Source organism: Triplophysa dalaica, chromosome 17 (genome assembly GCF_015846415.1).
Source record: "Triplophysa dalaica isolate WHDGS20190420 chromosome 17, ASM1584641v1, whole genome shotgun sequence".
Lineage (NCBI taxonomy): Eukaryota > Metazoa > Chordata > Actinopteri > Cypriniformes > Nemacheilidae > Triplophysa > Triplophysa dalaica.
Window position 1 is genome coordinate 21428989 of NC_079558.1, and position 143255 is coordinate 21572243.

The window sequence follows — 143255 nt, forward strand, 5'->3', positions numbered from 1 at the left end:
CTCCATCTGGGACAGAACACCAGACCTCAGTATGGTTCCCTCAAGCCATATTTCCTCCCTTAGTCAAGGAGCCAGGTCAGCTCTTGAATTCTGCACGAGAGGAATAAAGGACAGAATCTCAAATTAATATTATCATTTCATGGGTAACAATCTTTGAAAGATTTAGATTTTATCAAAAGCGCTCTAAGGTCTAGTCATCACACACCTTATAGGCTACAGACAGAAAAAAAAAATTATATTCATTGATAAATTCTTGTTCCCTTTCTCATCTAATGTCTGGACTCGTATGGACTAAATGCAATGGATAAAAGCATCTGCCAAAGGCATCAATGTTATCTTGCAAATGTAAATGCAAACATCAAATTGACTGTACCTAATAACATTTTTATAACAAGAAATTACATTTTTTATAGTTTATAATCAGATCTTTTTGTCTGCAATGTTTCACTTCGACATGTCTTACCGAGTTTAATTTAAAACATTGACTACTCTATTTCATTTTTGGAACGTTATTTAAACAATACAGTTCTTCCTAGTTCTCGGATTCATGAAGAGCCATTCAATGCAAACTTGCAAGGCAAGTTTATTTATATAGCACATTTCATACACAAGTGCAATTCAAAGAGCTTTACATAAAATGATTGACAGAAAGAAATAAAATGTATCTTTAAAATGCAAATGATTTAAGATCACAAAAACTTTAGATTTTAAAGAAACAATAAAACAGCAATTAAAAATGTTAGTGTATATATGAAAAGAATAAGATCAAAATAAAAATAAATTAGAAATAAAAGTGCAGTTGATGTAAACCAGCACAGTGCTCAGGTTGTGAATGCACAGCTAAACAAGTGTTTTTTAATCTGGATTTAAAAGTATCTTCTGTTGGTGAACGTCTGATATCTTCTGGAAGCACATTCCAGCTACGGGTGGTGTAATGACTAAACGCTGACTCGCCTTGTTTTGAGTGAGCCCTTGTTATCTCTAACTGACTTGATCCTGATGATCTGAGAAGTCTGTTTGGTTTATAGTCAATGAGCATATCTGAAATGTATTTAGGTCCTAGACCATTAAGTGATTTATAGACAATTAATAATACTTTGAAGTTGATTCTAAAAGTAACTGGTAACCAGTGTAAGGACCTGAGGATTGGAGTGATATGCTCAGATAAGGTGTTGCGTGTTGTTGCTGGTGTTGCTTTGCATATTCCACCAGTACCATCATGGAAACTGCTTCATCGTTTGCAATCAATCTGCCACTATAACCTCATATTTATCAAACTAAAGGATAACACACATTTGTCTCGTAGAGCAATTCACACCTGTTCCAGTAGGCGGTGGTCTACACGTGAACAAGTTGCGACCCGCCTAGAGACCTGCAGTAAAATTGCTGCTGTAAACGAGCGCTTATAAACGTATCAAGGACCAAAGACCAAACAGTCACCTTGTTAAAATATTTTATTTAAAAAGTTATCATCCCTCACACGGAGGATTCAATTAAATTTCAGTTTATTCAGTTATTCTCGATTAAAATATGTAAAAAGCACAGTATAGCCTAATGTTGTGTTCAGACCGAACGCGAATTGCGCGAATAAATCGCGCTATTCGCGTGTACTTGGACGCTTGAACATTTTAGTTTACTCGCTTCATTCGCGCGTCAAATTCGCTTCATTCGCGCGTCAAACTCACTTCAATGCAGACGCGAATTCGCGTCATGGGAGGGGCTTCTGCCAGCCGGCTCCATTCCCTTATAGATAAATTGCTTAAATTGTGTAAAGATCGTTTTTGACAACTTGCCAGATTGTCCGACCTCCTCACTCACTTTCTTCCAAGCAAAATCCTTTTTATTTCAGTTTCGATAAAAGTAAGATGTATCGTACAGCTCCAGGTATCCACATAAAGCAACGGTGATTTTGTCCTCCATTGTTGTTGAGATTTCTGCGTCCCCTCGCAACATCATAATCACCTGACTGCTAGAGCAAGCTACTGATTGGTTAACGCGGCGCGAATTTTCGCCAAAGTTCAGATTTTTCAACTCGAGCGAATCGCGCGAAACGCGCGTATCGCGCGAATCACGCGAACGCTCAATTCGCGCGATTCGCGTCATCCGCGCAATTCGCGTCATTCGCGCAATTCGCTTCATTCGCGCCGCCTCATTCGCGCAATTCGCGTCATTCGCGCCGCCTCATTCGCGCGATTCGCGCCGCAAGTAGGTCTATCGCGTCTTTGCATTGACTTAACATGTAAATCACTCGCGCTTGACGCGCCATTCGCGTTTGATCTGAACACACCATAACGATTATAAAACTAAACACAGCACTACATCGCAATCAGATATTTAATTTAAACTAGTGTAGCTTGACATAAATAATTAAAGACTTCAACACAATATAGAGGATTTAATGCAGATATTTATTGACGGAGATGAATAAACATTGTTTCGGCTAAAGTTTATATTCTTGTTTTACGACATGAGTTTATCAGGTTGTCCGTTTTTAGAAACAACTATCAAAAGCTTTAGTCACATTCACAAACATCAGGGTCGGTTCATTTAAACAAGCCAAATCGTTCGAAAATCACTCAAATGTGTGTTTACTCGCACAGCTGTAAGGTATAAAGTAATGAAAGAATATAAAAAAACGCTAAAGTAAAATCAGCCAGTGAGGTAAAAGGAAATGACCGTTAACGAGAGAACAAAGAAGTCGCGTGCTTGCTGGAGACGCGCACGCACATATCAGACGGGCGCGCACAAAATAAATGTTTGTAATTGTGGAATCGAATTAATCTCCAGTTTAAAGGTTCTGTGTGTAAGTTTCAGAGGCAACTATTGGCGATGTAGGAAATTGCAACCTACTGCTCTGCCACCCCCCTCTCCCTCCCATTAGAGAAGCTACGGTTGCCGTCACAGGAAAAAACGGTTCCGTAAATGATAGCGGCCATTATATGTGGCGTTGATAATTGCAATCTACATCTCACAGGCGAACAATAGACTGAAGTTACGGACACAGGACAGAGATGTCGTCGTCTGAGACAGCAGAGAGGAACCTTTGCAAGTCAAGTGACGAGGTTTATTTACAAAGAAAAATAAATAAATACAATTTCCTTAAATCATAATTTACTCTAATCGTTGTAGTGAATATTATTGTTACTTGTTTAACTTTGTGTCAGTGATGTATTCGCTTATTTTGCATAGCATTTTTTGGCACGGTAACTTGGTTCAATTTGATGTGCAATTTGAAGGGTGTGCCCGCGGTGTATGTAGATAAAATGGCTCATTGTAAGGTAAGATAAACATTTCGGTTCATTTGTAAGGTACTTCTTCACCACTCACAACATAGTTTTGTATTATATACAACATTTGGGTAAATAAATCCTTCAAAATGCTACACACTGTACCTTTAATAGCTGTCAGAAGTCAGATTAATAGCATTTGTCTTCACATTATAACAGATTTAACTCTGATCATACATTTTCCATACAATGAAATGATAAACAGAAATGACCAGATGCATTAATCGAATGACCAGTGTGCAGGTCATCCGAAGACGGTATATATCATGTCGCTAGAACACTATACCTGGGATTCATTCACGACGTTATTTGAGGACGTGGCTACGACGTTCCTGGAACGTAAGCAAAAATGCCAAGAAATGTAACGTTGCCAAGACGTCCCCAGAACGTGGTCAGAAGGTTAAGCGACGGTGACCGAATGAAGACGAACTGGCGACGTTGTCAGAACGTACTGTGTTATGGGTAAATGGGTTACGTTGCTCGCTAAAAATGTGTGAATGGTGTCATTTGTAATGTTAATACAGATCATCCTGACAGTTTAAAGTCAAAATCACACTCCAATACGTGTCATCATTGCAAAATAATACCGCAATACATAATTTTATAATTACGGAAGGCAAAAGCTTCTCCTACTGCCGGTATAAGCGCTATTTTAGAAAACGCTCCATGGGGTCGTATTTTTGGAGCACATGAATGCGACTGGATTCACACGAAGATGCGATAATGGCGTTCGGTTTCTTGCACATATCAATTGATTCGATTACTTAAAGGTTGAATGTATTAGCGTTTTTTACTCTCATTTAAATGACAATATCAATTCAGCTGAATATCTTCATAAAAATATTTTATGAAGCAATTTCATTGCTTCATTGTTGGTAAACTACCACATTAAGGAATATAAAATACAACTAAAAAGACAAAATCCCTTTCAATTAAATATCATGGGAAAAGCAAAAATACTTGATGCAATATTTGTGTGCATGTTTTAATATATGTTATAGGAAGTAACGGAAACTAAAAAATAGCATAAAAGTATCAAAATGCTGCACATACACGAAATAAAAAATAATAGAAGAAATGATGATATGGTACAAAAAAACTGAACGGCAAACCATTTTATATCTCTAGATTATATCTTCTCAATTTTTGCTTTGAAAAATGCAAGAAATTAGTTTAGTAGATGTTATCCACCAATCATTGGTTTTATTCAAATCATTTGTCAATCATTTTGTACAGTATAAAACTAAGACTGTTTTTCTGAAATGAAGAAATGCAGCAATGGGATTTAATGGTGCGGAGACTTAAATCACAATTCAGTGATCCCAAAAAATACATTATATGACAAATAGTTTGTGTCTTCGGAATGAACACCTTTGTCTACTTTAAACATTTCTGTGAGTACAATAAATGCAAGAACGGAATGTCTCCAACTTACGGCAACAGTTTGGGCAGGGCCCTCTATACATTTCACACGCCCCGCACACGTAACAACAATCATAGAAAAATGACTGAAACAGTTTAGTGTGGAAGAACTTGACTGTCTTGCAAAAAGCATAAAGGTTGTGCAACGAATTGCAGAATACAAACCCGACTCTGATCACTCAACACCGATCAGTGCCTTGTATACAGCGCTACAGTGACTTTCCAAAACTATTGAAACAAAAAATGCATACAAAATTTCTCATAGTGTCAATGCATAGTATAATAATAGTTGTTTTCAGATGATATGCATGTAAAGTTATCCAGAATGTAAAGAATATCCAGAATGCTGCGGCAAGAGTTATCTTTAATGAACCGAAGAGAGCACACGTCACTCCTCTATTCATTAAGCTACATTGGCTCCCTATAGTTGCTCGCATCAAATTCAAGACTCTGCTCCTGGCCTACAAGACCACCACTGGTTCAGCACCACCTTCAATTTCGAACGATCAGATCTTCACTCGCTACTCCAGACGTATGTGCCCGCCAGATGCCTACGCTCTGCAAACGAACGGCGTCTTGTGGTGCCATCCCAAAAAGGTAAAAATCTCTCTCGCGCACCTTCTCCGGATCTGTTCGCTTATATGGAATGATCTGCCTGCTGCTACAAGATCTGCAGATTCTGTAGCCATCTTTAAGAAACGTCTGAAAACGCATCTCTTCCGTCAACATCTGACTGATCTGTTCTGACTCTTTTTTCTTCTATACTATTTAAAAGAAAGAAAAAAAATGAATGAATGAATGAATGAATGGTTCTGTATACTGTGTTAGGTTATATGACACCAGTCTTCTTTTTTTTAATTGCACTTATGCTTTTGTTTTACTTATGCTGTCCCAATTGCTTCCATTGCCTTACCCACATGTAAGTCGCCTTGGATAAAAGCGTCTGCTAAATGACTAAATGTAAATGTAAATGTAAAGTCTCTTTATATGTAAATCTACTGAAGGAAGGTCAGAACACCCATCATAGAAACAAACAAAACCATCAGAGAACTACACATAGACGAAGCCACAGACGCCATCACTCACTCTGAGAGCCACAGATCTGTGAAGAGAAAATATGATACAATACAGTAAAATGTAATTGATCCACAGTCAAAATAAATCAGAAGATCTGTTTAAATATTCACCTGCGTCTCTATCAGACACAACCAGAGGACCCATGGAGATGGAGGAGCTGTCGTGAAGGTCCAGAGATCTGCCCACTCTCTGCTGATATCCAGAGTAACAGTGCTGAGAGAAATTGAAAATCTTCATCACTGAATAATGAAATGTAAAAGATGTGCTTTACCCGAATGTCACCAGATGATGGCACCAAAAGTTTCAGGGTATATGTGCTGATTGTAATTTTCATAACTATATCAAAAACATTATGAGTTATGAGAGATTTTTTATACTCACCTCTGAACAGTAATTGTTGGTCAGAAGACACAGATGAACAGAACAGTGCAGGTAAACTTTGGTGGTGTTTGAGCTGAAGATAAACATCCTGAAGGAGAAACGGCTGGATGTTGAGACACCATTCTGAAGAAGCTCCACTGTGTTGTCTTGTGGATTTGGACACCTGAAGATAAAGATGATGATTTATTGAACTCAAACACGTCTTTAAACATGTTAAGAAGCTCAAAGTGATGTTTGTGTCTTACTCTCCAGTGATGAGATCCCAGCGCAGACTGTAATCTGGATCATTCACAGGTGTAGCCCAACATGTGTCAATCACTGTGACAAACTGACGACTGTCAACCCCGTCAACACCAACCTCAACAAACATCTGCTGGTTGAGTTCTGCATCCACACGACCAGAGAAGGGCTGAGAGAACTCAGAATCCTGATATGGAACCATTCTCACCTGATACCTCCCTTCACCAGTGGGAAGAATCTCGTTCACACGGCTGATAAAATAACCAAAACATCTGTGTTAAAAAATACTTTTCATTATAATAAGGATTAAAACACAGTAAACACTTTAAAAGAGCATCATGTATTGTAGAATGTGACATATTGATTTTCCGCTCAAATGTGTAACAAAGATAAAATGTCTCACGTCTCCAGTGGGTTGATGTCTATCATAGAAAGTTTTTGTTTTTGGGGGTAAATACAGCTGGAATTTAGCTTCAGTATTTTCTCTCTGCTGATGAGACCTGTGGCTGACTCTGGTGTCCCCAAAATAAAGTTTTCATAGATGATATGAGTGCCGTTGGCCTGTGAACAACAAACGTTCAGTTCAGACATTAGCACACAACTAAAACATTTTTTCATATCAAACAAATGATTTAAAAATATGTATAATTATCTTTCCAGTATTGGGCTGGAAGAACTGTATTTTGAAAGAATGTTTTAACAGTTCTTGATGACTGTCGTTTTTTCACCTTTTAACAGCACTTGAAAATGTAACAACACAAGTTAATTTTAGTTTGCTGCAAATGTTCTGGGCCCAGTTTTTTGGGGGGGATTTTGGATCACGGATTGGATCAAATCTTGGAAATGGGTTTTTAAAAGCAAAAGAGGGATTCCAAATTAAGATCAGATCATGTAATCCAATCTCACATTTGATCTGGATCAAACCTGCCCTTTGGGTTTTTCAAAACTTTTGACTCGGTTTGGGATCTATTTGATTAAAAAAACACAGGATTATCCTGATCCCATCAGAAGGTTGGATTCAGTTGTGATTTTTCAAACAAATAAAATCAGAGAGATGAATGATCACAAAACCAATGTTGATATATACATCATATAACGTTCCTCAGATACAAAACAGGCTGGTGACGGCTATGAGTTGCTTCTAGAAAAAAAGTGCAGATGGAAATATATCTCCTAAAGGCAGAGATGGAAAGAGCTGCTATCTGTCCTGTAAATTATTTTTGACTATTGGATAGTATTATTTTTGTTTTGTTATTTAACATTTTAACAAAATAAGGAATGTAAAATGTTTCTGTTTATTACAGTGTTTCTGTTTCTCACAATAAAAAAAACAATGGCTATTTGTGGCCACCAGTTTTTTGCCTACATGTTGTTCTTTGCTAAACCAGTAAACTACAATGTTGGTTTAATTTACGGCTCTGGTAAACAGGATTTGGTAATCCTGAAAACTGTGTATCTGGATCAGAGTGATCCAGTCCAATGTTGCTTTGAAAAACCGGCATAAAAGTAAGATGGATTACCTGATCCTGGATAGGAAAAAAGGGGATTTCCAAATGCGGATAATTTTGATCCAGATTAAATGTTTTGAACAACTGGCCCTAGATCACAGTGATCCAATCCAATGTTCCTTTAAAAAACTGGCATGAAAGTAAGATGGACCAGATGCTCCTGGATAGCAAAACATAGGATTTCCAAATCCGGATCAATTTGATCCAGATTACATTTTTTGAAAAACTGGGCCCTGATGTATGCGGTCACAAAATCACCTGTGTCACATTCACAGTCATCCTTTACCCTCTTAGGGTCACAGTCACCAGCTGCAGTTCCCTCTCAAATCCCCTAGAGGGCACTTCTCTCATCACATGTACTGCCATCTCACACTACATTTCCCATAATCCATAGCCGGACTCATTATCTATGACTACATTCTCCTGTGTCTAGTTAACCTGACTACTTCTGTCTACACAAGCCTGGCTTGTTGTTTCCATCATTGCAAAGTCTTGTTTGTGTCAACTGCCTTTCTGAGCATTCTCTGATTTTATAGGAGTACCCTGTGTTTGGACCTTGGACTGTACTGCTGTCTTGTATGAACCTTTGCTGTCTGCCTTGACCATTGCCTCTGACCCCGTTGCTTGGTGATTTTGAAATGAAGCTTTCCAAATCATTGAGGCTATTCCCTCAAGTGTACAATAAAGTGGTTCATTACTCAAAGCTTTTCGAAACGGTGCACAACAGCGCTATCATGTGGTCAAATGTAGAAGCGCGGTCTTTGTGTCCATTTATGTTTTTTATGTTTCATATAATACGTCACTTCACATTAAAAACAATAGCGTTGTTTATGTGAAAGTGTTAATGTAGCACTGAGGCCTAGCTCTACATACAGTATGTTAAATAAGTAATTGACTACATTTGAAAAGAATCAATAAATGGGAAAAAAAAACATTTATGAATGTGCTTTGTTCAGCAAACCCAGATGAGTTCATAAGTTAGGCTCATGTAGACGTTCAACTGTATTACTGTTTCGTGTGATCTGGGGACTTGACATTTTATTCTGTGGGTAATAGACAAATATAAAGATTTCTAATAAGGAATAGGAACAGTGTTCAACAGTGCGAGGTTATTTCAGATGTATTTCCTACTTTTGCTGCCTTTGGGATATTCTTTCACACTTAACAGTTGTAATCCCGATTCACTACTGAAGTGAAAAAAACGAATCAAGATCCGGTACAGGGGCTTCACTGTGAGATGCTACATTTTTTGATACAAGCTTTAAAGCCTCGGTGTCAAACGTCACATCACTACCGTTGCTGATTGTTTGGTTCCTGCCCTGAACTTATTGCCAGTTTGTATCTGTTCTCATTTTAATAAACCTGCATTTAAATCCTCAACCTGTCAAGCCTCAGAGCAGTTTGTGACACTTGGAAAAAGTCATTTGAAAATAACTATAATTTCCACTCATTGATGGCTTTTATCTAAAAATGGCATCAATTTAAGCGTTAATGCATCATAATCTTTATAATCGCCCAGCTCTTCTCTACAGTATCGAGTCTTACCACAAGACTGGTGCCACAGATGTGATCATTGTTATCAAAGTGAAAGTGCACTCTTCCATTCTGGATGGTTCCTCTACAGCTGCGGTCATTGAGATGAAGAACATGAGCTGAAAAACCAGCTTCAAACAGCTGACAGCGAGATAGAGATATAGATCCTGAACTGCTCTCACAGGTTTCAGAGAAATCTGTGGAAAAATAAAACAGATTTTCAGCATAAGGACATCAAATGTAATCTACTCTGATAGTTACATATGAAACATTGTTGTCAAGTGATTCCAACCAAAAGGTTCTGGTCTGCTTTGGTTTTCATTGCAGAAACAGCCGTAAACGCCATTTCTCTCTCCACACCATTCATCGTCAGTACAGTTGAGTGAAGGACATGGATTAGGCACAGCCATAAGAACACAGATACAATTATAAAACATGCATTAAAAATGTCAAATTCTAATTATTTAATATGAAAGTCCTATACCGTTAATTCATCTAATTATATAACAGATTTACAAAACATTGTTCAAATTATCCATAGTGGTGATGGGCGGGATAATAAATTCTCTCACTCTAATAAAAAGAGTCTCTGTTCTCTGTGTTGAAGCCAAGCCTATGATTTCTGATATCAGGATCACACAGGAGTTAAATTTGACATTGAAATAAAAATAAGAAAAGTAAAAGATAAAGTGAATGTAAGTAAATGATCTACCTGCACAGTAAGCTGAACAGCGGATAGGTCTGACAAACTCATACACATAATAGTTTCCTGGACAGGCTTTGACTCGTATGGGATGAAATGCTATACCGCAGCAGTCATTCCATGCGAACATACAGACGTGTAGTGTGACCACTCCATCTTCCAGCTGTGGATGAGGATCTTTGAGCCAGAGTGAGCAATAAGTACCACATTTCCATTGAGTAACACATGATTCTGACATCTGAGCGCTCCGACCATTCATGAAGAGTCTGTACCAGCCATGCCAATTCACATTATAGTCACACATGGTGTAGTTGCTGAAGTTAAAGTTATAGTTATCAGTGGATCTCCATGATTCATCCAGACTGGTGTAACTGTCACAGGGGTCCACACTTGGAGTGTTGAAAGAAACTTTTATAGTACAACAAAAGGATAATAAATAACTAATAATAAAGCACTAATAAATGGATCTGGAAAGGTAGTTGTTGTTAATACAATAAACATTATAAAGTCTGTGAACAAAAGTGAAGTACCTGCACAATATACAGGGCCTGCAATCGCCAGATCTGGTCTGGTCAGTTTGTAGACATAATAATCTCCAGGACAAGCTTTGACTTGAATTGGGTTTGATGTGTAATGACTGCACTGGTCATAATAAGAGCCGTAGACTTCACGAGTAACAATTCCATCTTCTACACCAGGATGAGATCCACCAAGATACAGAGAACTGAAACCTCCACATGACATGTAATAAACACACCACTCAGGCATCTGAGCACTGGATCCATCGATGAAGAGTCGATACCAGCCGTCCCATTTCACACGTGTGTCATCTTGTCCGGTTGTAAATCCATACGAATACCAGTAATGGAGTGTGCTCCTCCAGTTGTTGTCCAGGATGTTGTAATTTGAGCATGGGTCACCTGAGATTACAATTGTGTGTAGTTTATATATATCAAACAATGTACCCAAGCTGGGATGGTTCTGTTTCAAAAGGTCTTAATGTGTACTTCTAATATATACAATTTAGGTGTAAGAGTGTTCTTTTTCAAAGGCTCAATAATACTATCTTGGAAACATTTTTTTAAATGGTTCAACCATCAGACATAGGGCCAAATTTACTAATCAGGGCAAAATAGCATGCAAGCTTTTTAAAACAACATATGGGAATGGACATTTCTGCAGTTGATCAACTAACAAGGGACAATATCTAATTTCCATAACGACCAACACAATCTACCAAGAGCAGCGTAAACTAGCACAGGGTTCTGACATTTTTTATCAGTACAATGATGAGCACAAACCTGCACTAGGTGGTTCATACACTAGATGGCTGAGTGCATTGATTAAGTGCATAGTGTATAGTGAATAGTATGTAATTTGTGACACAACTAATGGGTTTTAATCCATGTGGAGAACAACAATGTTCAATTATAATCTCTTGAGTTATTAGTGGAAATTATTTAATGATAATTGTTTCAATTGTTTTGAATCACAGTTGCAATGCATTGATTTGGCTTATTTTTCATGGTTAATAGTTGTGGATATGCAAATGATATAAAGTACATCATAAAGCATTGATTTCATTCAAGAAATATAAACATTATGATGCTTTGATCCATAAAACCTGGCTAAACCTAAGTGAAGCTGGATCCAAGAATCAGAGCTGTAGTTGTTGTGGAAGCTGTCTTCGAAATACTGCTGACATCTGAAAGAGAAAAGCCGTTAAGGACATGACATAAGTGATTTCAAAACATTTGAAAGAGTTTGTTTCTCGGGCAAAGCTCTACCTGTGCAGTATCCTGCACACCAGTATTGAAAAGCGTTGAGTGGATTCAAGAGTTCATAGACATAATAATTTCCTGGGCAAGCCTTTAATTTGACGGGTTCTGACTTTAAATCACAGCAGTTACCACCCCAAGAAGTTGCCCCACAGACCTCCCGCATCACCACCCCATCTTCTATATGAGGGTGAGAACCGTTGAGCCACAGACCAAATTCTGCATTACAGCTGTAAGGATTAATACAACTTTCTGGCATTTGGATGTTCATCCCATAATGGAAAAGCCGGTACCAGCCACTCCAGGAGAAATCATTATCACAAATCCACAATCCACTTTCAGTCGTTGATCTCCATGGACGATCCAAAGCCTCATAGTTGTAACAGGGATCATCACTCATGCTGCTGAAAGAAACTGGCAAGGAGAAAAGAGATGTAAGTAAAATGAAACAACAGAGAACTTCAAACAACGGCTGAAAAGACTGGAGAGCCATGTGTCATGGTTCTGCCACTAGACCAAGAAAGACATGAAATAAAGAGGCAGAACCATGGCAGATTCTCATGTTTAATGTGGAGAGAGGCAATTATGGCACTTATGGCCTCTCATACTCTCCGGTCACGTTAGGGGGTTGGTTGTATATAACATGTGCAATGCGTTACATCAGGGGTCTTCAACTACTTTTCTTTGAGGGCCACATGCCAAAAGTATAAATTTGTGGGCCAGTTTTTTTCCATATCCTCATTTCTTCTGTTATTTTGTATTTCTGTTATTGGTTGCGATTTGTTCCTTTTTTACTGTTTTTGTTGCGGTTACTTATAGGTCATATATTAAAACATGCACACAAATATTGCATCAAGTATTTGTGCCTTTTCATGATATTCAATAAAAGGGATGTTGTCTTTTAAATTGTATTTAATATTCCTTAATGCGTGACTTTACCCAAAAATTGCTGCAAATTTAGCCCTCTGGTACATCCAATATGTGGGTAGCATTGTTTTTTTAGGAAGATATTTATGATGATATTTGGTTGTAGTAATTATAGTTAAATCAATTAAAGTAAAAAACGTCAATACAATCAACACAAAAGTAACCCCCGCCCCTGTGACGTTAAATTCGCAAAGCGCTTCGATTGATCTGTGCAATAAACTGAGCGCTATTATCACATCTTCGGATGAATTCCATCGCATTCATGTGCCCCACGTACTTATAGAGCAGAGCCTTTGTATAGTGCAAGGAGATGAACAGTTGTTTTTAGTAAATATAGCCGTTATACATAACGAATGCAGTGATAAAAACAACACTGTTTTCCTCGTTATTGGAGACAACCGTTCACGTGGCGTAACCTTCCTACAGTTAGCCTTTTTTCAAGTGCACAAAACGCGTTTTAGAACGCGAACTATCGCGTGAAACCGAATGCCTGTGGCTGTGCAATGCATTGCTGATTACAACATTGTAAATAACATTAAGATTCATGGACAGACCGATCAAATCGCGTTAAAAGACATCTATGATCACTATGAGCCGCGGGAAATTACTTTGAATGTAGCAGCGTTTTGGACTTTTAAAGATGTGGCGTCTCAGGAGGAAGTGCGTTTAAAGCACACCGTTATTAAAATCTCTCCACTTGAAATATTTAAAATGTTAAGGCGGGCGTGCATTCGCGTTTATAATAATTGGGGCGGCTGTTCTGGACTTTGACAGAATGTCCTAATGGTCAGTCCGCCCCTGATCCTGAGGCACGTTTAAATCTATATCTATTATCCATTGAGGAGGTAAAATGCACGGGTCAAGAGGCTGGTAGTACCTGGGTTATAATGAGTTGAATAAAATACCCCAGGTCATAAATGACCTATCAGAATCAAGTATTCCAGAGTGTTATGTACAATGTAAATGTTAATTATTTGAAACATGGATGACAGATGCCTACCTGATGATTGTCCATGTATTATTTTACATGCTAAATACAAAATATAAGCACAATTATTTGTTAAAGTATATTTGGAATGATTTTCTAAGGCACGAGACAGATTCTTCAGATTTGTATTTCAAGTTGTGTAAACATTCACCATTAAGCAGCAACAGTAGACACACGTGCAATGAGAATATGAACCTCATTGTGTCGAACTACCCTGCCTGCACACAGATACAGAACAACTCATGATAATATTCATAATAATTATATATATATATATATACTGTTTGTAATTATCTTTTGTAAGAAGACAAATAAAACATGAGGATGTGCGTTACCTGAGATGAAATGTGACAGCAGAGATAATTTTGGGATATTCTCTTTTGTTAGTTTAAGTGCTTTACTGGAACCCTAAGTATCGCTCAACCAGTTTTTATTTTCGTCACATGACAACAATAGTTATTTTAACAATTCTCTTCCTCATTCTGCTGCTTTTAGAAAAATGTCTTTGCAAGATATCCTGAATATTGTTTATGGGTTATCTTTCTTCATTTGTTTATACTTAATGTTATGGGTGTTGATTCGCACATTGTTCTGTAAAACTGATTTAAAGCTATAATATATTGCCCATGCATCCACTCAATATGAACATTTTATTCACATATATACAGTATATACACTCACCTAAAGGATTAGGAACACCATAGTAATACTGTGTTTGACCCCCTTTCGCCTTCAGAACTGCCTTAATTCTACGTGCCATTGATTCAACAAGGTGTTGAAAGCATAGAAATGTTGGCCCATATTGATAGGATAGCATCTTGCAGTTGATGGAGATTTCTGGGATGCACGCTCCTGTTCCACCACATCCCAAAGATGCTCTATTGGGTTGAGATCTGGTGACTGTGGGGTAGAGGTCTGCGCGGGACAGTTTGTTTCGTCCCGCTCGTGCAATGTTATATTCATCACCCGCCCGCTCCCGCTATGTATTAACTCTTTGTTTAACCGCTGTCCGCATAGAATACATTTCTTCCCGACCGTTCCCGCTAAATTTAAATATCTTTTCCACAATATCACATTTAAATTTCCACTACTGAAAGAGAGAGATAACAAATAAAACTGTAGGTTGTACAAGAAATATTTATTTGTATTCGGCTTGTCAAGATGCTTTTAACATTTAGCCGTCAACACAAAAGGAACAAGTGTTGCAGAAAAAAATGTCTGTTAATAATTTGTTCTTTTTATTAAAAATATAAATGTAAAATGTTTGTCAACACAGCAGGAGAAGTGTAGCTGAGAAAAAATGGACATCTGTCATTTCAAATTAGAAACAAAAGAACAAACCCGTTTGCTAACCATTGCCAAATTAAATCACCTTTTAACCTAACAATTTATCAAAAATAAATCCCGCCGTCGACTTCAACGTCTCTCCAACAAAAGAAAATAAGCCTATATAAATACAGCAACAATAACTGATAATAAATTAAATGACATCTAAAAATAGCAAGCCTGTAACGAAATGAACGAAAACCGTTTACTTACATCCAAAATCATATTTTTCTAAATTATTTAAAATATCCATGCAGGAAAAGAATGTCACTGACTGACGACGGTTTCAGCAACGAACGTCTCTCCTCCAAAATCCGACCACAAATGCTGCGTGCACGGACCTTGCAAAAAATGCATTACGCAGAAAGCAACGGTCCATATTTGGATCGCATGCACAATAGTCCTAAGTGCAGAGTGTAGACCCTACTTGTGGTTGATAAGAATGAGTGCAGACATGGTTGAGTCCTGAAAGGACGACGGGAACGGGATGTTTTTAGACCGCCCGTTCCCGTTCAAATTACACCTAAATTCCCGACCGCTACCGCATTTATTTTTGAAACGTATCCGCGTCGCAAGAACTGCGGTCGGGAATGCAGACCTCTACTGTGGGCAGTGTTGGGTGTAACTAGTTACTAAGTAATTAGTTACTGTAATTTAATTACTTTTCCCTTGAAAATGTAAAGTAAGTGATTACTCATATGTTTTCTGTAATTTAAATACAGTTAGCCTACTTTGATGTAATTAAACTAAATACTTTGTGAAATATAAGCGTGTGCAATAGTGTAATTGACATCAAAATTCAGAGTCTTACTTTAAAATCTGTGCTTTAATTTATAATTCTCACATTTGTAATACTTTGGTCAGTTAATAATATTATTTATTTTAATGAATGAAATAAGCCGTTTCATGTATATTCCTGAAACACTTAACTAATCAAGGTCGATGTAGGATATAGAAAGTAATAAGTAATGAGTAACTAATAGTAATCTAATTACACTAATCTAATTACACTATTGAATATGTATTGAGTAACTAGTAATTAATTACTTTTTCAGAGTAACTTACCCAACACTGACTGTGGGGTCCATTTTAGTACAGTGAACTCATTGTCATGTTCAAGTAACCAATTTGAAATGATTGGAGCTTTGTCACATGGTGCATTTTCCTGGAAGTAGCCATCAGAAGATGGGTACATGGTGGTCATAAAGGGATGGACATGGTCAGAAACAATGCTAAGGTAGGCTGTGGAATTTAAACGATGCCCAATTGGCACTAAGGGGCCTAAAGTGTGCCGAGAAAACATCCCCCACACCATTACATCACCACCATAATTGCATTAATGAGAAATAGAACAGGTGTTCATCATAATCCTTTAGGTGAGTGTATATTGACTATCTATTGAATCATTTTTATTGTTGTACTGAATAGATTGAACCTGAAAATGTGTTTAGTGTTAATGTGAAAAGTATTTCAATAAGGAACAAATATGTAGCTACTGTATTTCGAGAAACCACAAAAGTGACAGAAAATGAGGTTTATCTGGTTATTCTGCATTTCTTTAGAAGTTATATGACTGGTGAAGAATATTTGGAAGTAAAGTTAAAAACACCGACACCATTTATTTTTTATTCCTTGATATATCATTTCACATACATTTCACTGTTTGACAAAATTACTGAATATGATATTATATTAAACACTTTACAGAACTAAAGCTCAGATCTTCATCTCTGAAGGGGGGTACAGATATAAAGACTCATAGATTAATACAGAAACTGAAGCACTTAAACCCACTACATGTTTATTTATTATATAAAAATTTAATCATTACTACAGTGTAATTATTAATGATTCCTATTGGAAAACACACAAGTTGTGAAATAAGGAAACAATAAGAAAGCTATAATCTGTGTTACATTCAATTAAATGAGTTTAAATGATATGCATGTAAAGTGTTGAGGTTTTTTAATTTAGATCTACTGAAGGAAGGTCAGAACACCCATCAGAGAAACAAACAAAACCATCAGAGAACTACACATAGATGAAGCCACAGACGCCTTCACTCGCTCTGAGAGCCACAGATCTGTGAAGAGAAAATACAACACAACACAGTGAAATAAAATTGATCCACAGTCAAAATAAATCTGTAAATCTATTTAAATATTCACCTGCGTCTCTATCAGACACAACCAGAGGACCCATGGAGATGGAGGAGCTGTCGTGGAAGTCCAGAGATCTGCGGTTTCTCCGCTGATATCCAGAGTAACAGTGCTGAGAGAGAGAGATATGGAGAAACTTATTATAATCATATCATATATACAGTATATGCTATACAATTATATACTGTACAATATACACTAGATATTCTAGATATATTATAGTAAGGGGTAAATTATGATGAACATAAAAGTTGCGGAAATATGTACAAATACTATAAAAAAATGTCAGCTAATATCACAGAAAAAACTCAAATGTGTTCTTAAACTCACAGTTGAACAGTAATTGTTGGACAGAAGACACAGATGAACAGAACAGTGCAGGTAAACTTTAGTGGAGTTTGAGCTGAAGATAAACATCCTGAAGGAGAAACGGCTGGATGTTGAGACACCATTCTGAAGAAGCTCCACTGTGTTGTCTTGTGGATTTGGACACCTGAAGATAAAGATGATGATTTATTGAACTCAAACACGTCTTTAAACATGTTAAGAAGCTCAAAGTGATGTTTGTGTCTTACTCTCCAGTGATGAGATCCCAGCGCAGACTGTAATCTGGATCATTCACAGGTGTAGCCCAACATGTGTCAATCACTGTGACAAACTGACGACTGTCAACCCCGTCAACACCAACCTCAACAAACATCTGCTGGTTGAGTTCTGCATCCACACGACCAGTGAAGGGCTGAGAGAACTCAGAATCCTGATATGGAACCATTCTCACCTGATACCTCCCTTCACCGGGAAGATTCTCTTGTATAATGCTGGTAAAATAATGTACATATTGGTGTTAAATTTACTTTTTTATGGGTCTGTCATTCTTGCTTAAAGAGTATTTCTACTTGACTATGAATAAACTGTTGTCCTACCTTCCCAAGGAGTTGAATTCCAGATCCTCCACCATAGAAAGTGTTTGTGTTTGGGGGTAAATACAGCTGAAAGATAGCTTCAGTATTTTCTCTCTGCTGATGAGACCTGCGGCTGACTCCAGACCCCCCAGAACAAAGTTCTCATAGATGATATGAGTGCCATTGGCCTGTGAACAACAAACGTTAGAGTTCAGATATTAGTTAGCATCAATCCTACAGCACATGTGCGTCTGTAACATGTATGCTAAAGATATGGAAAACATCTGCTGTGTAAAAACATCTGGTTAGAATAATAATTCTAAATCATCATAGAGAGATCTTGTAAAGGTCTATGTGTAGTTTTAGTAGAAGATTACGCTAGCAACACAAAGGTAGTGGGTTCGATCCCAGTGAACACAGATACTAATATAAGACCTGTATAGACTATACTGGATTAAACCATCTGCTAAATGCATAAATGTTATCTTGCAGATGTAAATGCAGACATCCAATAGACATCTCAGAAATGTATGTCTTGTATCCGGGACTACTGCTACTAATAACATTTTTATAACAAATCATTTAGAAAAATGTGTTTAATAGTTTATATTCAGATGGTGTCTCCAATGTTTTACTTTGACATGTCTAACTGGGTTTAATTTAAAACATTGATTCCTCTAGTTAAACATTTTATGTAATACAACAGTTATTCCTGGTTCCCAGATCTGATTGGCCAAAGCCATGGAATATTCCACCAGTACCATCATGGAAACCGCATGTAATAACTCTTACAATATAAACTCCGATTTATGAAACTAAAGGATAACACACACATTTGTCTATTAAAGCAATTCACATCTGTTCCAATAGGTGGCGGTGTCCACCTGAACAAGTCGATTGCGCAATGCAATATAAACAGAGAGAGTGAGAACTTTACCACTGTAAACGAGCGCATGTTTGTTGACATAAAAAACAATGGGAAGAGCCACAGTGCAATGGAAATAACCTATTCTCTGTGAGTATCCTTTTACAGTCTCTCTCTACATTCACACACACAGAGACACACACACACGCGCACACCCTGTATCGATATTTCTCACTAATAACTTGAAAATTGGTTTGAAACTAGTAACGGAGGTCTGTTAACTGGGGCTGTACGCAAAATTTCGAGATGGCGATACATGACGATGCGCGCATCGATACATTTACCTCCGTATAGATTCTGCAACACTTTTAAAATGAGCCAATTATGACGCAAAAATATTGTGTTCCAATTATTAGTGGTGTAAGGATCTGATCGGAGTTTATCCGTGATCCGTACAGTAGTGATGGTGAAATGAAGCTTTCCGAAGCATTGAGGCTTTTCCCTCAAGTGGTTCATTACTCGAAGCTTTTCGAAACGGTGCACAACAGCGCCGTCATGTGGTCAAAGGTAGAAACGCGGTCTTTGTGTCCATTTCTGTTTTTTATGTTTCGTATAATACGTCACTAAACCTAACCCAACCCTAAACCCTAACCCTAACGTCATGTATAAGTGTTATTGTAGCACTGACGCCTAGCTGTACATACAGTATGAATAAATAAGTCTATACTTAAAGACTTATAAGACTACATTTAAAAAGAATCAATTAATGTGGGAAACATTTTTTTATGAATGTGCTTCGATCGGCAAATCCAATTGTTCACAGAAACCTTTGTCTTAGTGCTGTAAGTTCATAAGAGAGGCTGGGGACTTGACATTTCTTTTCTGTGGGTAATAGAAACATCAAACGATTTCTAACAAGGAATAGGAACAGTGTTCAACAATGCGAGGTTATTTCAGATGTATTTCCTACTTTTGCTGCCTTTGGGATATTATTTCACACGTGGCAGTTGTAGTCCCGATTCAATACTGAAGTGAAAAAGACAATCGAGACCTGCGTGAGTCAAGGGTTCATGAGATTATTGAATCAGAATACGCAGTTACGTGAGTATGTGTAAAAACGAAGCTTAGGACGTCACTTATCTCGTGGTTATGGCAAAACGAATCAAGATCCGTTACAGGGGCTCCACTGTGAGATGGTTAATTTTTTTGATACAATCTTCGAAGCCTCGGTGTCAAAAGTCACATCACTACTGTACAGATCGCCCCTCATGATTTTATTTTCATGTGATCATGAAGAGCGCGCTCTCTCGCCTTCTCTCTGCATACTTTAGCGCAGTAAACATGAATGCGCATTCTAGTATCATTCACTTAAATATTTGCGTTTAATGCAAAGTGTAAAGTGATTGTCGCGTAGGCGCTAATTCAACATACACATGACGCAGCACTGCTTCTGTCTTACCGCCGGAAATGCCTGTTTTAGAAGCAAGGGTCTCTGTATAAGGACTTGATCTTTTACAACTTTAAACTCATTCTCATAGCTACTATATGCACTGATTTGTTTGAATAATTTATAAGTATTTATGAATGGCAGTTTTCTGCAAGTATATTTTGCTGTAAATCTATTTAATTGACACGTATCGGGATACATATCGCATCGATACCGCGATCCACCGCCCTACTATTAACTGGGCTGGAATTTGTGGCTGAAGAAAGTTGTTCCCCATTTCCTTAAAAAAACACCGGAGGGATTTTAAAGACACTCTTTTTCTGGATTATCTGGCACTTGACTCATGACTCCAGCCTGGATCACAGACATGATGATATACACAGCGATATTGCATTTTTGATTTAATGATTTGTAGAATCGCACAGCTCTTATATACAGTATTGAGTCTTACCACAAGACTGGTGCCACAGATCTGATAATTGTTATCAAAGTGAAAGTGCACTCTTCCATTCTGGATGGTTCCTCTGCAACTGGGCTCATTGAGATGTAGAAGGTGAGCTGAAAAACCAGCTTCAAACAGCTGACAGCGAGATAGAGATATAGATCCTGAACTGCTCTCACAAGTTTGAGACATATCTGAGGAATAAACATTGTCAGCATTAAAAAAAGAGAGAGAGAAAGGTTCACATTTGTGATTTTGTTGTGAAGTGATTCTAACCGAAGGAGTGAGGTTCAGATATGGTTTGGTTGTCTTTGCAGAAACAGCCGTAAACACCATTTTTCTCTCCACACCATTCATCTTCATTACAGTTGAGTGAAAGGCATGGATCAGTCACAGCTAAGAGAAGAACATACAGAGATGAAGCACATTTATACTACATAGAGTCCACTGAATAATAATAGATGAGGGCTCCACAACTTCATAAAAGTTAAAAGATGGAGGGAAATGGGATGGATGTTTATTTCTACATCATGTAAACTCAAAAATTGTATGATATAAACTATTTTTTATGCTTGGCTAGGAATTTGTGGATGTAACTTGGTGGCTCTAAAATCCATTAAACAATTTAAATGAGCCCATACTCATTTTTAAATAAAACAACATATGAGTATTTATGGATAAATTCTCTACCTGCACAGTAAGCAGCACACTCCATTGGTCTGACAAACTCATAAACATAGAAGTTTCCTGGACAGGCTTTGACTCGTATGGGATGAGATTCAGAACCACAGCATCCATTCCATGAGGACATGCAGACGTGTCGTGTGACCACTCCATCTTCCAGCTGTGGATGAGGGTCTCTGAGATACAGTGGGTTATATGTGCCACACATTCCTACACTAACACATGATTCTGACATCTGAGTGCTCTGACCGTTGATGAAGAGTCTGTACCAGCCATTCCACTCAACATTATAATCACACATGCTGTAGTAGCTGCTGTAGTGGTTATAGTTATAGAAAGAATTATCAGTGGATCTCCAGGGTTCATCCAAAGTGGTGTAGCTGTCACAGGGGTCCACACTTGGAGTGTTGAAAGGAACTATTATGAAAAAAGAGTGCATTAATAATATTGATTACGTATGATCAGATAAAAATGCATTCAGGATCATCTTAAATGTACAGTCAATGTCATGTGGCGCTGCACAGATTAATTGACATATGACATCAAAGCACTGTGAGAGCAGTAGTGTATGCACCGTCCTGCAGACTGAAGCTCCAACCCTGTTTTAACAGACCTGTTTATAATTATCAAGCCACACTAAACATGTTGGCCATTTTCCAATTCCAAGAACACAAATACAGACTTGAGTTCTCTTTGAACGAGTCTTGCAAGGCAGCTGTGGAAGAACGAAGTTGGATGGACACGTCGCAATGACTTCTGGGCATCCGTCGTGATAGTGATGTTAGTGTGTTTGGTGAATCAATAAATGAGGGAGAAAATGAGGGAGAGAAAACTTATACTACATTGTACATTAGATGATTGTTTTAGATGATAATAGATGAGTACACCTGGCCAGCCTTTTGAAATCAATGTCAATAATTGCCACAACTTGTGACCCAGTGTGACAAAACTCTGCTAAAAAGTTAATAGTGACGAGCATCAGAGTTTGATTTCAACCATTCATCAATACCATTTACTGTAAGTCTTTGACATGGCCTTAGTCAAAATCAAACTAAATTTAAATCTAAAATCAATTCAAATAAAAATTCAAATTAAACGTTCACGGGATATTCTTTACATTCTTTACAAGGCTCAAGGAAACTCTTTGGTTGAGGGACAGTGATGAACAAAACCAGTAGGTCCCCCCAGCTGTCATTAGCTATTGAAATCTTGCTTGCACTAAATCTTTCAGAATGATCTAGATTACATACAGAGGTATACACTAGGCCTTCGTGAGTGTCGTGGTTCATGGGTTGTCGATCTGGGATGGGTGAGTAGGCTGGGAGGGAAAAATCAGAGTATACTCACTACAAAAAACTAGACTACACCACTGCTTCTGGGTCTTCAAGCCGGTTCCGTAGGCGTGTAAGGTTCTATGTTCTTGTGTTCTAATGGATATGAACGGACTTTGGTGGTTATTGATAATGTAGAGCGAGAACACAAGGACACAAGATCGCTAAAGAACACGTATTGAGAAACGGCCTTAGAACAGCTGCTTCAGTTGTGTTTGATTGGGGTTGGAGCTGAAATTTTCAGGACGGTAGCTCGAGAGGAGCAGGGTTGGAGATACAAACAGCATCAGACTGGATCATATTAAGATCCTCGTTTTTCAAGTTCAACGAGACAATGGATTCAACAATATGTGCTACTTGATTTACTGGCATCTAGCCCTAAGCTATAATATAGATGGCAGCCCTATTAAGCCTGGTGATAAAAATATAGACTTAATTAAGTGTTTTAAATACATAAATTCCTCTATAGTATTCAATATTAACTTACATCTAAATTTATTGTCCAGCAAAAAACTAATTACATGCTCAAAACCAATAAAATACATGTTTTAAAAATATTTACTTGAAATACTGCGTGCAGTATATACAGTTGATTGTGTCTATAAAATAATTCATCATGAACATGTAAAGTCTTTGAGAATGAATGTACCTGCACAATATGTAGGAGATGGGATGGCTACATCTGGTCTGGTCAGTTTGTAGACATAATAATCTCCAGGACAAGCTTTGACTTGGATTGGGTTGGATGTGTAATGACTGCACTGGTCATAATAAGAGCCGTAGACTTCACGAGTAACAACTCCATCTTCTACTCGAGGATGAGAACCACCAAGATACAAAGAACTGAAACCTCCACATGACATGTAACTAACACACCACTCGGGCATCTGAGCACTCAATCCATTGATGAAGAGTCGATACCAGCCGTCCCATTCCTCACGTGTGTCATCATGTCCAGTTATATATCCATACCAATACATGTAATTGTGTGTGCTCCTCCAGTAGTCGTCCTGTGTGTTGTAGCTTGAGCATGGGTCACCTGAGATAAAAACATGTTACTGGTAATGAGCATTAGGGTAATTGTAAACCTGGGCCCATATTCTTAAATCTTTCTCTAAGAAAGCTCCTAATTTAGTCTAAAAATGTCTAGTTTTAGCTTAAAAGTGATTCAGAACCTGAATCTGAAAACTCTTGAAAGTACCTGAAACTCTGAGCAAGGGCAAAGAAAATAACTTCCCTAATAGCACACATATATCTGTATGTAAAACTGCTCATTCTTAAATGTATATCAAATGTTTTTACACCACAGATGTTTTCTAGATCTCCAGATCTTTAGCAGACGTCTTACAGATGTACTTGCTGGCCGGACTCACCTGGTTGTGTGGTATGACACACTGATCTATATAAATGACTAGATTGCTCATGATATCATAACACTGAAGCTACTACGCCGCCATGTTGATGTGCCCAAACATGTATTGTTAAAGCAGGGAGCTTATAACAGTAATCATAAAACAGTACCTTAACAGTACAAACATTTTTTTATCCAACGTGACATTCACCTTACGAAACATTGATAAAAACATCATTCAGATGCATTGTGTCTAATACGACCGCTGTATTTTTCTCATTGGTTGAGCTGAGCTCCCGCGTCCCTCTCTGTACTGTAGCCTGTCTGTCAGACTCATTCCCCACACTTTTGAGAACGGCCGGTCCTGGAGTTGCCAGGTTTTCATCAGATTATGAATACACATTAAGAATCTCATCAATTAACATTAGAGTATAAATAAACATTTTGGCGGCTGCAGTACATTATAAATTTGCCCAAAAACCTGCAACCTTCCACTCCATAATTTTCCCCCTTGCAACACTGGTGCTATGTTTACAGCGCACCAGCCAGGGCCAACAGCCTCGGTCTTTTAGCTCAGAGACTGAAATCATGCCAGCCAGAGGGAGATCCAAGACACCACACGTGACAGCAAAACTTAATTTGTCACTGTAATAAATTATCAACACTATTTCTGCACAACTTTTTCCTTACTAGGATCTTTCCTTAATTTGAAGGGGAAACATCCACATTTCTTAGAATAATCTTTGAATTGTGTCACTATGGGGGCAACCTTTTTATTTTTTCAGACTTTGTATGAATGCGGCCCCTGGTTGTTAGGGCTGATTCTGAACCCCCCGAGGACATGACTGATCTCCTTCAATCCCTCACAAGATCTCCAAAACAACAAGAATTTAAAGAGTAATATGTGATTCCCCCCTTTGTCTGTGTATCTTCTTATTTGTGATTTTTAAGTCTTAAAATCTCTATTTTTATTTTTCTTTCATTTGTACTGCCTTTTCATCTCTGCAATCTCTTCTCAGTTTTTTCTTATTTTATTGATTTATTTGAGTGCAAGCTGACTTAAACTGTGAAAAAACAGTTGATAAATGAAAAAAAGTCATTAAAATAAAATCAGAATCACATTACATTAATTTGTTAGACTTGAAGTAGCCATTTATAATTAAAACTTACTGAAAGTGATGCTGGATCCAATAGCCAGAGATGTAGTTGTTATGGAATCAGTCGGTGATATAGTGTTGACATCTAAAAAACATTTATTAAAGATATGACTAAAATAACCTTAAATAGATAGTTATAAAGCTGGAATAGCTGTACCTGTGCAGTATCCTGCACACCAGTAGTCTTGTGGTTTCACGAGTTCATAGACATAATAATTTCCAGGACAGGCTTTTACTCTGATGGGTTTTGATTTGTAATCACAGCAGTTACCAGACCAATATTCCCCTCCACAGACCTCCCGGGTCACCATCCCTTCTTCTATCTGAGGATGAGGACCGTTGAGCCACAGACCAGTGTATGCGTTACAGCTGTATCCATTAACACAGGTCTCTGGCATCTGTATGTTCATCCCATAATGATAAAGTCTGTACCAGCCACTCCAGGAGAAGTATTCATCACAAATCCACAATCCAGTTTCATTTGCTTCTCTCCAGGGACGATCCAGAGACTCATAGTTGTAACAGGGATCATCACTGATGGTGCTGAAAGAAACTGTCATGGAGAAAAGAGATTTTAGTCAAAGTACTAGTAAAGAACTGTGATTAATGAAGTCAGGCTATTCAGAGAGAGGGTAAAAAATCATTTAAAGCTGAAAAAAATATGAACATTGAAATATGTATAAACTCAGTAAGCAAGATACAAAACAATAATTTACAACTTCAAATGCGACTTCCTATAATGTCTCGCACTGCCTCTCTTCTGATGTAGACTGTAAATGTGTTGTTCCCAATAAAAACTGAGCATTATTGAGATGCCTCTGGCTCTTTAAATAATATAAACTCAAAAATGCTGGATTATGTTCAACCCATCGTTGGGTCAAAGGAGACGAACCCAACCGCATTATTATCAAATCATATTCATGTAATACCATCAAAGTTACAGAAAATCAGCCAAATAAAATACAACAATTTACATCCTGATCATCTTCTCAAAAGATAAATAGGGTTAAGCTTCACCTGCACAATATGAAGGTGTTTCCAATGACACATCTGGTGTGATGAGTTCGTAGACGTAATAATCTCCTGGACAGGCTTTGACCTGGATGGGGTTTGAACTGTAGCTCTCACACTGGTTGGAGTACCACATAGTGACCTGCCCCTGACGTCACGGGTCACCACTCCATCCTCAAGTCGTGGATGAGAACCGTTGAGAAGCAGTCCAGTATAACCTCCACATCCCATATAACTCACACACCACTCAGACATCTGAGCACTTTCTCCATTCAGATACAGCCGATACCAGCCGTTCCACTCAACAAGACTGTCATCATGTCCATGATCCTGGTATGGGTTCTGTCGTATGTCTCTCCAGTAGTCATCAATAGTGTTATATTCAGAGCATGGGTCAGAGATGACATCTGTAGATACTGAGAAAATAATGTAAAAAGAAAGACGTCATTTGATTATAAATACTCTTTCACAGACTCATTTTTTTTAATAAATCCTGTAAGTAGAAACTAAAATTTCAGCAAAGCACATACGAGTTGTGGTTTCTGTGGTTGTGGCTAACACAGCTGTTGTGGTTTCTGGTGTCGTCTCAGTGGTAATGGGTTCTGGTGTTTTCTCAGTGGTAGTGGGTTCTGGTATTGTCTCAGTGGTAGAGGTTTCTGTGGTTTCTATGGTTGTGAGAAATGAGTAACTATTAAACAAGGCAACAGTTATCACATACAAATTCATGAGCACCTGTATATGTATTTACCTTCACAGTATGTTAAACTGCAGCAGGTTGGTCTCACAAACTAATGAATATCTGAACAGGCTTAACTATGACTTCATACAGAATGTGTTAACAAAATAAATCATTACAGAGACTCTTGGATATAATGTGTCACTTGACTGGCAATGTTTTGGCTTCTATTGGTGGAATTAGCCAGTGTCACAATACACCATTATATTGGCAATAACAGTGATATTAGGAGCCCCATGAGGCCTGACCTGATTTTGCTAAGTGAGATGTCCTCAGGGCAACATATATTGTTGTCCCAACAAGAACATTTTTATAAATAAAACCCAAACCCACCACAAAACCCAACACTAACCATAGCTTAAAAACCTTTATGATGTTTTTATATAGAAAAAAAGATGTTTTATTTTCAACAAAAACTATAACCATTATGTGTTTGAGCAGGCCTGCAAATCTCTCGGATGTCACCTAAAATATATTTTTGTGTTCCGAAGAAGCTGGGAGGTAAATTTCAATTTTGAGATGAAGCTTTAGTAAACAATATTTTAAGATTTTACTATTCTTAAATTTGCATGTAGTCATTTAGCAGACATTTTCTAAAGTACAGCATAGGAAGCAAAGTACAAACTAAAAAAATATTCGTGTGTAGGACAGAAAATAAGTAGATTTTTTAAATATATATGTATGACTTGGTCAGGTGTTGAATGCAAGAATGACACAGATTTAATCATCATTATATTATGGTCTATTCTGTTGTTTAAGTAGTCTTTAGGGACAGGTTTGAGCTCTCACAACAAATCTACAACATATAATACAAGTATTAATAAAAAGTTTAATAAACAATTTAATTAAACTAATATCAATATACCAGTATATTGAAGTGTTTTGATGGAAAGAATATAATTGTTTTTACACTGATGGTTGGTAGCTTTCTAATTATATTATCAGCAAGAGTTGGCAAACTGACATTTAAAGTGAAGATTATGGTAAGAAGTTTAGTCAAAATGCAGCAATACAGCAAATGTTTTTGCTAAATCAAAGACTGCGTCATCCGCTGGGCATTTTAATGCATTTAATCCCCAAACATATACTAAACAAGTAATTGTTTGTTGCTTGGAATACACTTTTTCAATGCACTGCAACAGCAAGTGGCTTTCCGTGACAATCTGACCCAAAGTTTGAGAAACGTTTGATATGAAGGACCACACTGCCAGTAAGTGTAGCGGGTCGATAAACTTGGGCATGGGATTGCGGGTTCGCACTCTCATTTCACAATTTAATAATATCCGTGGATTTAGTTTAATGCAATTTGTGTTTTTTATCAAGTGCTAATAAATGCAACTTCAACTATTTCTGAAGTGCTTATTTTATAATGAACGCCGCTACCTCACAGTACGCAGTGAAGCAGTCCTTGTATAGAATGAATTGATTCTCGAACGATAGATATCCATTAATTCAGCACCATCGCTATATGGACAGTTGCACCTGGTAACCTGGGACGTAAGAAAGTAACCTACTAAGGTATAGTTCGGGAAACACGCCTAAATAAAGGCCTAAGTGTATTTAAGGTGTGCCTTCAGATTAGAGTCTTATAGCTTGCTAACAGACAACGGCATCGGGAAACGCATGAACACAGTGCGTCAAATATGTGTATTACAATGTGTTTAGTTCGTGGTTTATCTAAATTAGTTAAAATAAGTCTAACACATCATTGCACACAAGATGGAAGATTAAAAAAATTGTATGATTTCATTTTTCTGTAAAATATTTAATTTGTTCATTAATGTGTAAAATGAATAACTACTCGAAAGAAAACTGCACTGTACCTCAGCATCCGAAATTATTGTAAATATCTCACTGAAAATCAATTAGGACTACTTTGATTTAAAGCAGATATTACATGAAAGATGAATTAATATTTAATTAACTTGAGTCATTTCACAGCAAATGATGTCAGGTTATTCATATCAATGAAATGAATTTTAATATCAAAGTAGGTGTTTAACTAGATGTGTCAGAAACACAATACATATTTATCCTATTTACATATTTTAAGGTTTTAATTAAGAAATAAAGAAAACAACGACATTGCTAAACTAATGTAGGTCATCGGGGTACATTGAAGTAGTCGTTATTTTTTCTTTGCATTGTGGAGGCGACAGGCGCGTTACGAAGACTCCAAATGTACACCTGATCTCCAGTTATAATTTTTCAACGCGTGTTTTCCGATCTATACCTTAAGAGGTTACGTTTGTACCACATTACCAGCTGCTGTCCATGGAGGTGGTGCTGAATTAATTGATATCGATCATTCTATAATCGATTATTCACTTTATGCAGGGACTGCATCGTGCGTTATGTGTAGCTGCGTTCTTTATAAAAGAAGCACTTATGAAATAGTTGAAGTTGCATTTATTCGGACTCACAATGGCAAACTAAATCCGACACTGGATACTATTTAATTGTGAGTTTGCGAACCCGGAATCTCATGCCCAACCGACATTATGCTCATTTACATCAAAGGTTCTCAAACTTTGCTAAAACCACTTGCTGTTGCGGTGCATTAAAAAAAAGATTTTAGCAACTAACAATTACTTGTATAGTTCCCACATTTATTGTGTTTGGACACTGGATGGGCAATGGGCGCATACAGCGCGAAGCGTTATTAAAACATTAAAATATGACTAACATTGCTTATCACACTAACAATATCAAGGGTTGTAATATAAACAAGTATGTCATAATTGTGCCGCCCTACAATAAGCAATTTTGATATTGAACCTTAGTCATTAATGACACATAAAAAGTAAAGGGAGTGAATCTGTGCTGTTTCCCTATTTTCTATTTAAAAGGTGTGCCATGAGATATCCTTTGATTATACCTGTGAGTGGTATGTATATGATCATAATATATGTTGCTGTAGCGTCATTATTTACTCAATAAAAGCGCAGAACGCGGAATATAATTAACAGCTATAGCAGGGAAAAAAGAGCTGAATTCAGGGGCTGCTCCATTGAGTTTGTCTTGACAAACTGTTAACCAAAAGATCCAAAAACTGCTGAATTTGTTGCCGTGGCAGGTTAACGTTTCTATAAGTTTTATTGCAGCATAAATTGTAGCCAGGATTTCAGATATTTAATGCACCAAAATGCTCCGCGGATTGCATCGTCTTTGGTTCAGCCAAACAATTGCTGTATCGCTGAAGTTTGGCAGAACTTTATACGAAAGACTTTATTTTTAAATATACTCCAAAATTTTTGGGTTGCCAGCTGAGCACCTTATTTAGATAATATCATCAGTGTAAACACAATTATAATTTTTGAATTGTATTTAAAGTGTGTAAAACACTCACCATTAATCAGCAACAGAAGACACACACAAAATGAGAAGAAGAACCTCATTGTGACTAACTGCTTGCACCTGCACCTGCACGAATAATTTGGTTGTGTGTTTTTGTGTGTTCATTGCACACTAAATACAAAAGAAAACAGTTTACTCATTATGAGCTAAAGTGAAAAATAAATAAGTTACCTGAGATGAGATGCTACTGCAGAGCAAATTCAGTGAGGTTCTCTATTGAACAGTTGAAGCAGAATAGTGATGCTGCAGGTAATAAACAGCGTCTAATTCCTTAATGTGGGTGGAACTTTACTGGAAGCACAATTACCGCTCACTGCAAACCTGTTTTTTTTAAAGATTGATGTTTGAACATTGCGTCCTTGTTAGCTTTTCATTTAAACTTTGTGATCTTTGTTTTTACGTGAATAGATCAGAATGCAAATGGAATGCATGAAGGCAATGAAACCAACACAAACACAGAGCTATTTGTAACGTGTTTTGCATCATGAATGCTCCCCATAAAGGCAACTAAAGTTGAATCGCATCCATTTATTTTGTTGTTCGACTTTTAAAACAATAAAAAAATAAAAAAGACAAATACTGCAAAAAAATGAATGTATAAATGGCAATAATTAACAAACGTTATGTGGCCCACATGTAATGATGAGTAGTTTTAATATTACTTATAATATTACTTAATATGGACAGAAATTAAATAAAAAATAAATAGTTATATTATTACCAAACACAGGCCGAAACCGTCTCCATTATGAAATGCGTTTGCTTTTTAAGTTAAGCTGTTTGCAATGCACATTTTTTTTAAATAAAAAATATATTTGCTGTTCACAAATCTTTGACATACATAATACATTATCTATAATGGCCTACTGGAATCATACTGCTGCATTTCATTTTTTTTATGATATTCAGTTGATGATTGAATCTGCTGACCTGCTACCTTATTTTGCAATAGAAAGACAAACAAAAATGTTTTTGTTCTATACACACACCTTTGTTTGTGTTGAAAGCTGGTGCATTATCACTTTAAAATAGCAGGGCTGTCTCGACTATGTGTCGTGAAACAAAAATAGATAAAAATGCTGCAAAGCAGCTTTCCCATGCTCAAATGAACTGCCAGTATTTCATAAATGGATTTTTCCTGGAAACTCATGAAGCTGGTTGATCAAGATTCCACTAGAATTACATGACTGTACTTCTCTGCACCACAATATTTTCATCTAGGTTTGCATCGACAAATTCATTTAGATTTTATAATAAGCTACTGTTTAATCAAATGTAATATAGAAATAATTTTTCAATCATCCTGTTGATAATTTGCTTCAATATTTTGAATTCAATTGTGACAATATTAGCAATTTTTTAAATGTTAAATTAATGCAAAAATAGGCTTTAGTGTAGGGCCGCCAGATATGAATATTGTGTTATGGAGTTCAAATATAAATTGAATTCGTGTATAAGATCAAAGTGTATCATTCGCTATAAATTGCGCAAATTAATTAACCATTAATTTTATACTCAACTCAACTCAACTCAACTTTATTTATATAGCGCTTTTTACAATTTTCATTGTTACAAAGCAGCTGTACATGAGACACATTTAATACAAGTATGAATTCTAAAGCAGCCCCCCCGGCCAGGCAGATAGAGCAAAACAATATGCAAACGGTGGTGAGGAACCCAAAACTCCCATCGAGAAAAAAAACCTCAGGGGAACCCAGGCCCAACCAGGGGATTCCAGTTCCCCTCTGGCAAAAGCTGCTGCCTCTGCACAAGCTCATCAGTGCTTGCACAACAAGGCTTAATAAAAATATAAAAATTAAAGATTATCATTAACAATCTAATAGCATTTGAAATGTTGTAGAAAAAAACAAAGTTGTCGCGTCCTTTATCCAGCTCTATCCTCTTAGCACTTGTCAGGTCACCGCTTCCCATTCTCAGCTCTGCCATCAGGTCTGGGCATGAACTGCATCCTGCGGTAACCTTGGAACAAAGAGACAAGACTGGCTGAGAGTAGAGTACTGTTCTGCACTCTTTGATGCAACAAGTACATCATTTGTTGTTGGATGTGTTCCTGGTTCCGGTTGATCTAAATAATGCAGCCTAAATCCTCTGAGGATTAATATTATGGAGGTGTAGTGTATGCAAGATTAAAAAGATGAGTCTTTAGTCTAGATTTAAACTGACAGAGTGTGTCTGCCTCCCGGACCGTGCAGGGAAGAATATTCCAAAGTTTAGGCGCTAGATAAGAAAAGGATCTACCACCTGCACTTGATTTTGAAATTCTAGGTATTACCAACTGACAGGACCCCTTAGAACGTAATGTACGTGGTGGTCTGTAATACAATAGAAGTTCATTCAAATACTGCGGCGCTAGACCATGTAGGGCTTTATAGGTAATAAGCAAGATCTTAAAGTTAATGCGATGCTTTATAGGTAACCAGTGCAAGGTTGACAGAACCGGGGTTATATGCTCATACTTTTTTGTACGTGTAAGAACTCGAGCTGCCGCGTTTTGAACCAGTTGCAGTTTTTGTAATAGGCCCGCAGGGCAACCACCTAGAAGTGCATTACAGTAATCTAGTCTTGATGTCATGAATGCATGAATTAATTTCTCTGCATCTGACAGTGACAGCATATGACGTAATTTAGATATATTCTTAAGATGGAAAAATGCAATTTTACAGGTGTTTGCGACATGGCTTTCAAATGAGAGAGTACTGTCAAATACAACGCCAAGATTCTTAGCTGATGACGAGGATTTTATGGAGCATCCGTCAATCGTTAAGCAGTATTCTTGGTTGTTACGCATAGCAGTTTTCGGTCCAGTAAGTAACACTTCTGTTTTGTCCGAGTTTAGTAGTAAAAAATTGTTACTCATCCACATTTTTAAGTCAACTATGCAATCCTTTATTCGATGAAACTGCTGGGTTTCATGAGGCATCGAGGAAATATAAAGTTGAGTATCATCAGCATAACAGTGAAAGCTAATTCCGTGTCGCTTTATTATATCTCCTAGAGGTAGCATGTATAATGCGAAGAGCAGGGGTCCCAAGACTGAGCCCTGTGGTACACCGTACTGGACTTGTGATTTGCGGGACACCTCATTGTTTATTGCTACAAATTGAAAACGGTCGGATAAATAAGACTTAAACCATTTCAATGCTATTCCGTTAATGCCGACGTAATTTTCGAGTCTATGTAGAAGTATGCTGTGGTCAATGGTGTCAAATGCAGCACTGAGGTCTAGCAGCACCAATAACGAAATACAGCCACGGTCAGACGCTAAAAGCAGATCATTTGTAACTTATAGCCTACACCACATTTAAACAGCGTGCACAGAGGCACATACATATTTAAGGAGTGGTGAATTCGGAGTAGACTCTGTACCCGAGGCTAGTTATTGGCAATACACGCCCAGACCAGTTCCATGTAAGAGTTTTCTGCCAAGTGGTTCCATTTAAGTGTGATGACAAATTATTTTTAAAATCATTCTAGTGACTGAATCCAACACATCCAACGGGATTTCACTGGATTTAACAAAATATTAAAAAACAATATGTCAATAACCAAGACAATTTGGGGTGAAACATTAAGTTTAAATACTTGCATCTTTGGGAATAAGTGAAAGAAAAATATCCTCCATGTCATTAACCATCCGATGTTCTAAAAAAATAAGTGATGATATTTATTTTAATCGAATTTAGTTTTTATTTTACTGTGACACTGAACTCGTTTCATTCTTCTTATTCAGACTGAGTGCTCAATAACATTATTTTCTCACCAGACAAAAGCATTTTAACCAGTGCAGCAACATTCATCCCAGAAGTGAAAGAACAGTTCTCAAGCAAATGAGTGTCAGTATCATTACCTTGAGAAATAACAATTGCACAGAAATTCTTTATTTTATCCCACAGAAAATAATTACACAATTATAAAATTATAGAACTACTATAAGCAGAAGAAACAGAATAACTCAATCCAGAATTACAGCTAACTTCAGATTTCCATCTCCAGCATAAAACCACTTAAAAAACTTCTGTTAGATTTGCTCTCTATTTCTACACCTTTTCCTGAGTCAAGTTAATACATTTTTTTTTATTTAATCAATGTAATTATTAAATATCTTTATTGATTATTATTGGCAAACAGTACAACTTTTATGAAATACATTTAGAGAGCTGCAATCTGTGTAACATTAAAATGAGTATAGATGATTTGCATGTATAATGTTGTACTTTTTTGTGTGCAAATCTACTGAAGGAATGTCAGAACACCCATCACAGAAACAATAAAAACCATCAGAGAACTAAACATAGACGAAGACATAGAGCCACAGATCTGTGAAGTGAAAATATGAGACGGTTGTATTTTCAAAAAAAACAAATACATTTCAAATTTATAATTATGATTAAGAGAGTTTGTAAACTCACAGTGATTATTGGTCAGAAGACACAGATGAACAGAACAGTGCAGGTAAACATTTAAGAGAGATCTGAAAGAAGAAAAAACGTCAGCATTAGAAAAAAAAGAGAAAAGTTTATATTTGTGATTTTGTTGTGAAGTGATTCTAACCAAAGGAGTGAGGTTCAGGTCTGGTCTGTTTGTCTTTGCAGAAACAGCCATGAACACACCATTCATCTTCAGTAAGGTTGAGTGAAGGGCACTGATCTGTCACAGCTAAGAGAAGAACACATAGAGATGAAATACATTTGTACTCTTTTTGTATGGAAAGTAAAAACTTTACTCCACAGTAAAACAAAATGCACCAAGTGTATCGTCACTGACTCCCTGTATTGCAATGTGGGTCATATCCGCCGTTTGAGTTTCCATGAAACTACACTTCGAATTTTCCCCGAAACAGTAGACCTCCATATATTTTGCAAATACTCATTTCAGCACACTATGATTTGGACATACTAATTATAATTTTGAATTTAGAACAGATTATGCATATTAGGACGCAGGGATGGTGTATTGATTTTTAATTTTGAGACATGGCTGAGATATGTGGTCATTCAGTTATTAGGCTCAGCAAAATGGGAAGTATAGGCGGTTGCCATGGTGAACTCTTAAAAACAAGTTCCTTCACGATGCCTTTTAATAACCAGTTTTTTAAGAACCTTTCTTTTTCCCAAAACAGGTTCTTCAAATTATCAAAAGGTGAGATGGAAACTGAATGGTTCGTTGTGAAACTAAAACGTTTCTTCTATGGCATCGCTCTGAAGAAGCACCTTTATTTTAAAGTGCGCTATGCCAAAAGACTGTTTGTTAGCACTAGCTAAAAGAGACCATCTTGTGTTGACAATGTTATAATCCATAGGTGCAGCCGTAATAGTAAAGTATTTGTGTGTGCTCCCTCCGGAGTCGTCCAGTATGTTGTAGTTAATGCATGGATCACCTGAGGTTTGAAATAAAGTACGATTTTAATGAGAAATCAAGCTTCTTAAGACTCATTGAATGAAAGGTTTGACAACAGTCGTATACAGCCCTGTTTAATGAAAATTATAACATGATTTTGATTATTTATTCTTAAAAGTTGTACAAATTTCAAATTTTGATGTTGAAATATGTTTCTTTGAAAATGTAAGAATCCAGAAAGACTACATGATACAAATGAGTTTCTACAGTGTAAAATCAGCGTGTCATGAAGTTCAAATAAAACATGGGAACCCAATGTGTGTGAAAATGTACAAATATTTGAAACTTCTTCAAAAGCGATACATTTACAGAGCAAGAAAAGTGTCCCAAGATATTTAGGCTTGTCTCATGTAAGAAGAATATACTAACTAGGAAAGTTCATGCTTAAAACAAAATTTTACATTAAATCTACAGGAAATTACCGGCAAACCTGCTTGTATGCCAGACCTGCAGTATGCCAAAAAACAATCTGAGCGTGAACATATACTGCATGTTTGTAACCACAATGTACCCATAAATAAGCTAATGTGGATATTAATCAAATTCGAGGTTCTTATTTTATTAACGCAAACATGAAATAAGTGGAAATTATGTCTTCAGTTTCTGCAACAGCGCATGCAGACTGTCTGTCAACTGTACATTTGGCAGTTTTGACTTTAGGATTATTATTTTTTGATTGATTTTAGGATTTTCTACCGCTTATCCGAACTACCTCGGGTCACAGGGAGCCTGTGCCTATCTCAGGAGTCATCAGGCATCAAGGCAGGATACACCCTAGATGGAGTGCCAACCCATCGCAGGGCACATACACTCACTCATTCACTCAGTCACTCACACCCTACAGACAATTTTTCCAGAGATGCCAATCAACCTACCATGCATGTCTTTGGACCAGGGGAGGAAACCGGAGTACCCGGAGGAAACCCCCGAGGCACGGGGAGAACATGCAAACTCCACACACACAAGTCGGAAGCGGGAATCGATCCCCCAACCTTGGAGGTGTGAGGCGAACGTGCTAACCACTAAGCCACCGTGCCCCTGATTTCAGGATTGATGGTCATAAATAATTTGTTTTAGTTGTGAGTTCTTTAGTTATGAACAATTAATGTACAAAATCAATGTTGAACGTATAAGACTATAATCAAGTTTTCTGTTTGATTAGGATGTTCATATACCCCTTTATTCCCCAAACTTTGCATATTGTTCCCCTTTATCTACAGATATATATTATTGTTACAATTAATTGAAGAAAGCTGTAAATTCTGTTTAATTATCTGGTATATTGCGGGCTGTAATCGAAAGCGTTACCAACTTACAGACTCATGTACGAAACAATACTGCTGCAGGACACTCATAAATACTGACATAAAGAATAACACAAGAATCTATTTCCTGCTCCAAATGAATCGAGGCGAATGAGGAAATAAATTCTTTGCTTAGTCTTGTTTCACTAACTGTATTTGATCTTTCCACAATACCATGTTATCTATTGTTACACCTAAATATCTATATCTTTCTACCTGACAGACGTCAGTATTTTATTGAGTTTAACCATTTGTATTATATTTGTAAATTTAGGCATCAAAATATCAGCTCATATAGTATTGAAGTCTAAAAAGCCTTTCCCCAGTCTTTCATAATTTTGTCCGTGGCTCTTTTTAATCGAGGGTCATTGTACCCATCCTGAGATGAAACACCCCTATGATAATGATTTCTGTTAATAAACTGGGTTTGCTGTTTTGTGTGCCATCTCAGTTAAAACGGCCAAACTCTGTCAGTGTTAAGTAGCAGGGTGACTGGTTACCTCCCAGGTATTATTATTATCATTTCTGCACATATGGTTTACGCACTAAATAATGCAAATCACACTGCTCAGTGTTGCACTGAAACAACTTTGTAACGCGGTGTGGCCAGTCAGTTCAAGAACCCAGTGATAAAGTTGACCAATGAAATCGAGGCAAAGACGTGTGTCATGTCAGCAGGTAAAGGGGTTCTCGGGATTATTGCTTTCCTGTATCTCAGTGGAAAGAGCATTGCGTTAAAAACGCAAGGTATGGGATGATCCCAGGGTATTGCACATACTTAGAAACACATGTTTAGGATAAAGCAATGTAAGTCACTTTGGATAAAAGCATCTGCCTAATGCATAAATGTAAATGTAAAGGGAGGGTTCACCCAAAAATACAAATTCTGTCATCATTTACTCACCCTCAGGCTGTGAGGCCCTTGTGACAGTCAATGATGTCACAGAATTAAAAAATGTTAACATTCTTCCAAATATCTTTCTCTGTGTTCATCAGAACAAAGTAATATAATCAGTCATAAAATATGAGGGTGAGGAAATGATGACAGAATTTTCATTTTTGGGTGAACTATCACTTAAGGAGTGTGGTTTGTGCTAAAGTGGTTTGGGGGGGAAACAATGCATTTAATCCCTGACAGGAATGTTTCACCTACAGTATTCACCCCATACGGTAAACTCTTTGAGCACAAATTACTTAAATACCGTTCTGTCAACAAATCTGTTTTTGGTCTAATCTTTTTCTCTTTCTTTGACAATAGATCAGACTAAAGACAGATTTGTCAACAGAAAGGTTTTGTAATAAACCATAAGGCTAACATTTGCCTCTTTAATAATTTTAAAATGCATATTTATCTTTTTACGTGATAAACAGCAAATATGTTCTTAATGCAATTTCTTTTTTCTCACAGAGAGAGAAACACTTTATTTTCTTAGTTTTTCTGTGTAAAATTCTAATGAACGCCCTTTTGTGTAATAATGTGACATACATAGGGTCAAAATACATGTACCTCCTAAATGTACAGACTAACACTAAATGTAGAACAGTAATAATAAACAGTAAGAAAAGTGTTAGTAGACAGAATTGAATTGTTATATGTGTTACTTGTTGCGTTGCAAAAGCATTAATTAGCGTTGTAATATTATTTACAAAAAGCACTTTATACATATGCTATATGTTACGTGTATGTTATCCCATTTACATGAGGCTACTTTTTTTGTTAAATCTGACAAGCTTTAAGAACAGGTTGGCGAAAATGAAAGCTCCATATATAATGCTCCGTTTTGTTGTGCTGTACATTAGAAGCTATAGCAACAGAACATGTACAATGGAAACAAAGTGAGATAAAATGCTGCAAAGCAGCTTTAAAAAAAATCTCCAAACTCAAAATGTGCTGTCAGTAATCTGTACATGTTGATCGAGATTCCTCATCAGGTTTTGTCAACTGGCAGCCCGCCAATCATCTTTACCTGTCCCACCTTAACATGTGCTTGAAGAACGCATGTCCCGAGACGCCAAATTTTTTGAAAGTCCAAAACGCTCCTACATTCATGGGTTGTCTTTCTTCTTTTGTTTATACTGAATGGTATATTAAAAGGCAATCTAGATCATGAGTTCAACGAGAATAACTTTTTGTACATTCTTTTGATTATTTAAACCTGTTTGCATCTTTATGAATGATTTGCTCACAGATCAGTGTCAGTGTCTTGAGTCAGTGTTAATGGGTATTGATTCACACATTGTTCTGTAAAACTGATTGTATTGACCATGTATTCACTTAATAGGAAAAGAAATATTCACATATATACAGTATATACATTGACTGTCTATCGAAGCATTTTTATTGTCCTACTGAATAGATTGAACTTGAAAATGTGTTTAGTGTTAATGTGAAAAGTATTTCAATAAGGAACAAATATGTAGCTACTGTATTTCGAGAAACCACAAAAAATATGTGACAGAAAATTAGGTTTAACTGGTTATTCTGCATTTCTCTAGAAGTTATATGACTGGGCAAGAATATTTGTAAGTAAAGTTAAAAACACAGACTCATTTTATTTTTTATTCCTTGATATATCATTACATTTCACTGTTTGACAAAATTACTGAATATGATATTATATTAAACACAAAGCTCAGATATTCATCTCTGAAGGGGGGTGCAGATATAAAGACTCATAGATTAATACAGAAACTGAAGCACTTAAACCCACTACATGTTTATTTATTATATAAAAATTTAATCATTACTAGTGTTATTATTAATGATTCCTATTGGAAAACAAACAAGTTGTGATATAAAGAAACAATTAGAAAGCTATAATCTGTGTTACATTCCATTAAATGAGTTTAAATGATATGCATGTAAAGTGTTGAGGTTTTTTAATGTAAATCTACTGAAGGAAGGTCAGAACACCCATCAGAGAAACAAACAAAACCATCAGAGAACTACACATAGATGAAGCCACAGACGCCTTCACTCGCTCTGAGAGCCACAGATCTGTGAAGAGAAAATACAACACAACACAGTGAAATAAAATTGATCCACAGTCAAAATAAATCAGAAAATCTATTTAAATATTCACCTGCGTCTCTATCAGACACAACCAGAGGACCCATGGAGATGGAGGAGCTGTCGTGGAAGTCCAGAGATCTGCCGTTCTCTCGCTGATATCCAGAGTAACAGTGCTGAGAGAGAGAGATATGGAGAAACTTATTATAATCATATATACAGTATATGCTATACAATTATATACTGTACAGTATATTCTATATATATTATAGTAAGGGGTACGTTGTGATGAATATAAAAGTTGTGGAAATATGTACAAATACTATAAAAAAAATGAAAATTAATTTCACAGAAAAAACTCAAATGTGTTCTTTAACTCACAGTTGAACAGTAATTGTTGGACAGAAGACACAGATGAACAGAACAGTGCAGGTAAACTTTAGTTGCGTTTGCGTGAAGATAAACATCCTGAAGGAGAAACGGCTGGATGTTGAGACACCATTCTGAAGAAGCTCCACTGTGTTGTCTTGTGGATTTGGACACCTGAAGATAAAGATGATGATTTATTGAACTCAAACACGTCTTTAAACATGTTAAGAAGCTCAAAGTGATGTTTGTATCTTACTCTCCAGTGATGAGATCCCAGCGCAGACTGTAATCTGGATCATTCACAGGTGTAGCCCAACATGTGTCAATCACCGTAGCAAACTGACTGCTGTCAACCCCGTCAACACCAACCTCAACAAACATCTGCTGGTTGAGTTCTGCATCCACACGACCAGTGAAGGGCTGAGAGAACTCAGAATCCTGATATGGAACCATTCTCACCTGATACCTCCCTTCACCAGCGGGAAGAATCCTGTGTGCAATGCTGTTAAGATAAACAATATTGAGAGTTAAAACACAGTATACACACATGTAAAATTAAAAATGTTGCATATAGATAGTTTTTAGCAATTAAAGTGTAGCAAAGTAGAAACTGAGTCTCACGTCTCCAGTGGGTTGATGTCTATCATAGAAAGTGTTTGTGTTTGTGGGTAAATACAGCTGAAATTTAGCTTCAGTATTTTCTCTCTGCTGATGAGACCTGCGGCTGACTCTGGTGTCCCCAAAATAAAGTTCTCATAGATGATATGAGTGCCGTTGGCCTGTTGAAAAAAAAAGTTTGAACTCAGATATTAGTATGCATCAATCCTAGACAGCACATGTACGTCTGTGTGATGTTTGCTAATGATCTGGGCCAGTATTCATGACAAATATTAACGTAAAGAGTTGCTCCTAGTGTCACATTTCCAAGAAAATTCATAGAATGTGGCACTTTCCCATTAAAATTACATAGAAGATCCTAGTAAAGAAAAAAGTAATTCATAAAACATCTTAACACTTAAAGAGCTCTAAAGGTCAAAAGGTTTAGGAGTTGCGAGGAGGACTTTAAGAGACTTAAGTGTTTCTTTAGCAGCAGAGAAAACGAACGAACACGAAAATTGAGAATTTTTTATTTGTATTGTTTTTTTTGTGTGTGCTTCTTGGTTTTGATTTTCTTGTACAACTGCTTTGATGCAATGCAAAATGTTAAAACGCTACGATCAATTTAATTGAATGACAGTGCGTTAATAAGACACAACACATAAGATCGTGCAGTTTTCATGTTTCTGACCAATCCTAGAGACACGCTAACTTCTCCAAGACAGTGCTGAAATGCCATAGCGCCAGAATAGAAGAAATCATAGAAGAAATCATATTAACATATTCGGCAACTGGAGAAATGCAACTATGCAGCAGAGATGATCTGGTTCTGTCACAACGGTCTCCATTTGATCACACAAAAATTACAGCCCTTACAGAAACTTACAGTCACTGTTCATCAAATACGTTGATATAAACAGCATGGAAAATATTTGTACATAGACACACATATATATAGTGCATGTGTGCGTGTGAGTATGGTAAAACTGTAAAGTATGGGGTTGATAGTTTGAAATGGCATAACAAATTTTTTCAGTGCACTCTTCATTCTTGGCCAACCAACCAATCACAGTCTTGTGCTGTGTTTTTCCTGTTTGCCCCAGTAAAGCTGCTTTGAAACAATACACATTGTGAAAAGCGCTATATAAATAAACTTGAATTGTATTGAGTCTTTGAAAGACTGTGCCATACATAGCAAAGGGGTCCGCCCCGCCTCCTCACTAAGATAAAAGTTTTTCTCTTTACTTAACTCAATCTTGCAATTAGATTGGTCCTGAATCACTTTTAAGCTAAAACACCTATGTAGAAGTTTTTAAGCTCAATTAAGAGCTTTCTTAGAGGAATCTTAGAAGCTTTAAGAATAAGGGCTATCAGGGAGTAACTAATACGATTTTCATTTAAATCATTTCAATAAGTGTGTTTAATAGTTCAAATCAGATCTTTTTGTCTGCAATGTTTCACTTTGACATGTCTAACTGGGTTAAATTTAAAACAATGATACCTCGATTTTTTTAACAAATCAATTGGAACGTTCTTTTAAATTATAACACACACATTTGTCTATTAGAGCAATTCACATCTGTTCTCTGTAGGTGGCGTTATGCACCTGAACAAGCTGCTTGCAACCTGCCATATAAACAGAGAGCTTACGTGCTACTGTAAAGGAGTTCACATGTATGTGATGCACACAAATTATGTTAAAAATTGTATAATGTTTGGTTTTACTTATATCTGCGTATTTGCATTGTGTTAAGTTCATTCACCACCTTATTTCCTAATGCACTGTTTATCTACAAATTAACTCTTGTATATTGAGCGACATGGAGAGAAAATAAGGAACTCTTATTTTGACATTCTGATTGGAGAGGCGCGGACAGAACGACGAACTGCGCATGCGTCCTCAGAATAGCAGAGGAGCTGTGAAAGAGCAGATGCGACTCTCCCGTTCTTCTGATATTATTCCTGTTTTACAGGTTACAGTAATCTGTCTGCTGGGTCTCTGAAAGCGGGGACGTGCAATATTTAAATTAAAAACAATGGCAGTTGCAACGGTGCAATGGAAATAACTAATAACTTGTGCAAATTGGCTTAGAATTTGTAATGGAGGTCGGTTAACTGGGCTGGAATTTGTGGCGGAATAAAGTAGTTCTCCATTTCCTTAACACTGATAGTGTTTCTGGATTATCTGTCACTTGACTCATGACTCCTGCATGGATCACAGCCATGATGATATAGAGCACTATCACACTTCTACTCAAGCGATATTGCATTATTAATTTGTAAAATTGCCCAGCTCTTCTCTACAATATTGAGTCTTACCACAAGTCTGGTGCCACAGATGTGATCATTGTTATCAAAGTGAAACTGCACTCTTCCATTCTGGATGGTTCCTCTACAGCTGGGCTCATTGAGATGTAGAAGATGAGCTGAAAAACCAGCTTCAAACAGCTGACAGCGAGACAGAGATATAGATCCTGAACTGCTCTCACAGCTTTCAGAGTAATCTGAGGAAAAAACATTGTCAGCATTAAAAAAAAGAGAGAGAGAGAAAGGTTCACATTTGTGATTTTGTTGTGAAGTGATTCTAACCAAAGGAGTGAGGTTCAGATATGGTCTGGTTGTCTTTGCAGAAACAGCCGTGAACACCATTTCTCTCTCCACACCGTTCATCTTCAGTACAGTTGAGTGAAAGGCATGGATCAGTCACAGCTAAGAGAAGAACAGAGAGAGATGAAGCGCATTCATAATACATAGAGTCCACTGAATAATAGGACTCCACACCTTCATAAAACTTAACGGACGGAGGAAATAGAATGGATGTTAAATTCTATTTATATGTAAACTCTAAAAAAATGTGTGATCTAGAGATATCTATTCTTTTTCATGATATGCTAGAAAGTTGCTAGATGTTACTTGGTGGCTCTCACAAATATTTACCAAAGTAAATGAGCCCATACTCATTTTTAAATAAAACAACATATGAGTACTTATGGATAAATTCTCTACCTGCACAGTAAGCAGCACAGTGCAGCGGTTTGACAAACTGATAAACATAATAATCTCCTGGACAGGCTTTGACTTGTATGGGATGAGATTCATAACCACAGCATCCATTCCATGAGGACATACAGACGTGTCGTGTGACCACTCCATCTTCCAGCTGTGGATGAGGGTCTCTGAGATACAGTGGGTTATAAGTGCCACACATCCCTTCACTAAAACATGATTCTGGCATCTGGGAGCTGTGACCACTGATGAAGAGTCTGTACCAGCCATTCCACTCAACATTATAATCACACATGACATGGTAGCTGTTGTAGTTAGAGTTATAGAAAGAATTATCAGTGGATCTCCAGGGTTCATCCAGACTGGTGTAGTTGCCACAGGGGTCCACACTTGGTGTGTTGAAAGGAACTATTATGAAAAAAGAGTGATTTAATAACTTTTATTACCTTAGATCAGATCAAATGCATTCAGTATCATGTTAAATGTACAGTCAGACATGAGCACATATATATCAAAAATAATTTTGTAACAAATTCCAAATATTTGGTGAAATATATTTTAATAAAACAATATACTTAAATTATGTGAGAATATATAATAAAAAAAACAAAGGAATTTGTAAATTAGAAAATACTTATATGGTATAGACTTTTCATAAACAAGGCCTCACCAAATATTCACAATGAGAAACCACTAGAATTTTTCATATGGTCTCTATATTTTAGCAGGGTGAGTTTATGTAGAAATAGTATATCACAAATAAATGACTTTATAGCTGAGTTTTCAAAGACAATATCACAAATGACTATTGCAAATTGCAAGCTAATAAAATCAGTGTTGCAGTGCTTGTACACATATACCATCTAATGATAAATGACACGAAACAAAAAGGAAATAGATGCAGAGAATTAGATGCAGACACAAACAGCATCACACTGGATCATACGTAGATCCATGTTTTTCAAGTTCAACGAGTACACTGGATTCAACTATATGCACTACTTGATCTACGGGCATCTGGCCCTAAACTATAATATATATGGTAGCCCTATTTAGCCGCAGGTGAAAAAGTTCTTGTTTTATTAAGGGTAAAAATATAGACTTGATTTAGTGTTTTAGACACTCTTTCAAAGTATTTAATAACAGCTGACATCTAAATTTGTTGCCCTGCAAAATACAAATAACATACTCAAAAGCAATTAAATACATGTTTTAAAAATATGTAATTGAAATACTGCTTGCAGTTTTTACAGTAGATTATGTTTATGACATATTTCATCATGAACATGTAAAGTTTTTGAGCAGAATGAATGTACCTGCACAATATGAAGGAGCTGGGATGGCTACATTTGGTCTGGTCAGTTTGTAGACATAATAATCTCCAGGACAAGCTTTGACTTGGATTGGGTTGGATGTGAAACGACTGCACTGGTCATAATAAGAGCCGTAGACTTCACGAGTAACAACTCCATCTTCTACTCGAGGATGAGATCCACCGAGATACAGAGAACTGACACCTCCACATGACATGTAATAAACACACCACTCGGGCATCTGAGCTCTGGATCCATTGATAAAGAGTCGATACCAGCCGTCCCATTTCACACGTGTGTCATCATGACCGTTTATATATCCATACCAGTACCAGTAATTGGTGCTCCTCCAGTAGTCGTCCTGTGTGTTGTAGTTTGAGCATGGGTCACCTGAGATAAAAACAGATTTATAATTCATCTTTCTCAAGCAAGTTGGGAAACATGATCAGCTTCCATTACTGTCTAGTAAATAAAACCATCTATGCATACTGTAGAAAGCAATGTCATGCACTATCATGGTCTGTTTGAATACTCATTTCTGATTGGCGGGAAGGTTTACATTAACCATTTAATTTAAAGTCAGTTTGATCACCATTTTAAATAAAGTGACGAAAGACCTGTCTGATCAAAGATAGCACTGTAAACATCAATAACTGCTTTAACGTGACAATTAACCATGGTATAAGCGTGATAATCCACGGCTATGCATTAAAGAATGTGAACGCACTCCGCTTCCAGTCAGGTGGTTCTCGGCCTCCATGTCAACCGTGGTGGATTATCCCTTACTTGTAAGTGTAAACAGGTTTGTTTTACTTAATAGAGCTACACTTCCCTGCTGAAGACAGCATCCTTAAACTGCACATTTAACCACAAGAGGGATGTGACAATATTATCGATATCGTGTTATCGCAATTGCAAAATTGTCTCAATATAACCGTGTTAAGATGACCATATGAAACGATGGAGAATGTTAGAAAAAACTAATTTTTTCAAGGTCCATCTGGTGCAATTATTTTATTTTGTAAAAGGGATTTTTAAATCATTTGACCCATCTCATACTATAACTCGTACCACTAAGTAACAGTTAGAATTAGACGATATAGCAAATCGGATGTCCAAGTCATCATTTGTCATTTAAAATATTGCAATAAACAATGGAATGTGAAGTATATATCAAGGTATTATCGTCCAGTGAGATTTTGATATTGTTACATTTCTAAACCAAAATATTGAATATTGATAACCACAGCTATTGAAACCTACCCATGGTGAAGCTGGTTACACTTATCACAGCCGGAGTTGTTGTAGAATCAGTCTGTACTATAGTGCTGACATCTGAAACACAGAATTCATCATGACTAGAATAAAATTTGAAAGTCTTGCAAAGAGGGAAAGTTAGAACGTTGGAAAAGCTGTACCTGTGCAGTATCCTGAACACCATTGTGGTTTCACGAGTTCATAGACATAATAATTTCCTGGACAGGCCTTTACTCTGATGGGTTTTGACTTGTAAGTACAGCAGTTATCAGTCCAGTAATTCCCCCCACAGACCTCCCGGGTCACCATCCCTTCTTCTATCTGAGGATGAGGACCATTGAGCGACAGACCAAGTACTGTGTTACAGCTGTATGGATGAACACAGGTCTCTGGCATCTGGATGTTCATCCCATAATGATAAAGTCTGTACCAGCCACTCCAGGAGAAGTATTCATCACAAATCCACAATCCAGTTTCATTTGTTGCTCTCCAGGGACGATCCAGAGACTCATAGTTGTAACAGGGATCATCACTGATGCTGCTGAAAGAAACTGGTATGGAGAAAAGGGTTGTAGTTTATGTTTAAAAATATTTTAGTGTGAGGCTAAAAATATAATGAAATGAAATAATGAGTGGCACTAGTGGGGTTAACAACCATAATTAAGGCTGGTCATTCCTGCTTCGAGAATGTGCCCTTATGTAACTTCAGGACTCCAGGATGATCTTATCCTAATATATGGTATTTTGTGGTGTCACACAAGTGTTTTTAGAAGGACTTGACTAGTCTGTTTAAACTGCATATGAGCCAGCAGGAGTGTTTTTGATCACATTAAATTAAAAATAAATGCAATCTGTACGCAGATTTAAAGTCACTTTATGCTAGAGGTTGATGTCATGCTACCATAAACATATCGTATATTATATACCAGCTGAAGTATAACGATACCAGAGTTACAGTACTGTGCAACGTTGTGGTAATTCAAGATTCAAATCTAAAAAAAGAAAACTTTCTAAATATACAGATCTAGATGGAAACAGTTCAGATCTTTTATACTTTATTAATGAGAATGAATAATTACACGAAAAAAGCTGCAGTATACTTTTGTATTTCATATAGTAAATGTTTGATATATTAAAGTGTTACTACACTCATTTCATGTACACTACTGTATTTTTAGTATTAAGTATAGTAATTGGAGTAACGTAGACAAATGAAACTTCTAGAAACAAAGTGGCTATTGTAATACTTTCAAATGAACTCTAATGAGTATATGCAGCATTACTTATGGTATACTACTGTATAAAAATTACAGGGTCATTGGAAGTATTTTGAAGCTTTAATGATGCAACCCTATACTGTAGGCACATAATCTAAAATGTTCAACTTCACCTGCACAATATGAAGGTGTTTGCAGTGACACATCTGGTGTGATGAGTTCATAGACATAATAATGTCCTGGACAAGCTTTGACCTGGATGGGGTTTGATCTGTAGCTGTCACACTGGTTGGAGTACCATAAGTGACCTCCCATGACCTCACGGGTCACCACTCCATCCTCCAGTCGTGGATGAGAACCGTTGAGTAACAGTCCAGTATAACCTCCACATCCCATATAACTCACACACCACTCAGACATCTGAGCACTTTCTCCATTCAGATACAGCCGATACCAGCCGTTCCACTCAACAAGACTGTCATCATGGCCGCTGTCCCAGTATTGGTTCTGTCGTATGTCTCTCCAGTAGTCATCAATAGTGTTATATTCAGAGCACGGGTCAGAGCTGAAAGCTGTAGATACTAAAAAAACATGTTAAAAGATTAAAATAACAGTCAGTTAAAATTGTCATAATTTTTTTATATTACGCCTGTGAAGTAAACGTATATAAGAACCCTTTTCTATAATAACAAATGTTTTGTTTAAATGCACATGAAAATGATGGGCCTATTGACGAAAAACTCGAGAACCATGACAGAATATATTCAAAGAGTATTTACTGTTATTTTTGCTTTAGAAAAAAGTATCTGCCAAATAATTGTGGTTGATTTATATTGACATTTTTAGGTGCCTACATCTGACATTCATGTTTGAAAATGGAGTAAAATCTATTCATTTAATCATAAAAGGCATTTATAGTATGTACACGGGTAATAGAAATCAAGAGAGCAAAAAAGGAACAGCAAATGATATTCATTTATTTTCTCAAGTGAATATGTGGAGAACGTTGTTCATACCTGTTGTTATTTGTCCATTGACCATTTCATCTGCTAAATACAAAATTCAAGCACATTAATTTGAATATCAGTTTACTGCATATCTTAATCTGAAAGAACATACAATTGAAGGAATTTAAATCCTTTTTAAAATAATGTTGTTTAATTGACATAGCGCTAATGAAAATGCAGATGGCTTGTTACCATACAATTAACACAAAAAAATAACATTAATATTATAAGTTGCACTGGACAAAATGTTCAGCTGAATATGTTAATTAATATAAATGATGAGGGGCTTTTAATATTATTGTTCTTAAATGACAACATCTGGCAACACTCTGAAAGATGATTAAAAGAGTGGCTAAAAACATAAGTGAATAAAATATATTTATTTTTTATAAAAGACAACAATAAGAATGATTGTTATACCTGTAGTTGTATCTCCATCGAGAATAACTGAATATAATTTTCCAGAAATATACAGAAAGAATATGGGCCAAGATTAACTTTAAAATTTAACAAAATAATTCAAAACAAACTGCATATGGTCTGTAATCATGATTGTGAAAAAAAAGATTTCCCTATGTTTAAGTTTCACTAAACAAAATTTGCCAAGTAAATAAAATAAAAATAAAAAATGTGGGTTTAATATAAACATTGTGACAACACACTAAAATTAATAAAATCAGGAGGAACAAATTCATAAAAATAAATTAATTTCCTACAAGAGACAACAATATGAACAACTGTTTTACCGAAAGTGGTTTGTCCATTGATTATTTTACCTGCAAAATACAAATTTTTTGCATAACATATTATCATTTAATACATGGTCATACATGTCATTCCAATTCGTGAGAGATTTTAATGTGATTACATTTACTCACCGTTGATCAGCAGCAGGAGTGACATAGAGATCATAAAGCTCATTGTGACAAACAGCTGGCGTACACCTTTAACTCATGTGTCAAATCAACATTCACATCATGATTATACACATAAAAGATGTGTCAGGTGTTTTACTTCAGTAAAGACAAGCTTCAGTTAAATTAACCGGGCATAATTATTGGCATAATTGTGATGCACATACAATGTGATTGATGTATAATAATAAAAGTATGCTATAATTATATTAACTAATTCTCTATTCATCTGATTGTTTTGCAAAAAGGAAAAAACATTAACTCATTGATTCAAATGATTAAAATATAGAATGGACATTATAGACTGAATACATCATAGATCAAATTCAAGTGACATCGTGTGAATATTGAAGCTGTGAATATGATCAAATAAAGAGAAGAACTGTTACCTCAGCTGAAGAACTGCTGCAGAGTTAAGTCAGAGTTTTGTGATGTGCTGTGATTGTCAATTCTATTCACGTGTAACATCTACACGACACAAATGCTTCTCTGTTATGGGTTTTAATGGATATGTATTATATTTGCACGATTTGAGGGTGGACCATTACTGGAACAGACTAATCTCTTAACAATACCAGTTTCTCTTTTCATGTTGTTTAAGAGTGTACCTATGGTTTTAATCACTTGACTTTATTGTTGATATCTGTTGTGAACTGGTTGCCGGTCAATGTGTGTTCTGATATTACAATGACAACAACAGTAAATAAAGGAGATCCTGTTTTTTGCTCATCAGATTTAGCAGGACACACAGCAACAAATGTTCAAATCACAGCTTTGATCGTATAGGCATTTTACTTTTACAGGGAAAAAACTTTATTTTACAGTTTATTTTATGGCACCCCATGCCAGAAAATATCATTTTTTTTTTTCAGTTTTACAATTTTCAAAGAAAAATGGGATAAACTATTTAATATATGTCCTTGTATCCTTTTATAATTATTAATAGGGAAAAACTATATTTTACACTATATTTAAAATTATATATATCTTTGTAATGATTTTCTTTTACATTGAAACACATTCCCCCAAAAATACAACATTATTCTCAAAATAACAAAATTAAAATTTCTTGAAATGTTGGCCTCTCAAAATATTGCAAATTAATTTATCAATATTTTTACGTGGCACATAAATACCATCCAACGTTAAATGATGCATACTGTACAGTGGTGTGAAAGAGTGTTGGCCCCCTCTCTGATTTCGTATTTTTTTGCATGTTTGTCACACTCTAATGTTTCAGGTCATCAAACAATTTTAAAGATTAGTCAAAGATAACACAACATGCAGTTTTTTAAAGAAGATTTTTATTATTATGGGAAAAAATCCAAAACTACATGTGTGAAAAAGTGTTTGCCCCCCATGTTAACATAACTAAACTGTGGTTTATCACACCCCGAGTTCAATTTCTCTAGCCACACCCGGGCCTGATTACTGCCACACCATTTCGAACTCAAGAAATCCCTTAAATAGGACCTACCTGACAAAGTGAAGTATACCAAAAGATCCTCAAAAGCTAGACATCATGCTGAGATCCAAAGGAATTCAGATACAAATGAGTAAGAAAGTGATTGATATCTATCAGTCTGGAAACGGTTATAAGCCATTTCTAAAGCTTTGGGACTCCAGCGAACAACAGTGAGAGCCATTATCCACAAATGGCGAAAACATGGAACAGTGGAGAACAAAAAAATACGAAATCAGGAAGGAGGCAAACACTTTTTCACACAACTGTATGTCCGTATGCAGGCTTATTCACCCACTAAGAAAAAACATAGAACTGCACATAAATGAAATCAAAGCAAGAATGTTTATCTTTAAATGCATTCAGTATTGTATTATGAATATTTTTCATGGTTTAAAAAATTTGATGAAAATGAAAGTGGAAAATAAGCGAGAAATAAATATATTACAAATAAAAAATAGTGTTTAATTAGTCTTATTTGTTAGCATATTTCTTAAATTGACTCAAATCAGGCTAAAACAAACCGCTTGATTGTATTTAATCCAGAGTCCATTGAACAAACAACTAAATACAGAAAACATGATTAGATCAAAGAACAACCAAATTCAGGCTAATTTTATCTGAATACTAGAAGATAAAATTAGAGAAATAATGATCACAGCCGAAATACTGCTACTAACTCAAGATTATTTATTGGTGAACAGTGACGGTCAATTCATGAACTTTATAAAACGTAACGTCATAATATTCAGACTGATTCCTTGTTTATTAGCTCAGTGGTAAGAGAATGACACTAGCAATGCCAAGGTCATGGGTTCGATCCCAGGGGATTGTATAAAGTCAGAAACAAATGTATAATACAAAGCAATGCAAGTCGCTATGGGTAAAAGCATCTGCCAAATGCATAATGGTAAATGTAAACTTGTGGGTGGACCATCATTTTTACAGCATTGTTTATTACTTTACAGTGAATCATATAATTCTATTCATTATTCAATGGCTGTCTTTAAAAATATGTTTATTTAATTTTGTTATTTTATTTTGAATTGAACTGATTGATTGATTACTTTGAGGTATTCTTTATTACTTATGACCATTTAAATATGTGCCAGAATTTTCTTTCTACTGTAATCATTGAAAAGTAGGAAAAGTAATTTATATAATTTTATTCTGTAAACAACATCAGAACATTGTTTATTGTAAACATACAAACATAATTGAATTAAACATACCGTGTCCTAGAAATATGTTGATGAGGATTACTCATTGGACACATTAGGCAAATTGTTACACAAAAAATGTAAAAGATCTCATATTTAAAAATTTATTAAATTTAACGTTTAATAAAAAGAAATCCGTACATCAAACTAAATACGTCTGTCACACTCATACTTTAATTTTAACCATATGTTTTTTTGATGAGCAACTTTTATAATTTTCTCATAAGGATTATATTAGAGGGATTACACACTGGTGCCTTCACTGGAGACTTCTGTTATGGCCTTCATAATGCTGTAACAGAGAGCAGTTTAGCATAAGAAGTTTATAAAGACATAAAAAGACCACATTTGAGATTACCAACTTTTCCAAATGTAAAATATTTTTTCAGAGTTTTAGTCATAATTCACAAGTACTGTAAATGCAAACTCAGTATATATCCAGTGATATGGTTTTTGACCGACTGGATACTGAAGGCATCTGAATAGGCTGGTATTGGCCAATCAATCAAACAATAAATCAAAAACATTAGTGAATGATGTTGAATAGTGTTGTGATGACCATACCTCTCAGCTTTAACTCCATGTTCTAAGAGATGAGCAATGTCATGCATGTGGGACAAGGCGATATGAAACTGAGTGAGAGAGAAACACAAACATATATATAAAGGAGAGGCACAGAGAATCAATGTTAACATAACAATTGAAATATTTAAGTGTTATTCACCTCTTCCTCATGCCAGTCAAAACAGGTTGTCCTGAAATGTTCAGCTACAGTTTTCAGTGCAAGTAAATCCATTGCAGATCTAGAACCTCCGCCAGTGAAATGTCCGCCAGACAAATCCGCAACACCGCCAGGAAAGAAGCGATCCCTGACAGACTTAACTTGTCTTTCAATTTTAGCTTTAGTCTGGAACATAATGATTTGTGCATTAACACAGATATCTAATCAATCAGAAGATTGTTTTCCAAGATCTTAACGCTTTTCGTCATCTAGTAGCACACAGTTATTGTACAATACTCTACCTTACCTTGATAGATATTAATTACATATATGATGTACTGTATATGAATCAATAGACATCAAACCTGATGAAGAGCTTTATGTTTTCTGATCAGATCTTGTTTCTTGACTTGATCATTTTCTTTGCTAATCATGTTCTCCAAGATTTTGAACTGAACTTCATGGCTATGGATCAAATCAGTCAACTCAAGCTTCTGAGCTTTAGTCGACGTCTGAACGGCTCCAGGGGTGTTTCTCAAAAACACACTGATTGGATCTTCAACAGTTGTCTAATGAAAAGGCAGATGAAAAACATTAGAAATAGATACTGATGAAATGCAAACCTCAATGTCTTCTTGTTATACCCTGTATTTGTGACAATTATGAGACAGTGAATTTAACATTTATTTTATTAGTCTTTTTACCATGTCCCCAAAACAGCAGGAGTGAGACGACTTCATCATTTCCTGAATATAACTAAATTGATCCCGGAATGTTTTCTTTTTAAGGTCATTCTGAAAAAAAACATGTATTTACGGTCTTATTTGTAAGCATAATTATATTGACTCAAATCAAAGACAAACCGCTTCAGTGTAGTTCATCCAAAGAGCTGAGAATTCATCAGCGAGATAGGCATTTCTATAATTATCCATATAACAGGCATAACTGCTCTCATCTGCTCTCGCTGCAGACACGGCGTACACTAGAAATACAAGTTACATGCTTCACTATTTGTGCACAGAACCTTATATAATTATGACTGTAAATCACACAATACTTGACTATGGTTCAGCAATAAATTCATTACATATCAATAATTCGCCTTTCTTACAATGAATGTCATCTGGCAGTTGCTTGAACATTGATCCAGAATAACAGGATTCCATATATATCACCATCTGGAGAGGTATAACAGAGGTGTAACATGAAATCTAATCTAAGAGAAAATCATCTTTTACTTTAAACTTAATAAAAATAACCATATCTGGACTTCTTTTAACCGGTGTATATAAAAGTTTGTATGTACCTTTGAGAACTTGTTATCTCTCCTCATTTCCTTGATGGTTGCAATGAGATCATGGGCATAAAGCTGCAGGAAATGCTGAATTAGATCATTCCAAACTTGGCTGATAAATACTGTACAATGATACATTCAGTAATCTACAATAGTGTGCCGATGTCTTTGGCACACAAGTATTTTCATCCCAAATAATGTTTTTAAGTCAGTTATTTACATCACTTGCAGTAATATGTCAGTAGGAAATAAAAACATATATTTCCAAGCATTCATTTTGTCATTATTTGTGATAATCCAGTGAGATTTGCACAAAAAGTGTGACAACACTCTCCAAGACGCTTCAAGACACCTCTACCTGTAAAGTTACAGTACGATGAAAAGTTTTAAGGATTCGCTGAAGTGGGGATGCTTTCAAAAATAATGTCATACATTTATTTTATTTATCAGTTAGCCTTTATTGATTAAATCAAATCAATATTTGGTGCGACCTCTCTTTGTGCATCTAGAACAAAAGCTGCTTTAAACACATATTTATAACATGCCTGGTTCCTACACTCTTAAAAACAAAGGTGCTTAAAAGGTTGTTCACATAGACGTTTTTATAATCTGAATAATCTTTTTTCACCACAAAGAAACTTTTGTGGAAAAAAAGGGTTCTTGAGATGTTAAACAATGAAGTTTTGTTAACAAAGTTCGGGAGGAGCATGTGAAAACTAACCCAGGTGCATGGCTTGCTATGATCAATCTCACCAATCAGATAACTAACCCGGCTGCTTTCCTATAACCAATCTCACCAATAATCTTTTTAGCTCTGGGGAAAAAAAACCTATGAATAGACAAGATGCCTTACCCTCGTTCTATCTACATTTTCACAGCATCCCTCCTCCACCCAAACTCCTCACCATCGGCCTGTTTTTTGAACGACCCCAGTCTGGGCACATACCGGGCCCATGCCCTCTTCCTGGACAAGGGGCGGCACTCCGAGTACACATTCTATCTATCCCTTATCTTCCATACTTATTATCTGCGAGGCAAACTCATGAGAGTTCTTTATGGCACCAGTGTTTGCAGGTAAGTTTGTAGTGCTGTCTTGCAGACAGTGTCACAGTTCGTCTACATTAAGTTGGTCTCGTTTTTTCTCCTACATCGTGTAACAATAGAAACGACTCGATGATGGTGATGGTGGAGAGGAATTATCACAAATAATGACAGAGTGCATGCTTAAAAATGCAAAGTAACTGATTTATCCTATTCTGACAAATTGCTGCAAATGATATAAATAACTGACTTAAAAGCCTTTTTTGGAGCACAGTATGTATATGTTTACAGTATACTTCATATGCAAGTCGATCATAAAAACATGTACAAAGTTTTTGGTATTTACAGTATTTGAAGAAATGCCAATTCTTGGTCCGAAATTCTCATAAAGAACTGTGGTGCACACATTGTTTCATGACTACAGATGTATAGACTATATTGGTGTTTACGATTCCGAAATGATTACTCTGATATATTTTCAACAAGACTTACGCTGCTTTTAGGAAAGCAAAATAGGCCTGGAGCTCCATGATCTGCCATGTAGATGAATATTGTGTCATTACTTCCACTGTGTGTGTGACAAAAACAAATGATTGACATACAAACATTTACTCCTTTCATTTCTTATTTATACCTTAACTGGTATCTGAACTGAAGAATTCTGTGATCATGTTTGAGTGAGATTTTCTCATGAACAAACCTTGTAATGACTTTTTTCTGTTGATTTTTCCTGTCTCCCTTGAGTGCGGCCAAGAAGTTTTCAGGTGTCACATCCTGTAAGACAGTCAGTATTCTGCTCAGACGCAGGATGAAAATATTGTTTTATGTATTTGACAAAAAGAACACTACCGTTCCAGTGTAATCTTTTGGAACCCCTGGATACACATTCTGCCCATTTGGTTTGTTGATAATTTCTCCAGGACGAGGGTTGCTGTGAAAGCAGAAAGTACACACAAAGTGTCAGTAAACACTTATGTTATGCCCTCATCATATTCATCCTAATACACTGGATACAATATTTTACACAGGTGATTTAAATGGTATAGCGTGACGGTAAAGATCCATGTCAACGCCGTGATAAAACTGCTAATTAGCTATAAATTACTTTAACGTGACTTTTAAAACTTGCAGGAAATCTCTTACTGATCATTATTAGCGATGTCATCATACATCATCACCACGATCTGATCATCAGGAATCCCATTCTGATGTACTATCTGATAGGCGTGACAGACATCAGCCTAAAATGGAAGTATAATTTGTTTGCAAACTGCATTGAAACTTCCCTTGTTGCGATGTCTAGTTCAACTGTAAGGGCGATGCGCAAGCAACGGGAACAGCCCAGAGAAAGCACATGCAAAATAAATGAATCCACTGCAAGTCCAACTATAAACATATGCCGCAAACCTGATGCCGGTAATTGCCCCATGTGTTTGAACCAGCTACAAGCATCACCCACTGTTTTCCTTTTGCTGCCGCCATCGTAAGAGCAAAGTCTAATTCAGTTAGAAAACAGTGCGTTACTGTAATGCATCAATTGTAATACTCGTCATAACATTTAATAATATAGTAACGCGAATGTATGAACAGTGCATGAAGTGTGAAGAAGAAGGTATACAATCTATAATGTGAACAGTGTTTTTGTTCACAAGATTTCATTGCATACCTGTATGGACTGTCGGATGATCCTTTCGCTGCCAGATGAACTTTTCATTTCCCACATCGTTGTTTATATGCTGAAGACTACACACGAGATGACTTATATCAACCAATCAGAGCTCTTACACCAACCCTACCCAACCTTAAAGTAAGTTCATAGGTTGTTCTAAGAGAAAGAAATATAACCAGGAAAATGTTTTGATGAAATACAGATGAAAATGCACTTTAAGCAGACTAGACAGGTTTGGCCTGTTATAGTTGAGGCTGCTGCTTATGAATTTTACCTGAAACTAAGGTGATGTTATCTGGGCAGAGATGTCAGTTGGTCATCAAACACCAACCCCATGTTCCATGAAGGACTACATTTACATGTATGCATTTGGCAGATGCTTTTATCCAAAGTGACTTAAATTGGATTAATCTGTAAATTTGTTTCTGAGCATGTGCAATCCCTGGGATCGAACCCATGACCAAGGAGTTGCCAGCACCATGCTGTAACCACTGAGCTACAGTTCAAGCTGAATGATGAGGTGGAGTTTTTTTATATGGGTCGGCCAGGTTCTGTCATAGAACACTCCTTCATCCAGGCAGAGATGTTCAGAAGGCGAGCAGAGACACTAGCAGGGATGGTGGGGTAATTGGGGTGAAATGAGAGTATTAGAATCCCTATGAAAATGGGATGAGAACCCATGTGCCTTAATGATTATATTGCAAAGGAGAGAGAGTCAAGAACTGAGAACTTTACAGTGGTTTTATCAGAACAGCTGCACCATAGACAGTTGGTTTTCTGTGGCCATTTGGTTTTCCTGCCCTCCATCAGCACTTAGCACAGTGGGGTGTCTTCACGTGAAAACAATAATATCCAATATATTCTAAGATAAATGTTCACCAAAGCTTTAGAGCCTCATTACAGAGGGGAAAATGACTTTAAAAAGAAGCAGAATCATTGTTATATTTTATCACAGTGATTGTAGGTTATTTAAATCATTGCTTTACTTTGTTGATTATTATTGTCCCATGTTTGCATGCCTGTAACTCAAAAAGCATTTCAGACATTCCTTCCAAATATCATTTTAGATTCAGGTTCTTAAAAAAACTTTTTGGAACTATTCACAAGCCCTATGTTCAAATTGTTCTTTATATAGTACCTTTTATCATTGTTCAAAAACCAAATGTGGGTCACTTTGCATAACTACTTTATTTGAAGAGGGAAGCCTGAAGAACAAACAATGCTGACAACATTTGATTTATTAAGCAACATTTAACTTCTTTTCTTCTATCAAAACAACCAGAATAAAAATGTAACTTATATTCGCCAATTACTTGAAATGCTGAAGTTAAGGCACTTTGATTTTCTATTTAGGCCGGTTCCAAGGAAATGTGAATGAAAGGGGTAACGTGTTGAAACAGTTAAATAAGGAGGATTTCCTCATTCTTTAGTTCACACAAACATAAAAACTCGTTCATTTCTTCATCCTCGTGTCATGTCAACTGTAGAACACAAAAGAAGATTTTTTAAAGAATGCGGATAACCAAACAACACTGAACCCCATTGACTTTCATTGTATGAACAGAAAATCTGTCACGGTGATAAGGAAAGACCCAAAAGCGACAGCAGGTTTATGCAACAGTTTATTGAAAAAGGAAACCAAGGCCGTCTGCCATCTCAGCCGGTTCAGGCGGGTGTAGAACTGGTAGAACTCAAAAGGCAACGGCAGGAACTCTCTAGGGTAGACCAGAAGAGCGGGAAACAGTCGGGTGGAGAAAAGCAAAAACAGAAGGAATATACAAAAATAAGTCCAAAAATCCTTGTCCCATCTCTTGAAAAACAGCTACAAGCATTACCCGCTGTTTTCCACTTGCCATCACAAGAGCTAGATCTAAATTAGTTTGAAAAATAGTGTGAATATAATCAATTGCACTATTAATGTGATCTCATATAAATATTATTAGTGCCTGTAGGGATTGTTAGATGATCCTTCTGTTGTCAGCTGTATTTGATGGCATCGCTTTGAAAATCATGTTTAGGACTGATTGTCATGATTCCACTATCATGTCATGTTTATTCTTGTTGTTTGAGTGGAGTCATGGCATAACCTATGGTTTTGTGTGAGATTGAGTGATCTTTCTCGTGTCTTGTCATTGTTCCCTACATCTCGTCCCTCCTCAGCTTTCCCTGAGTGCTAATCCCCAGCACCTGTTGCTCGTTTCGATCCTCTGTTGTTTCCCCTATAAAGAGTCCTCATGTTTCTTTGTCTCGTTGCTCGTGCATTACTTGTTGTTACATGTTGTTTGCTGTTCGCTGGATGTTCTTGTTTGCTGTTCCCATTGGTCGTTGTTCCTGTTCTTTATAGTAAGTCTAGTTCAGTCAGTGTTAGTGTTTTGTTTCAAGTGTTTGTTTTGTAGTCTTAGTTAGTCAGTGTTAATTGTTAAGTATATATTTCCCTGTCTTGTTTTACCCCATCGTGGGTCTTTGTTTTGTGTTTCTTTGTTTAAATAAATATCTGTTACACCAATACCGTCTGTGTCTGCCTGCACTTGGGTTCTCAAGCCTTGTCTCATAGAGAGATTCATGACACTGATATTAACAAATCGCAGTTCTTACCTCAACCGATACAGCAGTACCTCCTAAAAGCAGAGCTATGGTGTACACTTTTAGTGTAGGAGGTTGAAAAATTTATCGACAACTTCATTACTTGAGTGAAAGTAAAAATATTACTGATACTGATTACTTAACTACAAGTGAACGTTGTAAAGACAGATTTAAAGGCATGTACTTTTTTACTTAAGTATTCAAAGTAAATTTCCTTTATGTCAAGGTATTGTTTTACTGTCGCACATGTTATGCACCTAAAGCAACCTAGAACACGCTGACTAGCTCATCGTATCCATGGAATTAAGACAAAAACCTATAGAAATGAAACAACTGAACTAACAAGACAGACAAACATAATAATCTTTATTTTTTTTTGACACTCAACTACCTTGAACTCAAGTTTAAAAAAGTTGCAGAGTTCTTTTTAAAGAGATATTAAAGGCTGCCGTGTGGTTTATTTAGGGAAACAAATTAAACATTGAAAATAAAACAAATCTTTAGTCTTTTCAGAAAACTAGAACATACTGCGATATATGGTTTTCAAAGCTGTAAAATACATTTACATATCAACCTGTATGATAGTTTGACAAACGCTTCTTTGAGGCGAAACGGGGTTCTTCAGATTACAAAGAACTGAAAATGGTTCGTCTATCGCATCGCTTTGAGATACATTTAAGGCACCTTCATTTTGAGAGTGTAGAAGAACCTTTTGGTCTATATGGTTCCATAAAAGAATCGTTAACATCCGAAGAACTTTCTGAGGTTCTTTGTGGAACAAAAATTGTTCTTCAGATTATAAAAAGGTAAGAAAGAGATGGCTCTTTAAAGAACTTTTGACTAAATGGTTCCCTTGTGGTTCTTCTATCGCATCGCTGTGAGGAACATTTAAGGCACCTTTATTTTTAAGACTGTAGACAGTATCGCTTTGAAAACATTATTAATTAATAAGCTTTAATGTTTTCTTCTAGAGTTTTGTAGATGAACACTTCTGAAATCCACAAGTGAAACAAAAGTACTGCACCAGGAATTAAGAATTCTGTATTCTGAGTAGTTTTGAGATTTTGAGCTGGAAGTTCAAAGTTAGTGCATTCCATTGGACTTTGTAGATACACAACATGAAGAAAAAAACATCACATAATGTAAATAAGTTGTCCCAGAACAAGAATATTAATGAACTCAAATTTAAGGACAGGAGTAGTTTCATTAGCTCTTAAGGATGCTGTTGACACAGTGAGAACACACCAGGGCTTTAACCTGAGATGGATGTTATGACCTCTATGATTCTGTAACACAAAGAAACATATTTAGCCATTAAAAAAAACATAAAGATAAAAGATAAGTTTAGGCAGACTATTTAAATATAACATATTTTTGAATGGTGTTTAGTAGGGATGAACTGACCTCTCCGCTTTAACTCCATGTACACAGAGACGAGCAAAGACATCCATGTACGCTAAGGTGATCTGAAACTGTGTGTAAAAAGAGAGAGTAAATAGATTTTTATACACAATAATTGAGAGGGACAGACAGTTTGTTTGTCATCATAATGGAATTTGAATGTATATTAATTGTGTTGTTCACCTCTTCCTTGTGCCAGTCGAAACAGGTTGTCCTGAAATGCTCAGCGACACTTTTGAACGCATGTAAATCCATCCGAGAAAAGTTTTCACCCCGACCATCCTCAACTACAGCGCCAGGACAGCAATGCTGTCTGATACCTTGAACTGTTCTCTCGATTTTAGCTCTAGTCTGTAACAATGATTTATTTATTAACATCTAGACATTTCAACCAGATGACACGTTCAAAATAAACATTTTACTTCAAATTATTTGAGGGGATTTTAAAGATGCTTGTATAATCGTATGTTCAAACACGATCTTGGCATGAACAGCAATGTTCAGTTCAACAAGCCATTCATAATTTGTTGCTAGATGTGTTCCTACATAAAAATAAAATAAAAAAATGAACTTGGGTGTGGGGGATTTTTGTCATCCAGTAACACTTGATCGTTAAATAAATGATGTACTGTATTAAAATGGCGTCAAACCTGATGAAGAGCTTCATATTTTCCCATAAGATCTTGTATCTTGACTTCATCAGATTCCGTTTTAATTCGGAGCTCCAAGATTTTGAATGGCACTTCGTGGCTAGGGGTCAGATGAGTTAAATTGAGCCCCTCAGCATTGGTCTTTTTATGAGCTGTTTTAGGAGTGTTATTCAACATCACGCTGATTGGACAATCACCAATTGCCTTAAAACAAGACAGATTAAAAACATATCAATACCAATGAATTCCTATTCAAATCTGATGGTCATCCTATATACATTGTATTGCTTACAATAACAAGAAAGTGAATATATGTTTCATTTAATAGTGTAAAATGTTTTTACCATGTCCCCAAAACGGCAGGAGTGAGATCCCTTCATCGTTTCCTGAAGATAACTAAACTGATCACGGAATGTTTTATTTTTAGAGTCATTCTGAAAAATAAACAATGCTTTTATTTCCAGTATAGTCTTATTTGTTAACATATTTTTTTATAATTCTTTACTAAGACAAACCGTTTCAATGAAGTCCATCCAACGAGCTGAGAATTCATCAGCGAGATAGGTCTTCCTCACAGTATCCTCATAACAGGCGTAACTATTCTCATCTGCTCTCGCTGCAGTCACAGCGTACACTGGAGATACAAGTTATATACTTCACATGTGCTCGGAACAAAACTGCTACTTGACTCTATAGTTGGGCATTATTCCCAACTAATTTCATTACAGTTTATTACAAAACCCCTTCTTACCATGAAAGTCACCTGAGAGATCGGTGAACATCGATCCAGAATGACAGGATTCCATATATATCACCATCTGCACCACATAAAAAGAAGAGTTGGAGAGGTGTTTGGAGGTGTTATAAAACCTTAAAGGTTAATTTGGAAGAATAAAAATATTCAAAAAACCTTTGGTGGAGAAAATACTCAGTAATTGTTTTAAATAATGAATTTGAACATGGTTTGTCTGAAAACATATTAATATAACACCACAAAGACATATAAACAACATTCAAAATCTCCCCACAGCGGGATTATAGGTATGGAACCTGAGTACTATTTCCACCTCTGATGTGGACCTTTTCTTACCCATATATGGACTACTTTTAACTGGTGAATATGAACTTTACCTTTGAGAAATGCTTCTTTGTTGTCATTAGCACAATTGTATCGATAAGGTCATAGGCATAAAGCTGCAGGAAATAAGTGAATTACATCGTCAGGATATAAGCAGTCAAATAATGCTCAATGTTTTATTTCAATATGAGTCTATTTATACTTTAGACTTTTTTCTACATTTCCAAGCTGATAACAAAAAATACTGTCCAATAATGAAGTTACTGACATATACGTAGCTACATGAATGATTCCAGTTCTTGATTTTAAATGCTTATAGTGAACTTTGGCACCACACATTATTTTGTGGCTATACATACATAAAGCCAATATACTTTTAACCGTAGAAAGAAACTTACAGTGCTTTTGGGAAAACTAAATAGGCCTGTAGATCCGTGATCTGACAGATAGACGAATATTGTGTCATTTCCTTCACTGTGTGACACCAAAAGATTACATTTATTTACAGACATTTTTTCATCATTAAAAACTAAACAAAGTAAACAATATCATGTTTTTCATTATTCCGTCTATTAAAGTCCCAGTGAACGAACGGAAAGTTGGATATATGAAAACAGCAGTTGCGTTTCGTAATGGAACTGGCAGCAGACCCACAGCTGAAGGGGAGGAGTTAACAGATGCTCCGCCCAAGCCGTCTAATATGTCATCTAAGATGGAAAGTCATTACAGGACGGAAGTACATTTTCAGATTTTAACTGAAACACATGGGGAAACACGATTTTTAAAAAGAGAATAACCCACATGGATCAACTATTTACAATAAATGCTGCAATATTTCATGAAAAATAGGCATTGTTCTTTTTATTTCATTGGGACTTGCAATGAAACTTGAATTACAATCAAACGAACCTTGCAATGACTTTTTTCGGCCCACTCTTTTTCACAGCACTTTGGTCTCCTTTGAGTGCAGCCAGAAAGTTTTCAGCTGTTACGTCCTGTAGAACAGTTAGAATATAGCCGAGATACTGGATAAAAATGTGTGTTTTGCGTTTGACAAAAATAACATCACTGTACCTCACCGATGTAGTCTTTTGGAACCCCGGCATACACGTCCGGTCCATTTGGTTTATTGATAATCTTTCCAGGATAAGGGTTGCTGTGGAGGCAGATTAAGCGTTATGTGTGTCATTTTTCAGGCCTAACACATTTATATCATGTGTGTTGCTAATACACTGGGGCCCAGTTTCACAGACAGGCCTTTATGTAAGCTAGGACCACACCTCAGTTAAATTAGGAGATTTAAGTCCCTTTTATTAAAATGTCTTAGAAAAAATATAACATGTGCATTTCATGTGCATGGAAACTCTTACTTGTTATTATAGGCGATGTCATCATACATCATCACCACAATCTGATCGTCTGGAATTCCATTCTGATGTGCTATCTGATAGGCGTGACACACGTCGGCCTTAAATGGAGGTGTTACATAAGAGATTTCTTTACAAACTGTAGCATCAGGCAGCAGCACGGATGTGCCATGAACGCCAAGATCAAGGGCTTGATTCACAAAGAAGGCACATACTCATCAGAATAATAAACAATGTCACTTTAGGACACATACCTGGTGTCTGTAATTGTCCCATCCATTTGAACCAGCAACAAGCATCACCCACTGTTTTCCATTTGATGAGCCCATTTCAAGAGCAAAGTCTTATTCAGTTAGAAAACAATTTGCAAGAAAACGTTTTTTTTAGGAAAAACAACCAGAAATGTGTTTCATTAATATGAATAATTATTCATCTTTATGTGCTCGGCTTCTGAAAAATAAATTCAGTTAAAATTTAAATTCAATAAAAACATTAACTACAAAATGCAACTTGTGGCATTTAATCTCAAACTTATAACACTTGTTATAATAGAGCCACTACCAAATACAACAAAATGTTAGGATGGTAAATCTGTTCCCCTTATCGTAAACTTTCAATGAATAGTCTCGAGCATTACGTTCGCATGAGGTATGGAAACCCTTTCATTTGACAATGAAATGCAAACTAGATAAAACCCTCTACCAAGAGGAAGGTAAAGAGAAAATGTTAATTTACCGGTGATGTTGGGAATTCTCGTTTAGGCAGAGAGATCTCCCGCTCACAAGAACTGTATAGAATAGACACAAGCGTCTCTTCATCACCTTGCTCCATTCTTTACGATGTAAGGGTTTATATAGGCTACTATCTTAAATGAATGTTCTGGGAAAAAACAAGTGAAACTAGACATATCAACAAAGCAAAGGATGTTCTGATGACACAGCTCAAAAAAGAATTGTTAATTCCTGGAAAGGGTTTAGAAAAAAAGGGTTTATCAAAAAAATACTTACAGAGGAAGTGGGATTTGCTCTAACAAAAAGCCTATAAACAATTCCTTCTTCTTAGAAAAGCAGAAATGTTCATATTTGACTAAGATTACAGCGTGGGAAATAATTATTTGATCCCTTGCTGATTTTGTATGATCGCCCATAGTAAGAAATGGTCTAAACATTTTATGATGGGTTTATTTTAACTAGTAAGGGCAGAATATCAACCAAAAAAACCCCCAAAAAACCATATGAAGCGAATATATTATTGATTTTCATTTTAGTGAGTGAAATAAGTCTTTCATTCCCTAACACAGAGCAGTCCTGTCACTCCTAACATCAATGTATGTATCTAAACGATGCCAGCATGCCTTCAGAAATGGAAGAAAAACGAAATAACTATCACTAGTAATATCTGTACACACACAGTACATATTTAACAGTTGATCACTAAATTTAAACGTCAAAAGGAAAATAATATTTTCAAATTGGGGAAATAATCCCAAAAATGCTTTAAAATTTAGAATTTTCAGTCAATATTAATTTTTCGGTTCTTGACGGCGATGCTTTTTTGTTCCACAAAGAACCATTCAGTCAAGGTTTCTTTGAAGAACCATCTCTTTCTAACCTTTTTATAACATTTTTCGACACAAAGAACGTTCCACTGATCCATTTCCGAGTTTATGAGGATAGATGTTAAGGAGCAGTCTCTGGTTGTTGGGTTACTTATTGGCACGCCAATCTGAGTCAAATAAATTCCATCGGGTCAATCATGTTTTAATTAAACCCAGAAATTTAATAATTAATGTGCATGCAAGTAAATGGTCTACCTGCACAATAAGCAGCACACTGTGTTGGTCTGACAATCTGATAAACAACTTTGACTCGTGTGTGATGAGATTCACATCCACAGCCGTTCCATGTAGACATACAGACGTGTTGGGTGACCACTCCATTTTACAGCTGTGGATGAGGATCTTTAAGCCATGGTGGCCTGTAAGTGCCACACATCCCCAAGTAACACAGACTTCTACCTTGTAAATTCATTTTATAAAAAGGAATGAAGCAGAACAATTTCATCTTGAAGTTACACAACATACAAATTAAATTAGCTACAAATAAACAAAGGCCTGACAGGTTCAAAAAGGGTTTCAGAAAAAGTCCAATGAAAGGATGCACGATGAAGCTTAGAACCAAACATTTTGTGTTTTGCACCCTCGATTGGACAATGAAAGGCGATGGAAAGGTACTTGAAGGGTCATTTTCAAATAAGAGAATGATGTACAGGGTGGCTTGAAAACAAGTTCAGTTAAGATGTAGATGGGAATAAATGTTTTTTGCCGTTTTTTGCTTTCATAATGAGCATTAGAACTACAAAGTTCCTCAAACAGGGTCACAAAGGCAAAAACACCATGAGACAAGTTGACCGCTGAAAGTAGATAAATTCACTTTCTGATTTTACTTCCTCTTTTGGTGCATTCATAGAGCACCCTGTAACGCCGATGAATAATTACAAAGCTGTACTGAGGAAGCTTCTGATACAATAGTAACTGTTACACAACAACTACAGTAACACATGATTCTGACATCTGAGCGCTCTGAACGTTGATGAAAAGTATATACCAGCCAATCCGATTCACATATACTGATTTTGATACTCCTATATAAATGGTAAACTGCACTGAAAAATGTACATTTACACAGAATTTACACTTCCAGTATGTGAAAGATTTAAAGTGGTTACTTCAGCAGCTGGAGCGACACAGAGAGAGAGATCAGACCTTCAACTCGTGTGTAAAATAAACATTCACATCATGATTCTGGGTTTTTTCGGGGGGGGGTTTCCTTGAAGCATGTATGTATAATGCATTATAAAGAGTTATTAAAGGTTCAAATGCATTATAATTCTTCATAATGTGTCTTGTATTGCATTATATATAGTTGGAAAGAAGTGACCAATTTAAATGTGTGGTGTTGTAATGCATTAACTGTAATTATCAATTATTTATAAGACATTTCTGTAGTGGAGTAGGCGGGACGAGACCGTATCACGGAGGAGATCGGGAGCAAATGAGGACGAGTGACCGGACCGTCAATGAGGGACGCTTTTAGTTGTGGTTTGTGTTATTCTCCGGCAGTCGTCCGTGAGGGGCTGCCGGCTGTCTTTTTACATTGTTGTTGTTTTACTAAATGTTTAAAGGTTTACTTGTTCTCCTTCCTTCCCTTCTTTGAATTGTATTACAATTTCATTTAGTTTTTAATTTCTTTTGACGTTAAGCAAGTGTGTATCTACGTTTTAAACACTCATATCAGGTGTGAACTGGTTTCTGGTCACTGTGTGTTCTGATATTATGACAACAATAGTGTATATTACAATTAAGATCTTTAAATTTTACAATAAGCTGTGACTCATTAACATTAAACAATATTGTTAAGTTTATACAATTCGTCAACCTATTTATTATTATTTTTTAGTTTGTTTTTCATTTGTTCAAATAAAACAGAATTTATTCGTTTTGTGTCATGATTCCACTATCATGTCATGTTTATTCGTGTTGTTTGAGTGGAGTCATGGCATAACCTATGGTTTTATGTGAGATTGGATGATTCTTTCCCGTGTCTCGTCATTGTTCCCTACATCTCGTTCCTCGTCAGCCTCTCCTCAGTGCTAATCCCCAGCACCGGTTCCTCGTTATGATCCTGTGTTTGTTCCCATTAAAACACCCTTGTGTTCTTTGTCTTGTGCTCGTGCATTGTACTTGTATGTGTACCTGTTTGAAGTCCCTTGCTGTTGTTTCGTAGCTGTTCATTACATGTACGTCTTACCTTACCTGTATACCACACCTTGTATGAAATTCTGTTCGTATATCTTGTTGCTAAATGCTTGTTACCTTGTTCCTGTTCCCTCTTGTCAAGTAAGTGTCGTTTAGTGTTTGTTTTCTTAGTTTAGTATTAATCAGTGTCTTTGTGTTTACTTATATTACCCTGTTCTGTTTTCCCCTCGTGGGTTTTGTTTCTGGCTCGTGCATTCTGTCATGGTACTCTGGTGGAGACATGGCGTGGGAACCCAATTGCAGACAGACAAGGTGGATGAAGGGGTTAACAAAAAGGTATTTATCTTACAAAACAAACAAGACTATACAAAAGGCAAAACAAAACCCACGAGGGGGAAAACAGAACAGGGTAATTATTTGCATATGTAGCTACTTCATTTTCGAAAAACCAAGAACTTGTTAGTTAATTCACAAGTAAGTCAATTAAAATTGTTGGTGAATGATTTTGACCGGTTTCATGATAAACATACTTCTCTACTTCAATGCCACACGCACAGAGATGAGAAAATACATGCATGTAGGACAAAGTCATCTGAAACTGAATGAAAGAGATTACACAAACAACATGACCAATAAATGATAGGGTTTAATCTTTACTTTATCATTAGGCATTTTATTGTTTTATTTACCTCTTCCTTATGCCAGTCAAAACAGCTTGTCCTGAAATGCTCAGCCACGGTTTTAAAATCTTGTAAATCAATGGCAGCACTATAATCCCCATCCAATTCATCCTCAGCTACGCTGGCAGGAAAGTAGTTTTTGATAGCCCGAACAGTTCTTTCAATTTTCGCTTTAGTCTGGAATATAACAATTTATGCATTATCGCTGACATCTTATTCATTCAATGTGTAAGGTAATGTACTTTTTTGAATTAAAACGAACCTGATTAAGAGCATTAAGTTTTCTGATCAGATCTTGCCTTCTGCCTGCATCAGTTTCTGTTTCAATTCGGTGATTTAGGATTTTGAAAGGAACGTCGTGGGTGGAAGTCAGATCAGTTAACACGAGCTCCTGACCTTTATTCATCTGCCGAACTCTTCGAGGGGTGTTTTTCAAAAACTCACTGATTGGACATTTACTAACCGTCTAAAGGAAAGTCAGAATAAAAAGGAAAAAAACTCAAACTTGAAGATATTTCTGTTGTACCTTGTAATGGTGACAATAACAAGAAAACTAATGTTATCTTTTTTTCTCATGCAGTGCGAATGAGAAAAACAACACAATATTCGTTTACCTGACAGATCATGGAAGTCCAGGCTTATTTGGTTTTCCTAACAGCACTGTGAGTTTTATTAAGCGTTGCATACACCTTTTTTTTACCGGTAACCGATCCTGACCATACATTTTGGTGTGCTGATTCTGAAAAGTGCAGAATGATCTTTTATCTGAAAGTGCCGTGAACCATGTTGAATTTTCATAAGGGTGGAAGAGATTTTGTTGTTTTAATTAAATAAATAGGACTTACGTCTCAAATCTGCCCAGATGAGAATGATTAATTTGTATTTTTGTCTGAGATTTACATTGAAAAATGTGGGTTGATTCTGAGGTAAAGACAGTATGGTGTCATTCTGCCAGCTGTCTGCTGGGATGTATCCATCCCCTTTAAGGACTTGAAAAATATGTTTTGAATAACGCTGAACACATGCGTTCTTTAGTTAATGTGTACGATTAAGTTACAGTTCTATGTTTTTAAGTGAAATTTTATATTTTACTGTCTCATCTGCTCAAGTAATTTGTGGAAGCACAGAATTACATATGCTTTCTTTATATACCATTACATTATTATTATAAATGTACTACTAAGAATTATTTAAAACTTCAACTTTTCATTTTGTGCTCTAACATAATGTTTGTCTAATTAGATAAGTAAATCAATAAAACTGCTTTTAACTGCTGATTTAACATCTAATTCAATCCCTTTTGTGCAGCTTTATGCCCATGATCTCATTACAGCGATCAAGAAAATGGTAAAAAATCACCAGTTCTCTAAGGTACAGAACTTATAAAAGTGTACTGTATATAAACCAAATAAAAAGTAGCTCTGACATGGGTGCTCACAAAACACAAGCTTTCTTTGTTACACCTCTGTAAAACCTCTCCAACCCTTTTGTGCGGTGCAGATGGTGATATATATGGAATCCTGTAATTATGGATCAATGTTTGCCAAACTCCCCAACAACGTGCATGGTAAGAATGAGGCATTACAGTAAATTTTGAATAAAAACACATATTCAGGTAAAATAGTCCATTTAAGGCCAGAGCATTGTCATATTTCTTCTTTATAAAATTAAAATGGTGGCAACCTGTATAGAAGTGCTATGGGTGTAAGGTGAGTGTAGCTGGACTTCAAATGGAGACTGTCTTCATACTAATATACAAAAAACATGTACATAATATATACTTGCCTTATGGAATATGGTAGTATTATCAGGAAATATGTACAGTACAGTAAGACAGTTTATTTTTCCAGATATAACAAAAGAGAGTAAAAGAGCCAAAGAGAGCAACGGAAAGTCGGGAGAACAGTTTTTAATAAATAACATATTGCTCAAACATATAGTCATAGCAGTCAAAATTCTGCAGTCATAATTTAGAGGTTTTGAAATGAAAAGTGTGCTTCTAGTATACGCAGTGAGTTCAACTAAAGCAAACGAGAAGGGCTATGCCTGCTATTATGACCGTGTGAGGAAGACCTATCTCTCGGATGAATTCTCAGCTGTTTGGATGGACTACAATGAAACGGTTTGTCTTTTTGAATGATCTTAGATGATAGTAGGATTGTATAAAATACAAATAATACTGTACACATATAGCATTTTTTTATTTCTCAGGTTAACCTTGATATAGCAACATTCCAGGATCAGTTTGACAAGCTTCAGAAAAAGATAAAGAAATCTACCTCCTTTCACTTTGGAGACATGGTAAAATAAACTTTTGCAAAATTTACACAGAGAACATTTAAACATATTTTTCAAAAACGGAATCCCTTTTCTAGAATGAATTTGCCATCTCACTATCTACTGACCATGTTTATGGAATTTCTGTACCTGAAAATGTAAAATCTTATAAAATAACAATCAAACCTTTTAATGACTTTTTTCGGGCCTCTCTTTCTCACGGCACTTCGGTCTCCTGTGAGTGCAGCCAGAAAGTTTTCAGGTGTCACATCCTGTAAGAAAGTCAGATTTGTTCTCAGAAACAGGATGAAAAATGTATCTGCTGTGTATATAACAAGATAACCTTTCCAGTGTAGTCTTTTGGAACCCTTGGATACACATCCGGTCCATTTGGTTTATTGATAATATTTCCAGGATAAGGGTTTCTGTGTAGGCAGATTAAAAATCATGTGAGTCAATTTTTGCAAACAGATTTTCCTTCCCCCATCATTTTCATCCCAATATAGTGGATCTAATATTGGAAAGGGGTGACTTATATGGCAGAACATCATAAAGAAATGATCCAGGTGAACGTTGTTAAAGCTAAATGCATAGCAATGTTTTCCTTAACACTATTTTTGGACTCAGGTACATATCTGGTATTGTTTTATTTGTTTACCTTTGCATGTTTTTACAAATGCTTTATACAAATGCTACAAATATGACTTACAAATGAGAGAGTATTAAACATATCTAAAGATCTATCAATGTTTTGTAGATAGCTGTTTTTACACGTAGGAAATTTGGGAAAATTTAAAACAGCAATTACAGCTTTACAGGGGTTCATTTGTAAGAAAATTAAGCAGTAAGGGGGCTGAAACAGGACACTACTTTCCTCATACCAGCAATCCACTTCATTTGTATCACTCATGTTTATCTTACATTGCCTGATCACATTCTCATTTCTCATCCTTCCTTAAACCATGTTCACACCAGACGCAATGTGTGACACTTAAATAAATGTGTAACCATTAATATAGGGAAAATATACACTTTGTAATTTGTTGTGATGTGATGTCACAGCTGCTGTCGACAAAATAGCATAACATGCAAACTGCACCATATTCACTCGTTAAAAATAACTTGTCTACACTGTTCAACTCTCACATTTAAATCCATTTCTGCATGAAAACAGCTTTGTAGACTACGCTAACTGTTAAAACCTAGATAAATACATTTACATGTATGCATTTGGCAGACGATTTTATCCAAAGCGACTTACATTGCACGATCCTACATTTGTAAAATACACTCTCTTTTGTTGGTCCTTTTTTTTTAAAAGCTGTCACCGTTGGCATTAACAGAGGAGGATATCATCTTCAATACTCAATGCATGTTTCAGCGGTCTTAACTGAAAACCATGTGCACAAAGATATCTAAAAATAAGGAAAAAGATGCTTTATCAATTATTTATTTTCCTTCATTTTGATCCAAAACTCAAAGGGGATAACTGAGTTAATATGTGCATGGCTTTAAATAGTTTTTAAAGGATTTTTTCATAACTTCAGCACTTTCTACAGAAAAAAAATGTTTTTAGGAGCTGAAGTTGAAAGTTACATTTTAACTATCAGCTAATTAGTCTACAGAAGTGGTTCTTAAACAGGGGTACCCCAACCCCCAGGGATACTGCAGGGGGTACGTGAGAGAAACTGAAATTTAGGAATACATAATGAAAATCAATAAATTATGATATTTATCCATCCATTTTCTACCGCTTATCCGAACTACCTAGGTTCACGGGGAGCCTGCGCCTATCTCAGGAGTCATCGGGCATCAAGGCAGGATACACCCTGGATGGAGTGCCAACCCATCGCAGGGCACACACACTCACTCATTCACTCATATGATATTTATATATTATTCAATTATTTACGTATTTATATATGAAATTAGGACTACACAAAGTAGAAAAAAATTATGTATATATTAAGATATAATAAAGGTTTGACTCTCATTTCACTCTATTTTAAAGTAAAATGTTGTTTTCTGCAGAGATACTTGGCTTGAAAAAATCATAAAAAGGGGTACTTAAGCCAAAAAAGTTTAAGAACCACTGGTCTACAGTAAACAGCACCTTAAGTCACTGAGCAGTTTTATGTAAACCAGCAGTTCTACTTATATCATGGGAGAATATAACACTCAGGAAGACAAAAACAAAACCCTGCACTCGATAAGCGAGTATTAAAGATTATACAGAAAGGTATAAGCTGTGTAGAACAAACACCGATTGGCCACCAGAGGGAGATGTAGCATAGGCTACTTTGATTAACATTTCTTCAGCAGTATCCAGTTGCAAAACCGCAGCACCAGTTTCAGAACCACAGATACAGAATGGACATAAGCACGGAGGAGTGCAGATGTGTTAAATTGAGCGTTTATTTGCTACATATTATGTTGATTGTTTCTTTTTAAATCATGCTGCTGTTTGTTTTTCTTATACAATCAAATAGCCTAATATCTTATTTGTATTACAAATTCTGTTTTCATATGGAAAAATACATGCTGCAGATGTCCATAAAACAATAAAATTGATAGATTCATACAAAATGCCCACAAGTTTGAGACCATTATTTCTAACATAATATTAGCCCACACAAGATTATGTTTTTAAAGGCGTTTTGTACTGAACCTTTCTGTGGTCTATAACTATGGCTGTAACGATATATCGATACAATTCTCAGCTTCCTCAAAGAATTACGGATAATGCCGATACATTTGAAAGGCATTTTAAAAACAAAATAAAAACACGTTGCGTGCAATTCCCCATTGCCTATATTAAATATTTGAAGATATATGTTCATATTTTATTAGGTTCTTTGATAAAGTCACAATATACTTCCACCTAAGTTGCAACGTAACTTGCGTTATATCCCCAAACCTTTGGCCTCACGTCACGATTCAACGCCAAGTACTTAATACTTAATACTTAAGTAGCTCCCGCCGCCTGACTCACAACAAAACAAACGGAGAAATAAAAGTCGGGAATTTATATCATTAAAAGAATCATCATTAGATAATATAAACTGTGCATATTGCATTGAGACCACAGTAAAATTGTTTAGTGTCATTTTGAAAAAATATTTGGCGCTAACTAGCAAGCAAGAGGTGAATCATTAAACTTTTATTTAACGCTGCAAGCCTGCTACTACTTACAATGCAGAAAATTCGTAGGGCAGCAGATTTTTATTGTACACAATACACCTTTTCATTATTGTTTTTTCAGAATTGTATTTATGGTCAAGTCCCCCTCACACTTACAGTGAAGTGATCGTGTTCCTTAAGGCTAGGACACACTACAAGACTTTTGCTCAGATTTTGCGCAGATTTTCAGTCTGGACTTGTTACAGAAAGTCTGTGACAGGTTGCAGATTTGATCAATAGTGTGGTGCTCTCTGAAACTTTTAAAAGTCTGCAAGTGTATGATGTCTAGTTTAAAATAAAAACATATTCAGATTTTAAAATCGTGTAGTGTATTCCAGCCAATATGTGTTTATGTGTATATTTATACCGCAGTTTACCTGCACCTGAAAGATTCACAAAATTGTGTTTTCTTAAGGAAACAGTCCATTGTATTCATTACAGGCCACATTGATCTCACAACAGGCTTTAAACTCCTCCGCCTTTCAAGAGTAATCGGCCAGCAAATATGTACTTAACACACCCGGAAATCACCTGCTTTATATCCTGTTGGGAATTCACCAATCCTCAGGCGAATGACTTCTCATAAATATTCATTACGTAACGGGAGGCTAGCTATTTCGGCTAATCTGATTGGTTGAATGGTAAACAGGTGCCAGTCATCTGACGAATCAACAAATCCGACTATCGAATCGGCGTAGCTCATGGGTATTCATGAGGTTACGTACAGGACGCTGAGCAAAGTCTTGAGTCAACGTCAGCACAGCGTAATTAATATTCATGAGTCAACCCCTAGCCGTAGTAGGATCGGTAATTTGGCGTCGCAGTCACCTGGAGTTGGACAGCTGGTGAGATGGGCAATTCAGACTCTAAACTTCTCTTCAGAAAAGCGGTGATACAGCTTACAACCAAAACACAAGTATGGAATTTTAACCCGTATTTATAGATATAAATATAAATGTTGTTCAGTAGAAATGTTGAAGCGGCGCTGTGAAGTGTAACAGATGGAGGACTGACGCTACAGTGTAACTAATTATTAACATTTACCTGATAACTTGACAAACTTGTTTGAAGTGTCTTAAACTTGTCAAATCCTTCTTATGTTTGCAAAAAAGGACAAAAATTCATAAAGACACAAAGTTTGTTTAAGGTTAGATTATGTTTCTTTATTTCCATGGTTCTGGTTTAGCTAAAATAACCTTGTTTTTCTCAAATGAATAATTTATGACCATGGTTGTACTACAGATATCATGGTGAAACTATGGTTATTGTGGTAAATTTATACTATATTTGTATTTACTTTGCCTAACTACAAAACCTTAGTTGACCTTACTCTAGTAAACCATAGTTGATCTTCATACAAACCCATACTTGATGCTGAATTAAAGTGGGTTAAGTTTTGACTGATGAAATCTCCATAAATCTGGAAACACCTTTTATTGTGACTTGACAGCTCATTTTAGAATGGAAATATAATGTACACAATCATGTGTTCATGAATACACCAACCAGGAAATCAATGTCAAGTTCGCTAAAGGATCTGATGGGGAAAACATGTGTTAACTGTACCTGTTTGGACACAATTTCCTTAAGTTGTGAATCAAAATATAAAAACATCTCCTCAAGGAAACATGATCATAAATTGGCCAAATGAAATAATGTCAACAGATGTGTCAATCATCTTTTAGACTTTTACACTAATATAATGCAACAAACCTCTGGGAATCTCATGAAACCTTTTAGGGAACTATTTTATCCCGAAATCAAAAGATCTCTAGGATTGACCCTTGTGTCTTACAGCCTGTAGAGGCCTGTGATGATGTGTTCTGGGATCAGTTCTGGGCCGACATGGATTTGACGGCGCAGGATATTTTTGCATTGATTCCTGCTGCTGAGATCCGTGCTGTGAGAGAGGAGTCTCCCTCCAATCTGGCAACCCTCTGCTATAAAGTACAGTATCACCCATTTAGTATCTTTCCATTTTATATAACAGAACAAAACCAGCGGGTTTTTATTTCCATTGAGCAAATTTCCTTGTTACAAAATACTGAAATTTTAAATACTTCAAATCCTAATGAGCAGTTGTGTTGGTAACCTGCCAAAACACAAAATGTTTCTTGAACCTAGAAAGTGTATGTCAGTAAAGTTTTATTTGTTTGTTTTGCTGGTTAATACAGTAAAATCATTTAAATGACACTCACAGATTTGATGTCTTAAGGTGCCGTTATGTGTTTGTAATTGTGTGTGTTGTGTATTTGGCAGGCGGTGGAGAGACTGGTGTTGAACGCAGACTCCGGCTGTGTGTGCGAGAGAGACAGACGGACTGTGCTCAGCTGCACTCGTCTGCTCACCCGGATTCTGCCGTACATCTTTGAAGATCCGGACTGGCATGGATTCTTCTGGTCTACTGTACCCAAAGCGGGCAAATCTGGGGTGAGACGGTCACTCAAAACTGGTTTGAAGCTCTTCATTAATCCCTAACCTATTAAGAAATCTACACATGAAGACTTTATTTAAGTTAAAGTTGTCGACATTCTCCGACTGCGACATGTTTTTACCTTTAAACACGTTCGGAATCCAGTTGCACAAGCAGTTTTTAATACACACAGTGTGTATTTTGTTAAAAACATCAGTTGTTTAAATGAGAGAGTGGATATTTTCCTGAAGTGCGTTTTTGGGGTCTCTTGTTACCGCCGCTGAACACTAGTCTGATTGTGTTTGTCTTGAAGAAGGAAGGTGTATTAAATAACCTGGAATTATACAGAGAGACACACAACACGGATGAAGAGAGAATGTTTCTCAATGAATGTATTGATAACGTGATTTTGTGTGTGTGTGTGCGTGTGCGTTTGTGTGTGTGGATTGATGTGAAAAAAATCTTTCAATGTTGTTTTTGGCATCTTAATGAAATCACTTTTGGATCCTTGAATGTGTTTGTGATTGTGGACACAGGATGAAAGTGAAGATGAATCCACACGACCATTGGCGGAGTCTCTCCTCACGGCTACAGCAGATCTGCTGTTCTGCCCGGATTTTACTGTGGAGAGTAACCACAGGACCAGTGCGGTAACTCTCTCTTTCTCTCATTCTTACTCACTGCATCTCTCTCTCACTTACACAGTGTGATAGAACTAGATTCTTCCTAGTAGAAAAGATCACCCTTTTTTGACACATTGCAGAATTCCATCTGCACCTCAAACAAATTTTCTCTCATTTCTACACCTCACCTCGGTCAAAAGGTCAATATTGTATAATCTTTATGACTTCCATCGGTTGGGTTATGAAAAGGAAATGACTTGTGTTTCTTGGTTCAGGACGCCGCTGGTGATGTTCAGTCCATTGACAGCTGTGAGTTTATTTGGGAAGCAGGAGTTGGATTTGCTCAGGCTCCGCCCCTTAACCACACCCACGACTCCAACAGGTCAGAGTCAAAGCTCCACCCCATTCACACATCTCAAATATTACCAGCACTACTTCCTAATTTACATACTGTCATCTCAGATCTTTGAAAGAAGGAAGTCATAGGTGTCCAAATTCTTTTTGTCATTGTTAGCATTGATCAGTGCTTTTATGTTAATACTGTGCATCTATCAAATATTTAATATATTCAACAGTGGTTATTTTCTGCATACATCGACTCACTCGACTGACCATGCATAAGGATGAAATGCTATATATACCAGTATGCACTTTACCATCACCAGTGAAGTGCTGTTTCAGTGCATAGTTGAAGTGTGAATCAGGCTGCTGCTCTTCTTATGTCAGTTCTCTCTCTCTTTCTCTCAGGACAGAGTTATTGAAGCTGTTGTTAACGTGTTTCTCAGAAGACATGTACCAGTCTCCATCTGACAAACACACAGTCAATCCTTGGGTGTCGTACTTTTGCTCAGGAGAAAACAGGTACCACACACACACCTTTATTGGTGGTGCGACCTCGATGTTCAAACCTCCACGCTTGCTAACCCCACAATCTCGATTTCAAATATCTTTGTTCGCTCCGTCTCTTTAAGACATGCTCTGCCGCTCTTCACCTCTCTTCTTAACGTGGTGTGCGCGTATGACCCCATCGGATACGGACTCCCCTACAATCACCTGATGTTCTCTGACCAGCGGGGGGCGCTAGCAGAGCTGTCGCTGCAGGTCTTAATCGTCTCATTAGAGCAAGAGTTCAATGACACCAGTAACACAAACACCTGCTCCAGCCTGAGCACAGATCCCGACCCCACCGTATCTGACACGGACGTGAAGACGCCTGCTGAGGGAAGCCAGGTGAAGACACCACACATATGTGTCATCGTATTAAATATCATTTTTATGTTTACCGCTGAAAATGCTACCTATAGAATGCTGTGTGGGTTCAGGTCAGTCACTGTCTCGAATTTTGTTTGTGTGTGTTTGTTTGTCTCAGGCTACACGAGGAGAGAATTTGTTTGTGAACTACCTGTCCCGGATTCATCGAGAGGAGGTGTGACAGACCCTTTTATACACACACTCCACCAATCGGCTCATATCTCACAAACACTCAGCCACATCTACATGAGACTTGTGATGAAAGTGCTGAATTGAATAAGTAGTTTCAGTTTGTCCCTCCTTTATTCTTTCACTCTGTAGGACTTTCATTTGATCCTGCGAGGGATCAGTCGACTGCTGAATAACCCGCTGCAGCAGACGTACCTGCCTCACTCCTGCAAGAAGATTCAGTTTCAACAGGAGTTGCTGGTCCTCTTCTGGAAACTCTGTGACCTCAACAAGGTACACGAACACACTCACAATCAATCAAACTATTTCCTACATACATACACACAATCCCTCTCACAAAGTGTTCAACAGACACAATGTAGAGGATCAGAGATGACGTATTTTTGTAGGCTAACCCGGAAGTAAGTGCCGCGCTGGTTCCCGCAACCGAAAGCCTATCCAATTTTCCCTTAGACTTTTGGAAGATCGCAAAAAATTCGCTCTGTGATTAACAACGGGTCATGATGTTTACACTTTTTGTATATCAAGATAATCTTACAAATGAACACAACATTTGTTACTTTTGAAGTAAAAAGCGTACACGATGCTATAGACAGGCACCACCACCAAACCTCCGACAACTCTTTCAGACTTTATTCAAAATGTGTTTCCCTGGTAAGTTATTTCTCTGTGAATGAATCCGCAATAACGTTTTAAAAGATTTGTGCCCATGAGCTTTATATGCGCGATGACATCTAACGTCCCCGCCAGGGGAAGCAGTCGCTTTTAGTAACTTTTTAGCATCCGCTGTTTTTATGACGCAATAAGGCTTTAAAAAATCACATGCGGATTATAATTTGTGTTTTATGTCATAGAATAAACTATTCTGTAGGTTTTGTTAACCACAGACCTTATTTCAGGCGATTTATTAAAATCCCATAAAAAAAACAGACTTTGGGGCGATAAAACAGGAAGTGCTTGAATGCTAACTCGCTTCCAGGTTTCAAATACTACAATACGTCATCTGTGCGGCTCCCTTTCACTCACCCTCACATACAAAAATCTGCACACACTCTCTCACATAAACTGTATAATTTATTTTATAATTTTCTACACATTCTATCTACATCAGTTTGTTTGTGTTTAAAAAGTTAGCGAATAAACATTTGTTTTTTGTCAGTAAACACATGATTTGTCCCTCATGTTTAGTCCTGAGACAGCAGATTGTACAGTATTTGTGAACGCTAATCTTCTCCTCCAGTATTTGTATTTATACACCTGTACAGTTGAGATGTTGATGTTTTTCATCGCTGTGTTTCAGAAGTTTTTGTTTTACGTGTTGAAGAGCAGCGATGTGCTGGAGATTCTGGTGCCAATTCTGTATTATCTGAATGATGCCCGAGCCAATCAGTGTGAGTTTCTAAGCCGTACGTCACATCTACAAAACACTCGTGTTTGAACTTTATTTTTAGATGCAACATGGTCTCTTAAAGTATGAAAAGTTGATCGATCGATTTAGAGAAAATCAAGGCCGTTAAAAAAAGTATTAAAAAGTTTAAATGTCATTTTCCATGGTTTAAACTTTGTATCGTCTTTTCATATTTGTCCAAAGTGGTCATAATGCTGAAGTGTGCCTGAATGTAGTCATTGAGTAGGCGTATAGTGGGAAGTCCATTTATAGCCGGTTGTTAAACAACATCGTTGGGAAATGCAAGTTTTTGTGTAAATGGTTGGAGGATAAAGAGTTGGAAGCATGGCATACAGCTCTGTGTGTCGGAAGGTGATTAGCGTAGCACATGCTAAGTGCTAGCCACAAAAACGGTTTCTTTTTCTAATTAACCTTGCATTGGGTTAGTCACTCAATTATTTCTCTTGTGCTTCGTAATGACGTTGCATTAATACAAACTAAGACTGTTAAGTTGTGCTATCTTACATTAGTATATAGTAAATGTAAGCTTAAGTGTTGCCCATGAAACCGGTTAAAACTTGAAGTGGTGATGAGGTCTTAAAAAAGGTCTTGATAAGTAGTACAGTACGTTTAGCTCCATAATTCCTGTGTATACCCTGTACAAGCTATGAGGTGAAATGTTGCTCATACATGTGCATCTCTGTGTGTGTTTCAGCACGTGTTGGTCTGGTGCACATTGGTGTGTTCATCCTGCTGCTGTTGAGCGGCGAGAGGAATTTCGGCGTGCGTCTCAATAAGCCGTACACTGTGCGCGTGCCCATGGACATCAGCGTGTTTGCCGGGACTCACGCGGATCTGCTGATAGTGGTGAGATGCAGACACACATACTGTATACAGCACATCTTCACACGTGGGTAAGAGAAGAAAATCATTGTTTTGATCAAATGTCAGGTTTTCCATAAGATAATCACTAGCGGACACCAGCAACTGCAGCCGCTCTATGACTGTCTGCTCACCGTCATAGTCAACGGTGAGATTTCCGCTACAGAATAAATAAAGATTCATACGCAGTTCATCAACGTGAACAAGAAATCTCTGCTGTTTTTCAGTGTCTCCGTACCTGAAGAGTCTGTCGATGGTAGCCGCTAACAAACTGCTGCACCTGCTGGAGTTCTTCTCCAGTGGCTGGTTTCTGTTCTCCTCGCCGCGCAACCATCACCTGGTTTTCTTTCTGCTAGAAGTTTTCAACAACATCATCCAGTATCAGTTTGATGGTAAGAGAGATTTAGATTCTTATGGATTTTAATTTGCACCTGGATTCGTATGAATCGCTCTCTCTCTATCCATCAGGGAACTATAATCTAGTCTACGGCATCATCCGCAAGCGCAGCCTCTTCCACCAGCTGGCAAACCTCCCTGCAGATGTCATCTCCATCCAGAAAGCTCTGCAGAAGAAAATCAGGAGCAACAGTAACGCTGTCTTCATGGAGTCTAACAACAACATATCGCCCAGCGAGGGAGCTTTTAAAACCACGCTGGTGCAAACAGGCATGCTGAATGCCAGCCTTAAGGCAACACCGGGTAACTCGCTGCGTCTCAACACACAGACGACTGTGTGTTAATGTGTGTAAGCTGTTCTGAATTTTCAGGGATGCTGGGAATGGTACGTCGAATGAATTTGTTGGTTTGTTGTGTGTCGCAGACATTGATAAACTAACAGAGAAGTCACAGGTGTCTGAGGACGGAGGTACCCTGTTACAACAGCACGGTGACTCTACTCACAGCCAATCAGATCACAGCTCTCAAACAGTCCCTGAATCAACCTCGGGGGGAGATGACAAGGTAAAGCCCTGCCTGATGACCTCTGACCCCTTACATTTAACCCCTTTTATTCGTGAAGCTTTATTTCTTGTGGACAGTCATTCATTTCATGGGTAGAACATGCTGTAGTCATATTTTGTTTTTATATTTCCTTTGGAACTGCGAAGTCCATAAATGGAGATTGTGATGGAAAGCACAGTGGTGTGTCCTGTACGGCAGACTGGGGACCAACTCCAGATTGGGTTTGTTAAACGTCTTGTTTAGTGATACAAACATTTTCATTAGCTAAGCTGCTTTTTCATTATTAGACCCTTCGGCAGCTAAAGAACCGTAACGCAAATCCATAACACTTCAAACATAAACGCAAATCCACCACATGGTGCAAATCTTATCCATTGTGGTCATCAGTCTTCCTGCTCTTTTTCAGGTCCTCTCCTGGAAGAGTAAACTTCCTCTTCAGACTATAATGAGGCTTCTGCAGGTGCTCGTCCCGCAGGTGGAGAAAATCTGCATAGACAAGTGAGACACTGATACACACACACCAACACAGACATTTGTCAAAAAGTACAATATCTAACATGAACATCACAGTTTAGCTCTTAACAGCGAGAAGCCTGACTGTTTTACAGTATTTACATACTAGGTTTAGATTGAGTCATGGGGCCGTGCTTGTGGCGATGGGGGCACGCTTGTGGCGATGGGGGCACGCTTGTGGCGATGGGAGCACGCTTGTGGCGATGGGGGCACGCTTGTGGCGATGGGGGCACGCTTGTGGCGATGGGGGCTCGCTTGTGGCGATGGAGGCGCTTGTGGCGATGGGGGGTGCATGTGGCGATTGGGGGCGTGCTTGTGGCGATGGGGGCGTGCTTGTGGCGATGGGGGCGTGCTTGTGGCGATGGGGGGGTTTCCGGGCGAGCTTGTAATGTGTTTTTTTTGTTTCGGCAGAGGCCTGACGGATGAGTCGGAGATCCTGAAGTTTCTTCAGCATGGAACTCTGGTGGGTTTGTTGCCAGTTCCTCATCCCATCCTCATCCGTAGGTACCAGGCCAACGAGGGCACGACTCTGTGGTTCCACACATACTTGTGGGGCGTCATTTACTTACGGTAAGAGACACTCGGTTTAAATAAGATTCTTTGTTTCTAATGTTAGCACTACTGACATCATATTAAGTCTACAATGTCTTCCTCTGTCTCCCTCTACTGGCAAATAAGAAGGACATATTTGATTACTCACATTTACTTCAGAAAGTTTACATGCCTGTTTTTTTATGTGATATATGTTTAAATGTGACAAATGTCTGCATCTTAAAATTGAAATTCTTAAGATTCTGTTTTCTTATTGTTAAAGTAATGTGGATCCTCCTGTTTGGTACGACACCGATGTCAAACTCTTCGAGATCCAGACGGTTTAAAGACTTGAAGAATTACGCAAAACTCTGTTCATTCCTCCAGTCAGAACACACCCAAGGAATTTACAATAATGAAGAAAACATATCGTTTCATCTTAAACATTTAATTAAGGGTAACATTTTTGCTTGTTTTATTAATGTTCTGTTTGCTTTTGGGCATGAGAAAATACAAACAACACTGTCATCATGTTACTGACAACATATTCAGATTGTTTATATTGTTTGTTTGTCTGTTTTTACTGTTTTTGTTTATCTTACATTACCATAATACAGCTGTGTGTGTGAATGGGTATAAATAAACTCTGTACATAAAATCACATCACAAAAAATTGATTCATAAAACAAGAAATCTATTGTGAATGCTGCTAGTACAGTTTATTATTCTCTGTTACAAGCTTTCCTCTGTCCTGAAATTCATTCTTCAATCTACCAGCACTTTTAATCAGATCTTTTGTCTTACTTTCCAGTAAAATATCTGAACACTCTTAAAAAAAACTGATGTGTGATAGCATAAATGAATCAAATCTTCAGTTCTGTTAGATGTTTGGGTTATATAAGAACAAATGCTTTACTTGTATGGTAAGAAAAATTAACTGAACATACAGTGGAAGGTTTTGATATTTATATTGAACAAGACAAAGATACTGATTCAGAAAATGACTGTTGCTGTAAATATAATAAAATGCAAGGGATATTACAAAGTTTCAATTGTGAATTATTGAAACAAGACACAAGGATAAACAAACATGACAAGTCTCCACTCAAAACTACAAAGTCTGCTTTATTATTAAATGGTTGCTGAAAAATTTGGAAAAGGCATGAGATTAGTTAGTAAAACTGGATGAAAAGTAACGTGATGTCTGTTCATGTGACTGTACAATAGGTTTTGTCAGAGTCTATGCAGATATTAAGATCTCCATTAGGACGCCCACAGAATGCATGCGGTAAAACACGATAAGCGGCTGACCCAGATTCATTAGCACAAACCAGGCCATAAACCCAAAGAACTCTTTCCCAACTCCATTCTCAAACTGAGGGTGAGCACCAAACGCTGGAATGACCCAGAGCTGCACAAACACATCAAAACAACAACGGTCAGACCAAATAGCGTTCTTCATATATCCTGATGCATTTATAAGACATGTGCTGTGCACAATACACCGATTTCAGTAAATATACAGTCACAGAGGACGATCAGAACTTAGTAATGGGTATCAACATGGTGTCAGATGTTTCTCCTCAAATTGCTAAAATGAAAAGAGAGTGTAATTGTTGGAACACATGAAGAGTCTGGGGGTGTAAATGAATGTAGATTGTAGAGGTCATATCATCTGGATTTGTGTTAATTTTATGAGAAATGTTTCAGTTCATAATATTGAGACCTTCAATAATATTGACTTTTGATCGCAGACGAGACAAATCTTTGTATAGTTTGTACTTTTTTCTGACGTTTTATGTTATTTAAAAGGCAGATGAAGAGGTCAAAACATCACATTTTGGAGCAATAATAACCCTGTATGCAACTTGAATATTTGTCCAATGCAGCATTTAAAATGTTTTAGATTTATCTTTCATTTCTTACCATGATGTTTGAGAGAATGAGGAATGCACAGATCTCTTTGATAATCCTTCTGCTCCAGTTATGATGATCACCATACTTCTGTTGGCCAGGAGAGTCATATCCTTCCCCAAAGATTACATCACTTCCTATTGGAACCGGGCCCCTCTCTCCCGGCTGTCCTTATGAACATAAATCATGCTTTTAATATGAAAACTATTGTAAAGAGTAATGTTAAAGGTATTGTGCACCCAAAAATGTATTTACCATCATGTAATTTCAAAGCTGTAGTTTCTTCTTCAGAACACGATAAAATATATTTTGAAGAATGTTGATAATCAAACAACACTGAACTCCATTTACTTACATCGTATGAACACAAACGCCGGAGACATTTCTCAAAATGTCTTCTTTGGGTTTTAAATAACATGAGGGTGGAAATAAATAAAAGAATTTGGGGGAGAACTATCTATTTGAAAAGCAAGCATACATTACATAAATTACAGATAGTGAGTAAAACAAACCTTATATATGATGTTTTTTTCTCTCTGTCCTCTGGCCGTCTTCTCACCTTTGGAGTTTTGCTCCAGTCTCTTGGCGTGTACGTGGTTGTGTGTTTGTAGTCCCTGGATGATAAACACATTCTGCACCAGGAGCTCCAGCAGGCTGAGCATGGAGAATGACAGGTCCAGCTTTCCCATGAGGCTGTTGGGCCCCAGAGACAGCCCGGCCACTAGCGATAGATACGAGAGAGAAAGCTGCCCCAATGCTGCCCCCAAAAGCAGCACCACATCCAGACTGCGGGTGGGATTTTTCATTTGTGCCAGCTCGTGTTTTACATCATCGCTGTGCCCGTCAGCCTTCATCTGAGTTCTCTGTATTATGGCACCTGATAAAGAGCTCAGCACCATGATGGGAATCAAACCCAGGTGGAAAGTGTAAAACAGCAGGAAGGCGGTGTCACGTCGGGACTGTTGGCCGACCCACATCTGGTAGAGCACAAACACAGTGCTGCCCGTCAGCAGCACCAGTAAACCCAGCACGGGTCCCAGCAGAATCCCACCACGCCGCATCATGTTCAGTGTGATGTCATGAGCCTGGTGTGCACCAGTAATGTGACGGCTCACGTTCTTCCACATCACGTACAGCATACTGCCAGCCAGAAGACAGAACTCCATGTTGAACGGGTACAAGACTTCATAACCTTTCCTCAGAACAACACACGCGGGATGAGCAGCACAACGGCACAAAGTGTCATTATCCAAATCTGAAACGGTGTGTATAGATCTGGTCATTTTTATTAAGGAGGCCTAGTACAGTTTCATTTACCTTCTATCTCTATTTTTATCTCTGTCTGTATGCCTGTCCCGTGCTGTCCTTCTTAAATCTTGTATCTCCCTATTTCAAGATGTTAGTTTTTGCCATAAGTCATTATAACTCTTTATGTTTTCCACCAGGTTTTGTAAATATCTAACCCAAAAAAAGTATTAAAAAGTGCTTTTCAACTTTGACAACACAGTATAAAATCATTAGAAAAGTACAGTGTTTTTTCCATTTTCTGAAAAACAGCCAGTTTGGACATATGAGATTTCAGAAGAACAGCGACGATATCTTAAAACATATCAGTGCCTTTATTTGGTCTCAAGACAGATACCAGTAATGTTTGTTTTATTAGGCATGTTTGTAAAAATGTCCTAATTTAAGGCCAAGTCCTGTCTGGGAAACTATTTGATAAAGTAGTAATAATAAATAAATGTAAAAAAATACATATGGCGATTCTAAAAAAGCTATGTTTAGAAAATAGTAAATTCTTTAACCTGTTTTATTGATGTCATCTGTGATCTGTTTCTCCATCTCGATCTCCATATGAATGGTGTCCTCTGTGACTGCTCTCAACCAGAGCAACACATCTGTGCTCAAAATCAACATCAGCCCGCATCTAAATTACATTACAAACATCTAATTTACATAAAACATGAAATATGAATCAATAAAGGTGTATTATATTTAAATGAATATAATTGTGAGCCGTGCACACAGACTGCAGGACAGATGTGTGTATGTACCTGGTGAGAATGGTGTGTTTGTGAATACAGTCTTTAGAATGAGCCCACAGTAAATACGTCTGTAAGAATGGAGATCAGTACAGACAGATTCAGTCATATCAGCAGGTCACCTTACAAAACACACACATACCAGTTTATCAAAGACAAACACAGGCAACACTACAAAGCTTTCCGACAACATCACACACAAAAGTAATACTTATGATTGAAGGTCTGGATGTGCGGGGGTGCGATTAGACTAAGGTCACGGGGTGGCTCTGTTAAGATTGTTTTGTGGTGTTTTACATTACTCACCTGCATGAACAGGAACGGTGTCTCAAAGAAGGGCAATAAAAGTTTACTGGTCGAGAGGCACGAACTCAAGACAATGTTGTAACCCATCATGAATACACACAACAACAGACTGCAACCCGCAAACAAGATCAGGACCCCTTATACACAAACACACATTAAACACTGTAAGAAACACTACTACGATTAAAGTACATGATTAAAGAAAAGGTATCAATAATTGCTGGAATATCTATGAATGGATTTATATGGGTTTTATTTTAAGCATAGAAAAACAAAAAGCTATTTAAGGTTTGCTTAAGTGTCGTGTCATTTTACAATCCATTTTAAAAGCTTCTTCTCAGAGAACATGTTAGAAACATATTTTACTATAAATAATAATATTGTTGAATAAAAGACAAAGACTTAATTCTCTTAAGTTTGACAGCATTTTTGCCCACTACTGGCCAAAGCTTTTATGATGAACGTAATGTTGAAATTTCCTACTTTAAAATACAACAAAGCATTTATAGCTTTATGTCTCAACCATTTTCCTGGAGGCTCAGCAACGGCACACAGTTCAGATATAAATACATCAGATCTGCACCTCATTAATAGAGATTATCATGGGTGTCTCAGATAAAGTCGTGCACCTGATTTAAGACAAACATCACAGTTCCCACAACTGTTGATTTATTAATCCTGTTATTTGCCTCTTTAAGAAGCTCGTAATGACATACAAATTATTTAGAAAAAAGTATTTTTGAAGAAATGTAGTCCACATTAAATAACAGGTTCCATGACTTATTACACCCTGATATAATTTCATCTCCATGCGCATGTTATTAGTGAGCCGACAGTGATGATGTTTGATAGCTGTTACCTGTGACAGTAGCACCTCCTGCATGATGGTCCGTATGGGGACTGATATCCGGCTGTTTGCGAGCCCACAGCAGGTACCAGAGCATCCACATCAAGCTCAGTACCATCAGTACCAACACAAACACCGCAGGCTCCATAAATCTCACAGGCTGGAAAGCATCTCCTGTCACCAGAGAGCCACCGAAGAGCACTATGTTCAGTCCCAGCAGTCCAGAGATGAGACCACGTCTGCTGGGAACCCACAACACAACAGGTTCCAAACCATCATCATCTTCTACCGATGACCCCACGGGATTCTCATCACGGTCCAAATCTGATGTACGATCCAGAGAAGATAATTCTATTTCTGAGTCTCCTACCATACCTGCCAGCGTGTGAACCACTCGCACGTGTCCCAACTCCAGCACAGTGTGTGTGTCTGTGTGTGAACTGTTTTTACCTACTTTGAGGGCACATTCGATTTCAGGCCGCGCCCCTTACATTATGAATATATGCAGGTGTCACTGTAATTCAAAAGGCATAATAAACACACAAAAGGAATTTATTAAAATGGCGAAAATGCTGAAAGTTTTCTGTGAAGGATATGTTTAGGAGTGCGGCAAGGGTATTCAATACAGCATTTTATAAATCCATTATGCCTATGAAATGTTTCCCTAAATTTGTCCCAACATGTGTGTGTGTAGCTTCCGCCCGGCCATCATAAAGTGTAAGTGGGTGTGTCCTCCTACCTGGTTTAGAGCTGCATATTTGGAATTGGTGTAGATTGCACTAGTCACTAATAGTGGCACACTTCATAACTTTTGACTGTTATTATAGGCGACATTTAGAAGCCCAAAGATATGAAATTCAGAAAAGTGTTTCCAGGATTGGTCAAGCATATCTAGATCAAGATTTCTAAAACGTACCTGTGTAAATATTATTTGTGGAGAATGTTTTGGATGTAAAAGGGTGAAATTAAGATATTGTTATACCTTGTTATACAGTATATTTGAATTTTTTTGGTGGGGCTTTCAACCCCACTGTGCACAAAAATGTCAATTTATTGTGATATAAACACAACCTTATTTATAAGAAAATAAAGGGTCTTTGAACAACAAAGGTTCTTAAGATAATTTTTTTCACCTTTTCATAACTAAAATATTTGGTTCCACAGTAAAAATCCATTCGTGTTACAGAGATTTAAGATTATTTAAGGAACCATACAGCTCGACAAAGAACTTTTTGAGAAACTTTATTTTTTACATTTAGGTTATTTTACGCATCTGTTGTTTACTATTAATTGTTGTTTAATTGTGTTGTTTCATCTACCGGTTTAAATGTTCCTAACACACAATTAATGTGACATGTCATAATTTATCTTCTTATCATCTCTAATAAACCTCCGTGATCTTATATCCGCTACATCAAACGGTCACCGCAGTTCTGCGCTGTCGTTGCTCAGGTGTGCGCTCAGGGGGAAGTGGGCGTGGTCATTCGGGGACTCCTCCCTTAGCAACCGCTCGAGCTCTCCGTTCCCCGGTGGGACACATACGCGGGCAGCGCACGTGAAACCCGCGGGGTAAAGACGCGTCAAATGAGCACCAGTGATCCGTGAGAACGCGTGCAGCCGCCGCCATGAACGACAAATATCACCAGGCGGCTCGGGACGGTCACCTGGAGCTGCTGAAAGAAGCGACGCGGAAAGATCTCAACGCTCCGGATGATGACGGAATGACGCCGACGCTGTGGGCCGCGCAGCACGGCAACCTGCACGCGCTCCGGCTGGTGGTGGGGAGAGGGTGAGTCATGCACCTTTAACTCTTTTGAACACCTGCTTTATTGACATTATCAGATGGAAACCTGAGATAATGTTTTGTTGTGACATGTCACCACAGTTGTTAGCCAATGATTTTGTCATTTGTGAGGGAATCGCCCTGGAAGTCTTCCATTGCTCGGACTATCAGCTGTTCCTTCACACAGTGCTGTCATTTATTCATCTTGCATCATAGACATTACAGTTATTGCTGTGGTTACATCTGCTGTCCTTATATAAAACCACTTTTTTTCTTTTTTATGTACTCCTATGGTAATAAAAACGTAAAAGAGAGTTTTAACTCTGTAAACAAAGAATGTGACTGTTATCCAGTACGACATCTGTATTGCTTCAGTTTAGGTTTAATGAAAACAAACAGGCATTTAAACCAGTTCAATAGATTGCCGATGAGATGCAAGTCTACTGTACAGACCAGTTAACTTTATATCGAATAATATTGTGCACGAAAATCAATGCATTTATTTCTGTCGTATGCCTATAGAACAAACCCCAGACTAGACATGGGCCGGTATGAGATTCTGACGGTATGATTGCCCTCACCAAAGTGTTGCGGTTCCGCGGTATTGCAACACTATATGTGTTATTTTCAAATGTCTAGGTATACAAAGAACAACTTTTCAACTGGACACAAAAACATTTTATTTTTAACCAACATTCATAGAACAAATATGACGTGGAAAATAATACTCTTTAAAAAAACTTCTATTTTTGGCCTAAACATCAAACATTGCATAACATGACATAATTATGTATTTTTGTGTAAACACAAGTCATTCCTTAGAAACGGTATCACACATTTTTTTAAGTGGTTTTGAAACCTTGACTCTTTCAAACCTCGGTATACATTGAAAGAGTATTCGGCCCATGTCCCCCCCAAACATGATATGTTTTATGAAATGTTGTTTGTAATAAACTGTCATGCGATTGAAAACACTTCCGTCTTCTCACTGATGCATTGATTTATATATATTATTCAATGCATTTGCATTTTACAGCCTCTGACTAATTGAAGTAAAGGTCACACTGGAGAATGATGTATGTTTGCTGTGGTTAATAGCAGAGCTTGGTTTCTATATCAGATGTTTGAAGCAGCTTGGATCAGATCAGGCGAGGCCAGCGGCGTTTTATTTGCAAGTCATTAGGTAATGAGATCTAATTAACCTTCCTCTTATCTCATGACAGGGTTAGAAATAGAAGCTAAATGTTCTGCCCTGTGATCACCTTCACTGTTCTGTAATCTGTGTTCTGCATCAGTCCCTTACACATCTCACAGCGGAACACCAAACCTGACGAAGGGAACACATTTAGTCTTAACTTTACTCTCTCAGTGGGTCGGTTCAAAGCAATGTATCGTACTGATTTATGATGCACAATAAGACCATAAATGTGTCCTCAGTAATTAGGGGAACATGAACAGAGAGAGACAGAGATGTTTTTATAGTTTTTAAAGGTCGACATAATGAATTGGGACGATTCCGTCTCTCTGTTTCTCTGGATGTTGACATTTCCACTTGAATGTCAGCACAGTCGACGCCACATTTTCACTATCTATACCAATTTAATCCCGTGACACTTGAGTAGTCCTGGACAACACATTTTTTCATTTGAGATATTAGTTAAGGTGGAAGACTCAATACTAATGTGTTGTGATGCTTAGATTTCGTGATCTAAACCAGTGGTTCTCAAACTGGGGTCTCCAAGACCGATCCAGAGGGGACACAGAATTTGATGGTAGTTACGAAATATAGAAACATATCAATAGTTTTATGCAATCAAACATCAGAAAAATAAGACCACCAATCGAAATAATGAATGTTCCAGGGTTGTAAGTTTTGAATTATTTAAAATTCTAAGTTTAATGAAATAAGTCTTAATTTGGGGGTCCCGAAAAGCAATGCATCCTACATAACGGGTTCTTACAATGAAAAGGTTTGAGAACCCCTGATCTAAACACATGGCTGATCAAGCTTTTGTGAAGGCTGCTCCGTGTAGATTTTGGCCATTTCTAAGTCGAGTTTTTAATCTTTTTTAATTGAAGTATTTTCCTAAATCGGTCATGTATTACAGTTCACTTTTACCCTTGTAAGACACGTCTTGGGTCTCCATATGTTTCATTAACCTAGTGCCATATAAGTCAAACTGACATGTTAATTAAAAGGATGGATGTGATGTAAGCACATACTGTGTGTTCAGCGGGACATGCTGTGCTCTTATGTGTTCAACATTCAGCCAAAAACACAATAGAAATATGAATACATTATGCATGAAATGTGTGCAGGACAAATTTCTGTTTATATTGTTTGTAAAATGATGGTCATATTGAGGTGATTTTTTTAAATGATGGTTGGTTGTTTGGTTTGTTTGTTTGGATGGTTGGTTGGTTGGTTGGTTGGTGTGGGAAGTGCATGTACATGTTACACGCTACACAGTTTTGAATGACCTCATCAGGCATGAGTCAATAACACGGTTTGCACAATGTGTTGGCAGGTGTATGCATATGTAACGTTTGACAGTTGGTAAGTGGATCTCCAAAAGCATCATGTTACTTATTCAGATTAAAACCTAAACACACGGCAGAACACATGCACTCGCACATGAACACATGCACGCAATTCTCACAATGTACTGACCTGAGAACTTGTGTCATGAGTCTGCCTTCATGTCATGTCTATTCTTGGTCTTGGAGCAGATTCATGATGAAGTTTTATGTGAGAGAGAGAAGTTGACCCTATAGGCCTTCGATACTCTTTCTCCGGTCCTCGTCTTCGTTCCCGCCATCTCGTCTCCTCGTTAACTTTCTCTGAGTGTTTCATTACCCACACCTGCCCCTTGTTAATGATCCTTTGTCTGTCTCCCTACATATGATCCTCCTGTCTTTTGTCCTGTGGTTGTTCATTGTATTTTGTAGCTTGTTCTTCTATGCCTATGCCTATGCCTATGCCTATGCCTATGCCTATGCCTATGCCTATGCCTATGCCTATGCCTATGCCTATGCCTATGCCATTGCCATTGCCATTGCCATTGCCATTGCCATTGCCATTGCCATTGCCATTGCCTATGCCATTGCCTATGCCTATGCGCTTGTTCTTGACTTGTGAGTATTTGGGTGTTGCCTTCTCCTGTGTTTCTTGTTCCTTGTAGATTACCTTACCTGTGTCTGTTTATTTTTATCACGTTAAGTCTTTGTTCTTTCCCCCTCGTAGGAAGTCTTTGTTTTATTGTATTCTGCTTTAGTTTAGTTTTCGCCCATCGTGGGTGTTTTATTTGTTCAATGTTTTGGAATAAAGTCTTTGTGTTAAAACCTTCACCACCATCTGCCTGCAATCGGGTTCTTCCCTGAAAACCGTGACAACTTGACATAAAATTGTTTTTCACAGCAAAGTAGACAAAAAAATTAAATAATTCTTTTTCATATGTGCAACGTTTGTGTTCATAGTATATTTATTTTCAAGTTAAGGCAGTGACATTGTACATAAAGTCTAAATGAAGTACTCCATCAAACATTCTTCATCTGTGACTACATTCACAATATAGTTCTGCCCCAATCTCTAGTTATCAGTATTGACTTTAAAGACATGGTTGTCCCAAAAATGGAAAAACATTTATAATTTACTCTCCTCGTTAACTTTCTCTGAGTGTTTCATTACCCACACCTGCCCTTGTTAATGATCCTTTGTCTATTGACTTTAAAGACATGGTTGTCCCAAAAATGGAAAAACATTTATAATTTACTCATGTAATCCCAAAAATGCATGACTTTTTCTTTTTTTGTGGATAAAGATATTTTGAAAAATTTTGGTGACCAAACAACATTAAACCCATTGAGTTCCATTCTATGAACACATTTTGAAAAATATCTTTTGCTTTCCACATAACAAAGAGTCATATGGGTTTACAACCACATCAGGGTGAATTGATGATAAAAGATTTATTTCTGGTTGAATTATCCATATCATACATAATGGGCATGGTCATAACTTTCCTGTAGCTCAGTGTTAAGAACTTTGCGCTTACAATGCAAGGTTGTGGGTTTGATCCCAGGGGATTGCACATACCTATGTATAAATGTATTGTATTTGGATAAAACCTTCTGCCAAATGAGTAAATGTAAATAACTCTGTTTTCCACCTCCAGAGGAGATCCGGACAAATGTGATATTTGGGGAAACACGCCCCTTCACCTGGCAGCAGCCAACTGTCATCTGAACTGCATGTCCTTTCTGGTGTCGTTCGGTGCGAACGTGTGGTGTCTGGACAACGACTACCACACGCCGCTGGACATGGCGGCCAGCAGAGGTCACATGGACTGCGTGAGATACCTGGACTCCATCGCCGCCAAGCAGATCACCATCAACCCCAAACTGGTGAGCAAACTGAAGGAACGTGCCTTCCGTAACGCTGAGAAGCGCATAAAGAACTGCGAGAAGCTCCAGCGCAAACATCACGAGCGCATGGAGAAGCGCTTCTTGCGAGAGACATCTGCAGCCGACATGCTAGACAACATGAGCTACAGCAGTTTTAGCAGCACATTGAGCCGCAAGATCCCACAGTTCAACACTCTTGACTCCACGACGTACTCGCAGGTAAAGTTATTACCGCCGGGGGGAAGAATTTAATAAAAGCTTAGTAATAGATACTAAATAACCCCTGACTATCCACAGGCAACGCTTCAGTCCACAACAAGAGGCAAAACCAAAATTCAGCGCCGCCTCGAGAAGAAGAAACAAGGAGACGGGACGTTCAAGATTTCCGAAGACGGGCGAAGGAGCGTCCGCTCCCTCTCTGGTCTCCAGCTGGGCAACGATGTGATGTTTCTGAAGCAGGGTACGTACGTCAGCCCGCGGCAGCAGTCGAACCCCAAACTCAACATCCGTAACATGTTTACCAGTAAACTGGATGAATATGAGGATGTTGACACGGTTTCCCGAGCCCTCAGTGACCCCGGTCTGTATGACGCTGCATACTCTGAAATTAGCACAGACTCTGGTCGGGACTCTCTGTTCAACCGGCCGGGACTCGGCACTATGGTGTTCCGCCGGAATTACATGACCGATGGGCTGTTTCGCATGGGACGGGATGAAGGCAGCGTGGCCGGGAGCGAGCCAGTGGGACGGGCACCGAACGTCCGGTTACGTGGTAGATTGCCACTCAGATCACCCAGTCTAGATGAGGTCAGCATCGACAGCTCGCTGAGTCTCCAGGAGAGAAACTTACAGGTATAGACATCATCTATCCGAGTCATTGAATCGGTTCGTGTGAATCTGTTGATTTGAATTTGGGTTGGCGTTGTCCTGTAGGATTTGCCGTGGGAGGAAGGAGATCTGGGTCTGGAGGAGGAGGATGATGAACAGCAGCCTTCGTCGGCACCTTTGGAAGTGTTTTTGGTGTCTCAGGGTCTGACTGACTTTCTCTCCATCTTCCATCGGGAGCAGCTGGACTTGGATGCGTTGCTCCTGTGTTCGGAGCAGGACCTCATCAGCATTCACATTCCTCTAGGACCCCGAAAAAAACTGCTGGGCGCATGCGGCAGACGCAATCACGTGCTGGACGGAGCGGGTGACATGCAGGACACTGAGCTTTGATGGGTATGTGTGAGTTGTCTACAATGAGATATCTTTAAGTTTTTATCATCTGCCATATTTTATTTATTTTATCACGTCACGGTGCATTCTGAGATTGGCTTCGCCTTTAAAGATGGATACAGCACAACATCAGAGTTTGGGAACACAATGATGCTGACTTTATTTGTTGAATCAGTCTTCAGGTCAGGATTCCATTAAAATACTGTAAATGTAAGCAGCTTACATTAAGGTTTGGAACAGTCGTTGTGTATCTATGTGTTTGCGTTTCACCTTATACATAAAATAATTAATTGAACTCAAATGTCTATAAGTGACCATGAGAGTGTAAACACAATAATGCCATCTTGTGGTCGAGAGGAAAACAACAGCCCTTCTTATTCCTTTCAATGCAAAAAAACACTATTAATTAATATAAATGTTTAAAGTGTCATGAGACCAAAACCATGATAAACGTACATGCTTGTGAATGTTACAGCAAAATCATTCAGAAAATGGCAGAGAAACAAAAGCAGTAGTCCTTGTTTAACAAGTTTAGACACTATCAGACAATTTTGTATATAAAATGTTGGTTTCAGTAAAGATAAAGCTCCATTGCTATTACTGATTATTTTATCAATTGAAGTGTACAACATTTTTACAACAATGTAATTCCGCTAAAAATAAGAAATTCTGTTATTTATGTATGCGATTTTAAACCTGTATGTGACTCTTTCTTCAGTGGAACACAACAGAAGATATTTTGAGAAATGTCTCGGTGGTTTGTGTTCATACAACAGGAGTCGATGGGGTTGTTTGGCTATCAACATTCTTCAAAATAACTTCTTTTGTGTTCTGCAGAAGAAAGAAAGTACAGATTTGATATGGAATGAGGATGAGGAGTATATGATGAGTGAACTATCCCTTTAAGAACAACATTCATTTTGATTTGATAATGCATTATACAAACACACACAGTGTTTGTATAGTTTCATATCTGTACAGTTTTGTGGAGGAGCTTTATTTGTTTTGGATTCTGTGGTCTTTTGCTCTTTTATGATGGGGCTGTGCTGCAGGTTTTAGATGCTGACCTACTGAAAGGTGATATAACTCTTGTTACTTTATCTCTCTATCTCACACACTCATAAGCACACACACCCACCCACCCGTTGCTAACATATACATTACCCTGTTCTTCACTTCACTATATCTTAGTGTAAAGTTTTAATTTGTCTCCTTTACTTTTGGTCTACAGTTCTCTTGCCAGTCTGCTTAGATTTGGTCCCATTCTCGAAAGACAAGTTAGCTTAAGAACTCTGTCCTGCATGGTGTTTCATAATCGACTTAGTTTATTTATTGTTATGCCTAGTCAATTTTACATTTTAACGTCATGATCTATGAATACTGCCATTTAAATAACAGAGTATCATGTTTTGCATACACTAATGAGAATTAGGATTTTTTATTATGATTCATTTTTTTAAGTTTGGCTAAAATGTGTCCCAGCACTTATTCATTTTTGGGTCTCCAAATGCCAATGTTTTCAGTGAAAAGTTGTGGTAAAATGTTAATAAACAAGTTGAATATTGTAAGGACTTGTAGTAATCTACGTTATTTTAAATTTTGAGAGTAGAATCACCCACTCATTTCCCGCCCGTCTGTTCTGACCCTTCATTCTTTAGCTGTATTCTACCTTTGTTCTCTGATGAGAAAGAAAGAGGTTGGAATGCTTTTATAAGGCTCAGAAGTGATTTTTGTAGTAAAACCATTACAAATTCAATGTACTCTCCATAAGGGAAGTGAAAGCATGCAAGAACATTTCTGTGAATATAGTTTATTATGCATGATTTTGTGATTGAACCATTTTGAGCAAATGTGACCCGGTCTGTGACATAAGGCTAAAGTCTCTAAATCTAATTTATAATTCATCAAAGTTTGTTTTTGATTATTAATTGCTCTGATTTTAATCTTGGGCAGATTGAAATCTTTAATATATTTGTTTAGTTTTTCCACAAAATGTGTTTTACGTGTGAGATCTACATCCAGTCATGTAGGAAGGTTTTATGTAGAAAACGTTTATAATCACTTAAAAACAAAGATAATTATCGCAATAATCTCACAAATTAATTTAATTGTTCATGATCATTATGTATATTATTGTACTAAACTTCCTTACGTTAATTGACGCAATAAATTACTGGTTAAACAAAATTGTTAAATTTGCGTAAAACAAGTTTATGCTTTTACCACCTTTATGGTGACAATGTGTGTATTATAAAGTATAGGAGATTTATATTAGCCTATAAAATGCAATAATTATAGCCAATGGTGTACAAAACTGTCGCAATGTATCAACATTTTAAGTTTTAGTTCATTTGTAACGTTACTTTTTTGTATTTTTACAAACGATTTCTAGTAAGTTTTTACCTTAAAATCATGTAATGTATGTGCGCGCGCCCGCGTGCATGTTATGGTGTGTGTTCTTGGGATTCAAGACGACGCACGGGCCCTTGCAGCACTTTGCGCGCGCTCCTGCCAAAAGCATTGCCGTGGGAACGAGAGAGAGAGAGAGAGAGAGAGAGAGAGAGAGAGAGAGAGAGAGAGAGAGAGAGAGAGAGATAGGCTGCTTGTAGCGCAGTCAGCATTAAAGTCGCGCGTTACCTCGTTTCACGGACAGGACAGCAAGTGTGAAAGTGTGTCATGCCCCTCTGAGCTCGCGCAGACATGCAGAACAATTCCGTGAAGAGCAGAGACACCGGACAGCGCGTGTCCCGGGATGGCAGAGGACACCGGGACTCTGTACGGGACGGTGACGCGGAGCACGTGCACGAGAAGCCCGCAGACAGGGAGCGCGAGACTCTGATGATGGAGCTCACGCGACTGGTGCAGAAGAGTGTGCGCGAGAGCAGCTGGTGGGAGAGGAGAGGACTGGACTGCATCGTCCTGACCACAGCTTTCCTCTCTTTACCTGCAGGTACACACACATCCAGAACCACACACGTGCGTGTTTGAGAAGAAACTTGATCATTTGCACATCGAAATTGAAGCATGTGTTGTTATATTTGTTTGCGTATTGTTAAATCCTAATGCAAAAATCTCACGATCATTTCTTTATTGCATAAAAAGGATGATTTATTTGTATGTATAAGTGTTTAGTGTATTTTTTTATATTTATGGTGATTATAATCTAGGAAAATAATTATTAAAAATACTGTATATGTAAGTATTTACTATAGTAAAATCTGTTGTTTTATAATAACAAATGCTCTTGGTTAAAGTATAATATGTTTTTTAGTAGAAGGCCTATTAACTGTAGTGAGTTGCTCAAGTGTAGTAAATTGTACTTAAGTAAGATTTAAAAACACTATAGTATATCTAGGAAGTTTGCTATCGTTTACTAAATATAATCTTATACTAAAGTATTGTTTATTGAAAAATCATTATAGCAAGAAGAATTTTACAATCTTAATTAATCTAAAAAATGTTATTGTTGTAAAACTATCACAATGCAAAAAACCCCACTTTTACAGACAGTCGACAGTTAAGTGTGATAATTGTGTAGTGACTACATTAAAATTAGCTGATATCTTTGAAACCACACTAGAGATGTGCAGTCGAGGTATCACTCGAGTGTGTTATTGTTAATCTATAAATGCATAGTGTGTATCATTATTATAATTTTTAGTAGGGAGTGTTTTCCAGCTAAAGTGTGTTGTTTACTTCATTTACTTGTTCATTCTTGCACTTCGGGGTGTGATCGCAAAAAATAAACAGGTATGATGATTTTACCGTCAAAAATACCTTTGTCAGAGTGAGATGCCAGTTTAAAATAAACACATAGAATGAGTTTACAGTGTATCAGATTATCATACAGTTTAAAATAAATAGGTAGGATTCATTCCCTATCAAATTGTCCAACCAATAATAAATAAATATGTAAAATGATTTAACCACGAAACTACGCTATCAGATTGTTGTGTCAGTATAAAATTAACAGGTAGAATGATTTTACAGTGCAAAAAATTACGTAATATTGATGTGTGACATGCCTGGTAGGACGATCTGACGGGTAGGATGATATTTCAGGACACCTGTGACGAGGTCAAGCTTCGCTTTGACTTTCGCTGTAACAGATAAATATTCAACCCAGAATGTTCATGCGCTTGTCATCCACACAGATCAGCTTTATTAAATCTTTGTTGACTCTCGTCACGTTGACCATAGTTTACGCTCAAATTGATGCGGCACACCTGTGGTGTGGTTGTCGTGGCGACTGGTTCAATTTTGGTGCTCCCCTCCCATTGGGCAGATCCAGTTTCCCTCAGCACTTAGATCTGACTCATCTTTCAGCGAGAAACCAGTGACACAGCTCCAGTGGGGATGTGAGGAGAAACAAAATTGTATCACTGTATTACAAAAGATCAGATGTTAAAAAAACATCTGCTGATTATCATCGTAAGATTTGTTCATAGAAAATCAAAAAATAAAAGCCTTTGCAAGGTTATTCCAATTCTTCTGGAGTTTATATCTCTCTGAATTTTACAACCCGATGCTGTACAATGTTATGGCATTGGAAACTAAAAAATGGAAAACAATTCAAAGCAACCAAAATGTTGACTGTTCCAAGATGGCGGACATATCTGGTGGCATCTACTATATTCTAGCTCAGCTGGAAAGCTGTATTGACCAATCAGCATTCAGGACCTCAACAATCTGTTTCATAATAAAACATAAATCTTGTCCTCGCCCAACTGTGGGTCTTTACTAAGTGTTTTTTTGCTTCGTCTGTCTGCAGGATTTCTATTGTTGGGTTCCTCTGAGCCGCTGTATTTCCTGTTGGGTCTGATGATTATGGGCGTGGCTCATGCCATCATTACCATTAAAGGGACTCATCTGGCCAGTCACGGTGCACTCAGTGAATCTCCAGCATGGACCGACTTCTGGGCTGTTTTCTTCATTGAAGTGAGATGATGTCATTTTCTGTCAGCCAATCGATTCAGTGTATATGATTTGGTGACACCGGAAGCAACAATCCCAGCACATTTCTTTTTCATTTGGAAGTGACATATTGTAAATCTCTGCTTTGAAGAGTTATTGTTAGCATCTCACACAAAACAATACATTTTCTTTTATTCTTTTATCCAAAGTCACTTTGGATAAAAGCGTCTGACGAATGAATAAATGTAAACCCACACAACTAATTGAAAATATGAAAGAACACTGTTTTAACCCATTTGTCCATATTTGACCCAACCCGCATCAAATTAAGAGTGAAGGAAAAGAATTTGCTTTATGAGATTAACTTCTCATACACTAACTTTGAGATCAAGCGGATTTAAGGTTTCCAGTCTCTCAGGAATTGTAATGATCTCCTTTGATCTGTGTTAGTAACAAAGTTAATTTCATTCAGTCCGTGGACACGTGACAGTGGGGTCCAAAAATCCACAATGTTTTGTAAATTTAAATATATTATTATTTATTATGTAAATTATGTATTATATGTATTAATATTATGTAAATGTGTTATGAGAATCCAATCTTTTTAGCCAATGATTAACACCCACTGTGTGAGTTTGGATTGGTTGAGATGTTTTTGGTGGGTGTGGTTTATGAGGTGAGGGTGTGTTTAGTTGTTAATTTGTAGGTCACAAATCATTTATTTTTTATTTTTGATATTGCACAAAAGTTCAGATTTTGAAAACGCTCTTTGAAAACATTTCGCAATATTGACATAAAGATTCAATGTCATGTTTCAGGCGGCTTTTAATCCGTTTTATCCGTGTTCATACATTTTAACTCAAATAAATATTAAAATGTATATATTTATTTATTATAAATAAAAAATATTCAGTTGGATTAAATTATTTTAATTTGAACAGTTTAATATTAATAATTGTCTGATTCTGTATGCGTGATGTAAATGTTGAATTGTGTCTGATTGTGTGTGTTGTGTTGTCAGGTGTGTGGCTCGTTTTCTGCTCGAGCGGGTGTTCAGGCTCACGTGAAGATGCATCACGCTCACACAAATGTCATCGGTCTGGGAGACTCCAGCACCTGGAAAATCCCTTTCCTGCCTCGATCCGTGTATCTGTTCATCGCCCCGCTAGCTGTGCCCATCATCACTCCTGTTGTTGGCATGGGTGAGAGACGCTTGTGCGTTTGTGCACATGTCTTCTGGCCGTTTCGTACAATCTCTTTGATCAAATGATTCTTTCTCTTTGACCTTGAGCTGGGCAGATTTGACATTGAACATCGCTACACAACATTTGCCATTCTCACTGCCCATCTTCATGCACACATCAGCTCTGTTGTGATTTTGTGTGTGTTGCAGGTCAACTGAAGGGTCAGTCTCCGTTTCAGATGGCACGCGCAGTGTTTTGTATTAGTTTAGGCTTTTTCTCTCAGTATTATCTGCTCAGATGTGTGTCCGGTCTGTCCTGTGGCTCCGCGCTGGCCGTCATGCTTCTGTGTCGAGCCATGTTCTCCCTTCCCTACATACATGTCAACATCTTTCAGGTAAAATACAAACACATCCCATGTACAATAGCACCCAACTCTGTGAGTGCAAACCTACAGCTAAGCTAATAGAGAACGTTATCAGAACGTTCTCTCAATGTTCTCAAATAACATTCTTGAGGTAATGTTAAAAGGGCATTTTAGCAACAGTATATATCATTGCTAAACAATATTCCTACATTGAAAGTGGAGCATACATTTTACGTTGTCATACTGTAATGGGAATGTTAGCAAAACATTCTTGGAACATATTTTTGTTAGCTGGGATGAGTGTTGTTTTATTTCATGTTTCCTGCAGTCCACTTTTCTTTGGATCGATCTCTCTGAAGTAATCTGAGCTTGAGTGCTTTATAAAGCTGAAGGGTTCAATTTTTCAATTGTAAAACACTTTCTTCTGCATAACGTGCTGAGATGACTGTAAGTGAGCCATAAGAGAAATGTTTGCACTTTCTAAACCTTCAAAGCTTTAATGGTTTCCAGCATCCAAACACCAGCTTCTGGTGAAACCAATGGTGTGAGTTTAGGGAGTTTATTTTCTTGTGCGACCAATGGCAGCAATGTTCTGTTTAGCCGGTACACCACACTGGCCACTAACAACAGAAATTATCCCTTTTTAACCAGTACCTCACACCTACATTACACTGTGACCTCTCTCCCTCTCTCTTTCTCTCTCTCTATCTCTCTATCTCTCTATCTATCTCACTCACTCACTCTCTCTCTCTCTCTCTCTCTCTCTCTCTCTCTATCTCTCTATCTCTCTATCTATCTCACTCACTCACTCACTCACTCACTCACTCACTCACTCACTCACTCACTCACTCTCTCTCTCTCTCTCTCTCTCTCTCTCTCTCTCTCTCTCTATCTCTCTATCTATCTCACTCACTAACTCACTCTCTCTATCTCTCTCTCTCAATCTCTCTATCTCTCTCTCTCTCTCTTCTCTCTATCTCTCTCTCTCTCTCTCTCTCTCTCTCTCTCTCTATCTCACTCTCTCTCAATCTCACTCACTCCCTCTCTGTCTATCTCTCTATCTCTCTCTATTTTACTCTCTCTCACTTTTTCTCTCTCTCTATCTCTCTCTCTCACTCACTCACTCACTCACTCTCTCTTTCTCTCTCTTACTTTCTCACTTTTAAGGCTATTCAACATCTCTTTCAAACTCTCTCGCTCCCCCCCCCCCCCGGCATCACTGAATACAGCTTTGTTCTCCTCTTCTGCTCACAGGTTCATAGAGTTTGTGCATTTGAAAAAAGCAGAGAACAATTCACGCATGATTTTCCCAGGCAGAATAAAGAGAGATTGTACTTTTGTGTTAATCCTCTGAGGTATTTTGCTGCTTTAAAGCGTTTTAAAGGGCAGTTATGAGCTCTGAGATCACAAACTGTGCGTGCTCTTTGTGTTACTTATAACAGGACGTTTGGCAAACTCTATGTGTGTGTTAAAGGGACAGTTCACCTAAAATGTCACCATTTACTCACTTTCATGTCATTTCAAACCTGTATGAGTGTCTTCCTTCGACAGAACACAAAAGAAGATATTTTGAAGAATGTGGATTATCAAACAACACTGACCTCCATTGACTTCCATTGTATGAACGCAAAACCACTGAGACATTTCTTGAAATATTTCCTTTTGCGTTCCACTGAAGAGAGACTCACAAACAGGTTTACAACCACACGAGGAAGAATAAATGATTACATTTTTGTGTGAACAATCCTTTTAAGCACATGTGCTATTGTCCCGTGAGTCTGTCTCAGTTTTGTTTGAATGTGGTGAACCCCTGTGGTGTTTGTGGTGTCTCACAGAGTGTTCAGAACACATTACATCCCTCATCCATCACACACTTAACTAAGGGTTCATTTTCTGTTTTAAAATTCTGATCCCAGTTTTAAGTGGATAGACTATGCTTGAATTAGTCTAGTCTTTTGTAATTGGTCTACCGCGTACAGAGTTGAAATGGAACGTAGGCGGGAATTACAAAGTGACGCAAAGAATGATGCAAATCTGACCAGGAACTGAAATTACAACTACAGACGATTTGAACGCGTGATTCAGAGTCAACTCCTTTTTTTCCCCAAGCCAATTACTTTGTTTCTCGTTCAGTTTCGGCTTTACAACTTGGCAGACTGCTTTTGTTTTGTGTCTTTGTTTAGCACATCGGTCTGCCCATGTTTTCATCAGCGTGTCGACCCAAAAGGATCCATCAGATGACCCACGGTGTGCTGAACCTTCCCAGAAACCCACTGCTTGACTGGACCTTCGGCCACTCCCTCATTAACTGCCATGTGGAGCATCACCTTTTTCCATACCTGTCTGACAACATGTGCCTCAAGGTGTGTGTGCGCGTGTGGGTCGTGCGTCTTACACTTACAAATCTAAAGTACAGTCAGAACTACACAACCAACAACCAAGACTCTCGGAGACTTTGGATGGTCAAATAAGCAGTTTTTCAGGAAATCAAGAAACAATGCTAATCCTGTGTTGACAAAGTTGACCAGCACTTTTATAATAGACTTTATTGGCTAGATATTTAAACATAAAGGATGACAAATAATAATGATTTATGACAAATTAAATCACAGAATATGGAGAAGGTTGCACAAGGACAGCGGCGAAATACAACAAAAGGGACGATATTAATAAGAATAATTATTTAAACACATTTTTTCAAGAAAAATATGTTAATTATTGCTTGTTGTTTCTTTCCGTCTCTCTCAGGTGAAGCCCATAGTGTCTCAGTATTTAAAGGAGAAGAAGTTGCCGTATCAGGAGGACGGTTATTTCTCCCGTCTGTCTATGTTCTTTCATGAGTATCAGGAGCTGATGGTGTTCGCTCCTCCCATCACTCAGCTGGTGGGAGTTCAATAAATGAGAATGTGGACATTTTTATCATTGTGCATTTCCAAATGTTATTCACACATGCACATAAGTTCAACATTAGAATGAAAGTCAACATGAAATGATTTCTGAGCAAAACAAGATTATATAAAATGAGAAAAGAATGTACTGTTGGGAGGGATTTAGTTTTATTCATCAGGGCCCGGATTCGCAAAACATTCTTAAGAAGAAAAGTCTTCTAAACTACAATATTTTTTCTTAAATTTAAGAAAAAATGTAGGAATGTCTCGAATCCCTGAAAAAACTTCTTACAACAGTTCTTAGAGTTTTTCTCAAGATTGATTTACAAAGCATATGACATTTTATTCTTATGAAAAAGATGAAGGTGAAGGTGATCTTGAGAAACTATTTAAGGAACATTCTTACGAACTTCCTATAATGTATTTAAGAACAATCTAATGTTTTGTTTTAAGAACAGTTTGGTGAATTCGGCCCCAGGAATCTATTGGACTGTGAAAAGTGATATCATTGAGCTAGTTTTGATGTAAGACCATAGATGAATAACATGCACCAGTGAATCACGAGCAATAAGATCATAAACGTGGATTAAATTAAATTTCATTTAGACTTTACACACAGCAGAACACATGAGTTCAGTTTCGACTTTTACAAGCTGTCTTACTTTAAGATGTGATGGATGAATGTTAGGTGAAGATGAATCACAAAAGTGTTGTGTGATGTCACATTTATATACGGTAACATCATTGGCTGTAATAATCCTTGTGTGTGTGCTGACATCAGATCAATCACAAAACGGCAGTGTGCACTACAATAAAGTTGCTTTATTGCCATAGAAGAACCATTTTTGGTCCCAAAAGAGCCATTCAGTCCAAGGTTTTTTAAAGAACCGTCTCTTTCTTACCTTTTAATAATCTAAAGAACCTTTTTGCCACAAAAAGTTATTCGGATGTTCAAGGTTCTTTATGGAACCATTTAAACAAAAAAGGTTCTTCTATGGCATCGTGAAGCACCTTTACTTTTAAGGGTGCAGCTGAACATGACCTGTGACCCCCGATCTGATCTCAGCTTCAGTCTGAACACCAGAATACTAGAACCAACAATTTAACCTTTAGAACACACATAGGTTAATCTTTACAAAAATCAAATACACAAAGAGTTTGTGTTGACCCAGAGCTGTGACTGATGTTTGCTTAGGCAAGCCTCTGTGTTGTTGAGATTTGTGGTCAAAGGTTTGTTCAAATTCTTAACCCATACTCATCCCATAATGTATTGAAAAGCAACATGTATGATTTTTGTCTAACACGATGTACTGTTTGAAATATAGAATATCTCAGAATGAATGAACATCTCCCCACAACATGCTAAACAATGTTTCTTGGCAACATGGTTAAAAAAGCTCAGAATGTCTTAACACATACATGTAACGCAATGTTTAAGGGACGATTTCAAGCACGTTAAAAATAATAAAACATTCTAATTAAAATTAATGATTAAAATTGTAGAATTTAAATTTACAGTCTAATCCAGTGTATTCGAAATAATGTTAATACAGAAAGGAGCTGGACAGAACTGATTAAATGTACCCATTATTTACTGTTATAAATGTAAATACATTACAGAAGTAAGTGCACATGTTTATTATTATGAATATTTTTTGGAGGTGGGTGTGTGTTTAGTGTTAAATGTGTCTGCACTGATGGGGTTTTGAGTTTGTGTCCGGATGGTCTGTAGTCGCCAGATGAAAAAAAACAAATGAATGTAATTGCGATGGGCGATGCACACGAATGTGTTTGTGTGGGTGAGAGAGAGAGAGAGAGAGAGAGAGAGAAAGAGAGAGAGAGAGAGAGAGAGAGAGAGAAAGAGAGAGAGAGAGAGAGAGAGAGAGAGAGAGAGAGAGGATGTTCCTGTCTTTGTAAAGCTTGAAGATGGGCTATAATAAAAAAATAACATTGAACAGATTTCAAATAGGCTTTTGGGTTTTTTAGTTTTCCTTTTTAGCATCAGTTCACATTACATGCTAAATATGTGTAAAATTATAATCATTTGTTTCACGTCAGGAAGAATATGGGTTTGTAACATGCAGAGAAAATATTTTATCGATGTTCATTTGAACATTTCTGTAAGAAGATTTGTGGTTCATGAATTTTTTAAGTCAATTTTTTTTTATATGAAGCTTTGTTGTGCCGATCTTCTGCGGTTACACCTTTCTGTCCAGCAGGTGACAGCACTGAACTGTTGCTCGCATGACCTTAACTCTTTTTCTTGTTTAAAGGGATGGTTCAGCCTAATATACAAATTCTGTTAGCACACATTCATCCTCATGTCATTTAAAACCTGTATAGGACTCTTTCTGAGTTGACCACATAAGAAGACATTTTGAGAAATGTCTCAGTGTTTTTTTTTCCTACGTCGGAAGTCAGTGTGGTTCAGTTTCGTGTGGTTATCAAAATTCTTCAAATTATCTTCTTTTGTGTTTTGCATAAGCACATGACATAAGGCTGAGAACGTGATGACAGAACTTTCCCCTTAAGCTGAAGTCCAGCTCTTGCAACAGTGAACATTGTTCTACATTATTGAGTAACACTGTCACATGTGAGTGACTGTAGTAAAGGATAGTTTTGATGATATTTAAAGTGATACGGATTTACATTTGTGTTTCTTTTACCACTAAACCAACCCACCACCATGATTAAAAACCTTGGTCGGTAACTTCAAGAGTGTCGCCATCATAACAGTTGTGCAGCAACATGCCCTCATGCTTTGCATACCGACTCCACCCACATCCCTTTGTAGCTCCACCCCCGTGCCTCAGGCTGTATTAGTAGGAGGGTAAACATGAGGCAATGCCTGAGTTTCAGGGGGAGTGGTTATCTCAGCTCACCTCTTTAAGCTTTGGGCTTGGCCTTAACTAAGTCAAAGCTCAAGACAGATAGACGGTAAGCAGTCATGGGAGACCAGGAGCTGGTTGAAGATCTGCCCGCGAGCAGCTTGCGCTCAGACAACCTCAAAGAGAATAACTCTGAGGAGCGTACAGACAATGTGACACCCACAGAGAAGGAGAAGACTCAAGAGAATGGAACTCCACTGATCGAAACGGAGGTAGAGACAGAGATCCAGTCAGATGGAGACAAAGACGGTTCAACCACAGGAGAGAGCAAGATACAGGAGGACCTTCAGGAATCTGAAGACCCTGGGAAACCACAAGAGGAACCGGAGGAGGTGCTGGGGCCGGATGATGTCATATGTGACTCCTGCATTGACCGGCCGTGTCGGGCCAAGAAGTCTTGTCTGACCTGCCTGGTGTCTTACTGCGAGTCTCACCTCAGACCACATCTGGAGAACGTGAAGTTTCAGAGCCACAAGCTGGTGGATCCGTTGAGAGACATCGAGAGACTGACATGTGAGAGTCATGGCTGTCCTCTGGAGCTCTTCTGCTGTGCAGACACCTGCTGCGTGTGTCAGGACTGTATGATCGCTCAGCACCGCGGACACAACACACTTCCCATCACTGAGGCGCGCAGGAAAATAGAGGTACAACACACACACACATTTCAGTTCCTTCCTATATTTATAAACCTCTTCATTATAAGAGAACAAGACACTCTTTAACACTCATCAAAGAACTGATGTGTGTTATTTCCTAACATTAACCATATTCATCTAAAAACATATCATTTATTTATTTGTCTAACTGTAGTCTATAGACTTTATGTTGAAATCAAATAATCTGGCCTGGTCAGAGACCATCAACTTTTATTTCAGACTTTATTTATCTTCCGTCTGCATGCGTGGCTCTAACAACTTCATTACTAAAATGATCTTCTCTGTCAGTATTTATTGGTTTCCAGTAAAACAAATCTGAAACATCATTCAAATAGAATAAAATTACTAACTTTGAAACACAATTTTGAGATCCAGAAAATATATATTATTTTATTAGCACAGTTTTTTCTTGTTTCAGAATATAATATAATAGACTATGCTAGAATAGAATAGAATAGAATAGAATAGCATAGAATAGAATAGAATAGAATAGAATAGAATAGAATAGAATAGAATAGAATAGAATAGAATAGGCAAATAAAACGTTCATTTATCAGTCTTTAAAATCAGCCATCATGAGCCTGTAAACTTTGACCCAGATCATTACAAAGAAGAGAATAGAATAGTCGGTGCATAGTTTTTGCGCTTCAAGTAAACACATTAAAAACATTTACAAACATAGGCATATCATGAGATGTAAAATCATTTATATAGAAACTTAATAAACTTTTATTTTAAGGAAGTTAAAAAATGACCTGGAAAACATACATTAAAAATATGTTTTTTCTATTTAGCATGTGGTAGTAAACTTTAAACCATTAAATTGCTGTGATGCTTCAACACTGTGTGTGTCTAAGAGAGAGAGAGAGAGAGAGAGAGACAGAGAGACATGGGTGTTGATAAAGAATCTTCAATCAAACTTCAGAGAGTCGCTGGTTGATTCATCATGTCAGATCTCAGCATCACTTTGAAATGTGTTCTCTTAAAAATGATGTGGTATAACCTTAATCTTTAATTTATACATCAGGATTGTTTCATGTGTGATCCTGAAGTTCATGTGTTGATCTTTTGTGCGTTCTGTGAGGTTTGTGTATCTTGACGTTGATTCGGTAACAATCACAGTTTCTTGAGAAGCGAAAGGGAGAGACCAGACCGTCTTTCCAAGAATGAAAACCATCTGAAATATTTCTGGTAAAACTGAAGCAGCTTGTGGATAAGGGAAGCTGTGAGGACTGTAAGGAAAATGAAAGTGAAAAGATCACTGAACGGTTTGGTGTCTGTATAACCTACTTTAGGTAATATTTTCTTTTGGCCACGTCTTCTTGAAATTCTGTGAGAAGGATTAAAGTTGATTGACATTTTAAAGTCACCGTTTCACCAAAGTTCTTTTGCCTGCAAGGTTAATAAAACCTACATTTATCAGCCTTTAAAATCAGCCATCGTGAGCCTGTGAACTTTAACTGTGATCATTACACAGAAAAGCAAGATATTATAGAATCTCATTGACTCCACCTTATATTGTTCCTCTTTTCCATACAATGAAAGCATATGATGACCGGAGGCTTATTACAGAACTTTCATAAAACATCATACAGACATCCAGTGGGTTTGAAACAACACAAGCCATTTGTGACCAAATGTTCATTATAAACTTTAATATAAAGATTCTTGTAACCTCTCCGCATTGTTGGGAAAACTTTGTCCACCAGTTCTCAAACTCTCACAACTGAATAAACACGTTACAGATTGTTTGATCTGTTGTTCATGTAAAGCAGGGTGTGTCCTTGGGGGATTTTAAGACACGTTCACGGGATGCTTTGAGTTTAGGATCATTCCGCAGATGTAGAGGACACAAGGTTTAACAATGTTGCCTGACAGCTTTGCTAGACAGGAAGACACGAGACAACAGAACTAACACAGCCTACATGTTAAGTTTCATCCAAAGGAAAATTTCTTCCACTGATATAAAGAGAATCTATGACAACAATGAATCTCTTAAATCATGACGTTATTGACCGATTTACACACACATTCAGAGATGACTCGTCTTTCACTTGTGATGACAGGTTGCAGTTGCTATGCAGATGTTTCTAGAGTTTTCTGCGTGACTATGTCGAAAGATCTCACTCACAAGTCTCTGACCTTCTGCCATCTAAATGCTTATGGCTCAAATACCCCCTTCAGTAAAATATGTGAGTAGAAATAAAAAGATAAGATAGATGATACTTGGTTGACAACTGCAAAAACAATATTTTGAACAAAATAAAAAAATTCAAGGTTTCATTCACAACTAATAGGATTCAAATAATCACTGTAGTTTTTTTGTATCACAACATGTTAACAAGGTTTTATAAGAACCATGTTGGGTTCAAAGAGCCATTCGGGTCAAAGTTTTATTGAATATAATTATCACTTCAAATAATCTTTTGTGAAACAGGAAGGTTCTACACACGGAACCAAACACCCAAAAATGTTTCTTCTCTATGCCATTGTGTTTAAGTTAGCAATGAGGTGTTTGGATCCTGGCCATGAAATTAAACATCCGCAACACCATAGAAAGTTAGTTACACTCAGAAAATGCAAATGCCCTTTACGTCTCATTGTGTGAGCTCACAATTGTGTTTAGAATGGCATTAGATATATGAGAACTGGACTGTTAATTCAGCCTTCGTGAGTTTTTTATCGATTCTGAAGGTTATCATGAAGGTATTTCTGAACATGTTTTAACCGGAGAGCATCAATCTCAAAGTGAAGGATGATGTTCTTCATAACTCTGGTGCAGTAAACATCTGTAGAGAGTAAAGGTGTTCTGTGATGATCCGGTTTACAGGAAAAACACTGACTTTTGGTTTCCCAACTCAAAGCTCTGTTTATGTCAGATCAGATGTTTCCTTTAGGAAAGATGCATAGAGAACAACAGTAACATAACCCTCTTTATACACCAACGGTGTGATGGGTTTGTCTGAACCTGTCTGTGGAATGCAAAGCAAAATCTGAACAAAAAATGACAACACAAGACGAGCACAATGAAGAGCCGATCAGATTACTCACCGATCCTAAGAGAAACTGGATTCTGTTCGATCTACATACACGATGCACCATATGAATCAGTGTCTGCCATTATCTTGAGGAATTTCATATTTCAAACTAAAGCATCTGTGTTTGATGTTGATTCTTATGTGTTTTCAGAGGGAACTCAAGGAGAAACAGATAGATGTTTTAAAGACCATCACTGCGGCTGACAACGCCATCCACAAACTACAGCTCAACACTGTGACAATAGAGGTAAAACAACTTCTGTCTGGCCTTAAAGGGACAGTTCACCATAAATGAAAATTCTGTCATCATTAACTCCTCCTTGAGTTGTTCCAAATCTGTATAAACTTCTTTGTTCTGATGAACACAGAGAAAGATATCTGTAAGAATGCTTATAACCAAACAGACCTCGCCTCCTGTTGACTCATAGTAGGAAAATGTACCCCATTTTTGTTCTGTTGAACACAGAAGAAGACATTTTGAAGAACGTAGGACAGAAAGTGCAGGGCACTTATGACTACCCTTGTATTTTTTCCTACCATGGGAGTCAATAGAAGGCGAGGTCTGTTTGGTAATATCTGTGTTCTCTGTGTACTATATGTAAAGGGATAGTACACCCAAAAATGTAATTTTATTCTTAATTTTAAATCTGTGTGACTCATTTCTTCAGTGGAAGATATTTTTAGAAATTACTTTTGTGTTCATTTAGTGGAAGTCAATGGGGTTCTGTGTTGTTTGATTATCAACATTCTTCGAAACATCTTTAGTCAAACAGGTTTGGAATAACATGACAATTTTCGTTTTTGTCTGAACTGTCCCTTTATGTCAATGTGAAACCCAGGTGAAGCTCTTTACGTGTAAAACTGGATACTGGTTTTTGACATTTCAACAGTTCCTCCAGGCTGTCACCTGCAGGTCTTTTTGTTAATAATGTTTATGTTATTAATAGAACAAACTACTTAACTTAATAAAATACAAGACAGATATTCTAAATGAAACATAAACAAACTTGGATCAAGACATTAGTCACTTATGTATTTGAATTATCTCATACACGTTTGACATTACATTAGATTTGATTGATCGGCTACATTCGTTTAAGCCTCTATTTATCTTTCCATGTAAGAATAGTGTCTTTTCAAAACAGCTATCAAACAATACACAAGAATTTGGGATTTTATCCAAAGGTGGGCTATTTCCTTCCTTCCCGTATTACACCTTGCCTTTTCCTCTGGCTGACCTATCAGATAAAAGTCAGGAACTGTGTTGTTAAAATGGTGTGAAAATGCTGGATGACGTCTTGTGTCCTCAGGCATCTGTGAAGGAGGTGCAGACAGTGATCGAGGAGCAGTTTAATGTTCTCCTGTCGGCTGTGGAACAGGCCAAGAGAGACGTGAACGAGATTTTAGATTTGGAACAACGTCAGGCTCTGCAACAGGCCGAAGGAATCAGAGTTCACATGGAACAGCGATGTGCTGAACTGAAGAAAACTCAGAGTCAGATCGAGAAAATAACAAAAAACAAAAGTGCTATTAGCTTCCTGCAGGTATGAACACTTTGAAACTCCAAATTTTGACATTTTGCACTGCATTCATTTGCATTTCAGCATTAACAGGAATGAGTGTAAAATAAAGGAAAATGTACTGGTAGTTTTCTGCAACAACTTCATCAGTTAATTTTTAACATCATGAAGTAACCTCAGTTATTTTTTCATTTTACTTTGGATGTTTAAATACCGTCATCTGACCCAGTTTAATGAGCAATAACCATCTAAACCATTAATAGGTTAAATTTCATTGCTTTGTTTGTCACAAATGGTTGTTGCTAGAAGGGATACGGCTGGAAGTGGTGCAAAATCTGGCCATATAATAACAATAAATTACATTAGCTAAGGCCTACACCCACCCTAACCCTAAACCCGACTTACAATAATAAAAAAATATGAATCAACTGTTTTCAGCGTGACAAAAATCATGCAGTATTAAAGTCTGCATGCCCAGTGGAGGAAGCTGTATCCCTTCTAGTCAAACATGGCCCAAGTCAAGAAGCCTTCAGAGATAATGTATTTTTGGATGCGAACACCGGAAGCGAGTTAGCATTTTAGCATTTTTTTGGTCTATGGGTTTTTTGTGTGGTTAACAAAACCGCTAAATATTGGCATGTTTTATCCTATGACATAATACAAACCAGTTATATCCCGCTTGTGATTTTTTTTACCTTTATTGTGTCTTAAATCTGCGGTTGCTTACAAGATGCTAAAAGCGACTATTTGGCGGGGACTGTAGACGTCATCGTGCATTTCAATCTCACAAATAATGCAACGTGGGAACAAATCTTTTTGTGGTCATTTTTAACCAGGGAACAGATTTTAATAAAGTTTGAATAAGTTGTTGGAGGTTTGGTGGTGCAAGATATGGGAAAAAAGCATTCGCTTTCGGTCGGAGGAAACAGCATGGCGTTAACTTCCAGGTTATCTCTGAGGTGCTGAGGTCTGGTTTTGGGGCGGGGTTTCCTTTCTGCTGACCAATAGCAGACAGGGAGCAGCTATTTTTAATTTATAAAATGTATTTATTTTTATTCTATAAAACACATAAGTACAAAAGGACTAAACAGAAAGGTCACAATAAAATATCACATGTATTTATAATGTTCTTATCTTATAATCATGTTAAAAACTACTTTCTAAATAGTCTCAAATTTAAAAGATTTTCCCACCAGCTCTGCGTTTTCATCTTAATATTGTATTTTCCAGGAGTATTCAGTTTGGAAGAAAGAATCGACTGATGTGTCTTTACCTGGTGTTTATATCAGCCTCATGGATCGTCTCCAGATGTTCAGTCGTGTTGTAAAAGAGTCCACAAAAGCCACGTGTGAACAACTGCAGACGTTTTATAAGAACAAACTTAAGAAAGAGGGTGAGCACACAAGCAAACATTCAACATTTCTGTGTGGCACTGTGAAAAGTGGCTAAAATAAAACATTTTTTAACTTTCAGCAAATGTGGGCATAAAGACAACCGTTGAAACCATTAGGGCTGCTAAAAAAAACCTGTCAATCCCAGGCCCAAAGACCAGAGACGACTTCCTCAAATGTGAGTATTTACATGTAACAGACCAGTCTAAACCAAACTCATCAGCATTACAATTCATTCTGACCTTTTTCAGCAGGATGTTTTTCAGCAGGATGCTTTTCTCAATTTGCGTCCCCATTTGAATGTGTTTTGATTAAACTCACCTGCTAAATCACATGTTGTTGATCCTCTTTTACAGACAGCACGCCTCTTAACTTGGATGCAGACACGGTGCATCAGTTCCTGCGTCTGACAGAAGAGAAAAGGAAGGTCACGAATACGACGCCGTGGCAACATGACTACCCTGACCTGCCAGAGCGCTTCGAGCACTTTCGTCAGGTGCTGACGGTGGAGAGCTTCTACATGGGCAGGCATTACTTCGAGGTGGATTTGAGAGGGGAGGGCACTCACGTGGGCCTGACGTACAAGAGCATCGACCGCAAGGGTTCTGAGAGCAACAGCTGCATCACGGGAAACAACTTCTCCTGGTGTCTGCAGTGGAACGGCCGGAGCTTCTCCGCATGGCACAGCGACGTGGAGACGCCTCTCAACGTTCCTAAAGCCACACGGATCGGCGTGTACGTGGACTACTCTCTAGGCGTCCTGATGTTCTACGACGTGGAGAACAGCATGGCCCTCATCTATCAGTACAAGGCAGAGTTTCGAGAGCCTCTCTACCCTGCGTTCTGGCTTCCAAAAAAGGAGAACAGCGTGCTTCTGGTGGAACCAGGAGAACCGCTTACCCTGAAAACTCCTTCTCCTGTTTCTTCTCCATAAATTGCTTTTTCTTCTTGCTTCCATGTCATTTACACTCTATATCTGTCTTGGCTGGGTGGGACGCGATAAATAATAAATGTGAATGTGAGACATCCAGTTGTGTAATACATGGGTTAACAGGACATACACGTTTCTGTTGTCTTTGTTTTCAACTTTTAAGTCTGTATTTTATGGATTTCACTGTTATATTGTTACATTTTGTACATTGTACTTACACTGTGAGTTAATAACTTTGTCGGCATAAGAAACATTACGTGTCACTGCAAATAAAAGCTTAAACTGCTATATTGAGTATTTGATCCTGTTTTGCCATAACTGGTTCTACCAGTCTACAGATGATGTCACAAAGCATACAGGGAAGTATGCATATGCATAATGCTTTATTCTTTTGTTGTAGGTGAACATGATGAAATCTATTAAAAGGAATGTAAAAGAATATAACATTTTGTTATATTTTAGTTAATATAAAGGAAACATTCACACAGTCATAGTAAGGCCTGCCAAAATTTTAAATGGGATAAATAATAGAATAGAATAGAACTACGTTAGATCACTTGAGCTGAGAGAGTATTCTGTTCTATTCGTTTTTAGCAAATAAAATACGTATGTGTAATTATTACAGTGCATTGAAAGCACATTCTGAAGATAAGGGAAAAATATGTTTTTGACAGATACAGGACCCACTTTATTTTGAAACGTCTGAACACGTTTTGATCAGGCAATATGAGGCCAGTCCCGGTCCTCGTAGACCCGGAAGTGACGTGTACCAGAAACAGCTTTGGTTCGAGCACCGACAACAACAGAAGTTACAGCAATGATGAAAATGGTGAGATTGATGTTTTGACTTTTATACTTTATATACGCAATATAAAATAAAATGTTTAAGTCTGGAAGAGGACTTTGTGAGATTAAAGATATTAATACAATGAGAGTAAAACTGTTTAGCTTAGCCGTTCGTCTCAACAGTAAACAGATGCTTTAACGTCATTAAAACGCAAATAGTTTTCTAATGATTCATTATTCTCTATCAAGTCAATTGATAAAACTGTCGTTTTGTTTTCAGGACGCAGATGATGATGATGTGTCGTTGTTCGATGCTGATGAAGATTCCGCCTCACGAAAGAACAAAGTCAAGTGTGTGTTTGTTACTCATCTTAATGATCAACATCCATTAGTTTAGAAAGAACAGATTGTTTTTTACCCGTACTGGGTGACGTGGGGTTCTGCATTTTTTTTCTTCTAATAATATACTATAGTATAGCATGGGTTGCAGGATAATGTTTTTATGTATGATTAGTTTATAGGTATGATTTGAGTTAGGTATTTCATAGTTACTGTATGTTACAGCTAAACATGTGTGGTTTCATTCAGGCATCCGTTGGCTTCTTTCTTCCACCTGTTCTTCCGGGTCAGTGCAATACTGGTTTATCTTTTGTGTGGATTATTCGGTGGGAGCTTCATCGCCTGTATGGTCACCATCATTCTCCTCCTTTCGTGTGACTTCTGGACTGTGAAGGTTTGTGCTTTCTCTAAATGGCTTGGTTTAGAAATGATCAAATTCTTAACACAGAGGGCGGTTTCCCGGACAAGGCTTTAAACTAGTCCTAGACTAAAATAAATGTTAGAGCTGTCTAAACTGAAAACAGTTAGAAGTGACATTTCTTATTTTACAAAAGTGCCTTTGTTTTCTCTCAAAATGCACAAAAGTAATGTTTTTTGTAAGTCATGGTCGTAAAAATGACTTAAGTGTCCTAATTTAACTAAAGCCAAGTCCAGGTTTAAGAAAATCCCAGGAAACCACCCCAGAAGGTTTTAAACCAAGTCAATGCCTTTGTATTACGGCCATGATTTGACACCTACAAATATTTGGCTTGTTGAGAATAGATTGAGTAAACAAAATGTTATACTTCAAATAATGAATGGACCGAAAACATACTTAAAGACCAGAATATTAGAGAGACAACATGAGCTCTTTTGACTAGTCAGTAAGCAACGGTATTGTTTTCCTAGGTATAATCATACAGGTTTTAAGTTTGATGACAGACTGTTGTTTTGATCATTTACGATGTGTTTTGTAGCTGAATATGTGTTTATCTTGTAAAGAACGTCACAGGTCGTCTGCTGGTGGGGTTGCGCTGGTGGAATCAAGTGAATGATGATGGAAAAAGCCATTGGGTGTATGAGTCAAGAAATGTACTAAGACACACATACACGCACACACTCCTCAGTCATATCAAGGACAGTACATAATGTTGCAATGATTATTGTTTGTACATCACCGACAGTTTGTTCTAATGGCTAATTGTGTCAATGCTTTATTATGTACAGACTAATGCGAAGCAGTCTTCTGCATCACAAACCTCAAATGCAGAGTCTCGTATCTTCTGGCTGGGACTGATCATCTGTCCTGTCGTTTGGGTTATTTTTGCTTTCTCCACACTCTTCTCCTTCAAGATCAAATGGCTGGTGAGTTGTCAGATTGTGTAAATCAGCAGGTACTTTGCTTCTGATGGCTGAGGTTAGAGGTCAAAAGATTAATTCTGATATATTTAAGCCTCGGTTGGAGGTATAATGTAAGATACAAGGGCCAGGTTTCACAGACTATGCCTTAGTTGAATTAAGATATTTATGTCGCTTTTACAAAATTGCCCTTGAAGAATACTTAAGTGCTGAAGGTACTGTCTGTGAGGATGTGTGCTGTGTGTAATGCTGTGTTTGATCTCACAGGCGGTGGTGATCTTGGGAGTGGTGTTACAAGGCGCTAATCTCTATGGATATGTGCGCTGTAAAATGGGAGCTAAAACAAACCTGAGAAGCATGGCCACAAATTACTTCGGAAGGCAGTTTTTCAAACAGGTATGTTCTTTAAGCACATTTGACTCTTTGATTTTATTATTGTTTTCATTTATGTTAATACTTATGTTCTTATTTTATATTGGACATTCTGATGATGCAGTATGTAACTCCATTTTGTTGTCTGGCTTTATTTTTCAGGCTATGACAAAACAGGAGGAGTCTTAGAACAGAGCGACTGACCTTAAGAATGCACACGCTATATTTCCACAAAATAAAACCCTTTTTAATGACTAAATTATGACTTAATTTAAGAAAGCTGTTACTTTGATCATTTAGATTTTTTTCTTGCATTTTTTCTGTGTAACTTGTCGACTATAACCTGTTATACAATGTGTTCAACATTTTGTGCACAGTGTTTAATAATATTGCATGACCTCATGATGATGGTGACAATTTCATATGTACATATTTATATATAGCAGTAAATTATCTTGGGGGGAACTGAATAAATCATTTTTTATTTAAATGATGTGACGGTAATTGTTTATTATGTTTAACTTTTTAATAATAATAATAAATGCGGTTGGTGGTAAAACTGTGGGTCACTCTGCATCTGTAGGTGGGTAAAGTTACCTGTAATATTTTGGTGTTATTTTGCCAAAATTAAAGTCCCAATTGTTTCATTTGCAATAAATTCTAAATGGTTAGCAACTTCAGGGATTCATTCTAAGTGCAGTGTCATGAATAAAACTACAATATAAGTATAGAGTAACATTCATCACCTTAGAATTATGAGGGTCTATCTGACATTTTTGTCAAAATTCAGTCATTCACATATTCTTATTCTGTGACAATTTTTTTAGATAAAGCCATGTTGGTTTTTAAATGTGTACATTTTGGGACCTTTTTTAAAGGAAACAAAAAGTATTCTATCTATAAAATCGAATTATGGTTCTTTAAGTTTCTAAAACAAAGTTATTTTTCAGAATCAGAAGGTTCTTGACCGGTTCCAAAAATAACCATTTACAAATTTCAGGAAATGTTGATATTGTACATTTTCCATACATTTAGGGTCTTTGTCTTATTCTACCTCTAGAGAAAGAGATCTGTGACGCATAACCGTTTTGCTTTATGAAATGCAAAAACTTAGATGCTCAATATCTCAAAACTACTCTGAAGGCAGATAGCATCTTATGATTCTAAGGGAACTACTTGTTAAATGCTAATATCCATTTAATACAGTTAAAGTTCCTCATCATTTGCTCACACTCATGTAATTTCATACCTGTATAAATGACTTTGGTATATACCTTCAACTTTGTACTTTTTATATTTTCCTTTGTGTTGTATTTTTTAATAATAATTTGAGTTGACCTAACCTACGTTTCACGGCTGGTTGTATATTCGCTATATAACTGTGTTTGTGACGAATAAAAATCTTGAATCTTTGTGCTGATGAACACAGAGAATAAAGAATATTAGCAATTTTCGATTTTGTGACATCATCGACTGCCATAGTTGTAAAAGTTAAATGGTAATCAAAGGTGCCCCATTACTATTTGTGTTCAATAATGTGTAATTCTTCAAAATATATCACTTTGTGTTCAACAGAACAAAAACCTATACATTATATAAATTATATAAAAATTATAGTAGTGGATGATGTCTCAGAACTGAAAATAATAAACCTCGATGACGTATGCGATCGACAAATGCGACTCCCGGAAGACGCATCCGAATCCTGGCAAGGACGCGTTCGGCAGAAACGACTCATATGGTCACACTTTTATAACAGAAGAAAGAAAATTATACAGTTTTGATACAACCAGAGCGTGACCAAATAATGACAGAATTTTCATTTTTGAGTGAACTAGCCCTTTAACTTAACCCGAGCTTGATGTTTGGGGACTTTTATTTTGACTGTTGTGTGTCGCGCCATCTTGTGATTGACTTTGTCTTGTTATCGCTTTCTTCACTTTATTATCAGGATATTATTGTAAATGTTGCACTGATTTGGACGGATCCGTATATTATTCCCTTCACATTTCTGTCCGTCAGGATGATCCCGACAGAAGACGCGTCCGCGAGGAAGCGCGAGATCGAGGACAAACTCAAACAGGTGCGTCAAAAAGAGGAAAATACAAGAATAATATCAAGAGAAATCCCGTGATCTCAGATCGGATGTCATCTGTCATAAACATTGAAACACTGTTGCGGATCAGCTGTCTATAAGTCTCATGTATTGAGTTCAAAATGACACATAATTACATTGCAGCGGACGATCTGTCAGATTATATCACAGGCCTCAGATCAGTGACATAAACAAACGCCCTAAACGCTTCGAGCTCACGTCGCAGTGCATGTACGGGAAAAACGTGATAACATATAGGGATTAACATATACGTTTTAACAATTATAAGGTTTAACATAGGGTAAACATATACGTGAAAAAACAGGTGTTAACGTATAGTTGTTAACAGATAAGTATAAGTACTAAAGGAATAGTTCGCAAAAAATAAAAATTCTTTCATCATTTACTCGCCCTCTGATTGTTCCAAAACTGTTTACATTTCTTTGTTCTGATGAACACAAAAGAAGATATTTGGAAGAATGCCATAGAGTTTATTTTCCCTACTATGGCAGTAAATGTGGGATGAGATCTGATTGGTTACTGACATTCTTTCAATTATCTTCCTTTGTGTTCAGCAGAACAAAGACATTTATTAAGGTTTGGAACAACCCGAGGGTGAGTAAACTTTGACCGAATTTTCCTTTTTGGTCGAACTATGCTTCTTATCTAATGGTGACCCTATATGTTAATATATATTATTATTAAAGTTGCACAATCCACTGTAGATCTGTCTGTCATCCTTTGAAATTGCGCAAATTCTTTTCTGTCCATGTGTCCTTTTTAAAGATTGATTGTTCTAATATTAATAATAGTTTTAATGTAGCTTAAACTTTTCACTTTTCTCAAATCAAACTTTCTCTCTGTGTGTTTAATGTGACGGCTGTTGAATGTTTCTGATTTACAGGAACAGGAAACACTGTCTTTCATTCGTGAAAGTCTGGAGAAAAGTGACCAGCTGACTAATGGAATGGTGAGATATGATGCTTCATTTCAGTGTGTGTGTGTGTGTGTGTGTGTGTCTGTGTGTGTGTCCTTACCATTAATGAGATGAAGGGTTGTGTTGACTTTAGGGTTAAGAATATCTGTAACCCTGTGATTTGTCAATTGTTCCGAATCTGTTTGACTGGAGTGAAGCAGAACCTCTGTACGTCTGTGTTCTACAATAAATGTGTGTTATGTTCTGTACCGCCAAGTGTGGGTTGTTATGTAGTTCAACTGTGTTTGGATTTTTCAAAGGTGTCCATTCTGTCCTCGTTTGAGAGCCGTTTAATGCAGCTGGAGAACTCCATCATTCCAGTCCACAAACAAACAGAGAACCTGCAGAGACTTCAGGAGAACGTCGATAAAACTCTCTCCTGTCTGGATCACGTCATCAGCTACTACCACGTCGCCAAAGACACCGACAAGATCATCCGCGAGGGGTGAGTGGCAACCTGCCCTGGAACCAGATGCGATCGTTTGAAATCAAGTTCATTTTGATGTGTTGTTCTGTTTCAGGCCGGCGGGCCGTCTGAACGAGTATCTGGTCTGCATCGCCAAGATCCAGAAAGCCGTGGAGTATTTTCAGGACAACAATCCCGACAGCCCAGAACTCAACACAGTGGTACATTTCTCATCTTCTTCTCACAGATCTTTCACAGTTATTCCCCGTTTGCAGAGATTCCTTCAGTGCCGGCCGTTGTGTTGCAGAAAGCTCGCTTTGAGAAAGGGAAGGAGCTGCTGGAGGCGGAGTTTCGCAGCCTGCTGACGCGTTACAGTAAGCCTGTACCGCCCATTCTGATCCTGGATGCGATCGGAGGAGATGAGGACATTGAGGTGCAGGAAGACGTGACGCTAGAACACCTGCCCGAGGCCGTTCTGCAAGACATCATCTGCATCTCACTCTGGCTGGTGGAGTATGGACGGAACCAAGGTATGCACACACACATACACAAATAAAATGTTCAGAACCCGCCTCCTGTAACTGGAATCTCGTGTGTTTCTCTCCAGATTTCATGAACGTGTACTTTCAGGTCCGGTCCAGTCAGCTGGATCGCTCCATCAAGGGTTTGAAGGAGCACTTCCGTAAGAACAGCGCCACCACTGCCATCCATTCCCCCGCCGTACAGGCCAAACGCAAGGAGACGCCCACTAAAAAAGCCCCCAAACGACCAGGTCAGTGACCCCTGGCGTCACCACATCTCTGGGTTCCCCACGGTCTGATGACATCACTCCAAAGCTCATTTCTCCCTCACCCGTTGTGTGTTCATACTAACGTCTCCTCCCCTCTCTTCTCTCCTCTGTATCACCTGTGTTTAATGATGTCAGTCTACATCCCAGGTAAAGTGTTCATCGCTAGCGTGTTGATCGCTTGCTAACGTTTGCAGGGGGGCGGCGTCTTATCCAAACATTCACACACACATAGACATGCACAAAAACGTCTGAGATCATACATTAATGACATTTATAGCTCACACACACACACACACAGGTCAAAAAACAATAATTTTTATTGTATTCGCACAACAATGGGTGACCATTGTGTTAAAAAAACAAGTTAAATGAATCAATAAAACATTCATAATTTGCTTTAATAAATTCATTATTTTCATGGTTTAAATGCAAGTTTATTTAAGAAAGCATATCTTCAGCTTCATTATAAATCATGTATGAATGATCTGATTTTTATCGTCATTTAATAAAAAATCTCTGTATTATTAAACACACACACACGATGAACATGTCAGTAGAGATAGACAAGTTTTAGAAGAGCATGTTTTTGCATCACGGTTGAATCAAGAACTGATGCGTAGAGTTTTATTGATCTGTTTTACACGGGCGTCTGGTTGTGTTTCTGTTTTGTACGTGTGCTTCTGCGGTTGATATGTGGTGGGCAGTGAGAAAGGACACTGTATGATTTCCTCTAACTTAACCGATGAATGCATGAATACACACACAGTCTCACTGCACGTCTCTTCTGCCTCCACCAGGGGGCGCTGTGTCTGTTCTGCTCTCACTAACACATAAACTCACATCTGTCATTTTCACACAATCATGTTTGATACTAAAGAAAATATCTACTGCTTATTAATCTTTTATTAAAGGGGTCATATTATGAGTGATGTTAAATATGAGAGTGTGTAGCGTAAGAAAAACATACCGTGTGTTTTAAAGCTCAAAATGACCACCCCAGTGTAAAGCAGGAGGATTTGAAGCAAACGTGTTTTGATCGTCCACAAGTTTCTGCCATCTGAAAGTCGGTCTGTCCAGTCACAGAGCAGTAATAATTTGGAAGTAGAAAAGAAGTGATTTTTGCTAACCAATACAAAGAGTAAATGAGAGACTTTTACTTTGAAAGTGTTATGTGCCGTCTTTGAAATCTCCTTCTGAAAGAACATAGCAAACCAGCAACATAAAGCGACAGTTCACCCTAAAATGAAAATTCTGTCAGCATTCACTCACCCTCTTGTCGTTTCAAACCCTTATGACTTTCTTTCTTCCGCAGAACACAAAAGAAGATATTTTGAAGAATGTTGGTAACGGAACAGTTCCGGACAGTGCTAGTGAATGGGGTCCAGTTAACATTTTTCGAAATATATTATTTTGTGTTCTGCGGGACAAAAAAATGTCAATGGGAAGAGGTTAAGTACAGGATGACATAACTTTCATTTTTGGGTGAACTATCATTTTAAGTCGCATGATAGATTGAGAGAGAGAGAGGCTGGCGAATGGTTTTTCGAATAATTTTATTTGTTATACATTTCTGACAGGATCTCAGGAAAAATGAAATAATAAAAAAAGTGATATGACCCCTTTAAGACACATTAATTCCTTGCATATTTGACCATCTAACACACATCTCACTTCTTCTTCACTTGTGTACGTGTGTTTTATGTGGAGTAGACTTTAGAGTTTGATGTGAGCGTGTGATGTATTTCAGCATCTGTAGTGTTATAGACTGTATTAACACAACTGCTCATGCCGCAGTTGAAGAGCTGTGATGAATTAACTGCTTGTGTTTTTCTGATGTAATGTTTGTGACGTTTATATGCACTGTGTGTGTGAGCTGGGGTCGTGGTCTCGGTGGGTTTCTCCGGGTGGATTCTGCAGTGGTTCTGTGCTGTTGGGTGATCAGGGTTTTAGACGTCTCTCCTCTTTCTCTACGTCACGGTCTCTTCCTCTGTTTCTGAAATACCTGCATCTGTCCCCCCCTCTCTTTCTCTCTTCGGGTGTTGATGGGTGCAGGCACGATCCGTAAGGCTCAGAATCTGCTCAAACAATACTCTCAGCATGGCCTGGATGGAAAAAAGGGTTCTAACCTCACGCCTCTGGAAGGTAACGCACGCTGGCTTTCTGCTTCGTCACTCTTTTCCCCTTTGCCTGTGTTCATGAACTGCTGTCGGGTGAAACAGAAGCTTATGGGTCACAACAGTTTCAGCCTCAGCGGGGCGCCGCGAGATGGCCGTTGTGGTGGCAACTGCACAGAGAACAAACCGTTGTGACATCACTTTCCCCCATAAGTCTTTGCTTGGCTGGGTTCATTGACGCTATTAAAGCACCACTAACTTCCTGAAACACACACACTCAGCCGTAGCGCTCTGTGTGTGTGGGTGGGCGGGGTTTCTTTGCTTTGTGGGCGGGGCGAGCTTGTTGAATACTCCCTCTGTAACCTGGGGTGAGTGACCAGGGTCATGTGACTATATCCTAAACAATCAGGTTTCGATCATGACCTGCGTGGGGTTAAGCACCTGTCTGATGACAAGCATGCAGCGGTTGCAGGTGAGTCTCAAGTCAAAGATTAAAAATAGTTACAATAAGTTCAAACTGAATTCAAATACGCAGAGTCATTTATCTAGAGTTGATTATCAAGTAAATTCATGAAAATCATTTTTTAAAAATATAAAGAAAAAATGCAATTACTGCATGAATAATTCCCCCATTAAAAAACAGGAATGTATGTAATGTCAATAACATTTTTGGTCATTTAAAAAAACTTTACAACTCTAAAGAAAAATTGAAATAATAAACTTTAGAAATATGTATGTATTATGAATGACTTAATTTTCTTAACCCGTTGACAGATTGTTTTGTTTTGTTTTAAGCATAAACTTTTAATTATAAAAAATTTTAGAAACCAAAGCTTAATGTCTTAGATTTTCTTGGGAAGTAAAATTAGCTTTCTTGATTTAAAAAAGAGGAGATATTTCTCCTTGAGGATTAGACAAAAATATTAGGAATACATTTTTGCAGTGCAATTTTTATTTTTTATTGTAAACTAGTGATTTTCTCAGTAAGATCAGTATTTGGTCAAAAATCCTCACGTCTGGTTGTTGAAACGCATGTGTGTTTGTGTGTATCAGGGAAAGATGACGTGTTGGACGTTGAGATTGATTCATACATTCACTGCATCAGCGCTTTTGTGAAGCTGGCTCAGAGCGAGTACGTCTTACTGACGGAGATCATTCCAGAACATCACCAGAAGAAGACCTTCGACTCGCTCATACAGGTCAGAGCTCATCTTCTCTGAGTGTCTTTGCACCTTTTGCATGTTTTATGGATCGATAGAATTAAATCAGACACAAATATGAAACGCCCCTGAGTGCAAGATGATGTCATCAACATTCTTAACCTGTAGTTTTAAATGCGTACATCTGCTACGGGGGTCGAACTACACTCACCTACAGAAATAAAAACATTGGGTAAAAGTCTCAGAAGTTCAGCTCTGTTGGTTTGTTGTGTATTTTATGTGGTTTCAGGAGGCGTTGGATAATTTAATGTTGGAGGGCGATAACATCGTGTCAGCTGCACGCAGAGCCATCATGAGACACGATTATTCTGCCGTTCTCACCATCTTCCCCATCCTGAGACATCTCAAACAGACCAAGCCAGACTTTGACACCACACTACAGGTAGAGCGACTTTTCAGCTTGTAGTCACAGATGCTATACATTCAACATATATAAACTCACACTTGTCAAACCTGCTGAAAGATGGTCGGGATGGATGTTGTGATGTCATATCCTGTGTTGTTTGGCAGGGAACGGCCGCCAGCACCAAGAACAAACTCCCGGCACTCATCACCTCCATGGAGACCATCGGAGCTAAAGCGCTGGAGGAGTTTGCCGACAGCATTAAGGTACAACACAAGATCCTGGGTTCAAACTTCAGAGGCAGAGAAGTGATAAAACGACAATCTTTGATATCTAAAATCAAAAAATGTATAATGCAAAAGTATATGTTATAAATACCCGACCCTTAATTCCTCATGATGCGTTGACTATGTGTCCGTGACAAGGACAGTGATAGTTCACCCAAAAATACAATTTCTGTCATCATTTGTACCCCATCGTGTTGTTTAAGTCCTGTATCTGAGTTTTTCTTCAGTAGGAAACAAAAGAAGAAATTTTGAGAAATGTCTCAGTAGTTTTGTTTCTATACAATGGAAGTGAATGGGGTTCAGTGTTCTTCGGTTATTATCAACATTCTTCAAAATATCTTCTTTTGTGTTCTGCTGAAGAAATAAACTTGCACAGTGTGACATCATTTTCATTTATTAGTGTACTGTCACTTTTATGCAGTTGTGTTCAGGTGTCCGCATAATGTTGGTTATATAATGTTATAATGAAATATAATGTTTGTATTATTTTTTATTTTCATATGTATATGGCAGTAATATGTGTGTGTTGTGACGCTTAATTCCTCATTATGCGTAGACAATGTGACAGTTATTCTGGAATGATTTATGCTACATTAACGAAAAACGTTCCGTCCCAACAGAATGATCCAGATAAAGAGTACAACATGCCAAAAGATGGAACCGTACATGAGCTGACAAGCAATGTAAGATCACTTCATACGGTCTGAAAACAACTAAAAAATTGTTGTCAAATAGCCCCTAGGAAGAATTTACATGTGCTAACTGTACCAAACAACGTGAAGATCACTTCAATGAGTTCATACACATGTAAAAATCATGTCTTCAAATGGCGTTCATCTCTGAGCCGTTAGATAAATTGTGTGTTTGTGTCTGCAGGCCATTCTGTTCTTACAGCAGCTGTTGGATTTTCAGGAGACAGCCGGAGCGATGTTAGCCTCACAGGGTACGACTACATCCACATTACACACCTCTGTAATCTATGTCAAGTCCTGTGAACAAGTATTCATAAAGACAAATGATCCGTCATTATTCAGTATGAATCCATCATGCCTTGGGTGATGTCCAGATGAATATTTTATCACATTGAAACAAAGCCGATTCAAGATGTCCATCCTCACCTGTTGTCTCTTCTTCTCCTCTTTGACTGCCGTGTTGTGAATTTTTCTTGCTTGAAGTTGCATGAAGAAACTGTGCTGAGATCAGGCTTAGTGTTTTAAAACAAATTCAACTGCTTCTATGCAATTCTGTGCTGTTGCTGGTTTTGCTTAAAGGGACAGTTCACCCAAAAATGAAAATTCTGTCATCATTTAATCGCCTTGCTTCGAGCTGTTCCAAACCTGTGTAATATCTTTGTTCTGATGAATACCGAGAAAGATATTTGGAAGAATGTTTATAACCACACAGACAGAAGGAAAAAATACAATGGTAGTCAAAAGTGCCCCAGAACTGTTTGCTGTCATACATTCTTTAAAATATGTTCTTTTGTGTATTTTTTCCTACTATGGGAGTCATTGGTGGGCAAGATCTGTTTGGTTATAAGCATTCTTCCAAATATCTTTCTCTGTGTTCAACAGAACAAAGAAATGTATACAGATTTGGAACAACTCATAGGTGAGTAAATGATGGGTGAACTGTCCCTTTAAATCTTTTTCTGCCCTTATGCAGAAAGAACAGGTTTTGAACCCCGGCAGCTCTTTTTTTCATTGTTCTGTTATTTTGACTTTTTAAAAAAAATTGCTCATCCAAGTGGTTGAACTCGTGTTACTATGAGCTGTATTAATTCTACTTTTTTAAAGCCTTGCTGCCAGAATTTAGTTCCAGTTCTGTATTTTGCACTCTTGAAGCTCAAACAGGAGTGAAATCATTTAAACATTCTTATAATTACCTACACCCATGCATATGATGATGATCTTCAGGGTGTTGGATGAGTATTAAACCTGCTTTGTGTATTCAAACCCTTTCTGTATCGCAGGTGTGCATGTCACCTGCAGCCCCGCCCACATGTTCATAAACCCCGCCCACTCACCACAGCCCATGTCACTCTTTTAGCTGGCTGCCTATTAGATGTTCATCTCTTCACTAACAAAAACTGTTTTAACTTCTTGCCCTCTGCTTCTATTTCTCTTTCTCTCTCTCTCTTCTGCTTGGCTTCTGTCCTGTAGTTCTCGGGGACACTTACAATATTCCTTTAGACCCCCGAGGTAAGCGGCCATGTAGATGGATGCAGTTAGACTCTTAGCTGACGCTCATCTGTTTTTTTAAAGATGATGCATGTGTTATGCGTTAGTTATGTTCAAATACAAATGATCGTTCACATGCTCACGAACTGAATGTGTTTCATGAAGGTTTTGAATCTCACAGCGAGTGAAAACTGATTTGTGTTTCTTGTGTTTAGAGAGCAGTTCATCCGCCAGCAGCTACAGTTCAGAGTTCAGCCGAAAACTTCTGAGCACATATATCTGTAAGACGCACACACACACACATGCACAAATACACACGCAGCTGTCGAGTTATGTTCAATTCCCGCCTTTGACTATTGGTCATTAAAATCAGATGCAGAAATACAAATTCTGTCATCAATTCTTCCCCATCATGTTGTTTAAGTCCTGCATGCAAATCTTTCTTCAGTTGAACACAAAAGAAGATATTGTGAGAAATGTCTCAATTTAGTGTCCAATCAACAGACGTTAATGGGGTTCAGTGTTGTTTGGTTGCCAACATTCTCCAAGATATCTTCTTTTGTGTTGTGCAGAAGAAAGAAACTCACAAAGGTTTGACTTGAATTATTTTAAAAACTTGTATCAGTGTACTGTCCCTTTGATGCATTTGTGTTCGGGTGTCCGCATAATGTTGGTCATGTGTTCATGAAATAGAATGTTTGCATTGTTTTATAATTCGTTATTTTTCATTTGATATTTATATGGCAGTAATATGTGTGTGTTATGTTAACAGATAAAGTCCTGGGTAACCTTCAACTGAATTTGTCGAACAAAGCGAAAGTGTATGAAGATCCAGCGCTGCGAGCCGTCTTCCTTCATAACAACTACAATTACATCCTGAAGTCTCTGGAGAAGTGAGCGTCCTCGTGAAAACTCAATTCCAGTCTCAAAATACTTTTCACATTTCTGCGTCTTTCATGATTTTATGAAAACGTTTTACTGCTCCTCACTAGGACTCAAACATGGTCAAATCTTGTATTTTGCACATTTTTCTTTGAGGATTAGCTGTAGTGTTAGGGGTCAGTAAATATCACCAGCCCAATTTAAATCTCTGAAATGACTTTGTCTGTGTTGTACAGGTCTGAGCTGATTCAGTTGGTTGCTGTGACTCACAAGCGTGTGGAGAGTTCATACCGTGAGCTCATCGAGCAGGAGATTCAGAATTACCAGCGCAGGTACATTCACCTGCAGACGTCTGATCTCAAACACATCATGTGATTCATCACTTACTGACCTTGTGATCTTTATTCACACACAGCTGGTGTAAGGTCACAGAGCATCTGACAGAGAGAAATTTACCTGCGCTCATGCCTGGGACCAAGGTAAGAAGAGGACACACACACAACACACAAATGTTTTGTTTGGGTTGGCGTTAAATAATCCTCATCTACTTCTGACCTTTTGTTTAACAGCTTAAAGACAAGGAACGCCAAATCATCAAGGACAAATTCAAGGTATGACGGACATGTTTCAGGTCACATCAGTGTTTTAAAGCCGTATAAAATGACACGTTTGGAGGAAGCGACTTCTGAATGTCTTAAGTTTGTCTTGCACACAATCTTTTCTTTCAAATAAACGAACACCTGTAATGCTTCGTGAATGTCGTCGTTCAAAAGATTTTATGGAGAAATAGTATAAGAGTATCTGTCTGTGTGTGTTCAGGGCTTTAATGACGGTCTGGAGGAACTGTGTAAGATTCAGAAGGTCTGGGCCGTTCCTGATAAAGAACAACGTGATGCTATCAGACACGCTCAGAAGAGAGTCGTATCAGATGCGTATAAAGCCTTTCTGCAGCGGTGAGACACACAAACACACATTTATCTCCTAAGAATCCCTGCCATGCGGTTTCTTGTTAAATATCTTTATTTCTATTGTTGGAGAGTCTTTAAAGCAATATAGCTCAAGAAAGCACCACTCAAAGGTCTCCATCATTCAGTTTGTCCCTGTTTGTTTTTACAGATGCGCAAACATATCCTTCACCAAAAATCCAGAGAAATATCACAGATACACTCCAGAGCAGGTGGGCGACATGATCGACAAGCTATTTGACACCTCTGCCTAAGCCACGCCCACACCTTCACCATAGCAACAGACCTTCTGCTTCCAAGCACACTACCCAACTGGAAATGTATTGTTCCTGTTTTGTATGAGGACAATTATTTATGTATGTCTCTTTTTGAGGATGTGACGGATATAAATAAATATGAACGATTCTTCGAGTTTCCTGTCATTTGTCCCTGCGTTTCAGGAAACATCACAACACACTCTCAGAAATAAGATGTCACATCCTGCAAGATGATGTCATTAAGAAACAAGTTAACAAAGTAACACCAAGGATATAGAAGGAACCTATAAATTGATTAAAAAAAGTTACACTTGGGAGTAATGGTTTATCTTTCATCCATCACATGTGGATATGGCACATGTTTTGGGATTTTGTTTAAACTCCTGCCATATGATTGGCTGAATGTCTGGTTTTAAATTAATCCCTGTCTCTGAGTAAGATGCACATCACAATGAATCTGAAACTAAAAGTATTCAGAGCGGCAGAATGATTCGGCCTCAAAAAGTGACTTATGACTTTGAAAGAAAACAATGCATTTTCCAAAGAAACACTTTTCTGAAACGGATGTTGAATTGATCGCAGTGTGATGTTTGTCAAAGTCAAAAAAAGTCAAAGTCTGCTTTTTTGTCAATTCTGTCACCTGGCCTAAAGACTCCGCAGTCTCCTCCCTGATTGCAGCAGGCTGAAGAAGCAGTGTGTCGGGTGGGTGGGATCACTACCAATGCAGAGGGCTTTGCGGGTGAGACAGGGTTCCATAAATGACCTGGAGGGAGGGGAGAGAGACACCAATGATCTTCTCAGCTGCTCTCACTATGCGTTGGAGGGTCTTGGGCCAGGATGTGTTGCAGGCACCATACCACACAGTGATGCAGCCTGTCAGAATGCTCTCGATGGTGCCTCTGTAAAAGGTGCACATGATGGCGGCTGGGCCTTTTTGTGGTGCGGTGTTGTAAGTCCATGAGAGGCTCTCGTTGATGTGCAGCCCCAGGAACATGGTGCTGCTCACTCTCTCCACAGTCGCACCATTGACGGTCATAGGAACATGCTCAGAGTGTACTCTGCTGAAGTCAACAACAATCTCCTTCGTCTCCTTCACATTCAGAGAGAGATTGTTGACACTGCATCACCTGGCCATGTGGCTCCTGTAGTTGGTCTCATCTCTGTTGCTCATGAGACCCACCTCAGTCGTGTTGTCCGCAAACTTGATGAAGAGGTTGGAGTCATGTGACGGTGTGCAGTCGTGGGTCAGCAGGGTGAAGAGAAGGGGGCTAAGCACACGTCCTTGGGCGATCCCCTTGTTCAGTGGGATGGAACTGGTCTCCCCGTCAGTAAATCGGACAGCCAGTTGCACAGCGAAGCGCTTAGTCCCAGCAGGACCAATTTATGAGTGAGCTGTTAAGGGGTGATTGTGTTAAATGCTGAACTGAAGTCTATGAACAGCTTTCAGGTGTAAAAGTATTTTTTGTCCAGATGAGTGAGTGCAGTGGGGAAGGCAGTGGTGATGGCATCATCGGTCAAGTGCTTGGACCAATAGGCAAATTGTATGGGGTCCAGGGAGGGGGAGGACAGATTTGAATGACTAACGGTTCAAAGCACTTCATGACAATAGGAGTTAGCTCAACCTGACTGTAGTCATGGAAGCAGGATGGAGATAACTTCTTTGAAACTGGAATGATGGTGGTAGCTTTGAAGCATGTGGGGACAACAGCCTGTTTACATTCTGTGTGTTTTGCAGGTGTCAGGGATGATTAATAGTGTTCCGGTTCCGTCAGATGGGTGTGGTGTCTGTTTTCTCCCACATCACATTTAACATTAATCACTGACCTACAAACTCACATTCTTTTCTGCATTGATTTCTCTATAATGGGTCTATCGTTCACTTTATCGAGCTCTCAAACTCATACAGACTGAGTCATTTTTCCTTAAACCAAGACCCAGGGGATTTCTTAACACAATCTAATTCACTTTAAGTGTGTCCGTGTGCACAGCTGAGTATTTCAGAATGTGAAGGCGTGAAATGGATTTGGTTCTCTGCCCTCTTCTTCAGTTTGGGTGTTTTGCAGAAGATGTGCCTGTGCCCGGAATGAAGGCTCGCTGCCTCCGTAATACTTCCGAAAATCAAAATGGGGAAATTCTAAGAATGTTGGGTGAAGTGGTGTGTTTGTCCCACCAGCCCCACAAACCTCTTTCAGCCAATCACAGGAGACTCACATGGTTTATATAGGGAGTGTTGAGCTCTATCAGAATTAAATAGAAGACACACAAACACGGTGAAAGCGTTTACCTGCCCGATCTGTACATCAGGTGAGCTGGTTTCTGACTACTGATTTTCTTCTTCATAGTGAGATAATGATTTTGGTTAAAGCAAGCAAAGCAAATGAATGTAATGTCTTGACATGTGAGGCAGAGACCTGACATTATACACGCTTCTTTAAACCTCTTTTAAATGACAAGCTCCTTATACTTGAATCATGATTTTTATGCGGTTTTCATATTATTTCAGAGACTAGATGGTATATCCATGAATGTATTTTAGTCAAAAAAAAAATTAATTGCATCTTTATTAAAGTCCTGATTTGGATAAGTGTTGTCATCTGTCAGTGATTCATTTATGCATTGTAATCATTTTAGGAAATATAAAATCGAATAACTGAAAGAGGGGGAGAGAGAGAAAGAGAGATGGCCAGATTCTTTATGTTGAGTTTGATTCTTGTTCTGTCAGCGATCACAGTCTGTGTAAGTATTTTATTCATTCATTTTTAACTTGGAGATCTGATGGAATAGTATAAAGATTATATAAAACTCTCATTTGTAAGTCACTTTGAATAAAATAATCTGATAAATAAATAAAAGTAATTCCTTGAAATAATGACTTTATTTTGTCCTGCAGAGAGCACAAAACATTCATCATGGACATCACCACCCAAAATCAGGTACAGAAACTTTAACACACTCTCAGTTGATGAATTTTAGTTTAAACTTAGTCTAGGATGTTTCTTTTAAGGAAAAATGTGGATTTTTTTGAATATGCAAACGTGAGCTCAGTTTGACACATTGACATCTCCTCTCAAACTCTCATGACAGACACATTTTCTCAGTAAAAATATCTGAGATATGGGATCTTATTTCTGATTGTTCTCTCTTATTTGATTTTCTCTCCAATCCGGTTCTGTTCAGTTTCTGCAGATGTTTGGTGTCTGAACGGAGGACGTTCTGTGTCTTTATGGTCAGGTTTGAAATTCTGTCTCTGTCCTGATGGTTATAGGGGCTCCAGCTGTGAGAAAGGCACGTGTTGTTAATGTTAGTTTGTTGTCATTTATTATCTGTCGTTTGTGTTCATGTTTTTATTCTGTTGATGTTCAGTGTTAGAAGATTCTGCCTCTTGCTTTGATGGAAACTCCTTGTACTTGGGCTCAGTGTCTCAGTCGGAGAGAGGGCGAGAATGTCTGCCGTGGGATTCAAAACATTTGCATGCGATCAGAAGAGCTGATGGAGATCTTAACCTGAGACCACACAACAAATGCAGGCAAGTCTAACACTGAAGACTAAAGTTCAAATCACACAAAAGAAAAGAAAAAAAACGAACTTGACAGGATCTTTCATTACTCCTACACAAACGCGGTTTGTTTGGATCTACTGTACAACATTTTGAATAGGACAAGAAAAACGTTAGGGTCTTCTTTATATGATCAAGTCCAGACCTGAACATCCAAACACAGCTGCTGAAATGGTTTCAGGAGGTGTTAGTGGCGTTCATGCAGATCTGAATTCCTTCATAAAGGATGCATTCATTTTTTAAATCGTCTTGGAAACTTGCATAACATATTTGATTCATTCCAACAGAAACCAAGACCGTGGCTCTAAACCCTGGTGCTACGTCCAGACACGATATGGAATTATAAAAGAAGTTTGTGACATTCCTCAATGTACTAACCACGGTACTGAATTCTGTCTTTGCAGTTATATTATCTGTATTCATGTTGCGCAATTTGACAAATTAAATGTGTTTGTTTATATTGACAGGTTCTGATCTCTCTCCCATCAGACCAATTACAATATACCTCTATATAATGAAGCACATGATTTTAAAACTTCTTAACATTCATTTAAATATTGGAGAGTAAAATGTTTTGTACTGTAAACTAGAATTAGTGTTATTGTAAAAACAGAAGTAGCCATACTTTAAGCTTTATTTGAATTTAGTTATTAAGTATAGGATACTTAATATTTCTCAAGCATGATTATAATTGGCCCACTTTTTCGTCTATGAAAGTGTGCTTATAGAAGTGTGTAAAGTTTCTGAGGAGTACACAAAGTATATTTCTGAGAAGCTAAGTTATTATACTTTAAAACTATTTAACATTTTGTTAATTCAAATCAATTTAAATTTTGGCCCATTTAGGGCTATTCAACAATTAATCGTGATTTATTTTATTCAGAAAAATGTGTTCATACTTATACATGTCTTTCTACTGTGCATATTTATTTAGTATTTATAAAGACAAACACGTATATATATATATATTTAAGAAAATTATAAAATATAAATATAAATATAATACATATTAGGCCTGTCAAACGATTAATAACAATTAATCAAATCCAGAATAAAGGTTTTTGTTTACATAAAATATATCTGTCTGCTGTGCATATTAATTTTGTATTTATGAAGACAAAACATAAACATACTTGTCGGAAATATTTAGGAAATATTTAAATGTATTAATTTATGTTTACCAAATATTTAAATTCTGAAATATATGCATTTATGTTTATATGTTCAAAAATGCAAAATGAATATGCACATTACACCAACATATATTATTTAAACACAAACTTTTTTTCTGGATGGGAGTGATCACGGTGAATCGTTGAACAGCCCTAGGCCCAAGTATTATTTGAAATACTTTAAAACAACAAAAGTACATAATAAAAAAACTTTAAAAAAAATACTAAGTATTAAAAAAGTTAAAAACACTGAAAAAAAGCTTCAAACATGTAGATAAAAATACTTTTTATTTTTAAAAGTAGATAAAAATAATAGATAAAAGTAGATAAAAGTATGTTTTATTTTTAAAGTAGAATTTTTTATAGTTTTTGTTTAAAAGAAATAAGTCATAAACACACTTAAATAAACCTTCTGTATTTCCTGCCATGTGATTGACAGGTGTCATTTAAATATTTTTAGATTTGCAGTGCGGCATGAAGGAGGAACGCATCATGAAGGTTGTGGGCGGGGCTTTGAGTACAGTACAGCGACACCCCTGGATGGCTGCGGTGTTCATGCAGAGGTCTCCAAGTCAGACTCAAGTGTTCATGTGTGGCGGGAGTCTCATCTCACCCTGCTGGGTCCTAACGGCCGCACACTGCTTTCCTCGTGGGTCAGTACACAAACACCTGATGGACGCATGTGCCTGTGTGTGTGTGTTTACACATTTATCTTCTTGTGTGTGTTTGCAGCTCTCAAATGAATAAGAATCACCTGTCAGTGTTTCTAGGGAAGAACGCAATAAATGAGACGGACCTGAACAGAGAGCAGAAGTTCAGAGTCTCTGAGGTCATCATCCACGAGAACTTTGACAACACAGACGGGAACTTCAACAATGACATCGGTAAACAAAAGACACACGTTTAAATTACACTAATGTATAAAAAACAATGCAAACCTGTTAAAAAACAGAATATACTGGTTTGGTGTGTTTTGATGCTGGTTTGCTGGTTTGTGCTGGTTTATGCTGGTTTAAACTGGTCATGTGCTGGGTCAAACCAGCATAAAAACATACCTAACCCAGCATATGCTGTTTTATTCTACAGGGATGAAACTATAATAGTATCTTTGGGTCTTACACTCCATATAATAATTTTGCAATGGTTTTAATGGGGTTTGTAATGGAAACCATTAAGAATGTTCCACGTGAAGCATACTTTCAAAAACATTTGTGTGTTTTTAGCGTTGTTAAAGATTCAGAGTTCTAATGGTGAATGTGCTCGAGAGTCCCGCTCGGTGAAGACGGTTTGCATCCCTGATCCTGAACTCTCGCTCGATGACGGGACGTCTTGTGATGTCACCGGATACGGCAAAGAGAGAGAAGGTACAGCAGTGTGTGTGATGCGTGTGATTTCTGTTCCCACAAGTGAAGAGCTTTATAACACGAGTGTATGGTGTGTCGTGCAGGGTCGTGGCATTACTCTCGCTATCTCAGAGAGGCAAAGGTGGATGTGTTGTTACATGGTTTGTGCTCCAGTAAAACATACTATGGCAACATGATGACAGACAACATGCTGTGTGCCGGGAGTAAAGACTGGAGCACTGACACCTGTAAGGTGAGAAAAACACAAAAAACACCTTGATTGTTTCTTCATGCATTAGGTAATATAAGCAAAATTTTTAAAACTTCAACTAAACCATGAAATGACGACAAGCTTCCCAAAATAATATGATGTTAAGTTGAATGTAAATATCTGTGTATATCTCATTTCATAGCCAATTTATTATTTTAGTGTCTCATAAGTGACCTCAAATGAATGATTGCTGATCTCTATTCACTAATCTGATGTTTTGATGTTTTTCAGGGTGACTCCGGTGGGCCGCTGGTGTGTGCGGTCGGTGGTCGTGCGTTTCAGTTTGGTGTGGTGAGCTGGGGTGAGGGATGTTCTAGAAAGCTCCGTCCTGGCGTTTATACAAAAGTGAGCAACTACTACCGCTGGATTCAGGAGAAAACCTCCTCCATGAAATAACATGTTCTCATTCACACACACACCTGTACCTGACGCTGGTTGTCTGCACGAGAACATTCCCAAAGACACCAGTTTACAGTTCAGAGCATTTACAATCCATAAACTACAAAACACAACTACTGTAATCCAGGACCAAATGTGTGTAAGCAGGTCACTGGAGTTCAAATTTACAGTAACACTTTTGATTTTTGTTGTTTTGTTATTTTATAACTTTGTAGGCTTTGATGGTGATGATTGTTGACTTACAAAACAGAAATGCTGATTGATCTGTCAGTCATTTGGTCGTTTTGAGATTATGGCCGATAAACTGTGTTGACCAGTGTGTTTTTTCCACACAGACAAACCTGTTTATAGCAAACATGGATAACTATTTGTGTTAATTTTGGGCGTTGTAATAAATATTAGGGCGGTTTCCCAGACAGGGTTTAAAACTACACTGTAAAACTGTGCTGTAATATTACAACAGATTTCCAATTATTTACTGTAGATTTGATGAATACTCAGTATTTTCCTATTAATACTGCTTTTTTTTTGTCAAACTTTACTTTAATCAGAATTAAAACACTTTGACTTTTGATATTCAAAGTGAGCAAGAAGAGACTGGTCTCATCGCTGGCATTACACTGCAAAAATGGCATTCTCCCTAAGCATTTTTGTTTTGGTTTCTAGTAAAAATAATTAAAACTTGATGATGCATTTACATATCAAGAAAAATAACCCAAGCTATTTTGTATTGTTTAATAAAAGAAAATATAAGAACTAGGCAAGTTTGTTTTAAACAAAATTGAATTAAATTACTGGCAAACCTGCCGCAAAACTACAGCAAAGCTGTAAATGTAAGAGGATCGAATACAACTTACACTGACATATCTTAAAAATATATCGGTGTGATAGTGTTGTGTCAAGATACAAACCGGTAATGTTTTAGTTTTTGTAAACTATGTTTTTTTAATTGACTTAAATATCCTATATAAATAAAGTCCTTAAAAAACAACTTCTCTTAAAGAAATTATTGAGTTAATATATCTAGTTAGCAGGAGGTAGTTCTAAGAAAATATTAAATAATAAGTGTGATTTACACACACACAATACACAAGCCATGTATATATCTTCACATTACACAAACACATTTTATGTATTTTTTTTTAATTAACAGTATATTCCTGCTTTTTTATTAAGTGTCATCTGTGTCTGTCTAAGGTTTTAGTGACTGTATGTTGTGTTTATTTTACACAAAACTGCTGAGAGAGAGAGAGAGAGACTCACACAGGATCATAAGAACAGCTGTGAATGTAATTCAGTGCAGCTGCTGAAAGGAAAGGCCACGTAACATCCCACTGATCACGTGATCATCAGAGAGGTGATGTCATCACTTCACCAGTGATCACTTCAGCAATGATGTCACTCATTCATTTTAGAACTGTTACTGAATCGCTTTGAAATTACTAATGAAAATGTTCACAGATGCTCTATTGCTTATAGGGCTTCCGGTAAAAAATGTATATACTTGCATGTTACTATAAGATTCATTGTTACAGTACATAACTATTGTGATGTATGTTATTAAACGGTTGATGATTATAAATCCAGATCTGTTTGTATCATTTGTCTTCTTATTTTAATCTTATGAAGCGCTGATCTCCTCTCTTTGTGACTGGGTGCAGTATCATATTCGACCGCTAGATGTCATTGTGTGTAGAGAACACAGGGCCTGACTTCACCTCTAGTACACATCGACTGACACACACTGCATACTTTACACTGAATACTTCACACTGAATACTTTACACTGATACACACACTAGGTTGTGTTGTCGACTCTTAGGTAACAGAAGTGATAATTTTTTAAACATGACAGACGTCAATATTGTGATTGGTTAGGTTTTTAAAGCAGTTCCTGTTCTCAGTTTGTACTAAACCAACCACATTCAAGAACGTGAAACACAACGTTTAAGAACTGAAGTTTGTTTCATAGAAAGCACAAATAAAGATCCTTGTAAAGACTTGTTGTTCCACAAACACGTTCGGTCTCTGGGGTCTGACACACGGGTGTGTTTTCTATTTGCATCAACTTCCTTAATTCTTTCTTTTCGGACTCTTCCATATTAGGTCATGAAGCCTGAGGGTCTCTGCTCAGATGTTTGGAGAATTCTTGGGCTGTTTGAGGCGTTTGTTGGTCCAAAACAGCCTGAGTTAGTGATTTGTTACTAAAATAAGTGACTTCATCAGCCCGTACAGTTTTTATGATCCGGCCTATTAAAAATAACTTGAATTCATCCAGAAACTTGAATCCTGCATGTTTTCTATGAATATTCATGTTACAATACTTCTGTTGTTGCTCGGATCACATTTGACGGACGTTCATCCCAAACTTCCAGTTCATTCAAGTCATGATCGGTGCGTTTCCTGAGAATCTAACGGCATTAGTATGAATTAGGGTGCAGTTAAGTATGACTGTTATTGACGTGAAAGAATAATGTCAATTATTTGTCTTTTTTTCTAGGTGTTAGATGATCATGTTAATCAAAGTAAACGTGTGAAAGAAATGTTAAAGAATGCGGAGCAGGATTCCAGTCTTGTGCCCGCTGGCACTCTGAACTTTCCCTCTAGAACACCAGAACCAAGTTTCCTTTTTAGGGCATGAGAATGCATGACGTAATTTGGGAAGAGTTTACTGCTGTCGCAAACCAGACACAGTGAGGGGCGGAGCTTGCATGCACGAGCGACGTAGGTCTTAACCAATCGCGTTCAAGGGCGTGCCCGTTGCTTTTGCTTGATTGGTGAATCAAGCAGACGTCATCAGAGAGCTTTGTGTGGTGTGCGATCGGCCCAGTGTTGGGACTTCTTATTCATTTGAGCGAATCGGTTCTTTTGAACTGTTCATTTAATTGAATCAGTTTTAAAACATGTATTGGTCACTTTGTTTATCCAATCTTATTTCGTGACTGACTTTTCTTTTTGTTTTAAAGATGCTTTATTTGGTTTGTTTGACAATTCAAAAGAAATTACTAGAGATTTTTTCATAATTCATTTATGTCTATGTTTGCTAAATTTCACATTCATAAACAAAAGTTTACTGGCTCGAAACCTCTATGTTCTTTGTTCATAGTTGACTTGGATGAATATGTGGAAACTATCAGAAGTTCTACTTATTTGAAAGCTATATCTATCTCATTTTAAGATGTAATTTTATTACCTTATTCATTTATTAACCCTGTCAAGTCTGTATGATTTAATTTATCTATTTTATTTTTATTATTTTTTATTGTGGTTAATTATAAGTGTAATACTTGAAAATGAATAATACAAAATAAAGATCTTTTTTTTACTGTGGTTAATTATGAGTTTAAAACTTGAAAATGAATAATAGAAAATAAAATAATAAAAAACTTTGCGTCATCACCTACTCTTGGTTGAAAAAAAGTCAACCAACAAAACCATCAACATCAGAAATTCAAAGAGATTTGACGGTAAAATGAATTATATACATTGAAACTAGTCTAGAATGGTCTTTGAGGGTCTCTACCGGTTATGATGGGGTCTTTTAGCAGTGCCATTAAATCCCACTAGAATGAAGTCCAAAATCATAGAGCACAAAGTAATTATTATTATGTTTTTACTGGTAATGGAAACCATTTTAATTTCAAATTGTTTATTTCAGCAGTGTTGAATCAGTTGGTTTGATTTGACTCAAAAACACGACTCGACTCACATGAACGATTCCTCGGCGAATCGGAGGTTACCACACTAGTGGCTTGCTTCCCACGATAGTTGTGTGAAGTGGGAGTCGGTGTGTTCGCGGAGTTACGGAGACGAGAGCGCGTTTGGAAACGGGGGACTTTGGATACAGATAGGCGTTTTTCTCTTCAGAGCGAATCATCTGAAGGTATCATCATGCCGGTGTTTCACACCAAAACGATAGAGAGTATTTTGGAGCCCGTGGCTCAGCAGATCTCTCATCTGGTGATCATGCACGAAGAGGGAGAGGTGGACGGTAAAGCCATCCCGGATCTCACCGCGCCCGTGGCCGCCGTGCAGGCGGCTGTCAGCAACCTGGTCCGGGTAAGTCCTTTCACAGCACACAGAACCGAACATATACTAAAGTTGTATGTGTGCACAACTAAAGTTGTTTAAACGCAATGACTGGATACAAAGTATCTCGCGGACATTGTTGAGTGTTACAATGTATCCGCGAAAGTTTCCTGGAGTGTCTTTGATCCGCCTTTTCCTCCTGGAGTCCAGCTCGCCCTGCCCACTGTGCCACGCCAGGATCTGAGATCTGCCTTAGTGATCAAGAGAAATAACTCATTTAGTCTTTACTGGCCAGTACTCTAGCTGATGTTGTACACCAAGTGTTTATTAGATGTCTAGTGTACAGTGAGTTTAAGAGACTCAAGGGCATAATGGTGATAGTTCATGAATCAAACCTTGTGGGGTCGAAACCAAAACCTTCACACAGGGAGACGATATAAGATAGAGTTACTGAACAAGAACACACTGCATTGTTGTGAAGTATAAAGATGTTTGATGTCTGCCCATGTGAGCAAACACCGTAGTAGCTTTTTTACTATAGTAAAATCTTAGATACTGTACTGTAGTGTGTTCAAACCATACTATAGTAACTATTATACTACAGTTAATGTTAGTACGTGTATAGCCTAATTTGGTGTTTTACTTGTTCATTCATGAATGGCACAGTGAGAAATAAGCTCTTCAGATGATCCTCCGTATTGTCAAATAATGCTGATCATGTCAAAATAGGTGACACATGACCACACGTTTCCTGAATGCTCCCAAACTACAATAAATCTGATCTCCGTTCGGCCTGTAACGTGTCTGAGATCCTGCACATGTTATAACAGAGGGCGGAAGTGATCTGTAAAGGAGAGATACTCTAGGAGAGCATCTATCAGCTGTCTCACAGCGTCTGTGGTTATTTAAAACAGAAGCAAAACCTCCAGAAGCCTGTCAATTCATGACCAGCCCTTCTGTTCTGTTGTTATTTTTAGCAATGGCCCAAAATTAACTTCAGACGCTGTGCATGAGACTCAAGTCTGTGTAATTTGAAATGAATAACGTGTCATTGACTCACAGCGAAGATACTGAACAATTTCAGATCAAAACTGGGTTTAGTAGTTGAACGGCGTCGAGCAAGTTCAGGGTTAAAGTTTGATGGATTCGCATTGAATTTGAGCTCAGATTGAGGTTTATTTGAGTTTATGTGTCTAAAGGTTGATGTGGCTCCACCCAGAGCAACCGTTTCCTCCGCAAAGCCACTTCAGACATTGTTATTGTGCCACAGATCACTCAACCGTTCTGGTTTCTCATGTTTATCGTGCGTTTATCTAACATTTTCAGAGCCTATGCTTAGAGAGGCAACATATCGAGCTCAGCAGACTATTGAAATGTTTATTCTCATCTCTAACACTTCAATCGCCGTTTCCTCTTTTGACCTTCTTAAATTTGCTCCTAATTCCTCTATTGATTTATTTGAAATTAAGGGTGTAACGATACGCTCGACTCATTATTCAATACCATGCGATTACAATTGCATACTATTAAAGAAAATGAAACTGACAGATTTGTACCCCAAAACATTAACAATTTTTAGTAACATTTGTTATTTTGGTAAAGAATTGACAATATTCAAGGTTTCATTCATTCTTAATGTTTTTGTATTGCGATACACAATACTTTGACTCATTAACATGAATCTCTTGATTCAG

At 37.5% G+C, this 143255-nt stretch overlaps 14 protein-coding genes and 1 pseudogene across 31 annotated transcripts in view; 8 read left to right on the forward strand and 7 right to left on the reverse strand.

Moving 5' to 3' along the window:
• Positions 1–5704: 5704 nt before the first annotated feature.
• Positions 5705–9885, reverse strand: LOC130438687 (uromodulin-like; annotated as a pseudogene).
• A 1890-nt stretch (positions 9886–11775) lies between these two features.
• Positions 11776–14226, reverse strand: LOC130438817 (pancreatic secretory granule membrane major glycoprotein GP2-like). Its single transcript, XM_056771010.1, has 5 exons — positions 14180–14226; positions 13996–14062; positions 13857–13886; positions 11939–12343; positions 11776–11856 (listed from the first exon to the last, which is right to left on the reverse strand). Exons 2-5 carry the CDS (start codon positions 14042–14044, stop codon positions 11786–11788), a joined length of 555 nt encoding a protein of 184 aa, XP_056626988.1. The 5' UTR covers positions 14045–14062; positions 14180–14226; the 3' UTR covers positions 11776–11785.
• Positions 14227–16782: 2556 nt separating this feature from the next.
• On the reverse strand, positions 16783–30890 carry LOC130438785 (uncharacterized). The gene is given in 16 exon segments (XM_056770954.1): positions 16783–17253; positions 17339–17441; positions 17660–17822; positions 17905–18147; positions 18253–18419; positions 20995–21179; positions 21262–21381; positions 21676–22086; positions 23650–24039; positions 25522–25593; positions 25666–26061; positions 26526–26658; positions 26661–26935; positions 27050–27184; positions 30605–30678; positions 30784–30890. Coding segments are annotated over 15 exon segments (2949 nt in total). The 5' UTR covers positions 30654–30678; positions 30784–30890; the 3' UTR covers positions 16783–17146.
• Positions 30891–40716: 9826 nt separating this feature from the next.
• Positions 40717–50031, reverse strand: LOC130438688 (uncharacterized). The gene is given in 12 exon segments (XM_056770769.1): positions 40717–40796; positions 40799–40887; positions 40970–41215; positions 41335–41492; positions 43630–43902; positions 43904–44019; positions 44317–44724; positions 45633–46019; positions 46893–46964; positions 47048–47437; positions 48277–48684; positions 49989–50031. Coding segments are annotated over 12 exon segments (2670 nt in total).
• A 2606-nt stretch (positions 50032–52637) lies between these two features.
• Positions 52638–57469, reverse strand: LOC130438804 (legumain-like). Its single transcript, XM_056770995.1, has 14 exons — positions 57429–57469; positions 57170–57258; positions 56906–57003; positions 56612–56693; positions 56463–56536; positions 56255–56330; positions 54734–54796; positions 54539–54605; positions 54291–54409; positions 54132–54221; positions 53793–53996; positions 53431–53613; positions 53271–53338; positions 52638–52998 (listed from the first exon to the last, which is right to left on the reverse strand). The coding sequence occupies exons 2-14, from the start codon at positions 57242–57244 to the stop codon at positions 52950–52952; spliced, it is 1248 nt and encodes a 415-aa protein (XP_056626973.1). The 5' UTR covers positions 57245–57258; positions 57429–57469; the 3' UTR covers positions 52638–52949.
• A 2884-nt stretch (positions 57470–60353) lies between these two features.
• LOC130438801 (legumain-like) lies at positions 60354–65382 on the reverse strand. Of its 6 annotated transcripts, none has more exons than XM_056770988.1 (14): positions 65246–65382; positions 64765–64815; positions 64514–64587; positions 64218–64299; positions 64053–64138; positions 63542–63617; positions 63197–63259; positions 62817–62883; positions 62581–62699; positions 62410–62499; positions 62066–62269; positions 61599–61766; positions 61419–61486; positions 60354–61300 (listed from the first exon to the last, which is right to left on the reverse strand). In XM_056770988.1, exons 1-14 carry the CDS (start codon positions 65339–65341, stop codon positions 61267–61269), a joined length of 1278 nt encoding a protein of 425 aa, XP_056626966.1. In that variant the 5' UTR covers positions 65342–65382; the 3' UTR covers positions 60354–61266. The 6 variants fall into 6 exon arrangements, with proteins under 6 accessions (XP_056626966.1, XP_056626965.1, XP_056626968.1 ...); XM_056770987.1 differs by having other exon boundaries at positions 64514–64611; XM_056770990.1 differs by having other exon boundaries at positions 64765–64853; positions 65246–65362.
• Positions 65383–75206: 9824 nt separating this feature from the next.
• hid1b (HID1 domain containing b) lies at positions 75207–84168 on the forward strand. Its single transcript, XM_056770956.1, has 19 exons — positions 75207–75320; positions 76202–76351; positions 76664–76834; positions 77354–77467; positions 77716–77822; positions 78188–78301; positions 78412–78670; positions 78810–78866; positions 79013–79153; positions 80181–80271; positions 80983–81134; positions 81219–81297; positions 81377–81541; positions 81618–81848; positions 81970–82109; positions 82256–82330; positions 82516–82607; positions 83034–83192; positions 83437–84168. The coding sequence occupies exons 1-19, from the start codon at positions 75255–75257 to the stop codon at positions 83498–83500; spliced, it is 2427 nt and encodes an 808-aa protein (XP_056626934.1). The 5' UTR covers positions 75207–75254; the 3' UTR covers positions 83501–84168.
• Positions 84169–84393: 225 nt separating this feature from the next.
• LOC130438689 (proton channel OTOP3-like) lies at positions 84394–88635 on the reverse strand. The gene is made up of 7 exons (XM_056770770.1): positions 88275–88635; positions 87416–87552; positions 87122–87180; positions 86873–86994; positions 85627–86322; positions 85080–85237; positions 84394–84564 (listed from the first exon to the last, which is right to left on the reverse strand). The coding sequence occupies exons 1-7, from the start codon at positions 88633–88635 to the stop codon at positions 84394–84396; spliced, it is 1704 nt and encodes a 567-aa protein (XP_056626748.1).
• Positions 88636–89804: 1169 nt separating this feature from the next.
• ush1gb (Usher syndrome 1Gb (autosomal recessive)) lies at positions 89805–97124 on the forward strand. Its single transcript, XM_056770978.1, has 4 exons — positions 89805–90051; positions 94221–94668; positions 94747–95301; positions 95383–97124. The coding sequence occupies exons 1-4, from the start codon at positions 89888–89890 to the stop codon at positions 95665–95667; spliced, it is 1452 nt and encodes a 483-aa protein (XP_056626956.1). The 5' UTR covers positions 89805–89887; the 3' UTR covers positions 95668–97124.
• Positions 97125–98256: 1132 nt separating this feature from the next.
• Positions 98257–105048, forward strand: fads6 (fatty acid desaturase 6). Its single transcript, XM_056770998.1, has 6 exons — positions 98257–98617; positions 100439–100605; positions 101603–101783; positions 101975–102159; positions 104313–104492; positions 104878–105048. The coding sequence occupies exons 1-6, from the start codon at positions 98368–98370 to the stop codon at positions 105025–105027; spliced, it is 1113 nt and encodes a 370-aa protein (XP_056626976.1). The 5' UTR covers positions 98257–98367; the 3' UTR covers positions 105028–105048.
• Positions 105049–107906: 2858 nt separating this feature from the next.
• On the forward strand, positions 107907–115729 carry trim16 (tripartite motif containing 16). The gene is made up of 6 exons (XM_056770976.1): positions 107907–108549; positions 111751–111846; positions 112910–113143; positions 114350–114512; positions 114593–114688; positions 114867–115729. The coding sequence occupies exons 1-6, from the start codon at positions 107965–107967 to the stop codon at positions 115442–115444; spliced, it is 1752 nt and encodes a 583-aa protein (XP_056626954.1). The 5' UTR covers positions 107907–107964; the 3' UTR covers positions 115445–115729.
• Positions 115730–116187: 458 nt separating this feature from the next.
• tvp23b (trans-golgi network vesicle protein 23 homolog B (S. cerevisiae)) lies at positions 116188–118769 on the forward strand. Its single transcript, XM_056771009.1, has 7 exons — positions 116188–116270; positions 116508–116578; positions 116816–116960; positions 117548–117637; positions 117773–117910; positions 118172–118300; positions 118439–118769. Exons 1-7 carry the CDS (start codon positions 116259–116261, stop codon positions 118463–118465), a joined length of 612 nt encoding a protein of 203 aa, XP_056626987.1. The 5' UTR covers positions 116188–116258; the 3' UTR covers positions 118466–118769.
• A 1276-nt stretch (positions 118770–120045) lies between these two features.
• On the forward strand, positions 120046–130945 carry exoc7 (exocyst complex component 7). Of its 13 annotated transcripts, XM_056770960.1 has the most exons (22): positions 120046–120359; positions 121276–121341; positions 121608–121792; positions 121869–121974; positions 122061–122283; positions 122361–122525; positions 122679–122690; positions 124596–124685; positions 125067–125129; positions 125711–125856; positions 126107–126259; positions 126388–126486; positions 127128–127190; positions 127384–127450; positions 128670–128708; positions 128903–128968; positions 129460–129580; positions 129806–129901; positions 129985–130048; positions 130139–130180; positions 130389–130522; positions 130686–130945. In XM_056770960.1, exons 1-22 carry the CDS (start codon positions 120138–120140, stop codon positions 130786–130788), a joined length of 2325 nt encoding a protein of 774 aa, XP_056626938.1. In that variant the 5' UTR covers positions 120046–120137; the 3' UTR covers positions 130789–130945. The 13 variants fall into 13 exon arrangements, with proteins under 13 accessions (XP_056626938.1, XP_056626939.1, XP_056626942.1 ...); XM_056770961.1 differs by lacking the exon at positions 122679–122690 and having other exon boundaries at positions 120047–120359; XM_056770964.1 differs by lacking the exon at positions 125067–125129 and having other exon boundaries at positions 120048–120359.
• A 1448-nt stretch (positions 130946–132393) lies between these two features.
• On the forward strand, positions 132394–139066 carry plaub (plasminogen activator, urokinase b). Its single transcript, XM_056770994.1, has 11 exons — positions 132394–133095; positions 133423–133527; positions 133682–133724; positions 133969–134076; positions 134155–134317; positions 134635–134729; positions 135980–136172; positions 136252–136403; positions 136743–136883; positions 136967–137115; positions 137365–139066. Exons 2-11 carry the CDS (start codon positions 133471–133473, stop codon positions 137527–137529), a joined length of 1266 nt encoding a protein of 421 aa, XP_056626972.1. The 5' UTR covers positions 132394–133095; positions 133423–133470; the 3' UTR covers positions 137530–139066.
• Positions 139067–141298: 2232 nt separating this feature from the next.
• vclb (vinculin b) overlaps positions 141299–143255 on the forward strand; it is a 17625-nt gene continuing 15668 nt past the window's right edge. Inside the window, exon 1 of the mRNA XM_056771752.1 lies at positions 141299–141591. Within this exon, the coding sequence (XP_056627730.1) occupies positions 141424–141591 (168 nt within the window). The 5' untranslated portion in view covers positions 141299–141423. The remainder of the gene's footprint in view (positions 141592–143255) is intronic.

Bases quoted from the DNA above. Each gene is read 5' to 3' on its own strand.
- LOC130438817 (XM_056771010.1), bottom strand. From the start codon at position 14,044: ATGAGGTTCATATTCTCATTGCACGTGTGTCTACTGTTGCTGCTTAAT. The intron at 13,887-13,995 runs GTGAATGTTTAC...TTTTGTATTTAG, and splicing joins TCTACTGTTGCTGCTTAATG to CATGTAAAATAATACATGGA. The intron at 12,344-13,856 runs GTAGGCATCTGT...TCTCCTTGCCAG, and splicing joins AATACATGGACAATCATCAG to TTTCTTTCAGCAGCATGAGT.
- LOC130438804 (XM_056770995.1), bottom strand. From the start codon at position 57,244: ATGGCGGCAGCAAAAGGAAAACAGTGGGTGATGCTTGTAGCTGGTTCA. The intron at 56,694-56,905 runs GTAAGAGATTTC...CTGCTTTCACAG, and splicing joins GACATCGCTAATAATGATCA to CAACCCTCGTCCTGGAGAAA. The intron at 54,606-54,733 runs GTACATACAAAC...ATACCTCTCCAG, and splicing joins GAGATAACAAGTTCTCAAAG to ATGGTGATATATATGGAATC.
- LOC130438801 (XM_056770987.1), bottom strand. From the start codon at position 65,341: ATGGAGCAAGGTGATGAAGAGACGCTTGTGTCTATTCTATACAGTTCT. The intron at 62,500-62,580 runs GTTTGTCTTAGT...TTTATTTTTCAG, and splicing joins GGATGGACTTCATTGAAACG to AATGACTCTAAAAATAAAAC. The intron at 61,487-61,598 runs GTGAACAACACA...TTTTACACACAG, and splicing joins TCGACTGGCACAAGGAAGAG to TTTCAGATCACCTTAGCGTA.
- hid1b (XM_056770956.1), top strand. From the start codon at position 75,255: ATGGGCAATTCAGACTCTAAACTTCTCTTCAGAAAAGCGGTGATACAG. The intron at 81,849-81,969 runs GTAACTCGCTGC...TGTGTGTCGCAG, and splicing joins CAGCCTTAAGGCAACACCGG to ACATTGATAAACTAACAGAG. The intron at 82,110-82,255 runs GTAAAGCCCTGC...GGAACTGCGAAG, and splicing joins CCTCGGGGGGAGATGACAAG to TCCATAAATGGAGATTGTGA.
- LOC130438689 (XM_056770770.1), bottom strand. From the start codon at position 88,635: ATGGTAGGAGACTCAGAAATAGAATTATCTTCTCTGGATCGTACATCA. The intron at 87,181-87,415 runs GTGAGTAATGTA...CCATTCTTACAG, and splicing joins CACCGTTCCTGTTCATGCAG to ACGTATTTACTGTGGGCTCA. The intron at 86,323-86,872 runs GTTAAAGAATTT...ACACCGTTTCAG, and splicing joins AGATGACATCAATAAAACAG to ATTTGGATAATGACACTTTG.
- ush1gb (XM_056770978.1), top strand. From the start codon at position 89,888: ATGAACGACAAATATCACCAGGCGGCTCGGGACGGTCACCTGGAGCTG. The intron at 90,052-94,220 runs GTGAGTCATGCA...TTCCACCTCCAG, and splicing joins CGGCTGGTGGTGGGGAGAGG to AGGAGATCCGGACAAATGTG. The intron at 95,302-95,382 runs GTATAGACATCA...GTTGTCCTGTAG, and splicing joins TCCAGGAGAGAAACTTACAG to GATTTGCCGTGGGAGGAAGG.
- fads6 (XM_056770998.1), top strand. From the start codon at position 98,368: ATGCAGAACAATTCCGTGAAGAGCAGAGACACCGGACAGCGCGTGTCC. The intron at 98,618-100,438 runs GTACACACACAT...GTCTGTCTGCAG, and splicing joins TTTCCTCTCTTTACCTGCAG to GATTTCTATTGTTGGGTTCC. The intron at 102,160-104,312 runs GTAAAATACAAA...GTCTTTGTTTAG, and splicing joins TACATGTCAACATCTTTCAG to CACATCGGTCTGCCCATGTT.
- trim16 (XM_056770976.1), top strand. From the start codon at position 107,965: ATGGGAGACCAGGAGCTGGTTGAAGATCTGCCCGCGAGCAGCTTGCGC. The intron at 111,847-112,909 runs GTAAAACAACTT...TTGTGTCCTCAG, and splicing joins TCAACACTGTGACAATAGAG to GCATCTGTGAAGGAGGTGCA. The intron at 114,689-114,866 runs GTGAGTATTTAC...CCTCTTTTACAG, and splicing joins CAGAGACGACTTCCTCAAAT to ACAGCACGCCTCTTAACTTG.
- tvp23b (XM_056771009.1), top strand. The intron at 117,638-117,772 runs GTACTAAGACAC...TATTATGTACAG, and splicing joins GGGTGTATGAGTCAAGAAAT to ACTAATGCGAAGCAGTCTTC. The intron at 118,301-118,438 runs GTATGTTCTTTA...TTTATTTTTCAG, and splicing joins GAAGGCAGTTTTTCAAACAG to GCTATGACAAAACAGGAGGA.
- exoc7 (XM_056770960.1), top strand. From the start codon at position 120,138: ATGTTTGGGGACTTTTATTTTGACTGTTGTGTGTCGCGCCATCTTGTG. The intron at 121,793-121,868 runs GTGAGTGGCAAC...GTTCTGTTTCAG, and splicing joins GACAAGATCATCCGCGAGGG to GCCGGCGGGCCGTCTGAACG. The intron at 127,191-127,383 runs GTAAGATCACTT...TTGTGTCTGCAG, and splicing joins TACATGAGCTGACAAGCAAT to GCCATTCTGTTCTTACAGCA.
- plaub (XM_056770994.1), top strand. From the start codon at position 133,471: ATGGCCAGATTCTTTATGTTGAGTTTGATTCTTGTTCTGTCAGCGATC. The intron at 133,725-133,968 runs GTACAGAAACTT...GGTTCTGTTCAG, and splicing joins ACATCACCACCCAAAATCAG to TTTCTGCAGATGTTTGGTGT. The intron at 137,116-137,364 runs GTGAGAAAAACA...GATGTTTTTCAG, and splicing joins GGAGCACTGACACCTGTAAG to GGTGACTCCGGTGGGCCGCT.